At 37.3% G+C, this 144179-nt stretch overlaps 4 protein-coding genes and 4 long non-coding RNA genes across 14 annotated transcripts in view; 4 read left to right on the forward strand and 4 right to left on the reverse strand.

Annotated features, from left to right (window-relative positions):
* The window catches only part of antxr1a (ANTXR cell adhesion molecule 1a), a 25967-nt gene extending 21086 nt beyond the window's left edge, over nt 1-4881 (reverse strand). Inside the window, exon 1 of one of the 2 annotated variants that reach the window (XM_028457164.1) lies at nt 4523-4881. In XM_028457164.1, the coding sequence (XP_028312965.1) occupies nt 4523-4674 (152 nt within the window). In that variant the 5' untranslated portion in view covers nt 4675-4881. The remainder of the gene's footprint in view (nt 1-4522) is intronic. The other variant, XM_028457165.1, reaches the window with a different exon arrangement.
* A 3530-nt stretch (nt 4882-8411) lies between these two features.
* On the forward strand, nt 8412-24757 carry kansl3 (KAT8 regulatory NSL complex subunit 3). 6 transcript variants are annotated; one of them, XM_028457653.1, is made up of 22 exons: nt 8412-8618; nt 11068-11340; nt 11431-11604; nt 11729-11819; nt 12026-12211; nt 12304-12432; nt 12549-12665; nt 12750-12848; nt 14212-14283; nt 14384-14458; nt 14577-14734; nt 14817-14880; nt 15093-15281; nt 16192-16348; nt 16622-16699; nt 16935-17111; nt 18437-18518; nt 18741-18865; nt 19176-19282; nt 21804-21999; nt 22750-22862; nt 23322-24757. In XM_028457653.1, the coding sequence occupies exons 2-22, from the start codon at nt 11129-11131 to the stop codon at nt 23325-23327; spliced, it is 2607 nt and encodes an 868-aa protein (XP_028313454.1). In that variant the 5' UTR covers nt 8412-8618; nt 11068-11128; the 3' UTR covers nt 23328-24757. The 6 variants fall into 6 exon arrangements, with proteins under 6 accessions (XP_028313454.1, XP_028313455.1, XP_028313456.1 ...); XM_028457654.1 differs by lacking the exon at nt 16622-16699 and having other exon boundaries at nt 8413-8618; nt 23322-24755; XM_028457655.1 differs by lacking the exons at nt 22750-22862; nt 23322-24757 and having other exon boundaries at nt 8413-8618; nt 18782-18865; nt 21804-21940.
* A 4698-nt stretch (nt 24758-29455) lies between these two features.
* On the forward strand, nt 29456-80666 carry bmp1a (bone morphogenetic protein 1a). Its single transcript, XM_028456881.1, has 20 exons — nt 29456-29657; nt 38968-39081; nt 43290-43412; nt 45131-45248; nt 47756-47934; nt 48062-48167; nt 62527-62651; nt 67143-67258; nt 67413-67515; nt 69296-69412; nt 69681-69826; nt 69914-70109; nt 71239-71364; nt 73914-74074; nt 74237-74417; nt 74518-74643; nt 75312-75439; nt 75697-75910; nt 75990-76240; nt 79255-80666. The coding sequence occupies exons 1-20, from the start codon at nt 29513-29515 to the stop codon at nt 79387-79389; spliced, it is 2910 nt and encodes a 969-aa protein (XP_028312682.1). The 5' UTR covers nt 29456-29512; the 3' UTR covers nt 79390-80666.
* Nucleotides 80667-94157: 13491 nt separating this feature from the next.
* Nucleotides 94158-94664, reverse strand: LOC114469999 (uncharacterized). The gene is made up of 2 exons (XR_003674818.1): nt 94530-94664; nt 94158-94423 (listed from the first exon to the last, which is right to left on the reverse strand). It is a non-coding gene; the product is annotated as an uncharacterized LOC114469999 (long non-coding RNA).
* An 818-nt stretch (nt 94665-95482) lies between these two features.
* LOC114469997 (protein phosphatase 1G-like) lies at nt 95483-97540 on the reverse strand. The gene is made up of 2 exons (XM_028457967.1): nt 97366-97540; nt 95483-96105 (listed from the first exon to the last, which is right to left on the reverse strand). The coding sequence occupies exons 1-2, from the start codon at nt 97385-97387 to the stop codon at nt 95552-95554; spliced, it is 576 nt and encodes a 191-aa protein (XP_028313768.1). The 5' UTR covers nt 97388-97540; the 3' UTR covers nt 95483-95551.
* A 2260-nt stretch (nt 97541-99800) lies between these two features.
* Nucleotides 99801-101596, forward strand: LOC114469998 (uncharacterized). Its single transcript, XR_003674817.1, has 4 exons — nt 99801-100638; nt 100717-101013; nt 101090-101224; nt 101331-101596. It is a non-coding gene; the product is annotated as an uncharacterized LOC114469998 (long non-coding RNA).
* Nucleotides 101597-114060: 12464 nt separating this feature from the next.
* LOC114469141 (uncharacterized) lies at nt 114061-114565 on the reverse strand. Its single transcript, XR_003674731.1, has 2 exons — nt 114433-114565; nt 114061-114326 (listed from the first exon to the last, which is right to left on the reverse strand). It is a non-coding gene; the product is annotated as an uncharacterized LOC114469141 (long non-coding RNA).
* A 5336-nt stretch (nt 114566-119901) lies between these two features.
* Nucleotides 119902-121675, forward strand: LOC114470217 (uncharacterized). Its single transcript, XR_003674846.1, has 4 exons — nt 119902-120717; nt 120796-121092; nt 121169-121303; nt 121410-121675. It is a non-coding gene; the product is annotated as an uncharacterized LOC114470217 (long non-coding RNA).
* The last annotated feature ends 22504 nt before the right edge of the window (nt 121676-144179 follow it).

Raw genomic sequence — 144179 nt, forward strand, 5'->3', positions numbered from 1 at the left:
CGTGGGGGGAGGGGGGCATTGGTGGCATTGTACTTAAACAGCAGTGTGCAGGTAAACATCACCATCAGTGGACAATGGAATATGCCCTTTTCCGATAGGAAAACAGAGTTTTTGTTCTGTGTAGTTTTACGACGGTTGGCAACCAGGGCGAGGAGCATTACCGCCCAGGAAAACAGAGTTTTATTACATGATTCCTTTTATATGATTGGTCTAAAGGGGAATTGTAAAACCTAGTACTAATTTGTTTAAGGAATGTCTTTGGGGTCATTTATATCAATCTTTAGCCTCAAACACATGTAACATCCTTTAAATGTGGACATCACCATTTTGAAGAGTTCACATATCATGTTGTCGACACAGCAGAATTACTCTTTGTATTTCTGCTCACATATAGAGGGTTTTCATGACGCATCATCAACCCAGAAGTCGCCATCTTGGCAATATTCAGCAGGTAAACAAAGCAAACTCGCACAAGCAAATCCTGAATTTTGAGAGGAAATAGTGAATTATTGCCGTGTTATTGGCAGTACAAATCGGTCAGACCGTGAAAAACATTTTGAGTTTTATAGACTTCCAAAACGTATAGCAGATCAGGGAGAACAATGTCAAAGATTATCAGAGAAAAGGAGGCGCATGTGGCTAGCAAAGCTAAACCAGGTTCTAAGAGGCAAAAATTTGAAAAACATCGGAATTTGTTTGGCCCCATTTCTTGTCAGGTAAGTGAATTTAAACTTTGATAGTGATAAGTGCTCTTTAATTTATAGTGTATATAAAAATGTAGACTGTGGTCTGTGGACTAATGCATATCAAACTGGAGGTTCTTGAAATAGAAAACTGTTGGCTAACATTACACCTTGGTTATTCATGATATCATACAGTTAAGGTTGGTTGATTAAAGACGTTATTGCATTGCTTACTTTGGCCCTCACAATACATCTGTCATTGATGACTTGATATGCAGCTCTCTCATTCATCCACACACCATCTGGTTATAGGCCTCCAAACTTGTATAACCTTGAAGGTATTCCGCTGTGTAGGGCTTGGCGAGAAAACCAGGTAGATGACAATATCAGAATACATGATAGACAGAAGACTCTCCGGGTCGTCATTGATCCAAGACGATGGAACCAACTCGTATGGATCTGCACCACCAATAAAGCGTAAGTTTGCCAAATATCGTGCCCTTTCCTGCGGACCAAGTCCTTCCCTGTATTCCTTTGCATCAATAACGCATTTTGAGGAGCTTTTCTGTGGTTTATCCATCGCAGCGTTTACCTCCGAGTGCCTCCAACGTCTAGTGTTTACATCTGAGTGGCGCCAAAATGGCAGCACATCTGTCCAGAACGTGGCGTCGGTGAAAACCCTCTAGTGAGTTTTTGGAGAAATAGCATTTCAATCAGACTTTTTTTGCCTTTATTTAGATGTCTTCCATGTCCTTGGACGTCATGACGTTGTTCCTATGAAGACCAAGAACCTTACCCGATTACCGAGAGTAGATTTTGACATTGCAATTACCGGGAAACTAGAAATCAGACTGTGATAATCACAGTTTGTTTACAGTGCTTTTTATTGCATATGCAGCTTCTAAATTGCCTCTGATTGTAACTAGTAAAGGTTGTGTATAATAGTCTTTCAGTTGAGCTGTGTTTATATTTTTGGGTTGAGTGTCTCTTTAATATCTCTGGGTGTACTTCAGTGTTGTTACAGTCTTTCCTGTAACCAGCTGTTTTCACAAAAGGGTCGGGGTGGAAGTTAATCACTTTGCACTCATTTCCCCTTTTCCCAATAAATTTAAAGTGCAGCTGTATTACTCGGTCTTTGAACTCAAACTACACAGAGAAGGCCACAACATTCTCTGTATGTGGCTCTTTTTGAAAAACACTCCTCACAATTGGATTTATTTTAAATAAACCGATTACCTCTGCAAATGGAATAACGGTTACACTTCTTTCTTGACATCAACATGGACACTGGCCAGCCTAAAGCTCCAAAAAATCATGCTCATAACTACTTACCCTTAATAACTTTTGTCAAATACTGTAGAAGCTTCTATTGTCAGGTCATGTCTAAAGTCCTTGTCTTTACTGAAGCACAGAAAGATCAACAGAGAGGAGTGTATCACCAAACATGTGCAAGACAAGCCCACCAGGAAACACTATATGGAACTAATGTGTTGACTCACACCTGACTAGAAAATGCCGCTCACTTTGTTGTTTTTTTTTCTTTTTTTGTTGTGTACACTAGTTAAAATCGCTACTCCTTTCTCATTTTTGAACGGATCGGGCTGAAATTTGGCGGGTATAATCTATGGTTGTGTACACATTAATGCTTTGAGGCTGATTTTCACTTTGAGGCCCAGGGGGGCCCCAAAAGAAGAAAAAAAAGAAAGTCGATTTCTCATTTATTTGCCAGTCAAATATTACGACGGTTGGTGGCACTGAATCATTGGGACATACCAATATATAAATGGGGCTCATTACCTCGTACGTGTCACGGGGCGCCCGGGGGGCCCCCATTTTTCAAATGACTACTCCTCCGTTAGTTCTCGTTAGATCGGAATGCTGTTTGGTATGAAAACTCCATGAATGAATATGATGAGACGCTCGGAGCCCACACACCCCCCCCATTTCCGGTAATTTCCAAATTTATGGGAACTTAGTCATGTGCTATAGGTACAGTGTTTCTCAAATGGGGGTACGTGTACACCTAGCCAGTGGTTCGCAGCCTTTACTTTTAAAGGAGCCATTTTATCTAATCTCACTTGGATTAAAGTCCTTCCAGAGCCGAAGAAAAATATCTTCTCAATGAAGAAAATAGTGTGTGTAACAGTCTATACAGTTAAAATTATATCAAATAATGTAATGTAAACAACATTTTTTTCGAGTTAATGTATTTGAAGGGCTAACAAAAAAACTTGAATTTGATAACACACGATTGTGTCGGTCAACACATTCTATAAATAAAATAATGAAAAATAAAATCTGTATTTTCTTCCAGAATTGTCATTTTGTTAGTTTAGTTAAATTACCAGGGATTTAAAACTTAAGCTTAACCACAAGTGCATGGAACGTTGATGGTGTGTAGAGGTTGCAGGAGATGGAGTAGGAAGGTGGCTGAGCTATTGCACAATGTGAGTTAATTTTAGGTTAACAAATTGTTTTTTTTGTCATAATTGTATTTGAAAGTAATGTCACTCATCATCAATACCCTTTATTATTCTAATATTTATTTTTAAAACTATAGAGAGCCATTGCAAGAGAGTGAAAGAGCCACATGAGGCTCCAGAGCTGCAGGTTGCCGACCCCTACCCTAGGGGTATGTGTACCCCTAGGGCACTACAGGGAGTACTTGAGAGAGAGGGGGGGATGGGAAAATAAACAAAGTGTCAGTATTGGTCCCACCCCAGGTGTGAGATGACCGGAAATAATAAAAACTATAAAAAATAAATCTATTCAGGAACCACTAAATCAGTGTTTTTCGGGACTGCATGTGGGGTCGCCTGAAATTTCTGAAAAATTGAAATAGACTTTTGAAATTCTTCTTTTTTTTTAATGAAGACGACACACAATCTTAAACAACTGCATGTCTAATTTCCCTTTGTGGAATATAAATCTAGTTCAACTATAATGCAGTAAAAATAAATAAATATCTGAGCTCAAACATGATCAAAAACTAAATCTAGAAAAAAATGTCTTTGGGGTCACCAGAAATTCTTGATATCAAAATAGGGTCACAATCTAAAAAAGGTTGGGAACCACTGCACTAAATTCATTCCATCATTATGCTCTATAGTTGTTTTAAATAGTTTTCTAAGCAACATGTTAAAGTCAGACAAAAGGGGGACTTTTGAGAAAAGTTTGAGAACCACTGACTTAAACAGTGGAACCACAGAGACATGATCTTAGCACATTCTTCAATAAAAGAGAAGAGTTTTAGGTAATGAGATGTTGTAACTGGTTATTGACATAGTTGGGAAACAGTGGAAAGCTGCAAAACAGGACAAACTCTGGCAAAGACAAAATATAAGTTATTTGTAGTTATTTAGGAGCAGTGAATATTTTTAATCAAAGTTGCTATTTTTTATTTTTATTTTTTTTTTCAAGGTTGAACAATCTCTGCTGTTTCTGGATGAAAAAGATGTCCCCCCCTGTCAAATGTTCAAAAATACATACTTTTCCAAAAAGAAACCCTGTATCATAATAAAAATAGCTACAGATAATACAGAGGGACATATCTGGCAGTGGGAGATGATTAACAATATTTTCAGAAACCACATTTTCAAAAGCGCTTTTATCTGAAATTCCATTTTTATAAAAGATGATGCATCATCTGACATGCAGTTTAGCACTGTCAAAAGGATGGCCACATGGTTGACTACATGGTTCTAAACAATGTAGCATAAAGTCATTACTGTAATATTCATGCATCATTGTTTTGCAAGTAATGGATGCATCTGTATTAACAGAAACTGTTCATGTCAGCAGTTAATAAAGCTTCAACCAATGTGTGTCAGGTAACTCACTTGTCCAAAACAAAGTAGAGATCAAAGCCCCCATAGCAGGAGGACATATGTCTCCTGTCCTGGTTTGGTGCAACTAGTCCAGCACTGGCATTAACCAGCACAGCTCCGAGCACCACAGGAAGCCAGGAGCGTCTACTCCAGACACAAGTCATTATTCCAACTACATTCAAACCAAGTGCTTAGGGAAAGTATCTTTAGTAGTCTTTTCTGCAGATTCTTCTTCAGTTTGCCATGGAGGTCTTCAGCTTTAAAACTCAGCCATCCAAAATGAGAAGAACCTTTGTTTGTCAGTGAATCCTATTGTTGTCATCAATAATCTAACATAACACAACGATCAGAAGAGTTCTGCAAGGTCCAACTATTGCTGATTTTTAGTAATCACTGAGGATGCCAGAGCTGGAAAGTCTCTCTCTCTCTCTCTCTCTCTCTCTCTCTCTGCCTCATCCTGCCTCCTTGTGGTGAAGAGATGCTCCTTTGATATTTAAACATGAAAGTAATGGATTAAAAGTACTCCCGTTACTGTAATTGACTTGCTTTTATGGGTATTTGTAGTTTTTTGAGTATATTTCTTAATCAGTCATTTCACTTTTTTTCAATGTAATGTATTACATTTCTACACCCAAATGTTACTGAGTAAATTATTTTTGTTTGTTTGTTTTAAAATGATCAACGGACATTGTGAAAAAAAATAAATAAATAAAAAATGAAATGACCAGGAAGCAATCAAATGCATCACATCATAGCCGACCAATCAGATTTAACGTATTAATGCAGGCATTGAATGCCAGGTATTTTCTTTGTTTTAGAGTTCATAAATGTAACTGTACTTAGAGTCTGAGAATTTTTATTTATTTTGAATTTCATTCTATGGTGTTATTTTTTTATTTAAAGTATTCTACATTTTGACAAACCTTTTATTTTATACAGACGCCTTTGTGGAAAATCAATTAATAAATTCTGATTATGCAAGATTTCCTCTTCCTTTTTAAGTTTATACATATTTACTGTCTGTATGCAAAGGAACCATTGCAAGATTTATTACCAAAAATAAATGTGGGGTGTGAAGATAACTCGCAACTTTTACTTTGAGTACTATTTAATTGAGCTACTTTTTACTTGTACTTGAATATTTTATGTACGACTTACAATTTCAATCAAGTAACAATTCTTCTACTTGAGTAGAATATATCAGTGCTCTTTACACCTACAGTATGTAAACATGATAATGCAGAACACCATGTCATGTCCCTTTCAACCAGTGAAATTTTATTAAAGATGTTTCAAGACATCTTCGTTCAATATTGTATATTTGACTGGATGTTGAGTGGTCTCTACCTCTCAGATCTCATTATATGGAACAGTTTTGGGCATTCGATCCATTGCTGAGCAGACTCTTGCATTAGCAAGCCGGATACTACAGCACAAGATAATTATATATACACAATATTAAAGCCTTCTGCAAAAACATTATAATATGTACCACAAAACACAATTTGAATGGTTTATTTCAGCCTTGCAGTGGGGATGATGGTGACACCAATAGTTCAAATGAAAAGGTTATCTGACAAATGATAATTTAAAAATAATAACAATAACAATCGTCATCATTTGTAGTCAAATACATTTTTTTCAAACCAAATATGTTATATCATAGTTCTGTGTATTTGCGCAGAATCCTGATTTCTCAATTATAACCTCTTGTAAATTGTGCACATATATAGCTTTATAATTAACAATATTGATCAATAATTAGTCCTATTTATACACTATTTCAAACATGCTATAAAACCTCCATTTTTCCTCCCTCGTCCTCGTGCACCTGCATTAAAACACTCCATAGATGTTGAGAGGCAGATGAACTGCAGTCACGTCCTGACGACTAATATAACATTAGTCTGTTTGAAGGCAAACCTCAGAGGGTGATTTCATTATTTACTTCCCCACAAATTCAAACACTGGACAGATAACAGATGGGTCACCCTTTTTGTGCACTATGTATTCACAAGCTTTTGAGTCTAGTTCTGCAACACAGTCCTCAGGAACATCGACTGGACGGGCAGCCCTGCAGTAACATTAGAGATAGTCAGCATTAGGATATTTAAAAAAAAAAAAAAACAATCATGTGTTTGTGAACTTTGTGCTTACAAACTGCAACATCCACTGCAGCTGCAATCATGGCATTGACTGTTTATCCATGAAGAACCAACAACATGCCATGTCCCATCAACAGAGTCCTTACAGTGGGTGGGGTTTTCCCCTGATGTAAAAATAAAGAATATGTATGAGTGTGCATGGAAGTGTGCGTACTGCGTGTATCATAATTACCTAACATTGGAGGAGGATTTTGATAGCAGAATCCATCAGTCAGTGTCACAGCAGCTGCCAACAGCACAACCACAGCACAGAAGTTCTTTACAGGAGAACAGATAGACATTTAGTGAGAAGTTACCTGTTAGTCACAGCATTTAAATGATGCATCCACTAAAGCATGTAGGGAACGTCATAACAAATGTTTATTCATTAGCTAACATTATTCTATTTACAAGATTTTAACCAAAATAAATAAATCTCACCATTGTGGATCAAATATCCTGGAGGAAGAGTCAGACAGATACCATGTTGTTTTCAGAAAGGTCAACTCCTTTTAAACTGCGAATGAGCCGTCACCTTTGGAATTAAACATGAGGGGGCGAAAAAACAAGGTGACTCACCTAACAGGCAAAGTTTGAGTCAACAACTCTAGGAGAGGTTAAAGGGCTAGAGTATTCTCCAGAAACATTTTCAATACATTTATTGATAGGACCTATACTACAAAGCTAGATTACCTCTTATTGTGCTAACTTCCAGGATTTAATCAGTGTGTGCTGCCCTACGAAGCTCGCTAACGTCTTACAGGGCTAAATCACCATGGTAACTACAGTGTCAGCAGCTTCCTGCCTGTGTTCTTTCTTTTTTGTAACAACAGTGTTGTTTTTGGTCTGAATTGTGGATTTTAATTATTCATAATTTTAAACTGAAGCTGAATACCTAACCTGGTCGGGACCAGGTTATGAAGTGGATCAAATCTGAGAGAGTATAAAAGCCAATCCCTCCTGTTACACTGTTAGTTTTCGCTGTCATCATAGTTTTGAATTCATTATATTTGTTCAAGATCACAAGCTGTTCTTCCATTGTAAAAAAGGTTGCACTGTCAGGTTTCTCCATTGTAGTGATTGGTCAGACGCTGAAATCTCCACCCCTTTTATGGAAGCGCTCACGTAGCCAGGCTGAAATCACTTGGCTTAAATTAGCGTGTTGTTATCGACCTTCGTAGGACAGCTTCTCTCTGACACAGAATGTTTGGTTAGGTGAAGCCCGCTAACGGAAAGATATCCCAGATATACTATGTTGTAAAGGCCCTAAAATTTTTGAGATAACTGAATGTTCATAAATACAAACAAACAACAAATTTGACAATTTTATACCAAAGTGGGCAATTTACACCTTTTTTTCTCCTTTATAAATTATGGGTCACACACATACCTTCTGACAGCAATGTATTTAATGTATGTATCATCAGTATATTATCATTAGAATGATATTGTCGCTTGTGTTGCTCAAAAACAACACAAATAGTTATCACTACACATTTCACAACAAACCTATATCTCCCACCTTCAAACACAACCTCATGTGGCCATCCATGAAAAAGCTACTTAACCTCCCACTTTTCTATAATAATACATACCTGTACTTCCTACGGGCACTGCACTAATACGGAATTAAAGCAGGTAAATAAAATCATGTAAAATCTACTATGTACTTTGCGTCACCAGTAGGCGCGCCATAAACAGGGTTGCCAGTTTGATCAAGACACCGTGAAAATTGTCTGTGTAGACAGCGCTCCTGAAAATAAGGGATGTCTGCTGTGATCTGGCAACCGAAGCCACACAACAAAAGGAAGTAAGGGTGCAACGCGTTCAATATTTTTGTAATATTACCACTGAGAATTAACGACAAATGCTTTATGAGTAAGGTGAACACCGCTTGTCCTGTGTTCTTTGGTCAAAATTACACTCACCCTACTGGAAACATGGACTAGATAACCTCGGAGCAGGTAGGAGGCTGAACGTGTTAAAAGCTCTCTTCGCACGCTAAGCTAACATTAGCATGCTAGGCCAAGTCACGGTGATATTTGTTTACTGAGCCTAAATACTGAGTTTTTCAGATGTGGGGTTTGACTAATTCAGTGCTATGTCAATGATTGTGCTGTCGAAGGCTAACTACATGTCCTATGTATGATTGCTTCATATTTATAGAAATGCGTATGATTGTTATTGCTGAAATGGGAGGCGTAACAATGTACATACAGATAGTTGAGTTTGCATAATTAGTTAACTTTACCTCCTAATCAGTTTAGATTTGGACCATATTACTACAATTTTAAAGATTAGCTGTTATCAGAGGTGTAAAGAATACTGATGTATCCAACTCAAGTTGAAGTACTGTGACTTGATTAAAATTGTACTGAAGTACAAGTAAGTCATACATAAAATACGAAAGTACAAGTAAAAAGTAGCTCAGTTAAATAGTACTCAAAGTAAAAGTTACTACTTACTTTCACCCCATAAATCTTGCCACAGTTCCTTTACATACAGTAAACATCTCATGTATAAACATAAAAAAGGAAGAGATGAGATCTTGCACAATTCAAACTTGTTTTGTTTTCCACAAAGGCATCTGTATGAAATAAGTCTTGTCAAAATGTACATTTAAAAGAAAGATAAAATATCACCAATAATTTCAATTCAAAATTTGAAAATATTGCCATGCTTTAATGATGACAAAGAATTGAGCATCCTTTTCAGTTTACCTCTTTCTAGTTGAAAATGTACCAACTTATAGTATACCAGTAGTATGGGCGCTTGGTCTCTTCATAGTCCTCTGTAGAATGCTGTCTGGCACTGTAACATATCTGCAGGATTAGCATAATTTTTGTGTGATTTGCTTGCAGTTGGTTTTGGTAATATATTTAGTTGTATCAATGCACATTAATATTTATAATATGTCTTACATATACCCTTACATTTGTGATTTTCATATCCCAGTACCCTGGACGCAAGACTTTTAATTCATCATTCATGATGATATTGATCATGAATGTTTAAAAATAATACATATTCAATTCCATAGAGAATCGACTTAAAACTTGGTCTGTGAATTATTCCTACCAGTGACTCTTTTCTTTGTTCAATCTTTCTTAAAGATAATGGTTATTTAATTTAGTTGAATTCAGTAATGTTGTGAATGTCAAGATTTATTATTATTGGGGAAATGTTTAGAGAGAATGATTGTTTTCCTTCAGTTAAAGCCGCCAGTTATTTGTTTCGACCAGCAGAGGGCGCTAGTAACGTAGTGTTTGGTTGGGATGCAGCTATTCTATGCAGTGAAGAAGATATGCTATGCGCTAGCAGACAGAGCTAATAGAAAAACGTGATTTACAGATATTCACGTAATATTACATATATTGTTTCTTTGCTAAAGGGGTAAGGAATAATTTATGAACATGTTTAAGAGTAGAAGACAGCCAGAAAAAGAGTAATAGGAGATTCCGCCCACCGCCTACGCTTCTGGACATCCCTGCTTGATGTTAAAGTAGTTTGATCAGATGCAGTGAAGTCTGCTTATTTTCTTATGTGGGGTTTGTTGTTTTTAAAAAACTAGTTTCTGGTTACACTGACTAATACTTCAAATCCAAACACTTCCTTTATTCTTTCATTTTCTAAGGCCAAAATGTTCATATAACATTGCATTTTTACATTCAGTGCTTTTAACAGATACGCTAAAGGAGATTGTATGATTGTAGCGCTGCAGCAGCATCTACAGGTTTTACATGGGTTTGTGCATGTGCAGGCAACCTTAACTACATGCATTTATAAACACAAACTTGAAATAATCAATAAAATCATGTTTGAAATGGCATCTGTTGTTTGTGGGAGTGACATAACTGGGGTCAGTCTTTGTTGATCATATCCACAGCTTGTTGTAAAGTTTGTATTCCAAGTTCGTCCCTTTACCTGAGCTGAGGTAGTAACAATAGTTTCTGATTTTTCTTCTATTATCAGGCTTGGGTGAATTTACATTAATTTTTACCTAGAAATTGCTTCAGCGTTAGCAGCAAATCTATGGCATTATTTCAATTTCATTAACTTTCAAATCATTCTCAACACAAAACATTGTTTCACCCACATCTGTTTTTGATAGTTAGTGATTGTAACATAATACATAGATTTGTGCCTGCCAGCTTTGTTCATTTTGCTTTAATGGCTTTTGGAATGACCTTGACTCTGTTTTTGAGGGACTTGATGAAGCCCCGGGCCACAGAAGTTGGAACAAGTTTTTTTTTTTTTTTTTGGTTTCTGGCTCTACAGAAGACATTATGATGAGTAAAAAGATCCTCGTGAAAAATCTGGAATTCTGTACTGACGTAGTTTATTGTTGGCAGCTAAATAAATCTTCAAGTTTTGGTTCTGTGACCATATCTGTTGTGCTTTTTTCCCCATTAGTTTGGTTCAAATCCACTGGTCACTGAGGTCTTCTTAAGTGCTTTTGGGACTCGCTAAGACAATGCATCGTGGTGGGGAAAAGGACTTCCAGTCATCGGCAAGAAAGATGGGAACTTCCTTGCTTTTTCAGCTGGCAGCCCATGAGAGAGAACTTGATTTGGTATTTCTGGACCATAGCTATGCCAAACCCTGGAATGCCCATCCAGATGCCAGCAGTGCTCGACCTACAAGGACATTGTTCATCTCTTCTCACCGCCAACCTGAAGGCTCGACGTGAGGTTCTTTTTAGTATTTTAGAAGGCCATTTTCACATGAATCTTTTATTCATTTTCTTGTTTTTTATTTTTTTGGTTTGATTTGCAGAGAGACGTCTGAATCTGTAATAGATGTGGAAACAGTCACTCCGATACCTAACCCTTTTTATGATAACCAGAAGGCTCTTAGTGTGATGAAAGAGTGCGAGCGACATGTCTTGTTTGCTCGCACGATTGCTGAGAATCCTCCACCTCCAGATGACTGGGAGGAACATGTAAACAAGTGCGTGGGAACCACAAATATTTACATTTACTCATCAACTTCTCTAAGCAAATATACAGTATTACACTCTGTTAATAGATTGAGATAATAGACTTTTTGGGGGGTTTTTCTTCTTGTTTTACAGAAGTGGCTGGTCATCGGCTCAGAATAAATTGTTCAACAAAGTCCTGAAAGCTCTGGTGTCTGAACGGCTCGCCCGTCTGGCCAACGAAAATGTAGGTTTTTTTTTAAATGTAGCGAGTTGTAAGTAGTCAGTAGTAAGCCTGTTCAAGGCCTACAAACCTCTGTACTGTTGTTCTGTCCAGGCTTGAATTTTAGATTTGCGTTGCAGCCAATAATTTATTATATAAGATTTCTAGCAGTCTAATCTTCTTTCCTTTAAACTTCAATAACGTGTCCTTTGTAATCTTCTTTCTTGCAGGCTTCAAATGAGCCGATTTTGCGGCGTATTGCTGTAAACAAATGTGCAAGAAGGGTGCGTTTTGCACTGGCCAGTGTGAACTGGGACACAAAGCTAACTCAATGGTTGCACTGTACTCTGATTGAGTCTTTAAGCCTAGCCATGCTTGCTGCTTACTTGGACGTGCTGCAGACACTCAAAAGCAAGGTATTTTTTTTATCAAAGGAAAACGGAGTGCCAGTTTTCGGTTGTATCTGTTGATTTTAAATCAATTTTATCTCCTATTTGCATCCTTCTAGCTGCCTTCATTAATTGACCGAATGTTGCTGTCATCGGCAAAGACTGGCGCTCCGAGTGCAGAAGCTCTTTCCTTGCTACTGAAACGGCCATGGGATCCTGCTGTGGGAGTTTTGTCTCAAAACAAACTGGTAAATCTATCTACCACATCTAGTCAGATTCTTAAATAAACTTTTATTCTGTACTTTGTTTTTTCATTATATTTCAGTAGTAAGTCACCTTATGCTTGCTTCTTCATACGTTGCAGAGCAAACTTTCTGGATCACCTCTCATTCTTATCGCACCATCCAGCCCAACTAATCTCACCCTCTCTACCTCGAGGCGAATGAAAATCTGGCAGTCGCAGCTTTCCTGTTTAGGAAAGGTGGGATGCTCAGTTTGGTTGAAACTTCAGACAGTGTGAAGAAAATATTTTTGTTCGTTCTTTAACCTATTTTGTATGTCTTAGGTCATCCCAGTGCACACGCACGTCAACAGTGGTGCTAATGTCAGCATTACACAGTGTCTGGAACACATGTTGGGCACCGTTAGGGCAAAGGTCATGGAGGTAGGTCAAGTTTGTTTCTTTGGCTTTAGTCCTGCCATTTAATCTGATGTTACCTAACTTTTACATACAGCACTTAATCATTGTGTTTAGAAGCAGGACTCTGCAGAAAGGAGATGACTAATTTAACAAGCAGTTTGAGACCTCTTAAACCCTCAGATGTTTATCCATGTGACCATCAGTGTGATGAGAGAAATTGATTCACTGCTATCAGTGTATGATCACTGTACCTGCTGTGATGTGTTGTGCATAGGGGTGTAACGATACACAAAAATCACGGTTTGATACGTACCCCGGTTTTGGTTCATTTTCGGTACAGTATGGAACAAAATGTATGTATTTAACATTATACAGAATATGAAAATAAAGTTAAAAAAAATACAATACTATTGTAAAGTGCTGCCTGTTAATAATATTCTCAAACAAAAAATACATTAAATATTATAGAAATAAGCTCACAGCTTGTTAACAGCTTTTAACAAACAAAAAATACAGCACAGTTCCAGCATGAAGCCCTTGATTTAGACCTTCATATTTTTGGCCAGAAAAATTTACTTGTCCACATTGTCTGCAGTAAGTGCAGATCTGCTGGCAGTTACAAATGCAAAACATAAATTTGCTTGTTCATTCAAAACTTTAGTAAACCACCAATGTATTTAACATTATACAGAATATGAAAATAAAGTTAAAAAAAAAAAATACTATACTGTTGTAAAGTGCTGCCTGGTAATAATAATATTCTCAAACAAAAAAATACATAAAATATTATAAAAATAAGCTCCTCACAGCTTGCTAACAGCTTTTATCCGTTGCAATAAAGACTCTGATGGCAGTTGTTATAGCTTTGGTCTGATCTGAATTGCTTGGCAGAGGCTGCTTGAATGCCGAAGTCAGCTGCGTTTGCACTAAGGACGTTTTCTTTCTTGTCGCAGTGATATTCGCACTTGGATGGTGCCGTTTCAAGTGAGTTAGCATGTTCGTTGTGTTCCCGGTAAAATACCCAATCTCAGTTGAACAATGTCGGCACACTGCCGTCGTTTTATCCACTGGTCTTTCTTCGTTGCAGTATTTCACCCGGAAGCCGAAGTGTTCCTAAGCAGGACACTTTAGCGACAGGGGAGGGTCCTCCAGCTCTGGTTTCTCGCTAGCATTAGCCATGACATACGGGCTGCACATGTAGCTGCATGCGGACGTAAAGACACGCAACTTCCGTTCCGGGAACTCACCCATGCACAACCCTGTACCCGAACCTAACGTCCTGTACCGAAATGGTTCCAATACAAATACATGTATTGTTACACCCTTAGTTGTCACAGATGTTTCTGGTGTGCATCTGTATTCATTGTGTTATTAATGTGATCATCAGGTTCACAGTCACTTCCCCCACAAACCCATCATCCTGGTTGGCTGGAACGCTGGAGCTCTTATTGCCTGTCATGTAAGGTTACATGCTTTTTACAATCTAAAGAAAACTGGTTGTGGTGTTATTATTAATAGTGGTGCTGCCATTGTTTGTAAGCATTTATTTCTTTTTTTAGGTGTCTCTTATGGAGTATCTGACTGCTGTTGTGTGTCTCGGTTTCCCTCTGTTGTCAGTCAACGGTCCCAGAGGGGTAAGAATTGAAGCATTATCCTAAATCAAGGAGCTTTATTTGCAACAGGTTTTTTTTTTTTTTTTGAAGAGAACTAGTTGCTATTTAACGCCGCTGAATTCTTGTTCCTTTCCTGCAGGATGTGGACGATCCACTGCTTGACATGAAAACCCCGGTGTTGTTTGTGGTTGGTCAGAACGCCATGCAGTGCAGCACAGAGAGCATGGAGGAGTTCAGAGAGAAGTTGAGGGCTGACAACAGTATGCTGGTGGTTGGAGGAGCCGATGACAACCTCAGGTCAGCCACACAGACCACATCATGTAGTGAGTGCGGTGTGCACTTTAACGTTAACCGAGACAAATTCCGTCTTCATGCACAGAATCGATTCTGCAAAAATGAAAACAGAGGGACTGACACAATCTATGGTGGACCGCTGCATCCAGGTCAGTCTCTGTTCAGTTTTAACTTCTTTGTTCAGTTGTTTCTTTTTGATACTTGTCTATAAACGTACCTTTGTTGATAAAATCAAATGCAAGAAAGCATCAATGTTAGTTGTTGTTCTTTTCCCGTGCTGTTCTCACATCTTTCTTAGGATACATCTTTCTCTTTTTGTCCTGATTTATTTTGAATATTATTGTTTCTCTTTTTTGTTTAGGATGAGATTGCAGACTTCCTGTCAGGTGTCCTTCAGCGTGCGGAGAGCCACAGTCATGGTTCAAGTGAAATGAGAGACTTGGACACAGAAAAAAAGAAGAGGCCTCGGAGGGAGCTTCCTTTTGACATCGACAGAGGACGTCCTTCCTCTCCTGCTCTCCGACTCCCCATCTCACCTTCATGTTCAGAGGTTAGACATTTTATCTACTCTGAAGCACCTGTGAGACTGCAGCTGGGTATTAGTGCATTGTGGGAGTAATCAATGTATTCATTCATATTTTATGAACATTTGAGTCCCATTGTGACCCACATTAGGACATCACATAAAACAGGGTGCTTTGCTGATGATTACTTCTTTAAAAAAAAGAAAAAATCTTCACTTATAATTTTACTCTGTTTGAAGAGATCTTAAATCTAAAAATTGTTTCAAAGGTAGGATAGGAGATTTTTTCCAGATACACTTTTTGATTTTTTGGTGTAATTTTTCTTTATGTCCTGACAGAAATTAAGATCTTATGTGCTCTGACGAAGGAATGAAGAAAATACGTCTTTTGTTGCAGCTGTAAACCTGTAATAACTTCCACAAATGAAAAAAGATGATGATTTTTTTTTTTTAACCAATCACGTCTCTCTGCTCGTTCTCGACCCCTTGCGTGCACAAGCCCACACTCAAAGTGCGACTTAAAACTACGTTTTTAGTCACTTTTTTTAACATGTATGATGATAAAGTTTAGTGTTTACTTAATGCTGAATGAGACAAGAGTTTTTACACAATACAAGCAACGAGCTGAGGTCCGCTTCTTTAGCACCAGTGCTTTTGCGTGTGAGCACAGAGCGGAGGGGTGAGGGGGGTAAACATACAACAAAATCCAGTATTTACTTTGGTGATATATTGATGTTGTGCTTGCATGAATTTGCTTGCCTTTCTTGATATCTACCCAACACAACTAAAAAAAAATTGTATTTTGCTACTTGTGCTGTTACTATTCGTTTTTGTTTGTTTAGTCATACTTTTCCTCCTGTTTAAATCACATAATATAACTTGCTTGTCCTCTCTGACTGACACTGTTGACTCTTTTGTCTTTTTCACATGGTATTAGGATCTCTCCAGTGTCTACAGCAGTCCCACATCAAGTCCAAAACCAAAGACATCTGGCCTGTCTCCAGCTCAGAAGTCCAGCCTGATCACTGCTACACAACTACTGAAGACACACATGCAGCGGTCTGGCACAGTGCTCTCTCACAAGCAGGCTCAAGGTTAGTCTAGAATCAGACTCAACTATAGAAGACTTAAGGACGCACCTGTGAGAACCACAAATGCACAGTTGTCCCTGTGTGTAAACCAACAGCACCCATTTCCTTCTTATCTGTTTATTTAAATATTTAACAATAAGTGGTACAGCTGACTTTTTACAGACGTTGTAGTCATCTGCTGGGTCAAGACAGGGTGTGACTGAGATGCTTTCCCATCATCTTGTCTTTTGTCTTCTTGCAATCTTCTTTCTGGCCTTTGTTTCTAATTCGTTCCAGCTCAGTTTGCTGCCTTTATGAAACAAAACATGCTTGTGAGGAAAAACCTTCCTCCTGGCAGTCCTCCTTGTATTTTTGGTAAGTGTCTATCCCTCTTTCCCTCTCTCTTTCTTCTTTTCTTTTCAATTTCCTACCTTCATTTCTACTTGCATTTCAGATTATCAGAGTTTCATGATTTATTACTTATTGTTGCCTGAATATATATTTAATTTTGTACTAAATGCCATCCCATTACATACTGATGACCCTCCTATAAGAAGATTTTCACATGTTAAAGGCAATTTGCTTCTGTGTGTTTGCCTGTGTGCTGCAGTGCCAGTAACTAGCGATCAAATGGAGGGTTTGGACAGAGATGACTTGCGAACCCAGGGGAAGAGGAGACAGACGCCAAGTCCGACCCCCAGCAAAGCATCCAAAAGAGCAAAGATCAAAGTTACTATCGTTTCCCAAGGAGAGTCGGCAGCGGGCGCCATTAACCCTGCACATGAAGGTACGTACACTTTTGCATTAAAGTTGATATCTTAAGTTAAAATTAGTGATGGGACTGGATTATAGAAAAAAATCTTATTAATTAGAGACTTTGTAACTAACTAATCTTGATTAATCTAAATTAATCGCCTCACAATATTTGACATGAGAAGCAACATTTTTCAATTTAAATGGATTTTGGTATATTTCATGTTCGTGCTTTACTTTTCTTTTTGTAAGCTTTGTAAAACAAATGTGTTTCTTTGAATTAAAATGAAATACAGCACTTAGTACAGAGCATTCCAGAGAAGTGGAAACAATACAAAATAGTTAGAACATCCGTGGAATGAAATTTACAGACCAACTTATGAATCTGATGAATTTTGTTTGAAATTGTCTTTCTGCATAGCAGTTCATAATTTGGTAACTTGGGTCAGGCAATGCTATCTGTAGCATCGCTTCAAGTCCCGCCCACATCCTCTACCACCAAGAGTGGTCGACTATCCTCTACAATCATTTGTCCAGTTTGTTTGTTTAATTGTCAGTTGTGGACTTATTCATTTTGGCTCTGAACCCTGTCATCTTGTTGGGTGTGGATCGGCGACTCTGCCTGCTAGGACTAGGACCGCTGTCCTTTCTAGCTGCTACACGTTTAGCATTGAGGTGGAAAACAAAAGCTCTGCTGGAAGGCTGGAGGTGGAAGAGCTGTGGTGATCTGCAAACTCTTTCTTGCACAATTTGCCCACAACTGGGCTTTTGTTTTCCATCCGGTGTTTTTTTTTTGTTGTTTTTTACACAAAAATTAACACCCACGAAGCTTAGCCTCAGGTTCTCCGGTTTTTTGTATTATAGTCTGTGCTTCAGTATTATGGGATACCAGGAACTCTTGTAATGAGAGAGGTTCCCTGCTGCTTGGAGCGCAAAAAAAAAGTGATTTAATTTTTGTTAGTGCGTTATTTTTCAGTAATTAATTAATTGCAATTAAAATGGTAAAATCCCAGCCCTAGTTAAAATACATACTCCTAGTGTTTCAGATATGTACATATGTGAAGGTTAGTTTGTTGTACAGCACCAGTCAAAAGTTTGGACACACTTTCACATTGAATTCAGTGGGTAGTGTATAGCATAAAAAACTCAAAGCTTACCTGATGATTGTGTACAGTGTGTCCTAATAATTTAGTTAGTGGTATTAGTTAGTGGTTTCTCTCTTTATCTCTCAACCTTAGTTTTATGTTGACATTTCACATGAATAATGACCTTGTATTGATTCATGGCTCAGAGCTGTATCTTTGAGACCATTGCTTCCTTTAGTAAGGAATATTCTCATGCTCTGGTGCTTCTCTGCAGCCCCTGGGAAACCTCTAACTGTGACAATGGGACAGGCGTTGGCCGGGGCTAAGGAGCTCTCTGGACTTCTTACAGGCCAACGGTAAGCATGAGTACAGAACACATCAGCCTACTAAACAAACTCTGGTCCAGCTCTAACCATGCGCACACCTACGTTCATCTTTCTCATCCTACGGTATAAGATCATGCCTGGTACTAAGCAGATAATTTTTGATAATCCTGTAGTTTGGGAGTGGAGTTGTGGCCTAACAGCACTTGCTGGGGGAGCTCCTGAGTAGCCTGGTGGTTATGTGTGTCACTGCAGGTCTGGTAGTGTCTCTGAGGTGTCTGGTGCCCTGTCCCCAGGCTCCAGCTCATTCAGCGTACAGCCTTGCATGGTGTCAGGGTCCTCCACAGCAGCCCACGTACAAGCTCCAGCTACTGCCCAAGGTATCTCTGTCCTGTCCTGCCTTGCACTTCTATTTGCGCTCTTTGCTTTAAATCTCAGCGCATTACACTTGGCATACATTCAACTCTGACAGCTATAGGGCAGTTGAACCATAGACATGGGTTGGTAACTGTGTGAGGACACCAGATTTTTAGCAAATGTAGATCTTGCTTGCTTCTTTGCACGATTGCTTGGTATACCTGACCCTCATGTATCTCTTTGTACCTCTGTGTGAATTTGGTAATATTTGTCTGGTAATGATTTCAAGCAAGCCTCTGTTTCTCTGAGCGGGCGTTTGATTTATGTGTGCAGCGGCCTCCGCCAGCAGTCTGCTACACGGCCTAAGTTTCAGTCTCCAGGAGATCGTCACCAAAGCTCCTAACCTGCCGACTGCAGCAGCCAGCAATGGCAGCACCCAGGTAACCTCTGCTGTCATAAATTTGCAGAAAACTGTAGGTTAATGGGCGACCATGGCTCAGAGGTAGAGTGGGTCGTCCAATAACCGAAGGGTTTTTGATTCAAATCCCGCTCTACCCAAGTCATTATCGTTGTGTCTTGAAGCAAGGCACTTTACCCACATTGCCTTGTATGAATGGGTATGAATTGTGCATGAAAGTTGGTGGTGGTCTGAGGAGCCGTAGGCGCGAAATGGCAGCCACGCTTCAGTCAGTATCCGCAGCTATGGCTACATTTTAACTTACCTCCGCCGGTATGACTGGTGTGAATGAATAATGGTTTATGTACACGCATTGAGTTTCCATGAAAAAAGCAGTAAATAAATCCAAGCCATTATTACCTCCGCCAAGCGCGAAGCATAGAAGCACTGCAAAGCGCAAGATTATGTTTTGCACTCCGTTTATCTGTCTGTTAGCAAGATAAGTTGAAAAGTATGAATGGATTTGGATTAAATTTTCAGGAAAATTGATAAATGGGACGATTAGATTTTGGTGATGTTCTGGCTGTTGATGATGTCATCAGTCCTGTGGATGTTAAAATTGTCAAAAAATTTTCAGGCAATGCCTCATGCATGTTCTGCTGAGTCAGCTTTTGGTGATGTTCTGAATTACCAAAAAATAGAAAATACCACTTGTGGAAATCACAATCTGGGTGGATGTGAGTTGTGCCTGAGCCTGCTCCTTTTAGTGTGGTGGCTTATGGGTAATGTAGTAGTGGTAGGGAAGTGCATTGTGTGTACGTCCTGCCCTGTACTCGTGCTGTACTCTTTACGTGTTTGTGACAAATCTTGAAAAGAATAAATGTGTCACCATTTAAATAAAATAGTGCACTGTGGTTTAATAAATCACTTGGCAGAGGTCTGCCCTCTCTGAGTGCTTTTTTTAAATTCTTATTATAATGATGTCGTTATGAATTAAAGTGTACTCACAAGAACTGATGCTTAAGTTTATATAAGAAATAGTTTGACATTTTTCTTTTCTAAACAGGACGGTGCTTGTAGTTGACTTGTTAAGGAGTGTAAAGAATAAGGATGAAAATAACAGCAAAACAATAAACAATAGCTAAAAGATTAAGAGAATCATGTTGCCTCTTAGAAAGCATTTTGGCGTGGCACATTATGTTGGAGAAATTAAGATGGTTTGACAAGAGCCAAATTGTTGTAGTGTGAATCAAAATAAGTCCAGTTTATTTTGTAAATTTGTATGTACCGTAATTTCCGGATTATAAGCCGCTACTTTTTTTTTCACGTTTTGAACCCTGCGGCTTAAACAATGACGTGGCTAATTTGTTGTCAGAGAGAGAGACAGGGCGCTGCAGCAGAAGGATGAAGTAAAAGTCAGCCAGTTTGTAATAGTAGCATAACGACATGAAGTTACCAAATCACCATGTTGGATTTGTTCAGAAGCGAGCGCGTCCGTATCTTGACTCAGAGTCAGACTCGCTGTGATTGCTCTGCGGTAGTTCACGGTAAGAAGAGCGGACGAAGCGGTGTATCAGTCTGGTTCCAGTAAAGAGTGACCATAAAAAGCTGTAAATGGACTGATATGTAGACGTGGGGCAGTGAGGAGGAGACTTCATGTAGTGAAGGAAACTTATCAGTTGAAACACAGACAATTCCGTGAAATCTAACTTGAGTATAGTAGCCCGCCTACCTGCCCGTTCTGATTGACTGAGTTGTCTGAAGGGCACCCTCATCAGCCAATAGAGTGCGGCTAATGTTAGGCTGCGGCATTTGTGTGGATTTTTGTTTGAAAATTGCCAAATTATTGTAATGTGGCCAATAATATATATATATAGCCCGGAAATTACGGTATGTATGCTAGTGATAGTAGACCGATATGGATTTTTTAGGGCCGATACCGATTTTTTTTCCATCAGCCTTAGCCAATGACTGATACGGACTGCTGATTTTCTTGAACCAATATTTGGAGCCTATACTACTTTTGCTCCCTCAATTTACATCACGAAAGTTGCACATTGATGATAACAAATGGTATGAGTCTCAATTTTTTTAAAAAGAAACATTTATTGAAATGAACAAAGGTGATGTAGAACAAAAAGAAGAACAAGTAAAAAATATTTCTCCTCTCTGTAAATAATGCGGATCGGTGAACGCAGCAGCTCGCATCGGCCGATGCCAGTACACGTAAAAAAACGCAAAAAACGTCTGATAATGTATCGGTCTGTCTCTAATGTATGCAAACATGAGCCTTTCTAAAGCCTAGTTTTGTCTTGGCTTTGTAACCCCTATAAAAAATGCTTCAAGATTGGCTTTAAAAACACTACAGCCAATTTGAGGTTTTCACCTCTAATCTCTGAAATTCACAAAGCAGTTAGTCATCCATTGGAGTCACATCCTCAATTCATAAGGCTTAAACTTTCAGGTTAAAAGTGCTTTTTACTGTCATGGATATCCACTTTTGCTTTTGTGCAGTTTTTGCAAAAACCCTAAATGATTTGTTTTGTCTTCTCCTCCAACCTTAGGTGGTTTGTGGGAAGCCCCAGGGTCCGGTCCTGAGCTCGGCCCCTACAAGCAGCACTCTGCTCCGAGCAGTTCCTTTGGTCACCACTGGAGGTGTGGCGAAAACCACAGCCATCCACCAACTGCTCACCAATGGCGGACTGGCCAAGCTGGCCAGCAGCTTGCCCAGCTTGGCGCACATAACCAATCAGACTGCCGGTATGTCCCGAGTCCCCAAAACACGACGACCACGTTGAAAACCCAGGGTTCATTCCTCCTCTGTTGTGGAAACAGTAGTTAAGGATGCTTGGAGACACATTAGATGGAAACCTGTGCAGCATCTCAAGGAAGATCAGTGGCATTAAGTGTGTGTGGGTTTTATGTTTTATGTGTTCAAAAGGACATGTTTATTTTAAGTGTTAGGTCCTGTTTTTGTTCAAATCCTGTTATTACAGAAAACGTGCAAATGGAAAACATGTGAATCATCAAAACCTGAGTTTGCGGAAATCAAGTTTAAAGTGATGTTGACAAATAACCAAGCATTCAGTCCTCACTGATTTCTCTGATTCGGTCACAGCTTTCATTACATGCTTGTGGTCTTATTTGTTTTTTCATGTGTAACATTTTGTAAGTGTGCCCATTGGATCTTCTACCGGTAGTATTCATGAAAGAAAAACTCCAAACTGTGTGAGACTGAGAACATTTAGAAATGCGTCAGCTAATGTTGTTACAATAAAGACTGGACTGACTCATGTTTTCATTGTTCATTGTGTTTTATTTTGGATTTCTGTCTCTGATCCTTCACCCCATTCTTCATTAAACACCCTGTGATCACTTGATTCTGTTACATATGCACCACAAAAGTCACTCTGATGGCTTCTTCCTCAAAGTATGTGTGACTGAAAGGGATTAGCAGGGTTAGCTTGTTCTTTCTGAGCATTCTTTGTTTTCATTCTTTGTTGTCGGCAGGACAAAAAGCTCCCACCTCAATAACGGTGACACTGCGAGGAGCTCAAAGTAGAGCAGGACCTCACAGCCAAAGTGCTGAGGCTTCCACAGCGGCTGGTTTGCATGAGCCCAAGGTGCGTCTCGTGAATGTGTCAAACACATTTCTAAGAAAGACTGCTTTAAAACCATTCACCTTAACTTGTCTAATCATATTAATGAAAAGTATTAGCATGACAGCAGCTTTTTATTTCAGGCTTATGGCTTTGTGCATACACAATACAATAAATACAAGAAAAAGTGCTAAACTTTAGTCTACCATTGTCTGTTTTTTATGATGCAAACAATATAATGCTAATCAGACAACAGCTTGTCTTCAAACATGTCTTTCTGTCTTCACTCTGATGGCAAAATGTAACCGGATATTGTAACTGAAGAAAGTTTGTGCAAATTAAAGTTCACGTCAATCACGCTTAAGAGCTAAACCAGTGAAGGTCAAACATTTAATTACCCTTTAGAATTCAATATAAGAGCTTTTTCTTTAATTAAACACCCTGCGCTGTGAGATAATTGATCATCTGTCTGCCCTTTTACAGCAGTGAACATCTCGTGCGTGGGTTTCCATGTGTTCCCACTCCTGACGTGACTTGGTGCTGCCACAGAGCCGCAGGAGGATTAGGAAACTGTTAAAAAGGCGCCGTCTTCCTCCTGTTGAGACGACGTGAAAAGGCCAGCCAGTGTTTGCCAGCTGGGACTGAGCTCTTTCCAGTTCTACTGATTCTCCACACACTGTAGTTAGTGCTTGTCATGTCACACTTCTGCTCCAAAACACTGATGGGCAAAGTTTGATATTAAAATGATATTTGGCTTGACCACAAATCAATAACTGAGGTTTTAACCGTCCTATTATCCTCAAATATGACTAAAACATTTTACCCTTGGGGTCAATCTGATCCCAAGGTAATTTCTCTCCAGAAAATGATTTGATATGACTTTGTTAAATTCATGAATAACCCCTTGACCAAACTTTTAAATTAGAATTAATTTATCTTGAATTTCATCCAAATTTTTCCAAATTTACTAACATTATTGACCACGAGAGTGTGAACCCTATTGATTGTGGTGATAATATGAGAGTTGGTGTATTTTGGAACTCTTTTGTCGAAATTTTTTCGAATTTGGGGTGTACATTCATGACTCTCACAGAATGAACCATACTGATTGATGTTGGTGACACCCCCCCTCCTTATAAACATGTATTTACTTATTTTTATCTAATTTTTGTAACATATTTGTGGTTATTCATTATAAAGTTCTCTGACACATTCTCCTCTACATAACTTACACTGTGAAAGAGCTGTTCCAAAATTGAGGATATTTCCCCCCGTCCCCCCATGTCATGTATTAACTCTGCAGCTTCAGGTGTGGGGATGTACGGTCACACAGCTAAAACAGCTTGGGGTCAAATTGACCACAGAGCAACACCAATGCATGCAGAACATTGAAAAAATATCATGACAATTTTATGCTTTATCAATTGTACCATCAAATTAGGAAAAAAGCCGTGAAATATGAAACAAAAAATAAAGTCAACTATTATTTTAGGATTGATGAGCATTGAATGGGGTCAAATTGACCTCAAGGATAATAGGAGGGTTAAGCAGAATCTGCAGTTCAACTGTTAATGCAGACCTTAATTATATATCTCATTGTAACATCTAACATTTACATTACAATGTATAAACTAAGTAGCAATGACTCGTTCTTTGCTATATCTCACATTTTATTACTGCCCTATATATCTATGTATGCTCAACATGAGTTTGTGTTTATTTCTGAACATGTCTTTATACAAACTACACATGAAGACAAACCTCTGATAGTAAAAGATAAGTCACTGTACTCAGTGATGCTCGTGTTTGTTTGACTTTGTAATTGTTTTCTAAATCCTTAGTAATTACTCTCCATAAGGTTTCAGAACCATCATCATTACCTAACAGCTATTTCCACTAGTATCCTTAGCTATGCTTTCTAACCTGCTCCACAGTGCAGCGTTATCCTCCTAATGCACAGCCTCATTACGCTGCTGTTCAGTCCTTTTGTTCATAATAAACACATCTGCCTGAAGCATTTGCGTTGCTTAATTAATTTTTTTAATGACAATCCTCTCCAAATTTGCTGCAGCTTAGAAACTTTTCTTCAAAACAGAAGCTTACTGTTTTGCATTTAGGTTTCCCCTCTTTTTACTGCTGCAGTATGAAAACAACTGTATCTACACATCAATGCATACATCAACATTCAGATAAAATAAGGCTTGAATACATCCGGCAAAAAGGCATATGGCCACTGTCTAGGGTAGATGTTTACATTATTTCCTCAGCAAAATGTGATCATGAACTTAATTCCAGGAGGAGAATATACACTGTAATAAACTTTTAAATGTGCATGTGCAGTGTTTAATATTCAGAAAATAAGATTATTGCAATTCTGCACTAAAATGTTCAAAGTATTCAAGCAGTGTTGTGATTTAGAGTCTTGTTTGTCATTTGTGTACAAAATGATAAACACAGAGTGTTAAAGCACGCTCAGCCACAAAAAGAAGAAGGCAAGGCAAATGTAATTGTACAGCACATTTCATACACAAGGCAATTCAATGTGCTTTACATGATCAAAAAGTGATTCAACAGCCTAAAAATATACTTTAAAAGAAGCACAGATCTTTTCATTGTGAGGCAATGTTTGTAACTGGAGTTTTAGACTCTCATTTGTAACAAACAATGATGTTATAATAATAGTAAATTCACAGAAATAAAATGCACTAAAGAGAAATTAATTACTAGAATAATACAGAACAGTTCATGAAGCTCGATGAAAGTTAGAATATTTTTTAAATGTAAATGCATGCCTCAAGAGCAAATAACTATTTCAGTTTACTTCCCCAAAACAAATTTGGTTGTTTTCCTTATTATTTCCCAACTGTTTAATTTTATCAGCACTGTACACTATTTCCAAATGTCAGTTTTGTAAATACCAGCAGATGGCGCTATAATATCTTCAATCAACCACAGTGTTTCATCAAGTATGTACTTTAAATTATTAATATTATTATTTGCTGTTATTGCTTTTGAAGTTACATTTTCTTACAGTGGCTGTCTGTGTTTTGACAATAAACCCCCCTCTCTTGAAACATTTGTTAGTGAAGACAAACTAAAACGAGCAACAGAGCTGCAATATTTGATCAATTTTAGTACAAGATTACAAAATAATTATCATTGAATATGAAATAAAATCACAATACACACCATGTACAGGATTCGTACACGCTTTCATTGTGTGTCAATAGCAAATGTATTATTGCTCTCCTGATTAATATCTTACAAAAACATTCTAATTGTTTGTGGCTTTATGTTTAAAGGCTTTACAAAACAACATTTTTTTCCAAACACTGTGAAGTGTTACAAGTAAAAAAACCAAATCAATACACTAAAGAGTAAAGTCCTTTTTTGGTATATTGATAAATCCAATAGCAATCAAATGGCTGCAAATTTTTGACACATGCATTTAAACATAGGAAAGGCAACAGTATCATTATGCAATTTATTATTTATATAATGTATATACAGTGGACATAAAAAGTCTACAAACCCCCTGTTCAAATGCCAGGTTTTTGTGATGTAAAAAAATAACACCAAGATAAATAATGTCACTACTTTTTCCACCTTTAATGTGACCTATAACCTGTACAATGCAATTGAAAAACAAACTGAAACCTTTAAAGGGGAAGAAAAAAAAACTTGGGAGAACCTGGTTGCATAAATATGCACACCCTTAAACTAATACTTTGTTGCAGCATTTTTGGCTTTTATTACAGCACTCAGTGTTTTTGGGTAAGAGTTTATCAGTGTGGCACATCTTGATGTGGCAATATTTGCCCACTCTTCTTTACAAAACCGCTCCAAATCTGACAGATTGTGAGGGCATCTCCTGTGCACAGCCCTCTTCAGATCACCCCACAGATGTTCAATCAGATTCAGGTCTGGACTCTGGCTGGGCCATTCCAAAACCTCCATCTAATTCTTTTGTTGATTTGGCTGTGTGCTTAGGGTCATTGTCGTGTTGAAAGATAAAGTTCCTCTTCATCTTCAGCTTTCTAACAGAAGCCCAAAGTTTTTATGCCAACACTGCCTGGTATTTAGAACTGTTATAATGGTTCCCTCCACCCTGACTAAGGTCCCAGTTCCAGCTGAAGAAAAACAGCCTCAAAGCATGATGGTGCCACCACCATGCTTCACTGTAGGTATGGTGTTCTTTTGGTGATGAGCAGTGTTGTCTTTGCACCAAATATACCTTTTGGAATTATGGCTAAAAAGTTCAACCTTGGTTTCATCGGACCATAACACATTTTCCCACATGTGTTTGGGAGACTTCAAATGTGTTTTTGTAAAATGAAGCCGGCCTTGGATGTTTTTCTTCATAAGATAAGGCTTCCATCTTGCCACCGTACCCCATAGCTCAGAGATTTGAAGAAGATGGGGGATTGTTGTCACATGTACTACACAGCCAGTACTTGCCAGAAATTCCTGCAGCTCCTTCAATGTTGCTGTCGGCCTCTTGGCAGCTTCCCTGACCAGTTTTCTTCTTGTCTTGTCATCAATTTTGGACGGACGTCCTGTTCTTGGTCTTCACTGTGTTCCATGTTATATTTGATTCCTTGGAAATACTTTTATAACCTTCACCTGACTGATATCTGTGATCCCTGATGCTTTGGAAGCTCTTTGAGGACCAAGGCTTGTGCTGGAAGATGTGGCTACACAAATGTCAGGAAAAACCTACTAGAACAGCTGAACTTTATTTGTTGTTAATCAGAGGCAAATGGTGACAGGTGTGTGCTGACTCCAATTTAACATGAGTTTGAATGTAATTGGTTAAATTTGAACACAGCCTCGTCCCTAGTTATAAGAGGGTGTGCACACTTTTACAACCTCATTCTCAGTTTTTTATTTTTACTTCACCTCCCTGTAAGGTTTCAGTTTGTTTTTCAATTGCATTGTACAGGTTATTGGTCGCATTAAAGGTTTAAAAAGTTGTGAAATTATTTATCTTGGTGTCATTTTTTTTTTACATCACAAAAACCTGGCATTTGAACAGGGGTGTGTAGACTTTTATAATCCACTGTATATTAAGGGCCTATATCATGCTAAATCAACTTTTTGGAACCTTGGAACAATGTTAATTCCTTATCAAAAACACCCCCAAAGTTTATCTGAGCAATCCTCACTAATCCTGCTCTCTGAGCTGCTGCTCTGCCCTCTTCTGAAAAATGAGTGGTCAGACGTTTTGTGACGTCACAAAAGTCTGAACCGCCCCCTCCAGGAAGTGCCTGATGGCGGCCGCGCCTCCTCAGTGAACATGCACACCCACTCTCTCAAAGCTAAAGGCATGCAAGCTATATACATGAAATGTGTTCGCTGCATTTAACCCCTCCCTGAGGAGCAGTGGGCGGCAACAGTGTAGAACCAAGGGAGCAGTTCCATTTTTAGTATCCGTTATATTTTCTCGTATCACCTTTGACTTGATCTGACGAGTTTGTGACACAATGTGATGCAGCGGTTGGATGAAACAAATGATTATCACCTTAAATGCACTACTCCTGTAGTTACTAGAGATAAGGGGGAGAATAAAGTGACTTAGCAGCTTAACGCTCTGGTGTTTGAAGCAGCTGATCTCTGCTGCTGCTGTGATAAACAGCCTGAAGTGCTTGGACAACTCACAATCACAATAACCGCTTAAATATCCATGTGTTTTACTGCAATGTGCAGTTTTTTGGCTGAAAACAACAACAACAGTGTGTGGATAGAAAAAAGAAAATCGCTTTGGTGATCACTGATCTGTCTGCCTCTACAGACATGCTCACTCATGAATATGCATTAGTAGGCTCCAAAACAGCCCGTTTTAAAAACTGCTCAGAAAGTCACTTTTTTGAAGGCTAAAATTTTTGAGAACAGGCGAGTTTGGGTAAATAAACCTCAAATACTATGTTGTTGGGGTTCTTAGAACAAATGGATATGGGCGTAAAATAGCATGATATAGGACCTTTAATATAATTAATTCAGTTCCAATTGTACAAGATTTGGTCTCTTCCTTTTTAAGTTTATACATGAGATGTTTACTGTAGGCAAGGGAACCGCGGCAAGATTTATTTGCAAAAATGAAGGGGGGTGGGGGGTGGGGGTACTTGTACTTGAGTATTTTATGTATGACTTACTTGTACTTGAGTACCATTTTAATCAAGTAACAGCACTTCTACTTGAGTTGGATGTGTCAGCACTCTTTCTTTACACCTCTGCCCCTGGGTCAGCTTCAGCCATTCATGCCAAACAGATCTAACAATAAGGAGCAATTGAGTGGGCGTGGTTTCGGAGGGGAGTGGGCAGGGCCGAGTCAGAGGTGAAGTTTTAATATTGGGTTTGTTTGATCAGCGCATCATCTACTGCACCTTTGAACAACACGCAGTCACTTACAGTGATTATAGGCAGTCATATGAAATGTGGTTAATGTGCTCCGGTGTCCTTCATATGTGTGTGTGTAGACAGAGAAACTGCCATAAAACCATCAAAGTTTGGTAAAGGGAGCCCGGCAGAGCAGCTGTAAACCCGCCCCCCTCAGGGATCTCCCCCACTAAAACCTCCCCTTTCCTCCCTCCCTCTCTCCCTCTCTCTCCTCTCTCTCTCTCTCCTCTCTTCTTTTACCTTTATCCCTCGCCTCTCGCCGTCTCCCCTCCACAAACATGGATCTCCGGGCGAGCTGTTTGTTTCTTCTATCATGTCTCGGCGTGATATGTGGGGTCGACCTGGAGTCGATCGATCCAGGCTACTACGTGGAGCCCAGTGCCACATCGGAGCCCATCGACTACAAGGATCCGTGTAAAGCTGGTGAGAGACAGAGAAAGAGAGAGAGAGAGAGATTTGTGTGCTTTGCTGAGGCAGAGAGACGTGCCACGACACGGATCGAGCAGTGAGAGAGAGAGAGAGAGAGAGAGAGAGAGAGAGAGAGAGAGAGAGAGAGAGAGAGCAGCTTTGTGCACAGATGACAGCAGTGCGTGTAGTACATGGTGTCTGTGCGCGTGTTTTGCACTAAAAGTTTCACACTTTGACACATTGCTGTGCACAGATCATAGGGCAGGGCACATAATGCTTTTGTATTTATTTATTTATTTATTTTTTTCAATGGGGATGCGATAATGTGACATTTCCGAAAAGTTTTGGCTGCACGAAAAAGTTGAACTTATTTTTCCTGAAACGTAAAGCCTGGCTTTGTAACGTTAAAAGAAACTATTAAAAACCTTCAGCTGACAGCGAAACAACAACAAAAAAAAAAAAAAAACACACACACACACACACACACGCACGCACGCACACGCACACACACTGGGGCTGGACTTCTGCCTCTTTTTCGTGGTTCTCAAGTCGTGGTACGTGTATTCCTGTTGGTACTTAAAGGCACTCCACATGGTCCGAGTAGATCAGACAGAAAATATTCAAAATCCTAAAAAAAAAAATGGCTTTTTATCTATTTTTTTTTTTGGATTAAAGTGCAAAAGAGAACCTGCTAATAGTACTTTAGATCAGTCAGTGTTGGTAGACATAAGGCTTGTTGTCCCAATGTGACCTTTTATGTTGTCAAATCGGGCAATATTAGTCCCAGGTATGAAATAATAAACTTTAATTGGGATGTCTTTAGGGCGTGAATAATCAAGAGAGAACAATAAAAGAAAAAGACATGGTCACAGATGGCTTTAAAAAAAAAAAAAAAAGAGAGAGAGAAAAAGAGTCGTGAAAATGTGACATTTCCAAAAAAAGTTTTGGCAGCTTGAAAAACGTGAAGCCTGGCTTTGTAACGCTAAAAAGAAACCATTAAAACCCTTCAGCTGACAGTTAAACTGAGGCTGGACTTCTGGTTCTTTTTCTGTGGTTCCCAAGTCGTGGTACCTGTGTCCCTGTTAATACATAAAGGCACTCCACATGGTCCGAGTGTATTATGCAGAAAACATTCAAAATCCTAAGAAATAAGGGCTTTTTATCAATTTTTTATTTAATTTTTATTTTTATTGAAGTGCGAAAGAGAACCTGCTATGTCTAACTTGGATCATTCAGTGGTGGTAGATATAAGGCTTGTACTCCCAATGTTGTCAAATCGGGCAATATTGTTGTGAAATATTAAAAGAAAAGGCAATAATATTAATGATATGCATGAACTTTATTAGTTTGAAGTTGAATAACATACTTAACCTTACTTGTGATGCCTTTAGGGAGTGTAAACTCAAGAGAGAACAACAAATTATGTTCTACACCAACTAAATTAAAGCGCAAGAATGGGTAGATCCAGAGAGATGTCCAGCACAGGGCTTTCATTTAGGATGTAATATCTAATATGTATACAATCAGAAAAAAGGAGAAATATATTCTGAGACTCAACATTTTATTGACTTGTATATTGTAATGTAAACAACCACATTTAAATTAGGATTTATGTTGCAGCAATTAGCTCCTTTGCTTTCTTCTAAGGATTTTTCAGAGTATGCATCAACGGTTCAGTTTGGTGTAAATGGTTCACAGTTTTTGGTCTATTAAAGGGTCTTTTTTTTTTTTTAATTCATTTTTTTAGTTATGATCCTTTACACGCTGGGTTTAAATTATTTTCCCAAATAGCCACTCAAACACAGTGGATAAAGGCAGAACGTACAGTATATTGTAGAGTCAAGCTCCAAATCCAGAGCTGGAATGTATTTGCTGTGGGTCTGTCCTTACTGTGAAAGCACATGATACATCTACATTTATAAAGTAATACAGTTAATTACCCAGTTTCAGATACCTCGGGTTAAACGTCTGTTTTATTTTCAGATTTCCTGTAATCTGTTGGTAATAATCAACACTTGTTTTAATAAACGCTGGCTTTATTCTGCTCTTTCTAAGGTTTTTTTTTTTTAGCAGTACAGTATACCTGTTGGCAGCAGAACAAAGGAAAACAAGTTTGTCAGAATTTGGCTCACTTGAGATCACAAAGGTCTGTAATTGGCCTCAGAACTAAAATGAGTTTGACACCTCTGGTATAGATCATGGTCCATAACCTTCTTTTTTTCTTCTTCTCTCACGGCTCAAACGAAGTGGAGGAGGGGTGAGAGGAAAGTAGAAATCAAAGCTGCAGTTTGCCTGTTTTTAACATCTGCCTGTACAATTTAAACGTCTGAATCGTTTTGTCACTGTACCAGTTTCTGCCCTTTGTCTCAGTTGAACTCGCCGTCTTGCCAAATGCCTTGCGGGGGCTTTTGAACAGATTGCACTTTCCGTCTGGTTGTGAAAGAATTCAGGTTACAGGTAGGGATCGTTGGCTTCAGTCTGAATGACCTCTAAAGTCCTGGAATTGCATGCTCTGATTTGTTCTTTCTAATGCCAGCTGATTACGAAACACAATCCTCCTGCTTGCCGTTATCCAACTTGTTTCAATTCCTCTTTTTGCTTTTCGTGTTGTTGTTCTTTTTGCTTGAAGTACACTCTGTGCTCTACAAGTAGATCTATACAAACATGGCAAAGGTCACGCAGCAGGTTAGCACTGTATCACATATGCATCATTCATGTGTTGCATCCTGTTATGTAGTGACTCAGGAGCTCTTCATCCGTTTATGTGCGAGACGTTGGTGACCCCAACCGTGACCGTAAAACTGATACGTTGTGTTTATACTCGGAGTCGAGTAGTTTCTTCAGAAAACATTGATGATTCAAGGAAATGTCCCAGCAGGAATAATTCCAGCTTTGATTGCTGTTTATGTTGGAACGGGATGTTTTCATTATTAGCTGTTTCTTCAGAGTTTATTGCCTCCGCTGGGCTCGTCTGCTGACAGGTGGTTGGGCGGTGGTCATAACTGCAAACTCCCACTCCTCCAACTCTCCCAGTCCTCAGTCCTTTTAACACCCACCTGCTTCTCTCCTTCCTGCCACGCAGCACATCGTCCAACATCTCCTCTTCCTCCTCCTCCTCCTCACTCAGCTAATCCAACACAGATACTTTTTCTATTTTTTTCCCTCCTTTTTACTGTTTTTATCTGCAGGCCGGTGTTGTGCACGAATCTTGGATTATTGATCCCTGCTCTTTTTTTCCTGCTCAACACTTTCTACGCTGAATCTGTCCGATCGCTTTGTTGCTGGAGGTCAGCATTTTTTCACGTCGTGCTGCTTCCTGCCTGGGAAAACGCTTCCAGCTGAGTGAAACGCCAATTCAGCAATAACTTCCCGAGGAGCGTGATTCCCGCTCATCGTCTGTAAACTTGTCCTTGCTTAACACAAGCCCTCATCTGAGTTCCACTGATTCATAGGTGGAATGCGTGTGTGAGCCTGTTGGCAATAGAAGCATCAGCTCTGCTCAGGTCTTTGACATGAGATGATATCTGCCTGCTGTCATGCTCAGCTGAGTGACTATTGGAATAATAACACACTTAGACACATGTAGTCTGTGATGTCAGAATATTTAAGACCAGTGGAAAATTCCCTTTTTGAGCAGATCTCCAAACTTGGCAACACACCAGGAAATCATTAAGATGCTATTGACCTACTGAGAAAGAATGGATCTGCTTTTTTTTGAAAATGAAAAATTAATAAGAAGCGATCACGCTTATTGTCTTCTCTGTTTGGATATCTATGCATTCATTCACAAAGCCAAAATCCTGACCTTCTGCTCATGAGACGGCATGGATTGAACACTTTGATGTGTGCTACATCTGCAGGATAACTTTAGTGTGTGTAAAGCTAGCTGCAGACAGGTCAACCTGTGCTTGTGCTCGCCGTCTTGGCTCGGATTGACTCAAGCAGCCAACATAGACAAAGTCATTCATCTTGTGCCAAGAGAAAGCAGAGCTAGGAGGCTGAGGGGGGAGGCTGGTCACACTGTACCAGGTGAGGTGAGGGCAAATGTCAGGTCAAACTTGGTGTTTTCTTGTCACCGATGGTAGATTTACTGTTTAGAGCCTTTGATAATAAAAAAAAATCTAGTTGTCTATCAGGGTAAAAAGTTGGAAGGATGGATTCTTATTCATTTATTAATAAGAATCTAATTTATTTCAATGCGTAGCGACACTGATTTTCCGTTTCAAAATTCCCCAAATTCCATTTCAGAGTTCACCCATTTCCACTTCACGTTAAACTTTTCCACTTCCTTTCTGTATCATCATCTCTCCGTATTTAGATAACTTAATTGAATATAAAACTTTCCGAAATTTGATCAAACATGCTAAATGAGGTTAATTGTCACGTACTGGTATTCATTTTACATTCTATATGCTTCAGATGATTTACAAAAAACGGGATGATTACGCTTAAGTCATGTGAGATGATGTAAGAGTGAGGTAGCTACAGTACTCTGCTAGGCTGTCAGCCAATGTGTGATATTGTCCCTAAACCTTTGGTTATCGTCACGTTTTGCACAAAACCCTGCTCAATCTATACTATAAAATCTCCAAAGAACAATTTATGCTATGCTACTCAATACTCGCTATATCTCTTTATTCACAATTCTCTCAGTCCTACCTACTCACCACAGATTGCTCTACAAGTGCTAGTTTTTATAGGAAGGGGCGGGGCTAATAGTGATGTAATCACCATTCTCAGGCTCAGCCAATAGCCATATTTGATTTTAATATCCAGGTTTCAACCCATAGACGTCAGTCACTCTTACATTTTTACTACAAAATACGCCAAATTTTAATACTTGGACTAAAATATCAACGACACTATTTCATGCCTAAATACGTTTGTTTTCTGCATTAAAAAAATGGTTTTGGTTTATTCTTTAAAAAAACACTTCAGACAAAGCTCTGCATGTGTTTCCGATTACAGAATAACATGATCACTATTTTATTTGTGACATGTAGCGAGAGACTTTGAACAGAATTATTGACAGAACTACATACATTTGTATGTCACACTTTCTACACATTCAGTCACTTGTTTTCTGGTGAAAAATAGCACGTGAATGTATGATATTGTCTTAAAACATGTATGTGAGGCTTTTGCGTGTCATGTTTGGGCCTAATTTTGAATAAATAGACAGGAAAAACTGCCCTGGTGCAGCTATGGCCACAGTTGTAGCTTATCTCCATTGGTGTAGCTGTACTGATGAAAAATAACTCTATCCATCTGTCCCTTGAGTTGCTTCCAAAAACAAATAAAGCCCCATATGAAGCCAAGCCAAGATTGTTACATGTGGAACTGTAATGAAAAACATTCTTTCGTCCACTTATAGCCCATAGGCTGTTCTGTAGCATCTTTTTTACTGTTTCTACTAGTTTTTGTAATGGGATGGAGCTCTATTCAATGTCCAGATTTCTTTTATAGGACACACCTAAGCAGAAGCTCTTCTTCTACTATAAAACACAAGCTGTAACAAGCCCCCCCCCTCTTTACTATTTGTGTTTTGTACATTACAGGACCCCTGCCTCTTCCCTCTCTGGGGTTCTAGTACAGAGACAAACTATTGGCATGGTCTCTGCTCTTTACTCAGAACAATATGTTTATATCAGAGGTAACGTACTCCTTGCATTACAATAATGCCAAGTCTGTAGTGGGGAGTTAAGTCGTAACAAATGCTGGAGGAAAACTGTTTCAGATGGCTCATTGGATGTTTAATGAACCTACAGTCATCACGATTTTATCCGTGTTCACCGTTCCTGCTCGTGCACACACCTGTAGTGTGATAGTGGAGGTGTTCATGCAGCAGCAGATTTTAATCTTTAGATATTCTATGCACGCTGCTTTCTATAGGAGGCGATACAAAGGTGAAAATCTGTACACAATATTGATGCATGATTGATCTGATGCAAGTGTGTGTGCAACAGGCATTGAAAAGCACATGTTTGGCAAGCTGACGTGTCATCAGAAGATGTAGAGCGTAGAGAGCAGAATCAAGGATAAGATGGGAAATGGAATCTGTTAATGGGCTTGATGGAATGTGATTGAAAGAGCTGCAGCTTCTTGCTTTGTTTTGATTTTATCAATAAGATCAAGTCTTTGACTTGGTCTCAAACTGTTTGAGGTGACTGAGACATCAAGCTTTTATTGGAGAATAATTACTATTTTACAGGTGCCAGAAACTCTTTCTAAAGGCATATTCATAAATGTGCAGGAGCTGAGATTAGCACACCTGGAGTATCAACCATCAGGAACAAAGCAGTTTATTTCTAATATGTTTTTATCCAAAGGTTTATCTTCCCCTCTTGTTTGTTTTCTTGCTTTTTTAAAAAAAATGTGCATTTGGAGGAGTTTGCTGTAACAGCGAATCATTTGAAAGCACTGGGACTGATGTTAACCTGAAAAGCGGTACTTATAATGTAGTCAGATGTTAATCACCTCAACACTTTACAGAAGTGTCACCTTTTGCCATTCAAATCTCAGCGTTTGTTACAAAACAAACGGTGAAAGGCGCCGCCAGGCTTTTGTAATGCATTCCAGGCTCGCTCTGGGACCAGGCTTTCCCATCCCTCTTCATTAGGTCATATACTGGGAGAGGGAGCCTAAATGGCTTTATAAGCACAGCGAGGAGGAAAACTGGGGCCTCGCAGCAGGATCACATTCTAAATATAGGCTGGTGTTCGTGTCTTGTTTTGGGCTTTAGTGTAGATGTTTGTTCAGGTTTCGGTGGCAGATGTCATAGTCTGGTATTTACGGATCAGGATTTATGGGAACAGTCTTGGTGTATTTGACACTGTCGAAGTCGAGGCTCGGCATCGCATGAAGCAATGGGATTAATTTGATTGAGGTCTCGTGTGTAATCTGACTGGATAGACTGAGATAAGAGGGATTATGATGCTTTAGATTAATTTTGAAAACTGATCAGGGAGGGAAGGGTGTTTGGACTTAATCATATGTCTTTTTTTTAATCCAGGAGTTCAACAAAGGTCTTCAATGCATTTTTATTAAAGTCATCTGCACTTGGTTTACAATTCAAGATGTTAAGAGCCCAAAATACTGCCTTCTAACTTCACTGGGTTCATGTTATTTACCATTCTTACTTGTTGGTATTAATAAGTCTATTACTTCTGGCTGTATTGGATCATGTTGTGGAATAAGATGCAGCCCTGGACTCTTTGGTCATCAGCAGCCATCTGCCTCCATCACTACATCCTCCTCACAGCTTTCTGCGTCCACATTAGTTTATCACCTTTCCCCACCGCCTGTCCTCAATCCTCGCCCTGATTCGTGTACAAAAGAACCTAAAACCATGTGCCTGTGGATAATTAAAGCCAGCAGACAAGGGGATTAATTCACACTCCATGTGAGTCTTTCCATGAACCTACAACAGCGTCTCCAGGACGACTGTGGCGCCTCTGGGAAATGCGTCCCACTGCTGCAGGTCCATTACTATTATACTGTTATTTTTCCTTTGTGTGTAGTTGTATGACTGTTAATAATATGTGGTGTTAGTATGTTTTTAGAATGTTACACAGTTTTTTAACTGCCTCTTCTTGTCCAAGTCATCACTAAGAGATTTCCTATGAGAAATGTATGCTCTTTAAACTTCATTGAAATAAAAGACATCACTGAAATGTATTTTTGGAAAATAGAAAAATACTCTGTCCAATTGGAGCAAAAAAAAAAGTTTTTTTTGGAAGTTTGTACCAAATTTATTTTCCCATCATGTGTTTGACTTTGCATTAAAGGTGTCGCGCTGAAACACAAACTGTTTCTTTGGCTACTTCTAAGATTTGATGAAGATAAAAGCAAAAAATCATCCTCTGTAGTCCACCCATTCCTCCTTTAGCTGCACAACATCTGTTCCTGTCCCATTATCATTTGTGTTTTTGGCTGAGTTTGTCAGCACAGAGCCTGATTATTTCGTCCAAGATTTAGTCTGACTCAGTATTTTTTTCTCCTACTCTTACGAAAGCAAATTAGAGGATGTCTTTGACCCTTTGGAATTCAAACCTGGTCTTTTGCATGTCCTGTCTTGCCAGCAGTGATTTTCCGCTTTTCTTTATTGCCGTCATCGTTCGGCGGTGCGTCCCCTACTTCCTGGAGGGTGAATAAAAAGCAGCATGCATCTTCTTCAGCGAGCTCCAGATTGTTTCAATAATGTTTCTCTGATGAACAGGACCTACGCCAAAACTTTTTGTATGTCTTTCCCTCCGTTGTGCATCTTGTCTTTTTGTCTTTTGTCTCAACCCCCTTTGAAAAGTACAGCAGATAAAAACCACGTGCTGCCAGTAAACTTACCCTATTTCCCACTTTTCTTCTGTATTTTGCTGAACAGCTGAATCACAGTGACATTGAAGGTTTCAAACGGCTCACAAACCAACTTTGTTTTTAAAATTCCCACATTTCTTTGGCAGTAAATCTTCATAATCTTTCCAAAACCACATGAACCATGCAAACACACGAGTGAAGGATGTCATTTTTTCTCCAGTTCACCTCATCGCTCAGACTTGAAGGATGAAAGGATGTCTATCTATCTCTCTCTTTCTTTCTGCTTTTTCTCTCTTTTTTGTCATATTCTTCTCAGAGAAGGATTACTGTGCCACTTCTCCGTTGTCGTTCCCTGCAACACAAGATCTCACCCCTTTAACTCTTGCATGCAAGCTTTCTCATAAATTCTGGAAACGTGCTGGTGTTAAAAGCCCATAAAAGTGAGAGCCCTGTTTCTGTGGGGAAGACTTGTCGCAGTGGGGCATTTAGTAAGAATTTAATAAAGCACAATCCTTGTAAACTAGGTCTGTTTGGTTATTTTTCCTTCTCCTTGGCCCCATTAAAGAGCAATTACTTGTTCAAGGTGCCCTATATTAATTCCCCAAGGCAATGTCAGTGCCTGGTTCCATATTATCTCATGGTTCTGATAAAATACCAAGCTGTGCCAATGCAAAGATTGTATGATTTATTGTTCTATGCACATCTGGACCAAACTTGCTTCGGCTAATCCTGTAAACAGTCGGGTTATTGAGTTCATACTGGATCTCACAAGCCATGTCCCATGTTTGGATTTTATTTTCGATCCCAAGAAAGGGGAGTTGAGACGAGGCGGCTTTCCTGTTAGCCAGATTAACATATTGTTGCTTTTTGTAACAAGCTGAAAGCCATTTCTTTAAGGATTTCCATAGTGCCTCCACACAGTCTGAGCCCCAGGATGAACTTGATGCTTCTTACGCTGAAAGCCCATTGGTCAGTGTAGAAGTCACCTGATGTGTGCTTTCTCTGTCTGTTTCAGTTGCCTATTTGGGGGACATCGCTCTAGACGAGGAGGACCTTCGCTCATTCAAAGTGGACAGAATTATAGATTTGGCCAAAAAAACCGTATATACTATTAATCACACGGATACAGGTAACAATCTGTAGAGTTGGTTCTTTACTTACTTCGTTTCTTCTTTATTTATTTTTTTTTACAAACAATACAAGCACACACACACAACAAATCAATTACATTCAAGGGTATACAGCGCTTCAGTATCATAAAACCATCAAATAAAGGATTTCATTAGTCTTAAAAGGAGTAAGAAGCAGAAGTCTTACCCTCACTTTTTGTCATTTCATAATACCCACAATGGGTTTCTAATTATTGTATGATTAACTGGTTTTCAATTCAACTTTATTTATATACCGTAGTTCAAATGACAACAGTCATCTCAAAGCGCTAACAAAATATAAAATTTATAATAAGAAGGACGAAACCCAACAAGATCCACATGAACAAGCTTTTAGCAACAGTGGGAAGATACAACTCCCTTTTAACAGGAAGAACTCTCCAGCAGAACCAGGTTCAGAGGTGGTAGCCATCTGCTGCGGCTGATTGGGGTTAATGGACAGAAGGACCAACAGAACAGGATAGAGTGATAGAACATCAGAGTGTTCCAGACTAGATGAACTGCCAGCTCTAGCTTCATGACACCTGAAACAGAAAAGAGAGAGAAGGGTGAGGAGAAGGCACTGGCTGCAGAAAAACATAATACCCATTAGCGCTATGTGTAGATGGTGGTTTGTGTTTGAATTTAGTGTTGGTATTCCACTGTTTAATCTTAGTTTACAGTTCCTATTTTTAGGGTTAGGGCTTTGTTCCTAGTGGTTAGATTAACGCTATTATACGGTGTACGCTTTAGCAAATAAGTAGGTTTTGAGTTTAGCCTTAAAGGTGAAGAGAGTAGCAGCCTGGGCACTAACAGGAGCTTGATGATGTAGAGCTTTGTAGGCTAACAAGAGGATTTTAAACTCTATTCTAGATTTCAGATTTTAGTAATACTTGTTAGTATTCTGGCTGCAGCATTCTGAATTAACTGGAAACTTTTTAGTGAGTTACTACGTCCGTGTCCCACCCCTTCATGGTAATTTGCCTCTACCTCAAAATTAGCCACTCGTTGAACCAAGTTATTTTTGTTTCATCTTTATCAATTGCCAAAATGTCATGTATATTCAATGAAAATGAAAAGAAACCTATTGGTCAACCAAATGAGTGGTCAAATGAAAGGTAAAAATTGTTTATATACTTTGTCAATTAAGAAAAAACTATAAAATACTTAAATCTTATTGCTTTTTACTCTGGTATAAACAAACATGTTCCTCTTATACAGCCAACAAATCACATCTTCATCTAACTTTAAAGTGGACGGCAGTAGCAGTAACAGCCTCACGCTCTTCACAAGCTCTCGTTTAAAGGTTTATGTCTACAACCACCTATTTATCACTACACCTGTAGGACCCTGTTTGGGACTAATCATGGGCCTTTTCCTCTTCAAAGTAAATCACTATTTGGACAACAGCTGTGTGTCAGCAAACACCAACAGGCTGTGGTTGCATGAACCAACAAGCTTACGTTGCTGCCTGTGATTCAGTCATATCTGCTGGCGAGGTGGTTTTTCTTTTTGCTTGTAGTTTGCAGAGTAAATCGAATCCTTTTGGTGGATTTAAAAATACATTTCAGCTCCTTTAAAATATCCACTGGATGAGATTGATTTTCCGAGACTCAAGCGTGACCTGTGAAGCAGGGAGTTAAGAGGAGACGTGCACAGGATTGCACCATAAATCGACTGGAGAGCAAACTGGTTTTTAAATACCCAATGGTCCTGATGAGTGGGTTAGTCGTAGCAGTAGTGACTGGTGTAGTGATGTTACATAAGACTGTTAGAACATCAAAGGCATGCAACTTGTTTTTGCTTAGCAGAAATGTGTGTCAGACAGTATCAGATCGCTCTACTGTACATGAGTGTTAGGATTATATAGAGTAAATTAATGAAATACGATGTAAACAAAGAGTTTAATCTTTTATTTTGAATGTTAGCTGTCTTTAGAAGTCAGGGTTAATTTACAAAGTGCAAAAAAATGAGTGCAATGTAATTATGTTTTAGATTTAATTCAGCTAGTCGGTAGATCTGCTCAACACTGATGCAAATTAAAGATCCAGAGGGGAAAAACAAGAATTTAAATCTAAAAATAGCTTCCTGTCAAATCATGAATATTGATGGTAGATGTAATCATCTTACTGTAATTAACTCATCATCCACAAGCTTTGTCTCCGCAGCACGTCTTTATCAGGGAATTTATCTGTTATTAGCAGCACATGCACACGTGGACGTGTTAATGGCTTTGTCAGACTGCAGTGAAACACTCTGCACAGCCAGATTTAAAAAAAAAAAAAGAACATTTGCTTGAACACAAATAAAAAGGAATAAAAACCAAAGCGTGCACAACTTCAAATACTGTTATTTTACGTTTCAAAAACACCCAGAAGAGGCCTCACAAGGTGTGCTCTTCATACTACTGCTTCATACTACTACTGTCCTTCATTAAAAGTCAGTTAAATATGATAAGTATATTTTCTTCTGTACAACATGTGTATGGTGGTTGTTACTTACACCTTTACCTTTCATCATAAGCTACATGCAGGTTATCATCAGATTCCACATCTACTTTTATACTTCAACAACAAACTGGGACTCTGGTCAGCTTATTTTTGGTCTAAAGAGTGTGACCTCACCACGTTGGTTAACAGGAGTTCATTGTGTTGTAGCCATGAGCACAGTGACTCTTATGTTTAGGGGTGTCCAGATACAACTTTTCCACTTCCAATATGATACTGATATTACTGCCTTGCGTATTGGTTGATACCGATATTGATCTATGTCAGCACGATTCATACATACCGCTACTTTAATTACTTATTATTAATTATTAGTGTGGAATGTAAAAAAAAAAATGTTTGATGAAGTGATATTACTAAATCAGAGAATATTAATCAGCTACGGTAGGTATCGGTAGGTATATTGTTTTTTTTTCTTCTTTTTTCTACTGTAATGTGTCAACTTATTGTTTTTTCTATCATGTATGTTTGTCATGTTAATGTGTTTTAATGTATTTCATTTGCTTTTTTAACATCATGGCCAGGGGACTACAGATGAAAAATAGCCTCCTTGGCTAATTCTGGCTTTTTTACTCATGTTTTATTAAAATGCACTGTCACCTATTGAAATAAACTAAACTAAACTAAAAAAAACAAAAAAAAAACAAACTGGCCAGTTTTTTATTAACCAATGGCTTGCATACATTTTAACCTTAAACAGAAGAATATTCTACAATTGGGAAAAAAAAAATAGAAGACCCTTAAAATAAAGTCAGTAAATCCAATAATAATTTTTTTTTTGTTTTTTTTAAGTGCAAAATAACCACTAGTTTAACTTTAACACAAGCATATTCTGCAATTTACTGGAATGAATAAAATAATAAATTAGAAGACCCTGAAAAATAATAAAAACAAAACATTTTAGATGCAGATTTTAGATCAAATAAGTACTTCTTTTGCCGATGTCTGACTGATATCTGATATCAATATTGGATCGGGACACTTTTAATTTTGTTACCTGTGCTTGCATTGTTAGAGTGACGCTAACATTTAATCTAACAGACATTTGTAGGCGACGCTTTTGCTGTTTCAAGTCCATTTTTTTAACTTACTTTATGAGTTGCCAGATTTCATTCCTGCTGACATTGGTCACAAGGCTGGGTATCCAAAAGGTTTATTTTATGATGTTTTTTTTTTTTCACTCTTAAAGCCTTGCATTATATTAGCTATACACAGTTTTGCTTTTTTTTTCACTGGATTGTCTGAGTTTTGTGCTCTGCAAAGATTTCTTACTCCTTGGGGTTTAATGGAATGTTATGTTTTGATGAATGTGACAGCACATGACAACTTAAAGCCAACAGTTTTAAATGGGATTTCACATTAGTCAGCGTGAAGTTTCATGAATAAAACCAACGGAATGTTCAATAAATCATCAACTACTATCCTAATGTAGATCATCTAAATCTTGGTAATTCATCATGATCGTTAAAAAAAAAAAAAAAAAAAAACGTTTCCATCTGTGACCTGTCACAGAGATTAAAACATTTCAAACACAGACCATTAATAAGGCTTTTTAATCCCTGGGTTCATTTGTTTTAAAATAATGACAGTTCTCTTTATTTGAAACAAGGTAAGTACAGTTAATCATAAAAAATAGTCAACGTGTTTTTATCTTGGTCATTTTGTGTTGCTTTAATCTTCAGGCTCAACCAATCAGAGTCGAAATAGGCCAGACCCACATCGCAGGAAAAGAGCAGCAACCTCTAGACCTGAGCGAGTGTGGCCTGAAGGCGTCATCCCATATGTCATCAGTGGTAACTTTAGCGGTAAGTGACAGTCATTTAACTTTCATTTACATTAGAGCAACATCCATATATTTATACCTGCTTATTTGTGTTATCTCCCATTGATCACTGTCTGACACTATGTGAATGATCATTGCGCTATAACTGAGGTTCACACACAGCTTTTGTGGCCCATGATAACTTGCAATAATTTCTGTTAAAATTTGATTGAAAGTTACAGACGTTATAGCGTATCATTCCACTTTATCCCACAGTGTATGTGATGCGTTAATATATTTCTACGTGCTAGGAGAAACGGCTATTATTAATAGCATTGCTAATGGAAATGCAGCAGCAAATGATTCCAACCTGGGATCAACATGTTGTTGTACTCACAATTGACTTGTTATTTTGATAATATTTAATGTTAGAAGTTGCTTCAACTTTTAGCCTTATTACAGTGTTAGCCTTAGTGTTGGTCTTATTCTAGCTTGTTGGACTTGTTCTTTTTAGTGCTATGTCGCTTAGCAGCTAGCAGGCTAACGATGGCTGATCTTTCTAATATTACTTAACTAGAGCTTTTTTCTGTGATAGCGGTACTTTGTGTGTGATGAATATGTGATTTCACATATTATAATTACTTATTTCTTTTAAAAAAAATGGTTAAGTTGGTTACGGCCAGCAAAGGGGTTCGTTCTACGTTGCGGGCCTCGCATGTGTTGAAGTTAGTTGTTGTTTGTCATGTTTGAAGTTTTGATATGTGTAGAGTAAAATGTTATAAATACAGTTAATGTGAGTCAAAAATGTCACGTAATGATTTAGGCTTAAATATGAACAATAATAGATAAAGAATACTGTATTTATTACAAGTTTCCATTAGCTACATGGATTTGGTTGAACTTGTCAGTGATTACCATACTTTTCTGCTTTTCCTTTGTGTTGTAGCACCAGGTAGTATTAGTATGTGGTGGCCTGCTGCTATCATGTAGTGCTGAGCTAAACAATAGGATACTGTGCTTGGCCGTCTGGTTGTCTGGGCTCAGAAATGGGGCTTTTTGGACTTTCTTATTATTTCTTTTTTTCATAGTGTTTTATTGCGGCGTGTCACAACTCTTCTATTTTGTATTGAAATACTTATTTTAGGAGTCTACTTTTTCTACTTCTCAGAACAGCATGAAAAACACAGTTAGATGGATTTCTGAGTGTGTCCGAACCTTAAACAAGCCATATTACAGAACTCACTCAAACGTGCTGTCCCTCATAGGAGAAGAAGTGTCTCATATTTCACATATTGTGCAGCTGTTTGTTAATAAATGAGTCATAAATGAGCAAAGTTAACCTAGAATTGTCTTTCTGGTAAGATTATTGAGTTAAAAATATTGATTTACATCGTACATCGCCCATTGAGATAAGAGTTTCAGTCCATATTGCCCAGCCCTAAATCCATCCTAAAATCTGACCAGACACCACCATCGAGTGGAGTTGTGTTGCACTGTACTGATAACACATAGCAGTGGAAATGATTAGCGCTTGTGTTGGCATTACTGTCAATATTTAAAATGTTAATACTAAAGTGTTTAATTTTACATAACAAATCATAATTGACACAATGTTATAGTGTAGGATATACATGACTAGTTGTGTTTAGACCACATTAGCCGTTTACAGCCATGCTGTTGTAGTCTCCTTTCACTTTAATTGGCCTCTTCTCTTTGAAATGCATTGACAGTTTTCTCTCCCACTCTTGACTCCCTCATCAGGAAACCAGCGGGCTATATTTCGCCAAGCCATGCGCCACTGGGAGAAGCACACCTGTGTGACCTTTATAGAGAGGACGCAGGAGGAGAGCTATATTGTCTTCACCTATCGACCGTGCGGGTAAGTCTCTGGGATTTCCAGCTTGTAACAGGAAGGGAATGAAGAATGTTCGGCCTCTGTTGAACCCTCGTTATCTTCAGCTAAGTCATTCTCTCCACTCAGGCAGGGCAGCCTTTCACTATTGTCCATCGTCGCTGTTTGCTGCTTGACTGCAGTGAGCCTGACTTGTTAGTTTCATCCCCTACCAGTCTTGAAAGAGACAGAGACAGTTTCCTGTCCCTCATCATCATCATCATCATCATCATCATCATCATCATCATCATCATCATCACACTGCATCAGTCAGTCGTGTCACACATGGCCACACAGGAGAGGAGAGGCTTCCCTAGCTGCTCACTAGGAATATTTACTGCACCCCAGCAAAGTTCACTCAGCTTTCCTCATTAAACAAACTGTCTGAGCAGAAGCTGGCTGTGGCTTTTGTTGTTGCTAAGCGACTGTTGACAACACACAGGGCTCTTTTATATTTTGAGGAAATACTCTTTAAAACATTTGCTGTTTTATGTTTTTGGTTTTTTTTAGATCACGCACACTGATTAGCTGAAAAGGTCGGCGCAGTTTAGAAAAGTACTAGTAAGTTGTCTAGCGTAAGCAGTGGTTTAATTGTCTGAGATTTTATCATTCAACATACCATTATGTCGTCACGTCTAATTCACATTTCCTCTAATTTATTTTATTCAGTGAAAGTGGGTGAAGTGCATGTTTTTTTTTTTTTTTTTTTTCCCAACCTGGTTACGGCCGTTTTTATCCCGGGCCTCTGGAGCAACAAGGATGACATTATCCTTACAGGCAGCAGTGGTTAGCAGTGGAAAAGCTTGACTCTGCTGCATATTCAGAAGGCCCCCATCTGTCCTTCTGTGCAAAGTTCAAGGCGTGTCTCAGGAGAGCCTGGCTCTGCTCGCAGTAATTAGAGAGCGGCTGTCTGGCCCACAGGGCACGTATGTGTTTGCCCATGCTGCAGACTCCCACACTCACCCTCTAATGTCACGCTGAGATGGAGCTCCAGCTTCACCAAGTAGATTACACAGCTGATTAATTCGCTTTTTAGCCTTCGTATAATAAAAAATAATAAATGTAAACTGATTAAACAAATAAATCCACAAATTAATAATGCACTCAATATATTCCTAAATTTAGAGGAATATAAAATTTTAATTTTAAGACAAAGTCCAACCCGTGCCGAGTTGTCTTTTTTTGTTCTTGCTCCCATTTTCACCAACAGTTCTTCCTCAGTGTAGATCAGAGTCAAAGCCAGTGTCACTCCTCACATGTTTCCTTACTGGTTTTAAAAGCTAACACAGCCAAACAGCATGTCCAGTGCCAGCTGTTTGTTACTGATAGTGCTCGCTGTCTTTTGTAAAGGTGAACAAAAGCTTTGCCGGTGATTCAATCCAGCAGTCTGGGTGTGTGTCTTCTTCTGATTTTTTTTACATTCACATCTTCAAAAAGACAGTGTTTGTACAACTGCAAAAAGCACAGTGACAGTGTTGCCATGTTAAAGGGAATTCTTTACAGAATGTGAGACTTTAAACGGAAAGATCAGCCATTCTCATTGTCTATCCAAAAATCAGTGTTAAACATGTTAAAGCAGAACTAAGTAACTTTCGCTTAGCGCTCCCCCTAAAGGTCCCTTTTGGCTATGCGCACTGAGAAGACTGTTGTAAATTGCGCAATATAAATAAAGTTGACTTGAGTTGCTGTACCGGGGCAAAATTGAAGAGTTTAACCTTGAATAAGCCTACATTCTGAGTGAACTCATCCTTTAGTAACTCAGTAAGTTAATCATTTATACCATAAAACTAATGATAAGGGAAGTGATCAGCCAGTTGTGTCCCCTGTCACCCTGCTACACACACACACACACACACACACACACACACACACATGTTCCCTGGTAATGACGTCAATGGAGCGATGAAGTGACGAAAAAGCACCGCTGTGTTCAAGCGACTCATCACGGGCGACTGAAGTGACTGCAGTCGCTACAGTCGCGTTCGGTGTGAACGCACCTTTAGTGTGTATTGGGCTGTCGTAAAGGAGTACGTCTTGTCACCGGGTCGCAGGCAGGAAAGTTGCAAGTGCGGTTTTCTGGCCAGAGACAGCAGGGGGAGATGAAAGACCCCCGGTCACCCCATAAACACTTGTATTACCCTCACAGGGACTACAAGAAGGATTCATTAAGGTGAAAAAGTTACTTAGTTCGGCTTGAAGTAACTTCTTTGATACATAAAATCTTAGTCGCTCTGCCACATTGAAGAAATAAACAATACAATAAAGATCCCACAATGCAATGTGTTGCAAATGTCAACAGTGTTTAGAGTGAAAATGAATCCAAACCTTAAAGTTGCAATTTTGACCATTTTACTTTCTTTTTGGAGTAAGGATGTTCGATTCTTTGATCTAGGAAGCATACATTGTGATTTTATCTAATAAGCTTAAAGTCAGCTTCTAAAGAACGTGTTTATCCATGTGTGTGATTTCATGTTTGTCTGGCTGTTGAATTTCAGGTGCTGCTCATATGTGGGTCGGCGCGGTGGAGGCCCTCAGGCCATATCCATCGGTAAAAACTGTGACAAGTTTGGCATCGTGGTCCACGAGTTGGGTCACGTGATCGGCTTTTGGCACGAACACACGCGTCCCGATAGAGACGAACACGTCAGCATTATTCGGGACAACATTCAGCCAGGTAGGAACACAGCAGAAACGGACACTAGTCTCCATTCAGACAGAAAAGTCTCTCTTGACCTTTGCTCATTAAAATACAAAAGGAATTACTGGCCTTCTCATCTCTACTGTGCTTTTCCTCTCCACAGGACAGGAGTATAACTTCCTTAAGATGGAGCCGGGGGAGGTGGACTCTTTGGGAGAAGTCTACGACTTTGACAGCATCATGCACTATGCCAGGAATACATTCTCCAGGTAGGAGCCAGGACATGTTTCATTCTAGCAGAATGATGCCTATAAAGAATTGTAATCCATCCTCATATCTGTCTCTGTAAACTTGGTAGTGTTGCTTGATTTCCAAAAGGATTCTTAAAATTCGGATATAAAAACCCGAAATCTTCCATACCAATAAATCACTGAAAATCCAGCTTGCTGCATGAAGCCTTTGAGTTTACTAAAGCCAGCTGCTACTTGAACCATGCATCTGGATGAGACTTGTTTCTTTGGATTACGAACCACTTTAAACTCTATTCTAAATGAGGTTTCTGTTCCGCCAATTTTAACCCTGTTACTTTTTTATGCTGGACTTTAATAACTCAATCTCGCATCGGTTTTGGCTTCAAGGAAACTAAAGCAGAACAGATTATTGCAAATTTGGGACTGGATAAGGTAGTCTATTGCTGTACGAGGATGACTGTGTTGGAAAAATGATACACATAGGGTTTGGAGTTGATCGTTAATTGGATGTGTCTGGTTTCATTTAGTTTCTTTGTATTAAATACTCAATATATCTGAGGAAATGGGTGCCAGACATAGGCAACTGGTGGCCCGTGGGCCGCATGTGGCCCTTGGTCAAATTTTGTGTGGCTCCCAAAACAAATCCCTAAAAATTGTATTTCTAGAAGTTGGAAGGAATATGAAACCCTACATGAGACACAAAATAACTCCCAAAACACACAAATCGACAGCAAAATGCACAAATTACACAAAGACACACAAAATGACAACAAAGTCAGACACAAACAAAATAACTACCAAAATACAAAAAACAACACATTACAGAATGGCTCCAAAGACACACACATTGTCAACAAAATTACAAAAAATGACAATGAAATATGGAAAACCTCAACCAAAATACAGAAAGTGACCCCAAAAATGCACAAAATTACAAGAACACACAAAATGACTACAAAAAACTGACAAAACAACAAAATCAGACAAAAAAAGAAACCCTCCCCCTATATCAATGCTCAGATCAATGATTATTCTAAATACCAGTGTTTGGAATAACGGCGTTTAAAATAACGGCGTTAAGTAACGGCGTTTGTTTTTCAGTAACGGGGTAATCTAATTAATTACTTTTTATGCCGTTATAACGCCGTTATCGTTACTGAACGTTAAATGCGGTGCGTTACATGCATTGATTAAATAAACTGTTATCCAAAAGCATCTCTGGCTTCTTACTCAATGTAGTGAGGAGGTTCAAAACAAGGTGAGCGATTATGATTGGCTAAGGTGACGTCATGTTTCATGGTAGCCAATCAGAGCCAGTGTTTTTACACATGTGCCAGCAAGAGGAGGCGGGTTAAAAACAAGGTGGGCGATTATGATTGGCTGAGGCGACGCACACGCGACACACGCGCGCACACACACACACACACACTGCAGATTTGATGAAGCAGCAGTGATGGCGAGCGTGGAGCAGTCTGATGAAAAGTTGTCATTTTTAAGGTGACGATACAAACACTACTTTAAATTAATTGTGGTCAAAGGCAAGAACGTACATGTGAAGTGTTCATTATATCCAGGAGTGAAGACTTTGTCCACATCTGTTGTAAGCAACTCAAATTTATTGAAGCACCTCACAACACGCATCTAAAAAATCTGAATCCTTTGACATAGAGCAACTTTTTTTTTTTTAACAGTAACGCAAATAGTTACTTTCCTTGGTAATGAGTTACTTTTATTATAGAGTAATTCAGTTACTAACGCAGTTACTTTTTGGAACAAGTAGTGAGTAACTATAACTAATTACTTTTTTAAAGTAACGTTCCCAACACTGCTAAATACTGACATAATTATTGATAGCGTGGCCCTAGGATCAGGTACCATCACATTTTTGTGGCCCCCGCTGTGATAGCGTTGCCCATCCCTGTCCAATAACAATAAAGGCTGTTTTTTATTTAACTTTTTAAAGCTTGCAATCCACTAACTACCTAATAGCTGAAAGTGATGCATGAAGGTTGAAAGGGAATAAAACTCTATCCCCCCCACCACTTAAACAGTGGTACCCCCCTTTAAAGGTCTCAGGGTGCGATCACTCGGGCTCGAACCTTTAACCTTTTCAGTTACTCAGCGTAGCTTATCCGCCTCAATCTCTCGCTCAACCAAAAAAATATAATCTGTCCACTTTGCAGATTCTTTCGTTTTAGGCGACAGTGATGTCTTTGTAGCCACAGTAAAATGTTTACCTTCCAGCCAACAGCCTGTTCAAATTAAGGCTCCTCTGCCTTTGCTCTCTGTAAAAACAGCTTTACTAAAAAACCCTGCAACACTAACACCTGAAGAACTCCCTTATGAAACTCTCAAGGTTATGAAGCTCCTTGTAAATGCCATGATTCCATGCTATAAAGCAACTCATTAGGATCCTAAAAGCTCTATGAAGAGGCTTTGATGATGAGAAACAGGGCTATTGTTTTGTTTAATTAGCCTGGTAATGCAAAACCCCTTATTTTTTTTAGCGTTTAGCATACTATCTGACAATGACCTATATTTAGTATTTAATTGGCAGGGCATGTTTAATTGTCCTCATCACAATTTCTTTTCTTTTTTAGTAATTACTTTTTGAGATGAACTAACAGTGACACAAACAACAATAATATCAATGATATATCAAAGGATGGTTTAAAAAAAAGAGAGAGTCAAAATGAATAATAATAAAAAATAACCAGTCACAATCACAACAGAAACAGCAGTGATGAATAGCCTCATTAGCAAACAATGATAAGAAAAACAAACGCAGTGATCGCCACAATAGTCAAAGTAAGAAAACACACACAGACGTACAAAAATATTAAGACAAATATTACAAAATACATGAGAATGATTGATTATGACAGTAAATACTTGCTTTAAATAATGACCTTTTGGAATATCAGTTTCCATTTTCTGTCACATACCCATGTCTACAGTCTTGATTTTAAAGTCATTATTTTCATTAATTATTTTTCTTTCACTATTACGCCATTCATTTTTAGTTGGGACGATTTATAATAACCGATGTGACATATGTATGTTAATTAGATAAAAATTGTTGCAATTGTCAATAAAAGTTTGGGGAGTCGTTTTGAAAAAACTGTTTTTGAAAATGTGGAATACATAATTTACATTTTCAAAACCCATTTTCCAAAATGTAAATATTCTAGGGCAGGACCAAAATGTGTGCAGACATTTTGCTGAATTTTCTCTACATTTCCTCCAACACTCACAAGTTATATCTGATTTAAATTTAAAAAAAGTATGTATTTATAATTTTCCACTGATAATCTCTCCATGCCATTGAGAGGTTAATAATGTGTGTATTTTTACAATTTTTTAGCCAGACTGAGTTCTGATTCTAATTTGTTCTTGGTTCGTCATCACTGTTTCATTGACACATGAGGAAACGTTTAGCCGAATCCCCATGATTTATTGTTTAAACTGAAACAAGTGTTAATTTTGTAACCACTGTTCTACTGTGGTTGTGCCGTGTAAAATGATTCACTTGTTAATCGTTGGAAATTATTATGCTATAAAATGCCATCAGTGCCTTTGTAGGCTTAGTAATTAAATACTACTCCATAAAAGTAGGTGGCAGAAGGTAGCACAAAGTGATGGTGTAACATGGGACTTTTTTTTAATGCATAAGCAATAGATATCATAGAAGAGTAGATATGACACGCCTCTTTGAGCCAATAGTGAGGCTAAGCTCGTCGGTTCAAAGTGACGGGGCTTTCCTTTTTTAATTCACACAAATGAACAACTCAAGGATGCCTGTACATTGTGCCGCATACGGTTGTACAGTAAGACGTACAGTTGAAAAGGGGGAACTGGGAATAACCTTTCATAACGTTCCGTTTTTTATTTCAATCAAATGTTCTGTGTTATTAGCACATATTTTGACTTTCACAATTAAGTGAACCACGTGAAAATTGGTTGAGAAATGAGTAAATGAGTTATTTTCAATGTACATGCATTGCCTTCGATGGGAACGTTGCCCCTACCAAGATGGCCGCCACATAGGCACATCGCTTTGTCTTCCAAGAGATCTATGGCATAAGGAAGTGTTTCTCAAATGGGGGTACTTGAGAGAGGGGGGGAGAGGAAAATTAACAAATGAAAGCATTAAAAATATGGGGTTTTATAATGTTTATTTTTAGTTCAAAATGATAATTGTGCTAAATATTACCAGCAAGAAAAAAAATAGTGAAAAATAAAAAGAACAGACAACAAAATGCACAAAATGACGCCAAAAACACACACGAAGAGAGAAAAATACTCACCAGCAACACACAAAACGGTAATGGACACGCTAAAAGATAGAAAAATACACAAGATCACTACAAAATACACAAAAATAGCTGAGAAACATACAAAACGACATAAGAAACGACCAAACGACACTAAAAACACACACACTGAAATAGAATAATTCAAACACCAACACAAAATAGGACAAAAATATACTGAATAATAAAAAAACAGACAACAAAATACACAAAAACACAAAATTATGATAGAAATGATCTCAATTAGAACACGAACTGAAAAGGGTCAGTCTTGGTCTCACATCACGAGGGAGAGGACCGTTTATAATAAAAACAATCTATTCAGGAGGCACAAAATACTGTTTTATTCTATTTTATTTTTTTTACAAAATGAGATTCTTTAAAATGTGTGCCATCACTCATTAATTCCATCATTATGCTCTATAGTTAAATGTTTTACCAGAATTCTGAGCAAAATGTTGTAGTTGGACAAAGGGGATACTTGCATTCAAAAGTCAGAGAAAGTGGGTACTTGAGCCAAAAAAACCGTTTGAGAACCACTGGCATAAGATATACTGGGGCTCACAGAAGATTGAAAGTCAATGCACTTTTAAAGTAAAACTAATGAAGCTTATCTGCAAAAAAAACAAAAAAAAAAAAACATCTCAAGAGCTGCACTGTTTGTGTTTGTACACTAAAATTGCATTAAAGTTTAACTGCTTGACCTCATACAGTGTTCCAAGGCATGATGCAGGAAGCTTGGGCAGATGTTGTGCTGTCATTCGCCACTTCACAGGAGCGTTGCGGTGCTCTGCGACAAGCCACATGACACACAGTGGCCTGCCTGGACCTTAGTGCAGTCATTATAGCCTGAGGTTCACTTTGAGTGCAGCTTACCAGACGGGTGGCTACAAAAATAGACAGATGGGAAGAAGTCAAATAATAATTCAGCCTCTGATTGCTTGTAATCACAAACACATGACCAGCGACTGTGGAAGTTTGATCTTTCAGAACACGTTCATGAATTTATTATTCTATGCCACAAGGTTTAAACCTTGTCTTTGGGTTATTTTTGTAAGGCATGCGACTGCTTAATTGTACACCAGCCTTGGTTTCACTCCAACATCTGCTGAGGAGACAAAGAAAATGAGCAGTCACTTTAACGTTGTGCTGTTCTACCTAAAGCTGCTAATCGTTGTGACAGCCCTCACTTAGTCTGAGTTGGTGTAATGTGATCTCTGGGCACACCAAAGAAAACCTCACGAAAACAAGTGAGCGCCGATTATGATCATTACTTTCTCAGCCTGATATACGAACCAGCTGTTGGCTGAAATGACTTGGCCGTCTTTGTCAACAAAATGTTTATATATTTATACAATGAAATGGGCTAAGTAGCTAATAAGGTACATGTGCACAATTTACAACGCCTCACGCACAAGTCCCAGCTTTCAATTAATCAGTTTAGTTTTTTTGCTACAGTCAGTTGCGCTGTAATGATAATGAAAGGCTGTTCATTCATTGTCCGTTGATGGCCGTGATGTTCCTGTGGAGCAGCAAAAAAAGTCATGTTGGTTGCTTCCTCCAAATTTCTAAAGACGTGCATGTTGAATGCATTACTATCACAACATTTATGTGCATAATTTTTTATCTAAGTTTTGGCCCTAGAATTAACATGCAACATATTTAGGATGATGTGCGCCCTCTTCTGGTTAGATCAGGTAATATATACTATACTGTTAAGCTAAATAGACTTTTCTGTGCTTTAAACATCATAAAAGTGCTATTAGGGCTTCATACACATGCCCAAAGTGTTTTTTTCATTGATTCCCTCAAGAGGGTGATTTGCTCCTTTCTTACTGCAGGGCGAACACAAACACCTCGCTCCAATTTGATGACGCGTTCCCACTTGGATGATGAATTTGACGCGGCACTGAGCTGGAGAAGCCGCGCCTCCAGGAAGCTCTCTGCCGTGAGTGACATGTAAACAGACACGCCCACAAAGGTGAGCATTTTAGCGTCCTTCGCGCAGTGCTACGCTGCTCGGCTACGGAGTGAGTGGGAGGAGGGCGGGCCGTCACCGCGCGGGGAGGAGGAAGTCAGCGTCCCGTTTATAGACGCGCCGAGTCATGAATATGCATAAGTAGGCCGCGAATCAGCCTGTTTGTGTACAGTTGCTCAGTAAGTGACTTTTCAGAGGCTAAAACTCTGGAAAACAGGCGAGTTTGGGAAAATAAACCTCAAATACTATGTTTTTGGAGTTCTTAGAACAAATAGAGATGGTTGAAAAATAGCATGATATGAGACCTTTAAAGAGCAGAGGTTCTCAACACATGGGTCGGGATCTAGTTTCAGTGAGACGCAATGATTTGTAAAACAAATTTAGATATAATTGCTTTCACCTTCCTCATAGAGTATTTATTGGTTGCAACAAATTGTTAGTTTTTCCATACATGGTAGTTAAAAGGTGGGCGGGGTTATAATGTTGGAAGTGCTTCTGCTTCTGCCCTGGACCAATTGGAGAAGTTGTCATTTGGCTGATCTGCAGAGTCAGATTCCCTTTGATTTGCAAGGTATCAACACTGCTTCTGCTGCTCCTTGTGGCTGAAGTGGGTATTTACATAAGTAGATGAATAAAAACACTGAGATGGAGTATTTCCAAATGTGCAGAACTTGCAGGTAGTCCCTGATTCTGATTCCTTTAAATGTGGTCCATGGGACAACAAGCCATGAATCGCCACCCAAGTAGCATGACTTGTGGTTGAAAGTGTCAGAACACACAGTTGACTATAGTTTTATTTCTAATGGAGCCTCACATTAACAGGTACCCCTGTGCTGACTGTAGTCTTACAATGGGGGTGTAAGCATGTGATATTTTTTTATCCATTTAATTCTCCATCATCGTGTAGGGGGTTATGAATATTGTGTTATATGAATTATTAAACTGTCCCTTTTCCAATATCATATACATAAATGTTTCATTCTTGGGTCTGGGGTGATTTTTTTTTATGAGCAGGATGTTGATGAATGCAGTTTAAAACATGTATCTGCCCATGTTGTTCAACTGACAAACATCTATAAAGCAAGGAATCTCTGTGTGTGTGTTCCTCAAATATCTCTGTGAATCAGGCTCAGATGGATCTGAGACTTTCAACATGGCTGCTTCTTGGTTCAAAAGTGTGCAACATTGGATTTGTTTGGACTGCAGTGATAACAGTAATTAATTATTTCATAAAATTGTCCACCGGGAGTGAACGATTTTATCAAATTTTAGAACTAATGACATTATCACTGTGGACTGAGCCTTTGCTGGCTTTTATCCCGCGGAGCAGTTGGCCAGGTTAGAGGCAGCCTGTGGGCGCACCAGAGCCAATCACTCTGTAAGCAGCGGGGCAGAGGGCGGACGGTGTCTGACTGGGATCAGCCTGTCCCGGGCGGGGGGTCCCGCCACGGCCCGGGGCTGAGGGGCCGTGCGTACGTGTCTGCATGCGTGTGTGTTTGTGTGTGTTTAATTTAATTAAATTTGCATTAGGAATTAAGTGTTTACAATGTCATTTTAAAGAGGATTTAACTTTCATTTTGAATGAAAGAGGAATTTAAGCTCCCATGTAAACCATCCATGAAAAAGCTACTTAACCTCCCACTTTTCTATAGCTAGACATACTTCCTATGGGCACTGCACTAGTGTATGTAAATTAAGATCTTTCAAATATTCTGGACATTTTCTTTCAAAAGTTAAAGGGTGGTTTTCTGCCTGGAAACCCCTCTGAGTGTTTGAGTGTGCCTAATGAAGTCACAGATGACTGTATTCACATGCTCGTTCCACTCCGCTGCCTCTCCCATGCCCTGGTGTACTCTCTATGTGTAGTGGCCTCTTCCCAGATCAGCTGTCTTGCTCTTTGCAGCAAACACATTCTGGGAAGCAGAGAGGGAATCTTTGTCTGAATGGGGGCTGATGTTGGAGCTTGGCCAATGTACAGAGATTCCTGTCTAGCCTTGTGCATCCAAACGGCAGGTCCACCTCAGTTAGTTTGTTTTTGCTGCCAAGTGACTGTAGTGGAGTGTGGACTGTGATTTTTTTTTTTTAAAATCAAGAAACACTCTTAGAGCTTCCTTTTTAACGAAACATAAATAACAAATACCACCCTGTAATTGCCGGATCTCATTAGATCTCAGAAGCTAAGCAGGTCTGGGCCTGGTTAGTAGTTGGATGAGAGACCACTGAGAATTCCAGGTGTCACAGTGGAGGACAGTCACACCAGTGGTATCTGTCATTGTGTCTTTGGGCAAGGCACTTCACCCACATTGCCTAGTTTGAATGTAGTGTGTGAGTGAGTGTTGGTGATGGTTGGAGGGACCGATGGCGCACTATGGCAGCCTCGCCTCTGTCAGTCTGCCTCAGGGCAGCTGTGGCTACTATAGTAGCTTACCACCACTAAGTGTGGCGTGAAAGAATAATGCCTTAATTCTGTAAAGTGCTTTGAGTGTTTATGATATATATATATATATATAAAATCCAATGCATTATTAATATTATTATTACATTTGTCAACCTAACTAAAGTCCACTGCAGGTTTTCCGTTTAAAACAGGGGTCACCAACACGGTGCTTGCGGGCACCAGGTAGCCCACCTGGACCATGTGAGGGGCCCTCAGGAGCTCTAGTCACCAATGAGGTCCAACTAAAATCTGATTTTCTTTACAGGATTCAAACTCAAAAAGATAAATACAGATGTAGTTAGTACTTAGTAGAGTTAAATACTGCTGCACCTGATAAAGTGTTAGTATTAAAGGGCCCATGTTAAGCTAAATCAACTTTTCTGTGCTTTAAACATCATAAAGTGCTATTTAGGCTTCGTACACATGCCAAAGGTGTTTTTTCATTGATTCCCGAGAATTGTTAGTTCGAGGGTGATTTGCTCCTTTCTTACTGCAAGGTGAGCCCAAACACCTTGCTCCAATTTGTTGACTCGTTCCCACTTTGATGACGAATTCAGAATCAGAATCAGAATCAGAAACAACTTTATTGACCAAGTAATGTATGTTATACACATGAGGAATTTGACTTGGTGAACTGTGCTCTCTCTAACAGTGTAAACATTAAATAATAACAATCAACTAGAAAAAAAATGAAAAATAAATATAAACATAAATATAAACAGTATTTAGACTAATATGTGCAGAACTAAATAAAATAACAAGATAATAATAATAATAATAATAATAATAATAATAATAATAATAATTAAAAAAAATTATAATACAATATAGTAATAAGATAATAGTGCAGTAGTGCATTGATGAGTAGTGCAGGTGAGCATTTAAATTAAATATGCAGAACTGAGCTGGAGAAGCCACACCTCCAGGAAGCTCTCTGCTGTGATTGACATATAAACAGACCCACAAAGGTGACATATCATCGTCCTTCGCGCAGTGCTATGTATGTATTTTCTACAGTCTATGTATGTAATGAAAAATGCCCCGCCCCCACACGCCCTACATCACCGTGCGAGGAGGAGGAAGTCAGTGTCAGGCTATAGACACGCCCACTCATGAATATGCATAAGTAGGATGCAAATCAGCCTGTTTGTGTAGAGTTGCTCAGAAAGTGACTTTTCAGAGGCTAAAACTCTGGAAAACAGGCGAGTTTGAGAAAATAAACCCCAAATACTATGTTTTTATAGTTCTTAGAACAAATGGAGATGGGTGAAAAATAGCATGACATAGGACCTTTAAATTAACTTATCTTTAAATGTTTATTTTCACTGAAACATTGTGACAAATGTTTTCAAGTCCTGCAGATTTGCTGAGTGGTAGCCCTTTTGATTATTCAGTACCTATGAAGTACAGTAGCTCACAGTTTCAGAAAGGTTGGTGACCCCTGGTTTAAAGCGAGCTTTTAGGGGAAAGATTCTAATCTTGTGATGGATTTATGTCAGTTCCGCAGATCTCAGTTTTGCTGTTTTGACACCTAATTCAAGATTGAAGACAAGTTTTAATCCTGAAACAGCGAATTGTACAAAATAGGTTTATGTGAAGTTCTTGTCACTGGTTCTTGTCTGATGTGTAAAACTGAACTATAAATGTGCTAAAAGATGCTGTAAAAACCCTTCTTTGCTGCTGAGTGTGTTTGGCTCCCGTTGGTTTTTCATTAGTGCTTCCAGGCATTTCCATTTTTTGTGCTGATTCAGTGGCGGATTTACCTGTGTCAGTGTCTTGTTTTTGTCGTCCCATTGTCGGACGGTGTGTTTGCTCCGTGTTGTACAGTAAATCACCGTGGGAAGCCAGGGCCTTGGCTGTGGATGTTGTTGGGAAGATTTCATGGCTTGTCTTGATGTTTTGCAGTGTCTCCAGGGTACAAGCCAGGCTGATCCTATGCTTTTTGTTCTGGGGGAGTGTCACTCGGCCCACTACTCTGTTTGCCTCCACCCCCCTACTTTGCTCCAGAAACATTTTTCAGGCCTGGTGCATGGAAATGTGCCAACTCAAATGTAGACCTGCCAGTGTGCCCTTTGTCTGTCCTGACACTGGCTGGAGTGGCCTTTTTTTTTTTTTTTTTTTTTAACCCAGCAGCTAGCATACAGGCTCCTGGATGCTAACAGACTAACACAGACCATCTAAACTGTTAGCTCAGGCTGCTCTGTTTGCACATGCCTGGTGTTGATAGGCATGTCGCTATGGGAACAGCAGAGAAGCAGCCATTGCTCACCAAAGAAGCAGATAAATTGGTCAACCGTCATTTCATTTGAAGAGGCAGTATTATAAAAAAACAACAACTTTATAATGGTTTTGATACAATGATATACATTCCTTTAGCCTCATTCAGAGGGCCAAAGTTAAATAGGTTTGGTTTCCTCCCTCCCTTGCTGTTCCACATTTTGTAAAAAGTCAGCCCCAAACGGGCGAGTTGGATTTCCGCCCAATATTACCTCATAAGTCAGAAACTGACAACCTCCTCCTGACAATCCTCACTCCAACTACCCTACATAAGAATGTGTGCTCCTCCCTCTCAAACTGACAGGTAAAACAAACCATGTATAGGCAGGTTAAAGCTGATCTCCGGAGAAATCCAGTTTCTGAGAAATCTATGTTTATGTATGATTCTTTTGAAATGCAAAAAAATACCTAACTAGTCTTTTACTATGGTCTACTACCGGTGGTCATTCATATACATTAATGTATTTAAGTCCCTCCTTCGTCCTATAGACCCCTATACAAATGGAAACAATTGCCGAGTGCACCCAGCCAATAGGCTTTGACTTCACGGAGCGAGGATGTCAATCAAAGTGAATGCGCATGCTGCGTAAACTGTGCACAGAAACGAGGCCGCGCATCTCAAACAGATATCACTCTGCGCAGCAGAGCGTCATGGAGGAGCACTCCGAAACTCCAAAGTTACCCATACCACGATTGCCAACGTATAAAGCTTCTACTAAAAGACAAAGAAAAATCCGAGTACAAAGCTTTTGGATAAAAGTCTTTGTGACCACAACAGAATTTATCTCGGAGCTGCTTTTCAAAGGTGGAGGGACTTGTTGCTTTTAAAAAAATTCCGAACAGACTAGGATTTGGCAACATTTTTCAGGGATAAGCAATAAACATGTTTTAATCAAAGGTTATGGCACTCTAACAATAAATGTGTAGTTTTTGTAGTTATGCGACTTAGTGATGTTTTGCTATGGGCGTGCACAAACGTAGAGGCGTAGCTTTTGGTAGACTGGCAGAGGCAGGGGAGGAAGTAGAGCTGTTGAGGGCAGAATTGCAGCTTTAATATCACAAGTAATATGTTTACGTGCAGTATATACTGTAGATAAATCAGCATATAGATAATCTGAAGCGTATTTTTTTGGCTCCTTCCAGAAGCAAGGTTTTCTTATTTGATATAGTAGGTGGGACTACCTGTCGTGGATAAATACATTTCACCAGCCAATCAGGATTGGTGTAATGAGATAGGGCTTCTGAGATATGACGTGGAGGCGTATATCCCATAGTGAGACATCTCACTCATTTTTCTCAGAGAACCGGGGTTATGTAAATAACCTATAGTTTTTAGGAGCGGTCTGAAAGTGACTTTTCAGAGGCTAAAACTCTGGAAAGTGAGTTTGGGAAAATAAACCTCAAATACTATGTTGTTGGGGTTCTTAGAACAAATGGAGATGGGTGAAAAATACTGTAGCATAATACTAGACCTTTAAAGCTGTGTGGATGTTTCTCTCAACTGAGTGCTTTTCATGCCTCTCAGTAACATAGCAATGTCAGCATGTCCTTTCTCATGACTTAATAACATGTATAAGGAACTCCTAATATCTTTGGAGAAAGCTTGAACTTTTACTTATCCATCTGTGTCACAGACGTGTTGTGTGATTGATGCCGGCCTAATCTCTGAAGGGTGTATGACCCTGATGCTAAAGGAGGACCATGATAAGTGACTGGATCTGTCCATGTGATACGAGCAAGTTCATGAAATATCAAATAGATGTATGGTATTAATACATAGATATAATGTATTTGTTTTGGGCAGGCACTCTTGCATACATTGATTTAATTTCATTGTTCTGGGGAAAGTAGGAAAGGAATTCAGAGGTAGCCTAATTTGATTTATCTTACTCGACTTGGACCAAATTTTACAATAACAAATAGAATAAACCTAAATCAAATAGGGAAGAGTTAGAATCAAATCAACATGGTCCCCTGACTTCCTGGGTTAGCATGTTCTCTGCTAGCTCCTTTAGGTCTTTTCAGGGCCTCCTGCTTGCTACCCACATTCCCAAAACATGCATGTTCAGCTTATTATACTCCCATCAGTCATCGCAGATGATTTGTTGGACTGCCTATAATTTTCCTGCCACTGCAATTTGGGAAACAATGCTGGTTGGTATCACCGTCTTACTGCACAGACATTGTGGGCTGCCTGCGGTTGAATTCTAGTGCTCTGATTTCCTCCCACAGTCCAAAAATATCCATGTTCGACAGACAATCAATCCAATAGCCACCTTACAAACTCCAGTAAACCTGTATTTTGGCCCTGCTTTAAACTGGTATACCATACCTTTGTGGGAATCATCGAGAAAACCAATCCCAGGTAATTAATGCTAGCAGAAATAATTTCAGTGAGCAGACTTAGTTAACTAGGCTAACATTAACGCAAGTTGTGATAATTAAAATAGGGCAAAAACTAGAATATTATCAAAACCGGACGACTAAAACTTAGAATAGATTATATTTTGCTGTTAATTTTCATTGTTACTACATTGTGAATTAAAAAGTTGTAGTTTAACTATAGAGTTTGAAGATGAAAATTGTGTTGCAGTTAAAACAAAAGCATCCAAACCTCATGGTACCATGATCATTCACACTTTAAAGACTTGGAATAAATTTCTCCATTATTAACTATACAGTAGGTCCAAATGTTTGGACACCCCTCATTTTGTCAAAAAATCACAATAAACTGTACAATCCAGACCCAGAATTTAGACAAAATCCAGAAATTACAAATATATAAATAAATAAACACTGTTGAAAACAGGTAAAAGTTTGCATATCCTGTGGTGCATCATGTCACTGATGAGATGAAATATTCACTTGGGATTATATCTATTAGTGATTATTTGCCTTAGTCTGAACAGCTCCACCTGTTTCTTCAGTTAAAAGTCTCACATATGCTCACAGTGAGTGTTGTCATAATAGAAAACCTCTCGCTGTTGCTGTCTTATTGGCATCATAAATCCCATATGCAGTAAAACATGTCACGGTAGCAAAATGTGCTGTATAACAGAGCTCTTAATCCACCCTGATTATGACGATGAGTCGTCCATGTGTCTCTCTTTTATACGAACAACCTTCTTTTCATCTGGCTCTGTCATGACAAGCAGAGCAGTGTTTACATCACAGCACTTTGCTATTCCACTCCTCCATAAGCAGTTAATCACAGCATTCACCGCGATGGAATGCCACTGATCAATGATAAGTCACCTAATCTTTTGACAAACATGTTTTATGGGAAAGTGGGCAGGGCGCGTTCATAAGGATTGTGTTCGTGATGCTGGATTTCATGCAACATTAACGTCAGGATCTCTCTCTGACTTACAGAGGCATCTTCCTCGACACCATCCTGCCACGCTACGATGTGAATGGAGTGCGACCACCCATTGGCCAGAGAACCAGACTTAGCAAAGGGGATATTGCTCAGGCACGCAAACTCTACAAATGCTCCAGTAAGACCAAAATGACAGATCCTGAGTGCTGTGGGTTTTTTCTTCTTTATTTCTGCATGTGTGAACAACATGGTGCTTAGAGAAAGAGTTCTGAGACTCCTCCTGTCTCCACCTCATTCAGCACACATATTGTGCACATACTTATCAATGTGGTGTGGCTCCTTGTGTACAGAAGCCATGGCTTGTAAGCTTTGGGACAGGAAGTTTGTCATCTCTTTTCCTGGAGAAACGCTAAAGAAACAGCTGTTTTTTTTTGTTTTGTTTTTTTTAGACGAGCACAAAACTGATCATTGGGAGTCGTTACTCAAGTTTACACTTCACAGCAGGAATAATATAAACTGAGAGGTTTTCTACTAAACATTATGCAACGCTAGCCGAGCTGCTCAGTTTGTTTAGAGAGCACGGATACGCCGCTGTCGACTGCAAATGGGATTTATGACATAAACAGATGTACAGTGGAGAGCAGCCTTCTGCTGGATGCATTTCACCTCCGACTCTTAATTGTAGGTCAGACCAGGAGAGATGAGCTGTCAGTCTGAAATGAAAGCCCCGAGAATAAACACGAGAAGGAAGCATCATTGCAATGTTAGTGTCCAAGTTGATGCTTTAGCTGTAAATATAACAGATCTTGTCTTCTCCTGTTAGTAAAGTTGGAGGACATGGCGTGCTCCGGGTGTGACGAGGTAGTGAGTGTCTTCATGTGTCTCGGAAGGAAAAACATTTGAACAGCCACAGATTTCTCATTGACGCATCGTTTCCGGTTGGGTTTGTCATCTCTGACGAAAGCCTGAGTCAGTTTGTAAACATTTAGTGGGCCATAGTGCAAATAACGCATTTCAAAAAGTGACGCTTACTGACCGGCAGTTCTTGGCGCTTGAAGTGAAGGGTAGTCATCAGTCTGGTACAAGAACATGCAGCGTGTCCTGCTTGTGTCGGCTTTGCGACTCCACTGAAGTGTCTGAGTTACTCAGTTTACGTATGCTGTGACGCAGGGTTGGAGCAGCGATATCAAAAGTAAGGGTGTTCTAAGGGTAGGGCAGCCGTCGACTCTCAATTTAGTTTATTAAATGTATTTACTAAAACCATGATAAAGCTGTTATTAAGTCAGTGATGCTCATACCTGTCAAGTATCCCGTTTTGGCCGGGAAACTCCCGTACTTTACCCCTCTTTCCCGCCATCTTCCCGTATTAGTATTTTCCCGTAAATATCCCGTATTTTACTGTAGTAATAATTAAAAGATGCCTTACTAAACTGAACGCCATCACTAGCCTCGCGAGAACTACCACCTGAAATGGCCTGAGTGGCAGTTTTCGCGAGATTAGTGCCGACAGTGGCAACAAACCCGGAAACAACTCAGAAAAGAGACGATGAATGAAGACGTTCCAGTGAAAAACACAAAGAACTCGTGTAAATACCTTGTAAAATGTGACAGAGAGTTTATCTTCCTAAAGAGCAGCAGGATGGGACACAGTTACATGTTCTGTTAGATTAATAACTGAGATTTTATCATCTACCACAGCGGAAGGAACCACGTAGGTCATCATGAAAAATCAGCCAATCACAAGCTCCACAAATATACACTGCTTTCAAAAAGTGTTAAATAATGTAAAGTCTGCAACAAATGTGTCAAATAAGTCATTAGTGATTACCAGAGAACCACATGAGTGAGCATGAGAAATTAAAAGAAAATATATAATGAAAATAAAATGTTAATGTCTAACTTAAAGACAAGCAATGTGAAATTAATAATAAATATGCAACATGTTGACTTGTATATAAACTGTAAGTATATTAAATAAACAAATGTGCTTCATATACACATTTATGTTCTTATTTAGGCTGTTTTATAATTTAGGAATTAGGGCTGAGTGATATATCGAGATTCAAGATGTATCGAGTTTTCTATTTTGGCGATATAGAAAACTATATTTTATATTTATGTAAATATTATAGCTTATCATGTATTGAAATACTAGTTTTAGGAGTCACTGCTTTTACTTCTCAGAAAAACATGTAAAGCTCAGTTTTGTTATTTTCAGAGTTTAACTACCTTTTACCAATAAACATTCCTTTTTCGTAATTTTTGTCAATTTTTGCAAGTTGTTTTTGACACTTTTATCCAACTTTTGTATATTCTTTAACCATTTTTTTTTTTTTGCCACTCTTGACTGCTTTTGGCCCATTTTAGTCACTTTTCACTCTTTTCTTGCCACCTGTTACTCATTTTTTGTCACTTTACTTCCACTTTACTCATCCCCGTTGACTCTTTGTTTACTTTCTCAGAACGGCGTCTGACTGTGATTGGCTTGATCACAATTCAATCAATCTGTCTGGACCAATATGTTTTCAACAACAAATCCCTCTAAAAAGTAAGGGGGATGAATTTTACCCCCACGGGTTAGACGCGCCTGCCGTGATGTGAGAAACCCCAAAAAAAGAAACACATTGAGAAAGCATTGAGCTTCATCTCACAGTAATGAAAGCCGTTAATGAATGAATGAATGAATGAAAAAAATGACTGACTGATTGAAGGGTTCTTCGCATTCGGCTGACAGATTTACTTATTCTGGTTTTTGATTTTTATGTCATCCTGTTTCTCCCTCACTTGTTTTGCCATGTGGTGGGTCCCTTGAGCCACCAGGCATTTTGTGAACTGTCTCTAAGTGGACCACAGAAACCAGGTCTCACTGGACCTCTATTTCTGTCCAGTGGTCAAGCTTTAGTTTCAATTTCTGTTCTTGTCAACACTGAATAAATGAAATGGCAATTTGCTGTTGGGAATAAACTGGGCCCAGCACTCCCACTAAAGCCCTGGATATTTGTAAAAGTGTGTCCCTCAAATCAGAGCTCTCAGCTGCCCTGAAAGCTCTACCCAGGGTGAGATCTACGGCAATAGTTTCTCTAGTCGCTACACAGACATCTCTGGGAAAAGTTCTCATTCCAGAGTAAAATGCGGGCGGACCTTACTATGTTACCTACTAGGGTTGGGCGATATATCGAGATTCAAGATATATCAAGTTTTCTATTTTGGTGATATCAAAAATTACAACATCTCCTATATCAATATATATATTTTCAATTAAAATGCACATTTTAGGAGTCACTGCTTTCACTGCTTCTCAGAAGAGCATGAAAAGCACAGTTTAGATTTCTGAGTGCGTTCTAACCCAGACCTCACCCTAAACAAGCCACACTACAGAACTCACTCACACTTGCTGTCCCTTAGAGGAGAAAAGGTTAAAAGTGGCACATATTGTACATCTGTTCATTAATAAATGTGCCTGTCTCATTGTGTACATTTTCTCTTTTTGTGTCCTTATGTGTATTTATGTTGTTCTTTTATGTATTTCCCCTGTTCGTTTGTTTTTTGTTGTTTTTGTATTTTTGTTGTCCCATTCTCCATTTTTTTTCTACTTTTGTGTATTTTTGTTTTTCTATTTAGTATTTCTTTTGTGTATTTCTCTGTTCATTTGTGTTTTTGTAGTAATTTTGTGTATGTTTTGCTAGTAGCCCAAGTTTGTGATGCACACATGAATTTTTTTTGTTTGTTTGTTTTTTTAACCTGAATCTTAAATCACCATGATGTTATTTTAGCCTGTGTGGCTTCTGCATCAACACATTTAAACCAGAACTGTCTTACTGGTCAGACTTTATTTGAATTGAAATGATCAAGATTTATATCGTACATCACCATTTTGGGAAAAAAAAATGAAATATGAATTTTGGTTTATATCGCCCACACTATTGACATAGAGGACTTTTTAATTTACTCTGCTGAATAAATTGAATTACTGTAGAAATGATGGAGTCAGTTGAGGATTGGCAAACCTAATGATAACATGCACCTTGTTGTGGCTCATATTTTTGATGCAAACACAAAGATTTTTGTGGAAGAGAAGGCGTTTTCTTTTACTAGGCACATTCCAGGGTAAAAATCACATGCGTAATACTAATCTGCTCATTTGCATTTCCTTTATTATCTAGTTAAAGCCGTCTTTCCTTGACTTATCTTGATACTTCCTCCTTATGCTCGGATTTAGTCCGTGCACAACTTCATCATCGAGTCACACTGACGGTTAGGGATGTTTTTACTGTTAGTACGTGCATAATGCATCTCATCCTGGAGAGGTTCAAGTTATTTATAGAGGGCCAGGTTTATTTTCAGAGGATGCTCTGAGAAAGTGTCTCACACACTCCAGCCATTTGTTTGAGCCTCCTTCATAGTTGGGGGTAGGGAATGGGTGAGATGCAGGGTTGTGGATAAATATCTTTAGCAGATGTGCCTTTGAACAATATAGAGTTGGCCTTTGCTTTTTCATGCAGTGTTATAATTCCAGCATCTGTCTCCTCAGCCTGGTTTCAGGGGATTTACTAGAGCTATGTTTGCATAGCTTGAATTAGTGGCTGAGGTGTTTTTCAGCAGATAACCTATTATTAGGGTGTACAGCGTATGGCTCGGGGCCTAATGCGTGTTTTGTTTCTGCACACAGGATGTGGGGACAGTCTGCAGGACAGCAACGGGAACTTTTCCTCCCCTGGCTTTCCCAACGGATATTCAGCATACATGCACTGCATCTGGAGAATATCAGTCACACCAGGAGAAAAGGTATGAGCATATGGACATAGCAGATCTTCTTTAAGGTGCCCTATAACGAGCTTTGATGTTTTTTAGTTTTAAATTTATTTGGGTTTTCACAGAATGTGACCTTTGACCCAGTGTGTCAGTGATTGTGTGTGTCTGTTTTTTTTCTCTTCCTCAGATCATTTTAAACTTCACCTCCATGGATCTGTACAGGAGTCACCTGTGTTGGTATGACCATGTAGAAATCAGAGATGGATACTGGAGGAAAGCACCACTTAAAGGTCAGTTTTAAAAATACCTGGACTGGACAAAGACCGTTTTCTTCAGTAAAACCTCACCAGCAGATGTTCAGCCTTTTGTTAAAAAAACTGATTATGAATTTCAAATCAGAAAACACAAGAGACAAACCTATTCCTCTGATTGTGTGCTTGGGGTTTTCATGCTTTTCTTCACTAATGTGACCATGTAAAGTAAATACATATGATAATGTTGATTTATGATCATGGTGAATACTGTACTGAGTACTGTATGTGTTTTTATTTTTAAATGACCAGTACAGTGCCTGTCGGAAGTATGTATTCATATAGTGGGAGCTTAAGTAGAGTTGTCAATTATGGACTAATGAGTATGTGTTTGAAGGTTGGATTCAAAGAGGTGTACATACTCTGTACTTTGTAGTGTTGTAAAGGGATTTATTTACAGTGCAAAGTAAAATAGCGTGTGCAATTTCCCTGGTTTAATTCTATGGGACATGCCCATGATCAGTTTGTTGTTTTTTAGTCACTGTAATGTATGTTTATTCGAGTCATTATGTGTATTTTTGTATCTTTCTGTTGTCTTTTTGTGCTTTTTTGTATAATTATTGGTTTTTGTTGCATTGTTTCTGGAGTAATTTTGTGTATTTTTGTAGCTTTTTATGGTGTAGTTTTGTGCATTTCTGTCGTCATTTTGTATTTTTTTGTGTACATTTTCTGTTTTTTACTTATTATCATATTCTTGTTGTCGTTTGGTGTATTTTTCTGTAATGTATGTATTTTGGAGTCATTTTGTGTGTTTTTGGAGCCTTTTTGTGTATATTTACAGTTATTTTGTCAGTTTTTGTTGTAATTTTGTGTGTTTCTGGAGTCATTTTGTATATTTTTGTGTATTTCTGTTGTCGTTTTGTGTACTTTTTGTATAAATAGTGTTTAGTGTTTTGTTTTATTTTCCTCATTTAGTATGTTTTTGTATTATAAATACCTTATGTGTGGTGAGGTTGTGTTGTGTGTACATGCATGCGTGTGTGCATATGTGCACGCACTCTATCTCTCTTTGCCCGGTGGCTGGATGCACACACTGGGACTATGTGCAAGCTGCTAAGAAAGTTTAGAAACAGCCAAAATGATGCATGCATTGCACACACAAACACGCGCAGTGTTTGCTGGCTCGGGTGCGCGCTCGGCAGTAGTGCACACACGTGACTACGGTGTGCAGCGATTGGCTGTAGTGCATCACATGACTAAAGGCTCCGGCAAAGGACAATTTTTTTTTTAAACAAAATTATTAATTAAATGTACTATTTCAGTCCAAACTAATCTCACGTTGCACAGCTTTGAACCAAGGTGCAGCTATGTAGCAAGTATGAGCTCTGTCTGTCCCTGAACACCAGAGATATTTGAGGCTCAGACACACATACACACAGATATTCCTTGCTTTAATAGATAGAAGATAGATAAAGCTTTCAGTGGTTTGTATGCATTAGTTTAAATTTAAATATATTAGGGAATTGAGGCCCAAGGGCTGCTGTGGGAGAAAATTCTACTTCATGGAGAAAGTATTGCTCTAAAGTGCAATAAAAAAAAAAAATGGTTAAATAAATATACGTACTTTTCATTTCAATAGTTAATATTGATTCAATGCCTTCACGGGGAAGAGCAAACGCCATGAAAAGTCAACTAAAGCAGAGAATGATTAAAGTGGATTGTCTGATTTTGAAGCACATTTCCATCATCTTAGTAAAAATAATGAGGTGTGATATAAAAGGTTTTCTGATGGTTTTTCCGTCTCTGTACATGTCGCCAGGTCGTTTCTGTGGTGATAAGCTGCCTGAACCGATCATCTCCACTGACAGCAGGCTGTGGATTGAGTTCCGCAGCAGCAGTAACTGGGTGGGCAAAGGTTTCTCTGCTGTTTACGAAGGTAAGTGTTGACTGTCAGCTGGCTGAATGCACTGCAGGTCACAGTCAACGGCTTGCACAGAGGCTGCAGCAAATTATATGTTACTTGGCTTTCACACCGTTAATATGTCAAGCACTTTATACTGCGTTATTCTGAATTTGGCTAGGCTTCACTTCCAGCCACGTTGCACATATCACTGAATCAGCTGCAAGCGTGCATTTTTCTCTGAGATGATATAGCTGTTTTGGGAGCTTTGCAGTGTTTTGATTGTTTTTACGGACACTTGCAGCCATCTGTGGAGGGGAAGTGAAGAAGGACAACGGCCAGATCCAGTCCCCCAACTACCCTGATGACTACAGGCCCAACAAAGTGTGTGTGTGGAAGATCTCCGTTGCTCAGGGTTTCCATGTGGGCCTTACCTTCCAGTCGTTTGAGGTAAGATGACTATCTCTATCTGTAGGTTGAATCATGTTCATTTGTCTGTATTTCATGGCTGATTTGTTCCTCTGTGGTTTTTCCAAGATTGAAAGACATGACAGCTGTGCGTATGACTACCTGGAGGTGCGCGATGGGAATACTGAAAGCAGCCCCCTGCTGGGCCGCTTCTGTGGTTACGACAAGCCAGATGACATCAAAACCAGCTCCAACCATCTGTGGATGAAATTTGTCTCAGATGGCTCGGTCAACAAAGCCGGCTTTGCTGCTAACTTCTTTAAAGGTGAGTGGTCAGACGCTGTTAATGTTTCAAAGCTGTCTGTGTATTTTCATTTTTTGAATTTGAATTTTATTTTGGCATTCTTCAGAAAAACAAAAAAACAGAACAAGCACCACTCAGTTATCTAACCAATCAGACAAAAGGGTGTAGGACACTGGGCTTGTAATCGGAGGGTTGCCGGTTCAAGCCTCACCTGGGCCATCACTGTGGGATGTTGAGCAAGTCCCTTAACCCCGAACTGCTCCCCAGGTGCCGCAAAAAATGGCTGCCCACTGCTCCTCAGGGATGGGTTAAATGCAGAGGACGAATTCCATGTATGTAACAACATTACATGGCCAATTAAAGGCCAAAGCCCCGATTTAATCTTTTTAATATTAAGGTTGAAGCAAAAACTTATCCACACCTACACCATCACAAAAACAAAACAAAGCTCTCTAGATAGTATAAAAAATGTATTATAATAATTAGAAAACTAAGGTTACTAGGTTTACAATACACATTCAATATACAGTATATGTATACAGTTTATACATGCACATCAAACATATATACATATATGTTCACACATTTACACACACATATATACATACACATGCATGTACATAATATTAACAATATACTATTTAATATTTACTACACAAATTTCATCAATTAGATTTTACATATAACATAAAGTGTGGCAATATTGACATTAATAATCTTCTCTACCACAATATATACCTTTTATTATGTTTACTGTTATATACATATTATATATTATTGCTGTTGAGGTAAAATTGTTGCTCTTACTCACAATATATGATTTGAAAAGCTTTTTTAACTGGTTTATGTTGGTGCGTGTTTTATTTCATCCTTTAGGCAGTTCCATAATGCAACCCCTGCTATTCTTATACTCATCCCTTTCAGTGTTGTTCTGTAGTTTTGTTTGATCTGTAGTTTTCCTCTTAAATGATTCATATATTATATAATTTACAGTATTGAGGGTTTTTCTTGCATGCATTGGTCATGCACCCTTTGGCTCTCTGAGACCTTTTCTTCCTCTTTCTGCTGCTGTTTGGAGAGTTTCTCCTCTAAACCATTGAAAAAAAAGGGGCCGGCAGAAAGGGCCCTAACATATATATGTGTTTTTCAGAGATGGATGAGTGTTCCAAGCCGGACAACGGTCGCTGTGAGCAACGCTGTGTCAACACACTGGGTAGCTACAAGTGTGCCTGTGACCCGGGCTATGAGCTGGCTGCCGACAAGCGCAGCTGTGAGGGTAAGTATCAGCTCTTATTTACATGCTGAGGATCTTTACACAGTTAGCCTCCCAAAGACAATAAGTACAGTCGTTGGTATAAGCACAGAAAACCTCGTCTGCATGGATGTTTGTACCGTTTGTGGGCCGTAATTAGGAGATTTTTGTAACTGCAATGTAAATATCAATTATCTATGAGATGACATGTTCTAATTTAAGGCACAGAGGGGCTGTGTGCTCAACCAACACAGAGACAACAGTAATTATTGTTTCATCTTTGCAATGAGTCTTAACATTTGACTATAACTCAAAATCAACTCAAGGCAGGGCAAAATGAAAAATGCATACTCGCCAACAATTTATCACAAAGTTCTGTCACGTAATCACAGCAAATTTTGAAAGATGTAAGTTAAATATAGAGGAACACCCCCCGCCCCAAACATCCCCCTACACCCACTGATGTACTAATATGGTACAATATTCTACCTCCTCTAAGCATAAGCACTGATGCACTTTCTATTTTTAAGTTAGTTTTAATCTCTATTTTGCTGTATGTGTATCGCTGTTAGTTTAGGTGATTTTAGTGCCATTCAAATTTATTCATAGTTATACAATGTCCTTGTATCCGAAAAAACGACTTCTGTCGTGCACAACAGTGATCTTTAAGATGTATAGATTATTTTTTGACAAATTAAATCATGTGGTGACCAATGGACAGAAATGAGGCTTGATGTTTATTTATAAAATAACACTGAGGCAGTCGGAGCATTTGAGGTTTTTACATTTTTTCACCTTTGTAAAAATGTACAACAGTACTAAATATAAAGAGCTAAAGCCCCAGTCAGTGTACAGTATATCTGGCCAGGTTATTCTGTGTTGGGTGGCAGCACATTGAAGTCATGAAGTAAAACAAACCCATGAAGAGCATCTTAGTAGATCCTCTGGATCTGTAAATGGTTGTATAGAGAGTTGAGGTTCAGCACTGTTTTGTGGACATTCACTTAATCCTTGAGAAGAATAAGTTAAAGGAAACTCTTGAACTGTAAATGGCACCACAGTACTTTATACTGTACAATACATATTATATTTACTCCAAACCTCTTTGTTTCTAGAGAAATAATTACATAATGCATAAATACTCAATTATCATTACAACCATCCTATGTGTTTCACTTTCATATTAAAAAAAGATTACATTTATGAAATAATTCAGTAAATAAATCTTTCTTGAATTAATCAGCACATTTTCTCGACGTACCCTGAACCAGGGTTAGGGTCATTTTCATTTTAAATTTACAATTATGTCTTTAATTATAATTATCCAACTCAATTATGTTTACACTGACCAGCATTTTTTCCTATTACAATTACATTTACAATTCATATTTTCCCCCCAAAATCAATTACAATTATGTTCTCAATTGCTCAATTTCAAGACTTTGATAAAAAAAAAGGTAACATTTATCTTGTGTTAGCTTTCTGCTAACATCTCTTATGAGAACAAGTCACTTTTAATCTTAAATCAGCGGTAAAATACACAGAAAATATTATATATCATCCAATTTGTTTCTCATATCTTGGTTTCCATGTTAAGCTTCCTTATCAATGAAAATATTAGTATTAATATTTTGATGTGGGCGTATACCCACATACCCACAGTATACCCCTAGATTTCAAATAAAAAAAAAAATGGACCAATGACCCTAAACTGGCAGGTAAACTTGATATGAAACATATTTTAATAATGGTTTACTACATATAGAACTATAACACGGTTCTCCAGTTTTGCCTTTAATCATATTGTAAATCACAGTTTTTATAAAATGTTCATGCCAATTACAATTCCAAAGTCAATTATCTGAACTCAATAACAATCCAGTTACGATTACAACCGCAACATGTTTTTTCTACTGCGATTTCAATTATAATTATCTCATAATTGTAATTAATTACCAATTACGCAATCTACAATTAAAATTGGCACCTGTTCTGAACCATGCCATCCCTTGCAATCCATGTACTTCAAGATGATACTGATGTTAAACAGAGTCATATGTGACCCTTTTTTTTTATTATTGTGAGAGACTTTTAAGCTGAAATAAAACCACATACCAACACTAATACAATAAATGGACCTACGTATAAAAGAAGTGTAGTGCTTTGAAATCTCCAAAAGGCATATATTTCATTTAGCATTAGGGCCAGGGGAAAGACACGAGACAAAGGATTCCCTCAAATAACAAAAGTCAAATGATGGAAACTTCTTTTTTATTCACATAAATTTAAATATATTGGGACTACCCCAATAAAAAAGAATACTATAACCAGAGAATAGTGGTATTAAACTGTGTCACTGTCTGAAACATGTGGATTGCATAACTGGTCCAAAATGCAGTGGACGCTGGCAGGCGGGTCAGGCTGTAATCAGATCAGATTGTTCAACATGCAGAGAGCAATGACTTTCAGAGCATGTCCTTTAGAAGCACATGTTCATATGATGTATTTGTTTGTTTGTCTGTGCAGCTGCAGCTGTTTGACCGAATGTGTTTTCTTTCCTTTTCTCTGTCCAGCTGCCTGTGGAGGCTTCATCACAAAGCTGAACGGGTCCATCACCAGCCCAGGTTGGCCCAGAGAGTACCCGCCCAATAAAAACTGCATCTGGCAACTGGTGGCCCCCACTCAGTACCGCATTACTCTGCTCTTTGACGTCTTTGAGACGGAGGGCAACGATGTGAGCACAGGCTTTTTAATGAATCTATATTGGGTTGGTTTGTTCCTTACATTCTGTGTGTCGCAGCACATCTCTTCACTTTTCACTGCAAATTGAAACCTTTTAAAATCAAAGCCAAGAAAAGCTGCCTCTCTCTTTACATGCCTTGTTGTTTCCCTGCAGGTGTGCAAGTACGACTACGTAGAAGTACGCAGTGGGTTATCTGCTGACTCCAGGCTTCATGGGAAGTTCTGTGGGGCAGAGAAACCAGAAGCGATCACCTCACAGTACAACAACATGCGCATCGAGTTCAAATCTGACAACACTGTGTCCAAAAAAGGCTTTAAAGCACAGTTCTTCTCTGGTGAGACGCAAACTGATCTTTATGGTTCATGTCAGTCATCAAAAAGGGAGGGGAAAAAATGATATATATGCTTTTCTTTCTTATGTCATTTCCCATCCAGACAAAGACGAGTGCTCCAAGGAGAACGGCGGCTGCCAGCACGAGTGTGTCAACACCTTTGGGAGCTACAGCTGTCAGTGTCGGAGCGGCTTTGTGCTGCATGAGAATAAACATGACTGTAAAGAAGGTAATTCAGAGGCTGTTGTGTAGGAGAGAATGCGTGAGTGAAGGGAGTTAAACGGATTGTTCCATTCATTATGAATATTTTAAAGAAGCTGAAATATTTGGTTTGAATCAGTACTGACATAGCTGCATATAAACAGTGTACACACTATTGCACAAAATCCTACAATTTGTTAATTTTTCAAAATTAGTGTCGTAAGTTAAAACTAAAGCACAACATTATTTTTTTATTTGAATAAGATGTTTGAATATTTCTAAAGATTTAAATATTAAGACATGTTAAAGTTTGACAAAATGAATATAAGTCTAAAACTTAAAAAAACAACAACCTGGAAATAATATATTTTTAAATGTAAATGTTTACTTTATTTTATTATTAAATACAAACATTGTATATTTCAGTGGTTTCCAAAATGTTTATCTTGTGCTCTTGAAATTGGTCAAAAATGTAACCTTTTTTTAAAAAAGGTAAAAATTATGACGAATCTACATATCTGCTGGCAAACACATACTATATAATATAAATAATAATGAAGTAGTTAATAATAAATACAATTTTGAAAAAAAACCCGTTACTCATTCCCCACAGTTTGAGAACCACTTGTAAATAAGTTTGTATTCCTGTTTCATGTTTTTTCTTCTAACTTTGCTATGAATCCCTGTCTTTCCAAGCTGGCTGTGACCACACGGTGAACAGTGTGACTGGGATCATCACCAGTCCTAACTGGCCTGATAAGTACCCTAGTAAGAAGGCCTGCACATGGGCGCTCACCACCACTCCAGGCCACCGCATCAAAATCGTACGTTCTCCCGCCTCCGAGGCTTAGTGGGATTATGTGATTGTTTGCATGACAATATTATCTCCGTGATTAAATGTCTAAATCCTTCTTAATCCATGTTTAATGTGCATATATTAGATATCATATTGTTGTCCCGATTGATGATGTTTGGCGCCCCCTTCTGTTGATAAAACACACACTACAACTCCTGGAAAGTAATCTGCAAAGCTAACTGTTGGTGTCATTAAAACCACACTTTGAATCTCCTTTCCTGTTAGGCCTTCAATGAGATCGACATGGAGGCACATCTGGAGTGTGCTTACGACCACATTGAGATTTATGATGGGCGAGATGTGAAAGCACCAACACTGGGTCGCTTCTGTGGCACTAAGAAACCTCCGCCCATCACTTCTAGTGGAAACAAGCTGTTCATTCGCTTCTTCTCTGACAACTCTGTGCAGAAGAAAGGCTTTGAGGCTTCCCACACTGCTGGTAAGTGTTTAGTGTTCTGATAAAAACACATCAAATCTTTCCTTTCCATCAGACACGTGACCCTATCTTCTCTGTCCAGAGTGCGGAGGCCGTCTCAGAGCTGAAGTCAAAACTAAAGATCTGTTTTCACACGCCCAATTTGGAGACAATAATTATCCCGGTGCTTCCGACTGTCAGTGGGTGATTTCAGCAGAGAAAGGCTATGGCGTGGAGCTCATCTTCCAGACCTTTGAGATCGAAGAGGAGGCAGACTGCGGCTATGACTACATGGAGCTCTTCGATGGAGCGGACACCAAGTCTCCACGGCTGGGTCGTTACTGCGGCTCAGGAGTAAGGCCCTGTCTACACGAGAATGTTTTTAAATGAAAACGCAAAAGTTTTGTTGCATTTTGGCAGTGCATTTACACGGCATCGGCGTTTTGTTGCTTGAAAACAGAACTTTTTAAAAACGGGCTCCAGAGTGGAGGGTTTTGAAAACGCTTCTCTTTCTAGGGAAATGACACGTTCTGTGTCACTGGTATGTGCACTGAGGCTGCAGAGCCTCAGAGACCAACTTTAATCAGACCTACAATGTTAGACCTTTCCCGTAACTGTCAGAATACGGCCTGAACCCGAATAAAGCAGATCTCTCTTTAAACCTTAACCCATTGCTGCCAACACTATTCACATCAGTGCACGGCACGCACATGTAGACAAGTTTCTTTAATAACTCAGCTTTATTTAATAGCCACTCATTCTACATTGAACTGTATACATGACAAAAGGCTTCATGTGATGCTACACGCTACGTACCGGTTTAATGCTGCAACACATGCAACTCTGCAACCTGCTTCTACATATGTGACACACACAACAACACAACAAGTCAAGAATGAGTCATTTATGCATTTCATAACGTCAGGTACCAGAGAACAGCCTCCATTCACCTCCTCAGCAAACAGTTGTGCATCATCTCGCGCTTATTGATATTCACTGCGCAGCGTTTGAGCCGAGTCCAACCAGAGTCCGTGTTAAAAAGATAGAAATGAAGGCCGACCTCGGGTTCGGTCAAATATCTCTCAGTAGGAATGCAGCACAGTGAATGTCGATCTGGTGCAGGCATGAAATACGTCTCCGCTGATACAAGTGACGGTGAAGCAAATCAACAGAAGTTTAATTAAATTCTAAAGAGTGCACACGAGCACTCTTACTTGTGTTCGGCGGAAATAAAATCATTCCGCCATCTATAGGCCTGACTTGTATACTACATCGTTTTTTTATGCTTCCCGCGGTCTCATGTAAACAGAGATGTTTTAGTATTGAATACACAGCAATTTGCTGAATTTTTTGGAAACAAAAACAGCAACAAAAGCATAACGTTGTCATGTAAACATGGCCTAAGAAGGGTTTACCACCTGTTTTTACATCATATGACCTCAGGAGGGTTCTCATAGTTTAGAGTTGATACCAGCGTGAAAGGGAAACTTGATGAAGCTTCCTGTTTTCTCATAGGTTTGTAGCTTTATTTGTGAGACTTGGCAGTAGGTTGACACGGTCAGGAGCTCTCAGAGTGTCAATAGGCTATCAGAGTCTATCAGAGTGTGAAATAACTCTCCACTTTGGAGGCTCAGAAACAATAGGACCAGCTGGGGATAGCAACACAACTCCCCACAGGTCAGAGAACAGCTTATTTTCATTTCCACACTTCAGTAATAAGCGCTAGCCTGTTACTCTAGAAAGGAATTGGCTTAAGGGGATATGGCAGACTCAGTTCACTGGGGAATGACTTTTTAATCAAATTTTCTTTTATGAAAATAGATTGACACAAAGTGACATAGTTTAGTCCAAAGTGGAAGAAAACTTGTTTTTAGCTTTTTTTTTATACCTCAGCTGAATACTGACAGTGATTACCAGACATTAATGCACTGCTTTTTACTAATAACTGAATTTTTTTCCTAATAAATAAAGCATTAAAGTCTATTGTAGATGTATTGTTAATAGTAGGAGTGGCTTATGTTGCATTGGTGTTTTGCTCGACTTTGTCACAGCTACAGGTCATTATTACTCAAAATAATGTAACTGTTGGAATCAGAAAAGGCGAGTGTAAAGCTGACATGAAGGAATCTGATTAGTTCTTTCTTTTTGGACCAAATGGCAGGAATTGCAGCTGCTACAAATGTCTGATTCTTTTCATTCCTTTCTCTGAATACAGAATGCATTGACTACTCTCAGGAGAGAAGGACGAGTGTTTCTGAACAGGATTGCAAACTCCACTTTTAAAGTACCCACCCCAGATAATCTTTTTATTCAGTAAAATCAGTGTATGCCTCATAGATGAATTTATCAAACATCATTTACTCCACAAAGAAAGGAAAAAGGTTGAAAATTGAGCTTGAAAGTTTGTTTTAATCTCCACCGTAAAAACTTTGTGGAAATTGTCACACATTGCATTGTGGAATGGGTAGTCATGGAGACTGATGCATAGACATGTTTCTACTTCGTTCTCATATCATGGGGAATACTGGAAACAAACCAGAATAAAAATGTTGTCAAGCAAATCACTGTTCTCCCTGTCTGGTGAAGAAAACAAAAACAAAAAATCACAATAAGAATGCATCCGTTTACGGGACTTCACATCCACCGATGTATTTTGCGAAAATGTAAACAAACGGCGTGTTTACGGCCGAGATTAAAGCAAACTTTCAAGTGTCAATTTCAATCTTTTTTCTTTCTTTTTGGAGTAAAGGATGTTTGATTTATCGATCAGCCTCAGAACACCATCCTCACACACACGCAAAACAAGAAGATGCACACAATACCAAAAAGTACAGGCACGCCCGCCCACACACAGCGACTGATGGGAATACACACACGTTGTGTCTGAACATACACACATAGCTTGATCAACACTCCAATTAGACCAGAATCTGCTTTTTATAGAGGCACAGAGTTAAAAACATCACCACAGTTCCGCACTGGAGCTGTCAATCAATGCTCACTGAGAGCTGTGATCGGAGTCCCTCATCCTACCTTTTATAGAAGGGGCGGGGCCAACAGTGAAATTTGGTGATGCACGATTGTCCAAATAATCTATCTCAGCCAATAGTGAACTTCAATTGTAATAGCTGTGTTCAACCGTTAGAGGGCAGTCACTCTGACATTTTACAACTAACATTAATTAGAATACTTTTACTAAAATGTTAAAAGTGAGACTCGGATCAATCAACAGCACTACTTAATACTCAAATGTATTCAGCAGAAAAAAGTGGGTTTATAAACTGCAGAATCTGACCCTCACAAGTCTTCATATTTCATGGAGGCATCAGGAGCCCCAGATGACCCTCTTGTTTTATGTTTCTCCACAGCCTCCAGAGGAGATCTACTCTGCCGGTGACTCCATTGTGATCAAGTTCCGCTCTGACGACACGATCAACAAAAAAGGATTTCATGTCCGCTACACCAGTACCAAGTTCCAGGACACACTGCACTCACGCAAGTGACAAGCGGGGGCCGGAAGGGGCCGTGCAGGGCTAAGGGGCAAACGAAGGGGCCCCCAAGGGAGGCGCCAGCCTGACGCTCGGAAACCTTCGGCCACCAAGATGAATCAGACACCACAAAACAGCCGCAAGACCACCAACCGCACCTCAACTCCCAGGGACTCCAGCTCCCCCCGCAGACTGTGAGGAGTAAAGCCATTCTGCAGTACACCTTGTTTTTACCTTTTTATGGTTAGGATTGGGCTGGGAGGGCAAATGTCTGCTTTAGGCAGACAGAGGGGTAAGTTTACTGACCCGAGCCTCTCCAGATATGTTTTGATTGTTTCTTTTTTTTTTAACATACCTCCTCATGAGAGGAACAAAGGAAAACAGCGGTTTCTCAGGACCTGTAGGAAGGCAGGCATCAGCTGGACAGATCCCTGCTTTTGTCGGGCCAGCCCACCACTTCCAGGAAGAAGAGGGGTAGAAGAGGAGGAGAGTGTGAGAACATCTCCTGTGCTTCTCAGTGACAGCCCTCCTCTCTTCACACTCTAGTCCCTTTGGTTTAAAGATTCCTGATTATAGGAAGAATCGGAAGGACTTGAGATTTTGGATACTGTATGTCAGCCGAATGCATGTAATTACACAGAAAGAAGGAAAACTGTACAGTGACAACACCAGCATGTGTAATTGGCATTGTCCTGACAACCAGTAGAAAGAGTCTCGTTGTTATCATTAACAAGGAAATTTAAGGAAGCAGATATCTTATTAAAGGACTAATAAATGAAATGTGGTCCATGTCTTCTGGTTGCTGGTAATTGCTCACCCAATGACTGGCTATTCCGGTACCTCCATGTATAAAGTCATGTGTTTGATCTTCAAAGGGAACGTGTGCTTTTCTCAGCTTTGAAGCCATTAGCACTTTACAGTGAATTGTTCCAAAATCATGAGCTTTTGAATAATTGTGTAATGCAATGCCATTTCACTTCTTTTTAAATGAATTTTATCTCTTGCTCCATTTAGATCCTCAAGCATACTTGAACATTGTGCGAGCCCTGTACCACGGGCTAAAAAAGATGTTTCAGTGTTGATGTAAAATAGTTTCTCTTCAGAGAAAATGCCTTTTCTTGGTACAATGAAGTATTTCTAAAGAACCAAATGAGCCTGGGTATTTATTGTGACCACAGATATAATGTTAAAAAAAAAATGGAAAAGTACTGTTGCAATTAGCCCTAGAAATGCCTTCTAATGTACTGTATAGCCACTGGTTAATGTTGAATATACTTTGTTGCTCACTCGTTCTTCCTCTCCCTTTCATTTGTCATTCAGCACCGTGTTGTGTGATATTATTCATTTGAATATTTCAGACACAGCAGTAGAAAAAGGCTTTTGGATACCCACTGCCATCATGGTCCTCCACACGCCTTTCAACTTTTCACACCAATGAATCATTAAAATGCTTTAGTTTTTTTCATAGCTACATTTTTTTTTTTTTTTTTGCTATAACAATTAAGACACATTATTTCTAAAATTATTTTTTTTGATGATATTTGACATTTTCCCAAATGTTTAGGGTGTCCAAAAACTTTTTTTAAATTAACCTTCTTTGTGCAGTTAGTTTTAACTGGTTAAGTACAGCTTGTATTATTTTACTTCAGGCCACACTATCTGAGACTTGGAGACCAAGACCATAAAAATCAATTTTGAACAGTCAATGGGCATTTTGTATTTAATTTTAGTTTTCTTTAAAATACATTTGATAGAAGAAAACAAGGTGTCTGTAACTCTTTTGAAGCACAAATTGACAAATTTGTTCATCTTAAATTCTTGCAAAAGAATAAATGTATGTATTAAAAGCAATTGAGAAGTCCAGAATCATTTTAAATATCTCTAAAGGAGGTGGGAGTTTGTCAGGTGAATGAGGTGTTTCTGACTAGAAATAAGATGGTCTGATGTCCGAATTTTTTGACACAAAGATTTTAAAGGAGGGAGAACAATCAGTGAGCTAATTGTGGGTTTTTGATCAAATTACAACATTAATAATCAGAAACAGTTCTCCTTATCACCTTAATGACAATCCCAACACCAAGTAAATATTGCTCTTGAGTCCGAGACAAGACCAAGACCTTCAAAATGTACCGGTCTCAAGTATTAAAGAACTGGCAGCTTTTGACACAGGAGGAGTTAAAAGGATTTAGGGAAGGAGTGTCCAAACCTGGTGCTTGAGGCAGGCTGTCGTTCCAGCAGGTTCCTGCACAGCTGGATCGACAGAGTGTTGAGTCGTGGACTGGCTTTGGACACCCCTGATTAGGACTGCTTTTACATAGGCCCCAAACTGGCCGTGTGTGTGTGTGTGTTCTCCCTCAGCTGGTAGAGCCATAGATTCATTCATCCCACAAAACATGTTCAAACTTTGTGATGCTGATGAGTTTCTACAAACATCCACACACGTGTGACCCTCCTCACTGTCTCAGGTCTGTATATGAGCCATTATTTCATGTTTTTTCTTTACCTACACTGTTGCCTGTGAGTCAGCTCTCCATCAATGCTGTGAATTCAATAATTTCTCTGATGTTCTATAGACATTGGTTATATGTTCTTATAAGGCAGGGGTCAGCGACCTTTAGCATCATAAAAGCCACTTAAGCCCCACCCACCAAACAATCTGACCAGAAACACAGTTGTGGGTTAAATTTGCTGATGCAAAATGCCACACAGGCTCATTTATTGACAAACACCTGCACAACACGAGCCACTTTTGACTTTTTCTCCTGTAAGGGACGGAATGTAGCCAAATTTCGGACATAAGACTACAATAAGGCATAAAAATTGAGACTATCTTAAAACGAGTTTAAAAATGATGAGCACACCTAAACTGGGAATAAAATGCAGTAAGGCATGAAAAAAGAAAAACACCCACATTTCGGAGGAAAGGCTATAGTAAGGCATAAAAATCGCAAAATTTTATTTACATTTTTTCTGAGATGAGGCAATCATAACACACTTAAAACCAGTTTAAATATGATGAACACACTTGAACTGGGGTTAAAATGCATTAAGGTATGAAAAATCTAAAAAATATGACAAACACAAACATTTCTGAGGTAATGCTATAATAAGACATAAAAATTGAAAAAACTTGGATTTTTTTTTTTTATGAGAATGCAAAAACGCATGAAAAAAGTGACAAACACCCCATATAAGAGGTAAGACTATAGTATGGCATAAATTTTGAAAATTATTATTTTAAAGGAATAAAAAATTTAACTTTTTGAATTTTTTTTTCTGAGAAAAGGCTATCATAACACCCTTAAAACTAGTTTAAATATGATGAGCACACTTAATCTGGGGTTAAAATGCACTAAGGCATGAAAAATGTGACAAACACCAACATTTCAGATGGAATACCATTAAGGCCATACCTTCCTGTTTGTGAATGTCCTCATCAGATCTCAGAAGCAAAGCAGGTTCATGCCTGGTTAGAACTTGGATGGGAGACCACTGCAAGTTCCAGGTGAAACAGTGGGATGGCAATCTCTTAAGGAGGCTATAGTAAGGCATGAGAAATGTGACTAACACCCACATTTTAGAGGCAATAAAAATTAGAATTTTTTTTCTGAGATAAGGCTATCATAACACCCTTAAAGCTAGTGCAAATATGGTGTGCACACTTAAACTGGGATGAAAATGCAGTTAGGCATTAAAAATGAGACCTCAAATAAGAGGGAAGGCTGTAGTATGGCATAAATTTTGAAAAATTTTGGAATTGTGTTTCTGAGATAAGGCAATCAGAACACCCTTAAAGCTACTTTAAATATGATCAGCACACTAAAACTGGGGTTAAAATGCAGAAAGGCATGAAAAATGAGAAAAAATTGACAACACCTCAAATCAGAGGTAAGGCTATAGTAAGGCATAAAATTTGAAAAATTAAAAAAAAAAAATTCTGAGATAAGGGTTTTGCAAGACCCTAAAAACTAGTGCAAATATGGTGTGGACACTTAAACTAGGATGAAAATGCAGTTTGGCAATAAAAATGAGAAAAAAGTGACAAACACCTCAAATCAGAGGTAAGGCTATAGTAAGGCATAAAATTTGAAAAACTTTGGAATTTTTTTTCTGAGATAAAGCTATCATAACACCCTTAAAACTGGTTTAAATATGATGAGCACACTTAATCTGGGGTTAAAATGCACTAAGGCATGAAAAATGTGACAAACACCAACATTTCAGATGGAATACCATTAAGGCCATACCTTCCTGATCGTGACTGTCCTCATCAGATCTCAGAAACAAAGCAGGTTCATGCCTGGTTAGAACTTGGATGGGAGACCACTGCAAATTCCAGGTGAGACAGTTTGATGGCAATCTCTTAAGGAGGCTATAGTAAGGCATGAAAAATGTGACTAACACCCAAATTTTGGAGGCAATAAAATTTTTATGCCTTACCTTACCTCTGATTTGAGGTGTTTTTCACTTTTTTCTCATTTTTCATGCCTTACTGCATTTTCATCCCAATATATGTGTGCTTATCATATTTGCACTTGCTTTTTGGGTCTTGTGATAGCCTTATCTCAGAAAAAAAATTCCAAAAAATTCCAAAATTTATGCATTACTATAGCCTTACTTCTGATTTGAGGTGTTTGTCACTTTTTCTCATTTTTAATGCCTAATTGCATTTTCATCCCGGTTTAGGTGCCAAAACCTTATTTGCAATAGTTTTTAGGGTCTTGTCATACCCTTATCTCAGAAAAAAAAATCCAAAGTTTTTTTGGGGTGTTTTTTTAATCTCATTTTTCATGCAATTTTGCATTTTTAGCCCAGTTTAGGTGCACACACCATATTTGCACTACTTTTAGGGTATTGTAATACCCTTATCTCAAAAATAAAATTCCAAAACTTTTCAATTTTTATTCCTTTCTATAGCCTTACCTCTGATTTGAGGTGTTTGTCACTTTTTTCTCTTTTTTCAGGCATTTTTGCATTTTCATCCAGGTTTATGAACTTATCATATTTGCACTTGCTTTTAGGGTCTTGTGATAGCCTTATCTCAGAAAAAAAATTCCAAAGTTTTTCAAAATGTATGCCATACTATAGCCTTACCTCTGATTTGAGGTGGTCTTCGCTTTTTTCTCATTTTTAATGCCTTACTGCATTTTAACCCCAATTTAAGTGTGCTGATCATATTTAAAGTAGTTTGAAGGTTGTCATGATAGCCTTATCTTTGAAAAAAAATTACAAAGTTTTTTAAATTTTATGCCTTACTATAGCTTTACATCTGATTTGGGGTGTTTGTCACTTTTTTTTCTATTTTTCCATGCATTTTTGCATTTTCATCCCAGTTTATGTGTGCTTATAATATTTGCACTTGCTTTTAGGGTCTTGTGATAGCCTTATCTCAGTAAAAAAATGCCAAAATTTATGCCATACTATAGCCTTTACCTCTGATTTGGGGTGTTTGTTACTTTTTTTCTCATTTTTATTGCCTTACTGCATTTTCATCCCAGTTTAAGTGCACACACCATAAAAATTCCAAAGTTTTTCAAAATTTATGCCATACTATAGCCTTACCTCTGATTTGGGGTGTTTGTCACTTTTCCTCATTTTTAATGCCTTATTGCATTTTCATCCCAGTTTAGGGTCAAAAACCATATTTGCAATAGTTTTTAGGGTCTTGTGATTACCTTATCTCAGAAAACAAAATTCCAAATTTTTTCAAATTTCATGCCTTACTATAGCCTTACCTCTGATTTGAGGTGGTTGTCACTTTTTTCTCAATTTTCATGTCTTCCTGCATTTTAACCCCAGTTTAAGTGTGCTGATCAAATTTAAATTAGCTTTAAGGGTGTTATGATAGCCTTATCTCGTAAAAAAAAGTCACATTTCTCATGCCTTACTATAGCCTCCTTAAGAGACTGCCATCCTACTGTTTCACCTGGAATTTGCAGTGGTCTCCCATCTCCCATGAACCTGCTTTGTTTCTGAGATCTGATGAGGACATTCACGAACAGGAAGTTATGGCCTTAATGGGAATCCCTCTGAAATGTTGGTGTTTGTCACATTTTTCATGCCTTAGTGCATTTTAACCCCAGTTTAAGTGTGCTCATCATATTTAAACTAGTTTTAAGGGTGTTATGATAGCCTTATCTTAGAAAAAAAAATTCCAAAGCTTTACAAAATTTATGCTATACTTACCTCTGATTTGAGGTGTTTGTCACTTTTTCTCATTTTTCATGTCTTACTGCAGTTTAACCCCAGTTTTAATGTGCTTATCATATTTGCACGTGTTTTAAGGGTGCTATGATAGCCTTATCTCTGAAAAAAAATTCAAAAGTTTTTTTTTAATTTTATGCCTTACTATAGCCTTACATCTGATTTGAGGTGTTTGTCACTTTTTTCTCATTTTTAATGCCTTACTGCATTTTAACCCCAGTTTAAGTGTGCTGATCATATATAAATTAGTTTTAAGGGTGTTATGATAGCCTTATGTCAGAAAAAAAATTCCAAAGTTTTTCAAATTTTATGCCTTACTATAGCCTTACATCTGATTTGAGGTGTTTGTCACTTTTTTCTCATTTTTAATGTCTTACTGCATTTTCAACCCAGTTTAAGTGTGCACACCATATCTGCACTAGTTTTTAGGGTCTTGTCATAGCCGTATCTCAGAGAAAAAATTCCAAAGTTTTTCAAATTTTATGCCTTACTATAGCCTTACCTCTGATTTGAGGTGGTTGTCACTTTTTTCTCAATTTTCATGTCTTACTGCATTTTTAATCCAATTTGTGTGTGCTTATCATATTTGCATTTGCTTTTAGGGTCTTGTGATTGCCTTATCTCAGAAAACAAAATTCCAATTTTTTTCAAATTTTATGCCTTACTATATAGCCTTACCTCTGATTTGGGGTGTTTGTCACTTTTTTTCTCATTTTTCATGCAATTTTGCATTTTCATCCCAGTTTATGTGTGCTTATCATATTTGCACTTGCTTTTAAGGTCTTGTGATAGCTTTATCTCAGTAAAAAAATTCCAACATTTTTCAAAATTTATGCCATACTATAGCCTTACCTCTGATTTGAGGTGTTTGTCACTTTTTTCTCATTTTTATTGCAAAACTGCATTTTCATCCTAGTTTAAGTGTCCACACCATATTTGCACTAGTTTTTAGGTTCTTGTAAAACCCTTATCTCAGAAATTTTTTTTTAAAATTTTTCAAATTTTATTCCTTTCTATAGCCTTACCTCTGATTTGAGGTGTTTGTCAATTTTTTCTCATTTTTCATGCCTTCCTGCATTTTAATCCCAGTTTAGGTGTGCTGATCATATTTGCACTAGTTTTTAGGGTCTTGTGATAGCTTTATCTCAGAAAAAAAAATTCCAAGGTTTTTCAAAATGTATGCCATACTATATAGCCTTACCTCTTATTTGGGGTGTTTGTCACTTTTTTCATGCATTTTTGCATTTTCATCCAAGTTTTTGCGTGCTTATCATATTTGCACTAGTTTTTAGGGTCTTGTGATAGCCTTATCTCAGAAAAAAAATTCCAAAGTTTTTCAAAATTTATGCTATACTATAGCCTTACCTCTGATTTGAGGTGGTTGTCGCTTTTTTCTCATTTTTCATGCCTTACTGCATTTTCATCCCAGTTTATGTGTGCTTATCATATTTGCACGTGTTTTAAGGGTGTTATGATAGCCTTATCTCAGAAAAAAAATTCCAAAGTTTTTCAAATTTTATGCCTTACTATAGCCTTACCTCTGATTTGAGGTGTTTGTCACTTTTTTCTAAGTTTTTTCTGCCTTACTGCGTTTTCATCCCAGTTTAAGTGTGCACACCATATTTGCACTAGTTTTTAGGGTCTGTAATACCCTTATCTCAAAAATGAAATTCCAAAATGTTTCAAATTTTATTCCTTTCTATAGCCTTACCTCTGATTTGAGGTGTTTGTCACGTTTTTCTCATTTTTAATGCCTTACTGCATTTTCATCCCAGTTTAAGTGTGCACACCATATTTGCACTAGTTTTTAGGGTCTTGTGATAGCCGTATCTCAGAGAAAAAATTCCAAAGTTTTTCAAATTTTATGCCTTACTATAGCCTTACCTCTGATTTGGGGTGTTTGTCACTTTTCCTCATTTTTAATGCCTTATTGCATTTTCATCCCAGTTTAGGGTCAAAAACCATATTTGCAATAGTTTTTAGGGTCTTGTGATTACCTTATCTCAGAAAACAAAATTCCAAATTTTTTCAAATTTCATGCCTTACTATAGCCTTACCTCTGATTTGAGGTGGTTGTCACTTTTTTCTCAATTTTCATGTCTTCCTGCATTTTAACCCCAGTTTAAGTGTGCTGATCAAATTTAAATTAGCTTTAAGGGTGTTATGATAGCCTTATCTCGTAAAAAAAAGTCACATTTCTCATGCCTTACTATAGCCTCCTTAAGAGACTGCCATCCTACTGTTTCACCTGGAATTTGCAGTGGTCTCCCATCTCCCATGAACCTGCTTTGTTTCTGAGATCTGATGAGGACATTCACGAACAGGAAGTTATGGCCTTAATGGGAATCCCTCTGAAATGTTGGTGTTTGTCACATTTTTCATGCCTTAGTGCATTTTAACCCCAGTTTAAGTGTGCTCATCATATTTAAACTAGTTTTAAGGGTGTTATGATAGCCTTATCTTAGAAAAAAAATTTCCAAAGCTTTACAAAATTTATGCTATACTTACCTCTGATTTGAGGTGTTTGTCACTTTTTCTCATTTTTCATGTCTTACTGCAGTTTAACCCCAGTTTTAATGTGCTTATCATATTTGCACGTGTTTTAAGGGTGTTATGATAGCCTTATTTCTGTAAAAAAATTCAAAAGTTTTTTTTTAATTTTATGCCTTACTATAGCCTTACCTCTGATTTGAGGTGTTTGTCACTTTTTTCTCATTTTTAATGCCTTACTGCATTTTAACCCCAGTTTAAGTGTGCTGATCATATTTAAATTAGCTTTAAGGGTGTTATGATAGCCTTATGTCAGAAAAAAAATTCCAAAGTTTTTCAAATTTTATGCCTTACTATAGCCTTACATCTGATTTGAGGTGTTTGTCACTTTTTTCTCATTTTTAATGTCTTACTGCATTTTCAACCCAGTTTAAGTGTGCACACCATATCTGCACTAGTTTTTAGGGTCTTGTCATAGCCGTATCTCAGAGAAAAAATTCCAAAGTTTTTCAAATTTTATGCCTTACTATAGCCTTACCTCTGATTTGAGGTGGTTGTCACTTTTTTCTCAATTTTCATGTCTTACTGCATTTTTAATCCAATTTGTGTGTGCTTATCATATTTGCATTTGCTTTTAGGGTCTTGTGATTGCCTTATCTCAGAAAACAAAATTCCAATTTTTTTCAAATTTTATGCCTTACTATATAGCCTTACCTCTGATTTGGGGTGTTTGTCACTTTTTTTCTCATTTTTCATGCAATTTTGCATTTTCATCCCAGTTTATGTGTGCTTATCATATTTGCACTTGCTTTTAAGGTCTTGTGATAGCTTTATCTCAGTAAAAAAATTCCAACATTTTTCAAAATTTATGCCATACTATAGCCTTACCTCTGATTTGAGGTGTTTGTCACTTTTTTCTCATTTTTATTGCAAAACTGCATTTTCATCCTAGTTTAAGTGTCCACACCATATTTGCACTAGTTTTTAGGTTCTTGTAAAACCCTTATCTCAGAAATTTTTTTTTAAAATTTTTCAAATTTTATTCCTTTCTATAGCCTTACCTCTGATTTGAGGTGTTTGTCAATTTTTTCTCATTTTTCATGCCTTCCTGCATTTTAATCCCAGTTTAGGTGTGCTGATCATATTTGCACTAGTTTTTAGGGTCTTGTGATAGCTTTATCTCAGAAAAAAAAATTCCAAGGTTTTTCAAAATGTATGCCATACTATATAGCCTTACCTCTTATTTGGGGTGTTTGTCACTTTTTTCATGCATTTTTGCATTTTCATCCAAGTTTTTGCGTGCTTATCATATTTGCACTAGTTTTTAGGGTCTTGTGATAGCCTTATCTCAGAAAAAAAATTCCAAAGTTTTTCAAAATTTATGCTATACTATAGCCTTACCTCTGATTTGAGGTGGTTGTCGCTTTTTTCTCATTTTTCATGCCTTACTGCATTTTCATCCCAGTTTATGTGTGCTTATCATATTTGCACGTGTTTTAAGGGTGTTATGATAGCCTTATCTCAGAAAAAAAATTCCAAAGTTTTTCAAATTTTATGCCTTACTATAGCCTTACCTCTGATTTGAGGTGTTTGTCACTTTTTTCTAAGTTTTTTCTGCCTTACTGCGTTTTCATCCCAGTTTAAGTGTGCACACCATATTTGCACTAGTTTTTAGGGTCTGTAATACCCTTATCTCAAAAATGAAATTCCAAAATGTTTCAAATTTTATTCCTTTCTATAGCCTTACCTCTGATTTGAGGTGTTTGTCACGTTTTTCTCATTTTTAATGCCTTACTGCATTTTCATCCCAGTTTAAGTGTGCACACCATATTTGCACTAGTTTTTAGGGTCTTGTGATAGCCGTATCTCAGAGAAAAAATTCCAAAGTTTTTCAAATTTTATGCCTTACTATAGCCTTACCTCTGATTTGAGGTGTTTGTCACTTTTTTCTCATTTTTCATGCCTTACTGCATTTTAACCCCAGTTTAAGTGTGCTGATCACATTTAAATTAGCTTTAAGGGTGTTATGATAGCCTTATCTCGTAAAAAAAATTCCAATTTTTATTGCCTCCAAAATTTGGGTGTTAGTCACATTTCTCATGCCTTACTATAGCCTCCTTAAGAGATTGCCGTCCTACTGTTTCAACTGGAATTTGCAGTGGTCTCCCATCCAAGTTCTAACCAGGCATGAAACTGCTTTGTTTCTGAGATCTGATGAGGACAGTCACGATCAGGAAGTTATGGCCTTAATGGTATTCCCTCTGAAATGTTGGTGTTTGTCACATTTTTTATGCCTTAGTGCATTTTAACCCCAGTTTAAGTGTGCTCATCATATTTAAACTAGTTTTAAGGGTGTTATGATAGCTTTATCTCAGAAAAAAAATTCCAAAGTTTTACAAAATTTCTGCCTTACCTCTGATTTGAGGTGTTTTTCACGTTTTTCTTGCCTTATTGCATTTTCATCCCAGTTTATGTGTGCTTATCATATTTGCAATAGATTTTAGGGTCTTCTGATAGCCTTATCTCAGAAAAAAAATATCAAAGTTTTTCAAATTTTATGCCTTACTATAGCCTTACCTCTGATTTGAGGTGTTTGTCACTTTTTTCTCATTTTTCATGCCTTACTGCATTTTCATTCCAGTTTAAATGCACACACAATATTTGCACTAGTTTTTAGGGTTTTGTGATAGCCATATCTCCGAAAAAAAAATCCAAAGTTTTTCAAAATTTTTGCCATACTATAGCCTTACCTCTGATTTGGGGTGTTTGTCACTTTTTTTTTTCAATTTTTTCATGCAATTTTGCATTTTCATCCCAGTTTAGGTGCACACACCATATTTGCACTACTTTTAGGGTATTGTGATAGCCTTATCTCAGAAAAAGAAATTCCAAACTTTTTCAAATTTTATGACTTACTGTAGCCTTACCTCTGACTTGAGGTGTTTGTCACTTTTTTCTAAGTTTTTTCTGCCTCACTGCGTTTTCATCCCAGTTTAAGTGTGCACACCATATTTGCACTAGTTTTTAGGGTCTTGTAATGCCCTTATCTCAGAAATAAAATTCCAAAATTTTTCAAATTTTATTCCTTACTATAGCCTTACCTCTGACTTGAGGTGTTAGTCACTTTTTTCAAATTTTTTCTGCCTTACTGCATTTTCATCCCAGTTTAAGTGTGCTTATCATATTTGCACTTGCTTTTAGGGTCTTGTGATAGCCTTATCTCAGAAAAAAAATTCCAAAGTTTTTCAAAATTTATGCCTTACTATAGCCTTACCTCTGATTTGGGGTGTTTGTCACTTTTCCTCATTTTTAATGCCTTATTGCATTTTCATCCCAGTTTAGGGTCAAAAACCATATTTGCAATAGTTTTTAGGGTCTTGTGATTACCTTATCTCAGAAAACAAAATTCCAAATTTTTTCAAATTTCATGCCTTACTATAGCCTTACCTCTGATTTGAGGTGGTTGTCACTTTTTTCTCAATTTTCATGTCTTCCTGCATTTTAATACCAGTTTAAGTGTGCTGATCACATTTAAATTAGTTTTAAGGGTGTTATGATAGCCTTATCTCAGAAAAAAAATTCCAAAGTTTTTCAAATTTTATGCCTTACTATAGCCTTACATCTGATTTGAGGTGTTTGTCACTTTTTTCTAAGTTTTTTCTGCCTCACTGCGTTTTCAACCCAGTTTAAGTGTACACACCATATCTGCACTAGTTTTTAGGGTCTTGTCATAGCCGTATCTCAGAAAAAAAATTCCAAAGTTTTTCAAATTTTTTGCCTTACTATAGCCTTACCTCTGATTTGAGGTGGTTGTCACTTTTTTCTCATTTTTCATGCCTTACTGCATTTTAACCCCAGTTTAAGTGTGCTGATCATATTTAAATTAGCTTTAAGGGTGTTATGATAGCCTTATCTCGTAAAAAACATTCCAATTTTTATTGCCTCCAAAATTTGGGTGTTAGTCACATTTCTCATGCCTTACTATAGCCTCCTTAAGAGATTGCCATCCTACTGTTTCACCAGGAATTTGCAGTGGTCTCCCATCCAAGTTCTAACCAGGCATGAACCTGCTTTGATTCTGAGATCTGATGAGGACAGTCACGATCAGGAAGTTATGGCCTTAATGGGAATCCCTCTGAAATGTTGGTGTTTGTCACATTTTTCATGCCTTAGTGCATTTTAACCCCAGTTTAAGTGTGCTCATCATATTTAAACTAGTTTTAAGGGTGTTATGATAGCTTTATCTCAGAAAAAAAATTCCAAAGTTTTACAAAATTTATGCCTCCCATTTTTAATGCCTTATTGCATTTTCATCCCAATATAGGGTCAGAAACCATATTTGCAATAGTTTTTAGGGTCTTGTGATAGCCTTATCTCAGAAAAAAAATTCCAAAATTTATCATAATTTATGCCATACTATAGCCTTACCTCTGATTTGGGGTGTTTGTTACTTTTTCTCATTTTTAATGCCTTACTGCATTTTAACCCCAGTTTAAGTGTGATGATCATATTTAAAGTAGTTCTAAAGGTGTTATGGTAGCCTTATCTCAGAAAAAATGGAATTTGCAGTGTTCTCCCATCCAAGTTCTAACCAGGCATGAACCTGCTTTGCTTCTGAGATCTGATGAAGACAGTCACAAACAGGAAGGTATGGCCTTAATGGTATTCCATCTGAAATGTTGGTGTTTGTCACATTTTTCATGCCTTAGTGCATTTTAACCCCAGATTAAGTGTGCTCATCATATTTAAGAAAATAATAATATTATATTGTCTACAAGTTCAACTCCTTCAAACTAAAGAAATAATGAATCTGAACTATTTCTCTCACTTCATGAAGTTCCTGTGTTTTTGGATTGTGACCCAAACATTTTTTTTTTATTTATTTATTTTACAGAATCACTGCAAACCTTCGAGAATATGATGAGATCTGCTGTCACCTAGTGCATTTCATGAGCAATTACAGTATTTATAACATAAATCATTTCTTGCAAAAAACAAAAAAGAGCCTATTAACTTGACTTTTGTGTTCTATTATTTTAAGGTGAAAAAAGATGTAAGTGAATTCATGAGTCATCGTTATTAATGTACATATCACAGCAGGATGAATAAAACTTATAAATAAACATATTCCTGTGAAAAGTCAAGACATATTTTTGGCTTAATAAAAGGGAACAAACATTTACATCTTATTTTTTTTTAGAACAGAAAACAATGTGTTACTGCGTATGAAATAAATCCTGAAACAGAAGAAATCCATAACAAAGTCAAACGTGATAATCAATAACTTTTTGGCCTCGTTTAAAATAAAAAGAAACAAAACGGCGAGCACAAGTTGAAGTTCTTAGTTTAAACTACAAAAAACCATGCAAAGTTATTAAAAATTAAATACCTAGACGAAAAGCAAATAATGATTTTTTAAAACAATCTAAAGAGGAAAAGAAGCCTTTAATGCCATTTTTTTTTTTTTTTTAAATTAACTACAATTAACATCCTGACGGGCTAAAGCGTCTTGATTATTTGAAATAATATTTTAAAAAATACTGTAAAAGAACAAATATATATATATTGACTCCCAATAGATTTGTTACTACTTTTGGTATTCATTTGTTTATTAGTTTTTCTTGTAAAAGCCCTTGAAACAACAAATAAATAAGACAGAACATAAAACATCCTATAGTGCAGACATGGGCAAATTGTGGTTCATTTAATCTCACTTTGCTTTGTTTGATTGTTTTTTAAATTACTATTATTATTTGCATTTTCATTGTAAAAAAATACACTGCTGTTAATTAAATTAAATAAATCAAATTTATTGATGAGGGTTCATGATGAATGTAGTTAGAGTTACTCAAGCCTGGTATACTCCACTAATAAATACTCACAGACACTGTATAGACAAGAAATAACATTTTATTATTCTGTATATACAGTATATACATAGCTATGCTTAGCACACCTAACTAAAGACACACATTAACATGTACATTCATTTGTAAACCATTACATGTGTGCAGATGTCCCTGGAAACCATTAGATTGTAAATGATCAATAAATCATTTACCTGGTGTAAAATAATGATAATAGTCATATTAATAATACAATGGCAATTTATTGACAAAAATTGGCTCAAGTTAAGATACAAAATACTTGGTAAATCTCTCAGTGATGAAGATGAGCTCAGATTCATATGGAAAGTGAGTTGATCAAGCACACAAAACATTTCACCAAGTTTAATAGTTTTTTTATCTAAAGTTTAAGCTAAAGCAGTCTGTGTTAACACTGCAGCTCTGGTGTCTCATTCTCTGCTGTGGTGATGAACATCTGGATCTGTCTGATTCTCCTCTGAAGCAAAACTCTGCAAACACATGACATTACACAGACATTAGTAGAAAAGTCATCTTTATTTTTACATTAAACGTGTGTTCAGATTCTTTTTTGTGTCAATGAGAGGCTTTACTTACATTGATTGTTTTTGCTTAATAGAAGTCTTTCTGTCCTCTGCTGATGATTCCTCCTCAGGCTGCTGTGGATGCTGGTGCTCCTGTCCTCCATCTTTCTTCTCCTCCTCCTCCCTCAGTGGATGCTAGCACTCCTGTCTGACATTTTATAGGCATTAGTATAGCGTAACATCTTTTTTGTTTTACATTAAATGTGTGTAGTATCTCTGCTTACATTGTTTTTTGGTTAATAGAAGTCTTTCTGTCCTCTGCTGATGTTTCCTCCTCAAGCTGCTGTGGATGCTGGTGCTCCTGTCCTCCATCTTCATCCTCCTCCTCCATCAGCGGATGCCGTTGTTCCAGTCCAACATTTTACAGGCATTAGTATAAAGTCACGTCTATTTTTACATCAAACATTAGTTCAGTGTCGTTCTGTGTCAATGAGAGGCTTTACTTACATTGATTGTTTTGCTTTCTGCTGATGTTTCCTCCTCAGACTACTTATGGGACTACTGCTGTGGATGCTGGTGCACCTGTCATACATTTTACAGACATTATTATAATGTAAAGTTTATTTTTACATTACATGTGTGGTCAATATTTTTGCTTACATTGTTTTGGTTGATAAAGAAGTCTTCTTTGGTCTCTGTCCTCTGCTGATGTCGCCTCCTGTCCTCACTTGCTGGGATTAAAAAGGTTAACTCTAATTCTTAACTCTAACCTAACTAAACCTAATCTATCATGCATGTTTTAAAACAGTGACAGGACAATCACTCCGGCTGTGGTCCGTCATAAAGAAACATCAAATAAATCCTTACCATTTAAAAAAGTCCCGGTACCAGTCGCTCCCTGCAAGACGCAAAGGCCAACTTACCTCAAAACAACTATTTACAAAAGAGCCCAGGTGCAAGATGCACTGGACACACACACATGGACAAAAGCTGAGCTAATCCCGCCAGACGCAAGGACTAGCTGTGGAAGCCGGATAAAAACAGGGAACTCTGCTCATAGATGGAGTGGAGCAGGAAAAGGAAAAGCACAGATGACTAAGATGAGTCAGAGCTGTCGTCCCGTCTCGGCCTCTTCGTCCCAGGCTCACACTGACAGTCGGACAATGCAGGTTCCTCAGAGGTGTCTACGTACCTGACTGTAAAATCACTACAGTAACACCTCTTCCTGGAGACACTGCGTCCAAGTGGTGACTCCTGGGACGACTCACCTTCATCCTCAGAGTCACTGGAGGCTGAGGAAGCAGAGTCCTCGGGGGTCTCCCAGCCAGGAGTCACCTCGTAGACGTAAATTGCAGTCCACTCGGGAAGGTCCTCCTCAGGTTCTTCTGTGTCTTCAGGTTCTTCAGCTTCTTCTGTGTCTTCAGGTTCTTCACATTCTTCATATTCTTCAGATTCTTCTGTGTCTTCAGGTTCTTCACATTCTTCATATTCTTCAGATTCTTCTGTGTCTTCAGGTTCTTCTGCTGCTTCTGGAGGTTCGTACCAGAATGGGACAAACCCCAGAGGTTCGACCCAGCTTGGGACAAAACCCGGAGGTTCGTCCCAGCCCGGGACCCAACCCGGAGTTCCAGCCCTGCCATGGAAAAATCCTAAAATAAATAAGTAAGTGAATGAAACAAAAAAAATAGGTTAATATACAGTGATTTTAAAACATCTTCATTTCATCATATTATGAATATTTGAAACATATTTGGAAATTCTTTTAGTTGTAACTTTAAACTGTTCTACAGTCTCACTCCACATATAGAAACACCAAAGCTTTTTCTTGCTTTTCCTTTAATGATTGTTGTGAAATTGCATTTAAATCCTGTTTCAACCTGGCCTGAGGCTGCACTTTGTCAGCTACAGGACTAGTCACAATTAAACAATATAATAAAACCGTTATTACTGTATTAATAATCAATTTGTGCAGTGACCGCTGTATCTCACCCAAGATGTTCAGCACTGCTTTATTTTTATAGAATGTATATATTTATTAATTAATGTGAAATGGACAACACAGACAATGCTTGTCCATAAGAGGCTTATAAATAATAATAATTATTATTGTATGTATTGTGGCCTACTGGTTTTTTTCCTCCAACCTCCACACAGTAATTTACACATGGAAAGACTATTGAACAGTTGAGTATGTGCAGTGAGATATGAGCCAAAACATGCTAAGTGTTATTAAATCTTGCAATGCTTTTTTAGAAATGCATAATATGTGAATAAAATAATCATGAAATAAGAGAAAAAAATAAGTCATTTAAACTTATATCAGGAGAAATCCCTCTACATTAAAAAACTAATCAATGTGTAAAATAAAGCATGTGCAAACAGATTAAACATCACCAGCATTATTAGAATAAATCAAAGAAATATTCAAACACAAACAATGCAAACAGCATCAATGGTAACTACACTTCACCAGTCTAAATGAACATCATTGGATGCTAACAAAAGAAAACAATCAATTATCTAATATTCATAAAGTATAAAATAAAGTGCAATTTTCTAATGAAATCTACCTCAGAACAGGACTTTTTAACTTTTCCACTAAATACACTTCTGCAGCCCAAACCCTCACTTCACAGTAAAATTATCACTAAATCTATCAGCATTTCTTAATATTTGTTGAGTTAACACAATATTCTGTTGTCCTATTCGTCTTTATTTTGAATTATTCGACCGTTTTTAAACCTAAACCTGTGTAAAGTTTAAACCAAACGTCTCAGGCCCTAAAACCTAATTTAAAGACATACCGACACAAACCTGATGATTAAATGATCCATGTTTAGACTCCATCATGTTTAGTGCTAATGATTAAAGTAGGTCTATCAGATGAGAAGAATTCAAACATGACTTACTCTCTGCCATGCGTGGGCCCATGGTCTCCTCCTGGTCTTAACGTCTCTTCTAGTTTGAAGACTTTCTCTGTCTGGTCCTGGTCCTGTAGAAGTCTCTAATGAGACTGTTTGTAGAAGTCTCTAATGAGACTGTTTGTAGAAGTCTCTAATGAGACTGTTTGTAGAAGTCTCTAATGAGACTGTTTGTAGAAGTCTCTAATGAGACTGTTTGTGGGTCTGGTTAACTTTCTTTCTGCTTTCTCTGCTCAGAGCTCACAGCACGTCTCTCTCCGTCTCTCGCTGCTCGCAGAGTAACTGAAGGTCAGCAGGTGATTTTAAATAACGCACCCTCCTTGTTTCCATGGTTACGACGTTACGTTCACGCACAAACGTACAAAATGTATCAAAATACACTAATTATTATTATTATTTTTGTACGTGTATGCATTGATTTAGGGCCTAAATATTACACGTACACGTACATACACGTATTATTATTATTATTATGTACGTGTACGTGTAATATTTAGGCCCTAAATCAATGCATACACGTACAAAAATAATAATAATAATTAGTGTATTTTGATACATTTTGTACGTTTGTGCGTGAACGTAACGTCGTAACCATGGAAACAAGGAGGGTGCGTTATTTAAAATCACCTGCTGACCTTCAGTTACTCTGCGAGCAGCGAGAGACGGAGAGAGACGTGCTGTGAGCTCTGAGCAGAGAAAGCAGAAAGAAAGTTAACCAGACCCACAAACAGTCTCATTAGAGACTTCTACAAACAGTCTCATTAGAGACTTCTACAAACAGTCTCATTAGAGACTTCTACAAACAGTCTCATTAGAGACTTCTACAAACAGTCTCATTAGAGACTTCTACAGGACCAGGACCAGACAGAGAAAGTCTTCAAACTAGAAGAGACGTTAAGACCAGGAGGAGACCATGGGTCCACGCATGGCAGAGAGTAAGTCATGTTTGAATTCTTCTCATCTGATAGACCTACTTTAATCATTAGCACTAAACATGATGGAGTCTAAACATGGATCATTTAATCATCAGGTTTGTGTCGGTATGTCTTTAAATTAGGTTTTAGGGCCTGAGACGTTTGGTTTAAACTTTACACAGGTTTAGGTTTAATAACGGTCGAATAATTCAAAATAAAGACGAATAGGACAACAGAATATTGTGTTAACTCAACAAATATTAAGAAATGCTGATAGATTTAGTGATAATTTTACTGTGAAGTGAGGGTTTGGGCTGCAGAAGTGTATTTAGTGGAAAAGTTAAAAAGTCCTGTTCTGAGGTAGATTTGATTAGAAAATTGTACTTTATTTTATACTTTATGAATATTAGATAATTGATTGTTTTCTTTTGTTAGCATTCAATGATGTTCATTTAGACTGGTGAAGTGTAGTTACCATTGATGCTGTTTGCATTGTTTGTGTTTGAATATTTCTTTGATTTATTCTAATAATGCTGGTGATGTTTAATCTGTTTGCACATGCTTTATTTTACACATTGATTAGTTTTTTAATGTAGAGGGATTTCTCCTGATATAAGTTTAAATGGCTTATTTTTTTCTCTTATTTCATGATTATTTTATTCACATATTATGCATTTCTAAAAAAGCATTGCAAGATTTAATAACACTTAGCATGTTTTGGCTCATAACTCAGCACATACTCAACTGTTCAATAGTCTTTCCATGTGTAAATTACTGTGTGGAGGTTGGAGGAAAAAACCAGTAGGCCACAATACATACAATAATAATTATTATTATTTATAAGCCTCTTATGGACAAGCATTGTCTGTGTTGTCCATTTCACATTAATTAATAAATATATAAATTCTATAAAAATAAAGCAGTGCTGAACATCTTGGGTGAGATACAGTGGTCACTGCACAAATTGATTATTAATACAGTAATAACGGTTTTATTATATTGTTTAATTGTGACTAGTCCTGTAGCTGACAAAGTGCAGCCTCAGGCCAGGTTGAAACAGGATTTAAATGCAATTTCACAACAATCATTAAAGGAAAAACAAGAAAAAGCTTTGGTGTTTCTATATGTGGAGTGAGACTGTAGAACAGTTTAAAGTTACAACTAAAAGAATTTCCAAATATGTTTCAAATATTCATAATATGATGAAATGAAGATGTTTTAAAATCACTGTATATTAACCTATTTTTTTGTTTCATTCACTTACTTATTTATTTTAGGATTTTTCCATGGCAGGGCTGGAACTCCGGGTTGGGTCCCGGGCTGGGATGAACCTCCGGGTTTTGTCCCAAGCTGGGACGAACCTCTGGGGTTTGTCCCATTCTGGTACGAACCTCCAGAAGCAGCAGAAGAACCTGAAGACACAGAAGAATCTGAAGAATATGAAGAATATGAAGAATATGAAGAATGTGAAGAACCTGAAGACACAGAAGAATCTGAAGAATATGAAGAATGTGAAGAACCTGAAGACACAGAAGAATCTGAAGAATATGAAGAATGTGAAGAACCTGAAGACACAGAAGAATCTGAAGAATATGAAGAATGTGAAGAACCTGAAGACACAGAAGAACCTGAGGAGGACCTTCCCGAGTGGACTGCAATTTACGTCTACGAGGTGACTCCTGGCTGGGAGACCCCCGAGGACTCTGCTTCCTCAGCCTCCAGTGACTCTGAGGATGAAGGTGAGTCGTCCCAGGAGTCACCACTTGGAAGCAGTGTCTCCAGGAAGAGGTGTTACTGTAGTGATTTTACAGTCAGGTACGTAGACACCTCTGAGGAACCTGCATTGTCCGACTGTCAGTGTGAGCCTGGGACGAAGAGGCCGAGACGGGACGACAGCTCTGACTCATCTTAGTCATCTGTGCTTTTCCTTTTCCTGCTCCACTCCATCTATGAGCAGGGTTCCCTGTTTTTATCCGGCTTCCACAGCTAGTCCTTGCGTCTGGCGGGATTAGCTCAGCTTTTGTCCATGTGTGTGTGTCCAGTGCGTCTTGCACCTGGGCTCTTTTGTAAATAGTTGTTTTGAGGTAAGTTGGCCTTTGCGTCTTGCAGGGAGCGACTGGTACCGGGACTTTTTTAAATGGTAAGGATTTATTTGATGTTTCTTTATGACGGGCCACAGCCGGAGTGATTGTCCTGTCACTGTTTTAAAACATGCATGATAGATTAGGTTTAGTTAGGTTAGAGTTAAGAATTAGAGTTAACCTTTTTAATCCCAGCAAGTGAGGACAGGAGGCGACATCAGCAGAGGACAGAGACCAAAGAAGACTTCTTTATCAACCAAAACAATGTAAGCAAAAATACTGACCACACATGTAATGTAAAAATAAACTTTACATTATAATAATGTCTGTAAAATGTATGACAGGTGCACCAGCATCCACAGCAGTAGTCCCATAAGTAGTCTGAGGAGGAAACATCAGCAGAAAGCGAAACAATCAATGTAAGTAAAGCCTCTCATTGACACAGAACGACACTGAACTAATGTTTGATGTAAAAATAGACGTGACTTAATACTAATGCCTGTAAAATGTTGGACTGGAACAACGGCATCCACTGATGGAGGAGGAGGATGAAGATGGAGGACAGGAGCACCAGCATCCACAGCAGCTTGATGAGGAAACATCAGCAGAGGACAGAAAGACTTCTATTAACCAAAAACAATGTAAGCAGAGATACTACACACATTTAATGGAAAACAAAAAAGATGTTACGCTATACTAATGCCTATAAAATGTCAGACAGGAGTGCTAGCATCCACTGATGGAGGAGGAGGAGAAGAAAGATGGAGGACAGGAGCACCAGCATCCACAGCAGCCTGAGGAGGAATCATCAGCAGAGGACAGAAAGACTTCTATTAAGCAAAAACAATCAATGTAAGTAAAGCCTCTCATTGACACAAAAAAGAATCTGAACACATGTTTAATGTAAAAATAAAGATGACTTTTCTACTAATGTCTGTGTAATGTCATGTGTTTGCAGAGTTTTGCTTCAGAGGAGAATCAGACAGATCCAGATGTTCATCACCACAGCAGAGAATGAGACACCAGAGCTGCAGTGTTAACACAGACTGCTTTAGTTTAAACTTTAGATAAAAAAACTATTAAACTTGGTGAAATGTTTTGTGTGCTTGATCAACTCACTTTCCATATGAATCTGAGCTCATCTTCATCACTGAGAGATTTACCAAGTATTTTGTATCTTAACTTGAGCCAATTTTTGTCAATAAATTGCCATTGTATTATTAATATGAATATTATCATTATTTTACACCAGGTAAATGATTTATTGATCATTTACAATCTAATGGTTTCCAGGGACATCTGCACACATGTAATGGTTTACAAATGAATGTACACGTTAATGTGTGTCTTTAGTTAGGTGTGCTAAGCATAGCTATGTATATACTGTATATACAGAATAATAAAATGTTATTTCTTGTCTATACAGTGTCTGTGAGTATTTATTAGTGGAGTATACCAGGCTTGAGTAACTCTAACTACATTCATCATGAACCCTCATCAATAAATTTGATTTAATTTAATTTAATTAACAGCAGTGTATTTATTACAATGAAAATGATATTAATAATAGTAATTTAAAAAACAATCAAACAAAGCAAAGTGAGATTAAATGAACCACAATTTGCCCATGTCTGCACTATAGGATGTTTTATGTTCTGTCTTATTTATTTGTTGTTTCAAGGGCTTTTACAAGAAAAACTAATAAACAAATGAATACCAAAAGCAGTAACAAATCTATTGGGAGTCAATATATATATATTTGTTCTTTTACAGTATTTTTTGAAATATTATTTCAAATAATCAAGACGCTTTAGCCCGTCAGGATGTTAATTGTAGTTAATTTAAAAAACAAAAAATGGCATTAAAGGCTTCTTTTCCTCTTTAGATTGTTTTAAAAAAATCATTATTTGCCTTTAGTCTAGGTATTTAATTTTTAATAACTTTGCATGGTTTTTTGTAGTTTAAACTAAGAACTTCAACTTGTGCTCGCCGTTTTGTTTCTTTTTATTTTAAACGAGGCCAAAAAGTTATTGATTATCACATTTGACTTTGTTATGGATTTCTTCTGTTTCAGGATTTATTTCATACGCAGTAACACATTGTTTTCTGTTCTAAAAAAAAATAAGATGTAAATGTTTGTTCCCTTTTATTAAGCCAAAAATATGTCTTGACTTTTCACAGGAATATGTTTAATTATAAGTTTTATTCATCCTGCTGTGATATGTACATTAATAACGATGACACATGAATTCACTTACATCTTTTTTCACCTTAAAATAATAGAACACAAAAGTCAAGTTAATAGGCTCTTTTTTGTTTTTTGCAAGAAATGATTTATGTTATAAATACTGTAATTGCTCATGAAATGCACTAGGTGACAGCAGATCTCATCATATTCTCGAAGGTTTGCAGTGATTCTGTAAAATAAATAAATAAAAAAAAAAATGTTTGGGTCACAATCCAAAAACACAGGAACTTCATGAAGTGAGAGAAATAGTTCAGATTCATTATTTCTTTAGTTTGAAGGAGTTGAACTAGTAGACAATATATTATTATTATTTTCTTAAATATGATGAGCACACTTAATCTAGGGTTAAAATGCACTAAGGCATGAAAAATGTGACAAACACCAACATTTCAGATGGAATACCATTAAGGCCATACCTTCCTGTTTGTGACTGTCTTCATCAGATCTCAGAAGCAAAGCAGGTTCATGCCTGGTTAGAACTTGGATGGGAGAACACTGCAAATTCCATTTTTTCTGAGATAAGGCTATCATAACACCTTTAGAACTACTTTAAATATGATCAGCACACTTAAACTGGGGTTAAAATGCAGTAAGGCATTAAAAATGAGAAAAAGTAACAAACACCCCAAATCAGAGGTAAAGCTATAGTATGGCATAAATTATGAAAAATTTTGGAATTTTTTTTCTGAGATAAGGCTATCACAAGACCCTAAAAACTATTGCAAATATGGTTTCTGACCCTATATTGGGAAGAAAATGCAATAAGGCATTAAAATGGGAAAAACACCTCAAATCAGAGGTAAGGCATAAATTTTGTAAAACTTTGGAATTTCTTTTCTGAGATAAAGCTATCATAACACCCTTAAAACTAGTTTAAATATGATGAGCACACTTAAACTGGGGTTAAAATGCACTAAGGCATGAAAAATGTGACAAACACCAACATTTCAGAGGGATTCCCATTAAGGCCATACCTTCCTGATCGTGACTGTCCTCATCAGATCTCAGAAACAAAGCAGGTTCATGCCTGGTTAGAACTTGGATGGGAGACCACTGCAAATTCCAGGTGAAACAGTAGGATGGCAATCTCTTAAGGAGGCTATAGTAAGGCATGAGAAATGTGACTAACACCCAAATTTTGGAGGCAATAAAAATTGGAATGTTTTTTACGAGATAAGGCTATCATAACACCCTTAAAGCTAATTTAAATATGATCAGCACACTTAAACTGGGGTTAAAATGCAGTAAGGCATGAAAAATGAGAAAAAAGTGACAAACACCTCAACTCAGAGGTAAGGCTATAGTATGGCATAAATTTTGGAATTTTTTTACTGAGATAAGGCTATCACAAGACCCTAAAAGAAAGTGCAAATATTATAAGCACACATAAACTGGGATAAAAATGCAAAAATGCATGAAAAAATAGAAAAAAAAGTGACAAACACCCCAAATCAGATGTAAAGCTACAGTAAGGCATAAAATTTGAAAAACTTTGGAATTTTTTTTCTGAGATAAGGCTATCATAACACCCTTAAAACTAATTTAAATGTGATCAGCACACTTAAACTGGGATTAAAATGTAGGAAGACATGAAAATTGAGAAAAAAGTGACAACCACCTCAAATCAGAGGTAAGGCTATATAGTAAGGCATGAAATTTGAAAAAATTTGGAATTTTGTTTTCTGAGATAAGGTAATCACAAGACCCTAAAAACTATTGCAAATATGGTTGTTGACCCTAAACTGGGATGAAAATGCAATAAGGCATTAAAAATGATTAAAAGTGACAAACACCCCAAATCAGAGGTAAGGCTATAGTATGGCATAAATTTTGAAAAACATTGGAATTTTTTTTCTGAGATAAGGCTATCACAAGACCCTAAAAGCAAGTGCAAATATGATAAGCACACTTAAACTGGGATGAAAATGCAGTAAGGCAGAAAAAATTTGAAAAAATTGACTAACACCTCAAGTCAGAGGTAAGGCTATAGTAAGGAATAAAATTTGAAAAATTTTGGAATTTTATTTCTGAGATAAGGGTATTACAAGACCCTAAAAACTAGTGCAAATATGGTGTGCACACTTAAACTGGGATGAAAACGCAGTGAGGCAGAAAAAACTTAGAAAAAAGTGACAAACACCTCAAATCAGAGGTAAGGCTATATATAGTAAGGCATAAAATTTGAAAAAGTTTGGAATTTCTTTTTCTGAGATAAGGCTATCACAATACCCTAAAAGTAGTGCAAATATGGTGTGTGCACCTAAACTGGGATGAAAATGCAAAATTGCATGAAAAAATTGAAAAAAAAAGTGACAAACACCCCAAATCAGAGGTAAGGATATAGTATGGCTAAAATTTGTAAAACTTTGGAATTTTTTTTCTGATATAAGGCTATCAGAACACCCTTAAAACGACTTTAAATATGATCAGCACACTTAAACTGGGATGAAAATGCAGTCAGGCATGAAAAATGAGAAAAAAGTGACAAACACCCCAAATCAGAGGTAAGGCTATAGTATGGCAAAAATTTTAAAAAACTTTGGAATTTTTTTTTTTAAGATAAGGCTAGGACAAGACCCTAAAAACTAGTGCAAATGTTGTGTGCACACTTAAACTGGGATGAAAATGCAGTTTGGCAATAAAAATGAGAAAAAAGTGACAAACACCTCAAATCAGAGGTAAGGCTATAGTATGTCATAAATTTTGAAAAACTTTGGAATTTTTTTTCTGAGATAAGGCTATCACAAGACCCTAAAAACAAGTGCAAATATGGTGTGTGCACTTAAACTGGGATGAAAATGCAGTAAGGCATTAAAAATGAGAAAAAAAGTAACAAACACCCCAAATCAGAGGTAAGGCTATAGTATGGCATAAATTTTGAATTTTTTTTACTGAGATAAGGCTATCACAAGACCCTAAAAGCAAGTGCAAATATTATAAGCACACATAAACTGGGATGAAAATGCAAAAATGCATGAAAAAATAGAAAAAAAAGTGACAAACACCCCAAATCAGATGTAAAGCTATAGTAAGGCATAAAATTTAAAAAACTTTGTAATTTTTTTTCTAAGATAAGGCTATCATGACAACCTTCAAACTACTTTAAATATGATCAGCACACTTAAATTGGGGTTAAAATGCAGTAAGGCATGAAAAATGAGAAAAAAGTGACAAACACCCCAAATCAAAGGTGAGGCTATAGTATGGCATAAATTTTGAAAAACTTTGGATTTTTTTTTCTGAGATATGGCTATCACAAGACCCTAAAAACTAGTGCAAATATGGTGTGTGCATTTAAACTGGAATGAAAATGCAGTAAGGCATCAAAAATGAGAAAAAAGTGACAAACACCTCAAATCAGAGGTAAGGCTATAGTAAGGCATAAAATTTGAAAAACTTTGGAATTTTTTTTCTGAGATAAGGCTATCACAAGACCCTAAAAACTATTGCAAATATGATAAGCACACATAAACTGGGATGAAAATGCAATAAGGGAAGAAAAACATGAAAAACACCTCAAATCAGAGGTAAGGCAGAAATTTTGTAAAACTTTGGAATTTTTTTTCTGAGATAAAGCTATCATAACACCCTTAAAACTAGTTTAAATATGATGAGCACACTTAAACTGGGGTTAAAATGCACTAAGGCATGAAAAATGTGACAAACACCAACATTTCAGAGGGACCACCATTAAGGCCATAACTTCCTGATCGTGACTGTCCTCATCAGATCTCAGAAACAAAGCAGGTTCATGCCTGGTTAGAACTTGGATGGGAGACCACTGCAAATTCCAGGTGAAACAGTAGGATGGCAATCTCTTAAGGAGGCTATAGTAAGGCATGAGAAATGTGACTAACACCCAAATTTTGGAGGCAATAAAAATTGGAATTTTTTTTACGAGATAAGGCTATCATAACACCCTTAAAGCTAATTTAAATGTGATCAGCACACTTAAACTGGGGTTAAAATGCAGGAAGACATGAAAATTGAGAAAAAAGTGACAACCACCTCAAATCAGAGGTAAGGCTATATAGTAAGGCATGAAATTTGAAAAAAATTGGAATTTTGTTTTCTGAGATAAGGTAATCACAAGACCCTAAAAACTATTGCAAATATGGTTTTTGACCCTAAACTGGGATGAAAATGCAATAAGGCATTAAAAATGAGGAAAAGTGACAAACACCCCAAATCAGAGGTAAGGCTATAGTATGGCATAAATTTTGAAAAACTTTGGAATTTTTTTTCTGAGATAAGGCTATCACAAGACCCTAAAAGCAAGTGCAAATATGATAAGCACACTTAAACTGGGATGAAAATGCAGCAAGGCAGAAAAAATTTGAAAAAAGTGACTAACACCTCAAGTCAGAGGTAAGGCTATAGTAAGGAATAAAATTTGAAAAATTTTGGAATTTTATTTCTGAGATAAGGGCATTACAAGACCCTAAAAACTAGTGCAAATATGGTGTGCACACTTAAACTGGGATGAAAACGCAGTGAGGCAGAAAAAACTTAGAAAAAAGTGACAACCACCTCATGTCAGAGGTAAGGCTACAGTAAGGCATAAAATTTGAAAAAGTTTGGAATTTCTTTTTCTGAGATAAGGCTTTCACAACACCCTAAAAGTAGTGCAAATATGGTGTGTGCACCTAAACTGGGATGAAAATGCAAAATTGCATGAAAGAATTGAAAAAAAAGTGACAAACACCCCAAATCAGAGGTAAGGCTATAGTATGGCAAAAATTTGTAAAACTTTGGAATTTTTTTTCTGAGATAAGGCTATCAGAACACCCTTAAAACGACTTTAAATATGATCAGCACACTTAAACTGGGATGAAAATGCAGTTTGGCAATAAAAATGAGAAAAAAGTGACAAACACCTCAAATCAGAGGTAAGGCTATAGTATGTCATAAATTTTGAAAAACTTTGGAATTTTTTTTCTGGGATAAGGCTATCACAAGACCCTAAAAGCAAGTGCAAATATGATAAGTTCATAAACCTGGATGAAAAAGCAAAAATGCCTGAAAAAAGAGAAAAAAGTGACAAACACCTCAAATCAGAGGTAAGGCTATAGAAAGGAATAAAAATTGAAAAATTTTGGAATTTTATTTTTGAGATAAGGGTATTACAAGACCCTAAAAACTAGTGCAAATATGTTGTGTGCATTTAAACTGGAATGAAAATGCAGTAAGGCATGAAAAATGAGAAAAAAGTGACAAACACCTCAAATCAGAGGTAAGGCTATAGTAAGGCATAAAATTTGAAAAACTTTGGAATTTTTTTTCTGAGATAAGGCTATCACAAGACCCTAAAAACTATTGCAAATATGATAAGCACACATAAACTGGGATGAAAATGCAATACGGGAAGAAAAACATGAAAAACACCTCAAATCAGAGGTAAGGCATAAATTTTGTAAAACTTTGGAATTTTTTTTCTGAGATAAAGCTATCATAACACCCTTAAAACTAGTTTAAATATGATGAGCACACTTAAACTGGGGTTAAAATGCACTAAGGCATGAAAAATGTGACAAACACCAACATTTCAGAGGGATTCCCATTAAGGCCATAACTTCCTGTTCGTGACTGTCCTCATCAGATCTCAGAAACAAAGCAGGTTCATGCCTGGTTAGAACTTGGATGGGAGACCACTGCAAATTCCAGGTGAAACAGTAGGATGGCAATCTCTTAAGGAGGCTATAGTAAGGCATGAAAAATGTGACTAACACCCATATTTTGGAGGCAATAAAAATTGGAATTTTTTTTCTGAGTTAAGGCTATCATAACACCCTTAAAACTACTTTAAATATGATCAGCACACTTAAACTGGGGTTAAAATGCAGTAAGGCATTAAAAATGAGAAAAAGTGACAAACACCCCAAATCAGAGGTAAGGCTATAGTATGGCATAAATTTTGAAAAATGTTGGAATTTTTTTACTGAGATAAAGCTATCACAAGACCTTAAAAGCAAGTGCAAATATGATAAGCACACATAAACTGGGATGAAAATGCAAAATTGCATGAAAAATGAGAAAAAAAGTGACAAACACCCCAAATCAGAGATAAGGCTATAATAACACCCTTAAAACTACTTTAAATATGATCAGCACACTTAAAATGGGGTTAAAATGCAGTAAGGCATGAAAAATGAGAAAAAAGTGACAACCACCTCAAATCAGAGGTAAGGCTATAGTAAGGCATAAAATTTGAAAAACTTTGGAAATTTTTTTCTGAGATAAGGCTATCACCCTTAAAACTGGTTTAAATATGATGAGCACACTTAATCTGGGGTTAAAATGCACTAAGGCATGAAAAATGTGACAAACACCAACATTTCAGATGGATTCCAATTAAGGCCATAACTTCCTGTTCGTGACTGTCCTCATCAGATCTCAGAAACAAAGCAGGTTCATGCCTGGTTAAAACTTGGATGGGAGACCACTGCAAATTCCAGGTGAGACAGTGTGATGGCAATCTCTTAAGGAGGCTATAGTAAGGCATGAAAAATGTGACTAACACCCAACTTTTGGAGGCAATAAAATTTTTATGCCTTACTATAGCCTTACCTCTGATTTGAGGTGTTTGTCACTTTTTTCTCATTTTTAATGCCTTACTGCATTTTAACCCCAGTTTCAGTGTGCTGATCATATTTAAACTAGTTTTTTGGGTCTTATGATAGCCTTATCTCAGAAAAAAAAATCCAAAATTTTTCAAATTTTATGCCTTACCTCTGATTTGAGGTGTTTGTCACTTTTTTTTCCATTTTTCATGACTTACTGCATTTTCATCCCAGTTTAAGTGTGCACACCATATTTGCACTACTTTTAGGGTATTGTGATAGCCTTATCTCAGAAAAAGAAATTCCAAAATGTTTCAAATTTTATGCTTTACTGTAGCCTTACCTCGAACTTGAGGTGGTTGTCACTTTTTTCTAAGTTTTTTCTGCCTCACTGCGTTTTCATCCCAGTTTAAGTGTGCACACCATATTTGCACTAGTTTTTAGGGTCTTGTAATACCCTTATCTCAAAAATAAAATTCCAAAAATTTTCAAATTTTATTCCTTTCTATAGCCTTACCTCTGATTTGAGGTGTTTGTCACTTTTTTCTCATTTTTCATGCCTTACTGCATTTTCATCCCAATATATGTGTGCTTATCATATTTGCACTTGCTTTTTGGGTCTTGTGATAGCCTTATCTCAGAAAAAAAATTCCAAAGTTTTTCAAAATTTATGCATTACTATAGCCTTACTTCTGATTTGAGGTGTTTGTCACTTTTTCTCATTTTTAATGCCTAATTGCATTTTCATCCCGGTTTAGGTGCCAAAACCTTATTTGCAATAGTTTTTAGGGTCTTGTCATACCCTTATCTCAGAAAAAAAAATTCCAAAGTTTTTCAAAATTTATGCCATCCTATAGCCTTACTTCTAGTTTGGGGTGTTTGTCACTTTTTCTCATTTTTAATGCCTAATTGCATTTTCATCCCGGTTTAGGTGCCAAACCATATTTGCAATAGTTTTTAGGTCCTTGTGATAGCCTTATCTCAGAAAAAAAAATCCAAAGTTTTTCAAAATTTATGCCTTATGGGGTGTTTGTCACTTATGGGGTGTTTGTCACTTTTTTTTAATCTCATTTTTCATGCAATTTTGCATTTTCAGCCCAGTTTAGGTGCACACACCATATTTGCACTACTTTTAGGGTATTGTGATAGCCTTATCTCAGAAAAAGAAATTCCAAAATTTTTCAAATTTTATGCTTTACTGTAGCCTTACCGCTAACTTGAGGTGGTTGTCACTTTTTTCTAAGTTTTTTCTGCCTCACTGCGTTTTCATCCCAGTTTAAGTGTGCACACCATATTTGCACTAGTTTTTAGGGTCTTGTAATACCCTTATCTCAGAAATAAAATTCCAAAATGTTTCAATTTTTATTCCTTTCTATAGCCTTACCTCTGACTTGAGGTGTTTGTCACTTTTTTCTCTTTTTTCAGGCATTTTTGCATTTTCATCCAGGTTTATGAACTTATCATATTTGCACTTGCTTTTAGGGTCTTGTGATAGCCTTATCTCAGAAAAAAAATTCCAAGGTTTATAAATTTTATGCCTTACTTTAGCCTTACCTCTGATTTGAGGTGTTTGTCGCTTTTTTCTCATTTTTAATGCCTTACTGCATTTTAACCCCAATTTAAGTGTGCTGATCATATTTAAAGTAGTTTGAAGGTTGTCATGATAGCCTTACAAAGTTTTTTAAATTTTATGCCTTACTATAGCTTTACATCAGATTTGGGGTGTTTGTCACTTTTTTTTTCTATTTTTTCATGTATTTTTGCATTTTCATCCCAGTTTATGTGTGCTTATAATATTTGCACTTGCTTTTAAGGTCTTGTGATAGCCTTATCTCAGTAAAGAATTTTCTAAATTTATGCCATACTATAGCCTTACCTCTGATTTGGGGTGTTTGTTACTTTTTTTCTCATTTTTAATGCCTTACTGCATTTTCATCCCAGTTTAAGTGTGCTGATCATATTTAAAGTCGTTTTAAGGGTGTTCTGATAGCCTTATCTCAGAAACAAAATTCCAAAGTTTTACAAATTTTAGCCATACTATAGCCTTACCTCTGATTTGGGGTGTTTGTCACTTTTCTTTTCAATTTTTTCATGCAATTTTGCGTTTTCATCCCAGTTTAGGTGCACACACCATATTTGCACTACTTTTAGGGTCTTGTAATGCCCTTATCTCAGAAATAAAATTCCAAAATTTTTCAAATTTTATTCCTTACTATAGCCTTACCTCTGACTTGAGGTGTTTGTCACTTTTTTCAAATTTTTTCTGCCTTACTGCATTTTCATCCCAGTTTAAGTGTGCTTATCATATTTGCACTTGCTTTTAGGGTCTTGTGATAGCCTTATCTCAGAAAAAAAATTCCAAAGTTTTTCAAAATTTATGCCATACTATAGCCTTACCTCTGATTTGGGGTGTTGGTCACTTTTCCTCATTTTTAATGCCTTATTGCATTTTCATCCCAGTTTAGGGTCAAAAACCATATTTGCAATAGTTTTTAGGGTCTTGTGATTACCTTATCTCAGAAAACAAAATTCCAAATTTTTTCAAATTTCATGCCTTACTATATAGCCTTACCTCTGATTTGAGGTGGTTGTCACTTTTTTCTCATTTTTCATATCTTACTGCATTTTAACCCCAGTTTAAGTGTGCTGATCATATTTAAATTAGCTTTAAGGGTGTTATGATAGCCTTATCTCGTAAAAAACATTCCAATTTTTATTGCCTCCAAAATTTGGGTGTTAGTCACATTTCTCATGCCTTACTATAGCCTCCTTAAGGGATTGCCATCCTACTGTTTCACCAGGAATTTGCAGTAGTCTCCCATCCAAGTTCTAACCAGGCATGAACCTGCTTTGTTTCTGAGATCTGATGAGGACAGTCACGATCAGGAAGTTATGGCCTTAATGGGAATCCCTCTGAAATGTTGGTGTTTGTCACATTTTTCATGCCTTAGTGCATTTTAACCCCAGTTTAAGTGTGCTCATCATATTTAAACTAGTTTTAAGGGTGTTATGATAGCTTTATCTCAGAAAAGAAATTCCAAAGTTTTACAAAATTTATGCCTTACCTCTGATTTGAGGTGTTTTTCCCATTTTTAATGCCTTATTGCATTTTCATCCCAATATAGGGTCAGAAACCATATTTGCAATAGTTTTTAGGGTCTTGTGATAGCCTTATCTCAGAAAAAAAATTCCAAAATTTATGCCATACTATAGCCTTACCTCTGATTTGGGGTGTTTGTTACTTTTTCTCATTTTTAATGCCTTACTGCATTTTAACCCCAGTTTAAGTGTGCTGATCATATTTAAAGTAGTTCTAAAGGTGTTATGATAGCCTTATCTCAGAAAAAATGGAATTTGCAGTGGTCTCCCATCCAAGTTCTAACCAGGCATGAACCTGCTTTGCTTCTGAGATCTGATGAGGACAGTCACAAACAGGAAGGTATGGCCTTAATGGTATTCCATCTGAAATGTTGGTGTTTGTCACATTTTTCATGCCTTAGTGCATTTTAACCCTAGATTAAGTGTGCTCATCATATTTAAGAAAATAATAATATTATATTGTCTACTAGTTCAACTCCTTCAAACTAAAGAAATAATGAATCTGAACTATTTCTCTCACTTCATGAAGTTCCTGTGTTTTTGGATTGTGACCCAAACATTTTTTTTTTTATTTATTTATTTTACAGAATCACTGCAAACCTTCGAGAATATGATGAGATCTGCTGTCACCTAGTGCATTTCATGAGCAATTACAGTATTTATAACATAAATCATTTCTTGCAAAAAACAAAAAAGAGCCTATTAACTTGACTTTTGTGTTCAATTATTTGAAGGTAAAAAAAGATGTAAGTGAATTCATGAGTCATCGTTATTAATGTACATATCACAGCAGGATGAATAAAACTTATAATTAAACATATTCCTGTGAAAAGTCAAGACATATTTTTGGCTTAAAAAAAGGGAACAAACATTTACATCTTATTTTTTTTTAGAACAGAAAACAATGTGTTACTGCGTATGAAATAAATCCTGAAACAGAAGAAATCCATAACAAAGTCAAACGTGATAATCAATAACTTTTTGGCCTCGTTTAAAATAAAAAGAAACAAAACGGCGAGCACAAGTTGAAGTTCTTAGTTTAAACTACAAAAAACCATGCAAAGTTATTAAAAATTAAATACCTAGACTAAAGGCAAATAATGATTTTTTTAAAACAATCTAAAGAGGAAAAGAAGCCTTTAATGCCATTTTTTTTTTTTTTAAATTAACTACAATTAACATCCTGACGGGCTAAAGCGTCTTGATTATTTGAAATAATATTTTAAAAAATACTGTAAAAGAACAAATATATATATATTGACTCCCAATAGATTTGTTACTGCTTTTGGTATTCATTTGTTTATTAGTTTTTCTTGTAAAAGCCCTTGAAACAACAAATAAATAAGACAGAACATAAAACATCCTATAGTGCAGACATGGGCAAATTGTGGTTCATTTAATCTCACTTTGCTTTGTTTGATTGTTTTTTAAATTACTATTATTAATATCATTTTCATTGTAAAAAATACACTGCTGTTAATTAAATTAAATTAAATCAAATTTATTGATGAGGGTTCATGATGAATGTAGTTAGAGTTACTCAAGCCTGGTATACTCCACTAATAAATACTCACAGACACTGTATAGACAAGAAATAACATTTTATTATTCTGTATATACAGTATATACATAGCTATGCTTAGCACACCTAACTAAAGACACACATTAACGTGTACATTCATTTGTAAACCATTACATGTGTGCAGATGTCCCTGGAAACCATTAGATTGTAAATGATCAATAAATCATTTACCTGGTGTAAAATAATGATAATAGTCATATTAATAATACAATGGCAATTTATTGACAAAAATTGGCTCAAGTTAAGATACAAAATACTTGGTAAATCTCTCAGTGATGAAGATGAGCTCAGATTCATATGGAAAGTGAGTTGATCAAGCACACAAAACATTTCACCAAGTTTAATAGTTTTTTTATCTAAAGTTTAAACTAAAGCAGTCTGTGTTAACACTGCAGCTCTGGTGTCTCATTCTCTGCTGTGGTGATGAACATCTGGATCTGTCTGATTCTCCTCTGAAGCAAAACTCTGCAAACACATGACATTACACAGACATTAGTAGAAAAGTCATCTTTATTTTTACATTAAACGTGTGTTCAGATTCTTTTTTGTGTAAATGAGAGGCTTTACTTACATTGATTGTTTTTGCTTAATAGAAGTCTTTCTGTCCTCTGCTGATGATTCCTCCTCAGGCTGCTGTGGACGCTGGTGCTCCTGTCCTCCATCTTTCTTCTCCTCCTCCTCCCTCAGTGGATGCTAGCACTCCTGTCTGACATTTTATAGGCATTAGTATAGCGTAACATCTTTTTTGTTTTCCATTAAATGTGTGTAGTATCTCTGCTTACATTGTTTTTTGGTTAATAGAAGTCTTTCTGTCCTCTGCTGATGTTTCCTCCTCAAGCTGCTGTGGATGCTGGTGCTCCTGTCCTCCATCTTCATCCTCCTCCTCCATCAGTGGATGCCGTTGTTCCAGTCCAACATTTTACAGGCATTAGTATAAAGTCACGTCTATTTTTACATCAAACATTAGTTCAGTGTCGTTCTGTGTCAATGAGAGGCTTTACTTACATTGATTGTTTTGCTTTCTGCTGATGTTTCCTCCTCAGACTACTTATGGGACTACTGCTGTGGATGCTGGTGCACCTGTCATACATTTTACAGACATTATTATAATGTAAAGTTTATTTTTACATTACATGTGTGGTCAATATTTTTGCTTACATTGTTTTGGTTGATAAAGAAGTCTTCTTTGGTCTCTGTCCTCTGCTGATGTCGCCTCCTGTCCTCACTTGCTGGGATTAAAAAGGTTAACTCTAATTCTTAACTCTAACCTAACTAAACCTAATCTATCATGCATGTTTTAAAACAGTGACAGGACAATCACTCCGGCTGTGGTCCGTCATAAAGAAACATCAAATAAATCCTTACCATTTAAAAAAGTCCCGGTACCAGTCGCTCCCTGCAAGACGCAAAGGCCAACTTACCTCAAAACAACTATTTACAAAAGAGCCCAGGTGCAAGACGCACTGGACACACACACATGGACAAAAGCTGAGCTAATCCCGCCAGACGCAAGGACGAGCTGTGGAAGCCGGATAAAAACAGGGAACTCTGCTCATAGATGGAGTGGAGCAGGAAAAGGAAAAGCACAGATGACTAAGATGAGTCAGAGCTGTCGTCCCGTCTCGGCCTCTTCGTCCCAGGCTCACACTGACAGTCGGACAATGCAGGTTCCTCAGAGGTGTCTACGTACCTGACTGTAAAATCACTACAGTAACACCTCTTCCTGGAGACACTGCGTCCAAGTGGTGACTCCTGGGACGACTCACCTTCATCCTCAGAGTCACTGGAGGCTGAGGAAGCAGAGTCCTCGGGGGTCTCCCAGCCAGGAGTCACCTCGTAGACGTAAATTGCAGTCCACTCGGGAAGGTCCTCCTCAGGTTCTTCTGTGTCTTCAGGTTCTTCAGCTTCTTCTGTGTCTTCAGGTTCTTCACATTCTTCATATTCTTCAGATTCTTCTGTGTCTTCAGGTTCTTCAGGTTCTTCACATTCTTCATATTCTTCAGATTCTTCTGTGTCTTCAGGTTCTTCACATTCTTCATATTCTTCAGATTCTTCAGATTCTTCTGTGTCTTCAGGTTCTTCTGCTGCTTCTGGAGGTTCGTACCAGAATGGGACAAACCCCAGAGGTTCGACCCAGCTTGGGACAAAACCCGGAGGTTCGTCCCAGCCCGGGACCCAACCCGGAGTTCCAGCCCTGCCATGGAAAAATCCTAAAATAAATAAGTAAGTGAATGAAACAAAAAAATAGGTTAATATACAGTGATTTTAAAACATCTTCATTTCATCATATTATGAATATTTGAAACATATTTGGAAATTCTTTTAGTTGTAACTTTAAACTGTTCTACAGTCTCACTCCACATATAGAAACACCAAAGCTTTTTCTTGTTTTTCCTTTAATGATTGTTGTGAAATTGCATTTAAATCCTGTTTCAACCTGGCCTGAGGCTGCACTTTGTCAGCTACAGGACTAGTCACAATTAAACAATATAATAAAACCGTTATTACTGTATTAATAATCAATTTGTGCAGTGACCGCTGTATCTCACCCAAGATGTTCAGCACTGCTTTATTTTTATAGAATTTATATATTTATTAATTAATGTGAAATGGACAACACAGACAATGCTTGTCCATAAGAGGCTTATAAATAATAATAATTATTATTGTATGTATTGTGGCCTACTGGTTTTTTCCTCCAACCTCCGCACAGTAATTTACACATGGAAAGACTATTGAACAGTTGAGTATGTGCAGTGAGTTATGAGCCAAAACATGCTAAGTGTTATTAAATCTTGCAATGCTTTTTTAGAAATGCATAATATGTGAATAAAATAATCATGAAATAAGAGAAAAAAATAAGCCATTTAAACTTATATCAGGAGAAATCCCTCTACATTAAAAAACTAATCAATGTGTAAAATAAAGCATGTGCAAACAGATTAAACATCACCAGCATTATTAGAATAAATCAAAGAAATATTCAAAGACAAACAATGCAAACAGCATCAATGGTAACTACACTTCACCAGTCTAAATGAACATCATTGAATGCTAACAAAAGAAAACAATCAATTATCTAATATTCATAAAGTATAAAATAAAGTACAATTTTCTAATCAAATCTACCTCAGAACAGGACTTTTTAACTTTTCCACTAAATACACTTCTGCAGCCCAAACCCTCACTTCACAGTAAAATTATCACTAAATCTATCAGCATTTCTTAATATTTGTTGAGTTAACACAATATTCTGTTGTCCTATTCGTCTTTAATTTTTGAATTATTCAACCGTTATTAAACCTAAACCTGTGTAAAGTTTAAACCAAACGTCTCAGGCCCTAAAACCTAATTTAAAGACATACCGACACAAACCTGATGATTAAATGATCCATGTTTAGACTCCATCATGTTTAGTGCTAATGATTAAAGTAGGTCTATCAGATGAGAAGAATTCAAACATGACTTACTCTCTGCCATGCGTGGGCCCATGGTCTCCTCCTGGTCTTAACGTCTCTTCTAGTTTGAAGACTTTCTCTGTCTGGTCCTGGTCCTGTAGAAGTCTCTAATGAGACTGTTTGTAGAAGTCTCTAATGAGACTGTTTGTAGAAGTCTCTAATGAGACTGTTTGTAGAAGTCTCTAATGAGACTGTTTGTAGAAGTCTCTAATGAGACTGTTTGTAGAAGTCTCTAATGAGACTGTTTGTAGAAGTCTCTAATGAGACTGTTTTGTGGGTCTGGTTAACTTTCTTTCTGCTTTCTCTGCTCAGAGCTCACAGCACGTCTCTCTCCGTCTCTCGCTGCTCGCAGAGTAACTGAAGGTCAGCAGGTGATTTTAAATAACGCACCCTCCTTGTTTCCATGGTTACGACGTTACGTTCACGCACACACGTACAAAATGTATCAAAATACACTAATTATTATTATTATTATTTTTGTACGTGTGTGCATTGATTTAGGCCCTAAATCTTACACGTACACGTACAAAAATAATAATAATTAGTGTATTTTGATACATTTTGTACGTGTGTGCGTGAACGTAACGTCGTAACCATGGAAACAAGGAGGGTGCGTTATTTAAAATCACCTGCTGACCTTCAGTTACTCTGCGAGCAGCGAGAGACGGAGAGAGACGTGCTGTGAGCTCTGAGCAGAGAAAGCAGAAAGAAAGTTAACCAGACCCACAAAACAGTCTCATTAGAGACTTCTACAAACAGTCTCATTAGAGACTTCTACAAACAGTCTCATTAGAGACTTCTACAAACAGTCTCATTAGAGACTTCTACAAACAGTCTCATTAGAGACTTCTACAAACAGTCTCATTAGAGACTTCTACAAACAGTCTCATTAGAGACTTCTACAAACAGTCTCATTAGAGACTTCTACAGGACCAGGACCAGACAAGGACTTCAGACCAGGACCAGACAGAGAAAGTCTTCAAACTAGAAGAGACGTTAAGACCAGGAGGAGACCATGGGCCCACGCATGGCAGAGAGTAAGTCATGTTTGAATTCTTCTCATCTGATAGACCTACTTTAATCATTAGCACTAAACATGATGGAGTCTAAACATGGATCATTTAATCATCAGGTTTGTGTCGGTATGTCTTTAAATTAGGTTTTAGGGCCTGAGACGTTTGGTTTAAACTTTACACAGGTTTAGGTTTAATAACGGTCGAATAATTCAAAATAAAGACGAATAGGACAACAGAATATTGTGTTAACTCAACAAATATTAAGAAATGCTGATAGATTTAGTGATAATTTTACTGTGAAGTGAGGGTTTGGGCTGCAGAAGTGTATTTAGTGGAAAAGTTAAAAAGTCCTGTTCTGAGGTAGATTTGATTAGAAAATTGTACTTTATTTTATACTTTATGAATATTAGATAATTGATTGTTTTCTTTTGTTAGCATCCAATGATGTTCATTTAGACTGGTGAAGTGTAGTTACCATTGATGCTGTTTGCATTGTTTGTGTTTGAATATTTCTTTGATTTATTCTAATAATGCTGGTGATGTTTAATCTGTTTGCACATGCTTTATTTTACACATTGATTAGTTTTTTAATGTAGAGGGATTTCTCCTGATATAAGTTTAAATGGCTTATTTTTTTCTCTTATTTCATGATTATTTTATTCACATATTATGCATTTCTAAAAAAGCATTGCAAGATTTAATAACACTTAGGATGTTTTGGCTCATAACTCACTGCACATACTCAACTGTTCAATAGTCTTTCCATGTGTAAATTACTGTGTGGAGGTTGGAGGAAAAAACCAGTAGGCCACAATACATACAATAATTATTATTATTATTATTATTTATAAGCCTCTTATGGACAAGCATTGTCTGTGTTGTCCATTTCACATTAATTAATAAATATATAAATTCTATAAAAATAAAGCAGTGCTGAACATCTTGGGTGAGATACAGCGGTCACTGCACAAATTGATTATTAATACAGTAATAATGGTTTTATTATATTGTTTAATTGTGACTAGTCCTGTAGCTGACAAAGTGCAGCCTCAGGCCAGGTTGTAACAGGATTTAAATGCAATTTCACAACAATCATTAAAGGAAAAACAAGAAAAAGCTTTGGTGTTTCTATATGTGGAGTGAGACTGTAGAACAGTTTAAAGTTACAACTAAAAGAATTTCCAAATATGTTTCAAATATTCATAATATGATGAAATGAAGATGTTTTAAAATCACTGTATATTAACCTATTTTTTTGTTTCATTCACTTACTTATTTATTTTAGGATTTTTCCATGGCAGGGCTGGAACTCCGGGTTGGGTCCCGGGCTGGGACGAACCTCCGGGTTTTGTCCCAAGCTGGGACGAACCTCTGGGGTTTGTCCCATTCTGGTACGAACCTCCAGAAGCAGCAGAAGAACCTGAAGACACAGAAGAATCTGAAGAATATGAAGAATATGAAGAATGTGAAGAACCTGAAGACACAGAAGAATCTGAAGAATATGAAGAATATGAAGAATGTGAAGAACCTGAAGACACAGAAGAATCTGAAGAATATGAAGAATGTGAAGAACCTGAAGACACAGAAGAATCTGAAGAATATGAAGAATGTGAAGAACCTGAAGACACAGAAGAAGCTGAAGAACCTGAAGACACAGAAGAACCTGAGGAGGACCTTCCCGAGTGGACTGCAATTTACGTCTACGAGGTGACTCCTGGCTGGGAGACCCCCGAGGACTCTGCTTCCTCAGCCTCCAGTGACTCTGAGGATGAAGGTGAGTCGTCCCAGGAGTCACCACTTGGAAGCAGTGTCTCCAGGAAGAGGTGTTACTGTAGTGATTTTACAGTCAGGTACGTAGACACCTCTGAGGAACCTGCATTGTCCGACTGTCAGTGTGAGCCTGGGACGAAGAGGCCGAGACGGGACGACAGCTCTGACTCATCTTAGTCATCTGTGCTTTTCCTTTTCCTGCTCCACTCCATCTATGAGCAGAGTTCCCTGTTTTTATCTGGCTTCCACAGCTCGTCCTTGCGTCTGGCGGGATTAGCTCAGCTTTTGTCCATGTGTGTGTGTCCAGTGCGTCTTGCACCTGGGCTCTTTTGTAAATAGTTGTTTTGAGGTAAGTTGGCCTTTGCGTCTTGCAGGGAGCGACTGGTACCGGGACTTTTTTAAATGGTAAGGATTTATTTGATGTTTCTTTATGACGGACCACAGCCGGAGTGATTGTCCTGTCACTGTTTTAAAACATGCATGATAGATTAGGTTTAGTTAGGTTAGAGTTAAGAATTAGAGTTAACCTTTTTAATCCCAGCAAGTGAGGACAGGAGGCGACATCAGCAGAGGACAGAGACCAAAGAAGACTTCTTTATCAACCAAAACAATGTAAGCAAAAATATTGACCACACATGTAATGTAAAAATAAACTTTACATTATAATAATGTCTGTAAAATGTATGACAGGTGCACCAGCATCCACAGCAGTAGTCCCATAAGTAGTCTGAGGAGGAAACATCAGCAGAAAGCGAAACAATCAATGTAAGTAAAGCCTCTCATTGACACAGAACGACACTGAACTAATGTTTGATGTAAAAATAGACGTGACTTAATACTAATGCCTGTAAAATGTTGGACTGGAACAACGGCATCCACTGATGGAGGAGGAGGATGAAGATGGAGGACAGGAGCACCAGCATCCACAGCAGCTTGATGAGGAAACATCAGCAGAGGACAGAAAGACTTCTATTAACCAAAAACAATGTAAGCAGAGATACTACACACATTTAATGGAAAACAAAAAAGATGTTACGCTATACTAATGCCTATAAAATGTCAGACAGGAGTGCTAGCATCCACTGATGGAGGAGGAGGAGAAGAAAGATGGAGGACAGGAGCACCAGCATCCACAGCAGCCTGAGGAGGAATCATCAGCAGAGGACAGAAAGACTTCTATTAAGCAAAAACAATCAATGTAAGTAAAGCCTCTCATTTACACAAAAAAGAATCTGAACACACGTTTAATGTAAAAATAAAGATGACTTTTCTACTAATGTCTGTGTAATGTCATGTGTTTGCAGAGTTTTGCTTCAGAGGAGAATCAGACAGATCCAGATGTTCATCACCACAGCAGAGAATGAGACACCAGAGCTGCAGTGTTAACACAGACTGCTTTAGTTTAAACTTTAGATAAAAAAACTATTAAACTTGGTGAAATGTTTTGTGTGCTTGATCAACTCACTTTCCATATGAATCTGAGCTCATCTTCATCACTGAGAGATTTACCAAGTATTTTGTATCTTAACTTGAGCCAATTTTTGTCAATAAATTGCCATTGTATTATTAATATGACTATTATCATTATTTTACACCAGGTAAATGATTTATTGATCATTTACAATCTAATGGTTTCCAGGGACATCTGCACACATGTAATGGTTTACAAATGAATGTACACGTTAATGTGTGTCTTTAGTTAGGTGTGCTAAGCATAGCTATGTATATACTGTATATACAGAATAATAAAATGTCATTTCTTGTCTATACAGTGTCTGTGAGTATTTATTAGTGGAGTATACCAGGCTTGAGTAACTCTAACTACATTCATCATGAACCCTCATCAATAAATTTGATTTAATTTAATTTAATTAACAGCAGTGTATTTATTACAATGAAAATGCTAATAATAATAGTAATTTAAAAAACAATCAAACAAAGCAAAGTGAGATTAAATAAACCACAATTTGCCCATGTCTGCACTATAGGATGTTTTATGTTCTGTCTTATTTATTTGTTGTTTCAAGGGCTTTTACAAGAAAAACTAATAAACAAATGAATACCAAAAGCAGTAACAAATCTATTGGGAGTCAATATATATATATATTTGTTCTTTTACAGTATTTTTTAAAATATTATTTCAAATAATCAAGACGCTTTAGCCCGTCAGGATGTTAATTGTAGTTAATTTAAAAAAAAAAAAAAAAAATGGCATTAAAGGCTTCTTTTCCTCTTTAGATTGTTTTAAAAAATCATTATTTGCCTTTAGTCTAGGTATTTAATTTTTAATAACTTTGCATGGTTTTTTGTAGTTTAAACTAAGAACTTCAACTTGTGCTCGCCGTTTTGTTTCTTTTTATTTTAAACGAGGCCAAAAAGTTATTGATTATCACGTTTGACTTTGTTATGGATTTCTTCTGTTTCAGGATTTATTTCATACGCAGTAACACATTGTTTTCTGTTCTAAAAAAAATAAGATGTAAATGTTTGTTCCCTTTTATTAAGCCAAAAATATGTCTTGACTTTTCACAGGAATATGTTTAATTATAAGTTTTATTCATCCTGCTGTGATATGTACATTAATAACGATGACTCATGAATTCACTTACATCTTTTTTTACCTTCAAATAATTGAACACAAAAGTCAAGTTAATAGGCTCTTTTTTGTTTTTTGCAAGAAATGATTTATGTTATAAATACTGTAATTGCTCATGAAATGCACTAGGTGACAGCAGATCTCATCATATTCTCGAAGGTTCGCAGTGATTCTGTAATAAAAAGAAATAAAAATAAAAAATGTTTGTTTCACAATCCAAAAACACAGGAACTTCATGAAGTGAGAGAAATAGTTCAGATTCATTATTTCTTTAGTTTGAAGGAGTTGAACTAGTAGAAAATATATTATTATTATTTTCTTAATTGAAAGAGTGCCAAAATGTCAATCAAAAAAGATCCACAGTGCTTCTGTATGTTATAACACTGACAAGGACAACTTGGGGCTCGGGGGCCACATGTGGCCGTCAGTCTAATTTTGTGCAGACCCAAAGTAATTCTACAAAATAACATAAACAACAGCAACACAAAATGACACAAAATAACAACGAAGATACACAAAATGACTCTAAAAATAAAAAAACAACAACAAATATTCACAAAATGACAACAAAAAACCCACCTATCAACCCACTCCAAAGATATACAAAATCACAAAAAAAAAAACAGAAATACGCAAAATGACCACAAAAATAAGTTTAAACTGTAGTCAAGACCTGTACTCGCAAAGCAAATGCGTATTTGAAAAAGTAAATCAGAGGTTTGCCTCTACGCTGCTGAAGTAACGTAATGAAGGCGCTACAGTCGCTATATTTCACCGTTTGCTCAAATCGTGAAACCAAATATCGGCCAAAAACAGCCTTTGACATATTAATCAATTATTTTGAAGGGGTGCATGTTTTTTTTAGTTGTTTTTAATATATATTATACTATAGTTGTTTTTGCATAGTTGTATAATTTATTTAAAAAAGAAAAACCCAGCTGTGGTTATCTCCATTGCTTTCTATATAGGCTGTGCTTCTTGAATGTTTGTGCTTTTATTTAGTGAATGAACTAAATGTTTGAACAACAGTATGTGTTTCTTTTGTTTTGATTCCCTCACAAATTGAAGATAAAAAAAGATTTTCAGGCTCCGCCCACCACCTGGAAATATATATATATATATATATATATATATATATATATATATATATATATATATATGTGTGTGTGTGTATATAAAATTATAACATTATATTTACAAATAAACACCCCTAAAGTGTAGACAGCACAGCCCCCATTAAAAAACCCATCCAGCGTCCCTGGAGGGAGATGACGTTGAGGTGTCTGCAGTTGACTCACTCAGCAGTTTGAGTGCTGGCTGTCTTGTTTCTTCTGCAGAACCTCAATAATGGCTGTATAGTGACCATTCAACTGGTTTAGAAACACCTGTAGGAACCATTAGACTCCTGTAGGAATCCTTAGACTAACATACAATTATAATTTTGTCGTAAGTGTAAATAATGACAAATTACGTGATTACAATTAAAATTGACCCCAATGTATATATTCAGATTTCTTTTTACGTGTTTTATATAAATGTGTGGTTGTCAGGTTTGGGGATTTGTGCTTGCTGTTGCTGTAACACTATCATTTCCTGCAAAGACTAATAACATTACAGTCCATTCGACACACTTTCATCAGTTCACTTAGAACATGTGTTTTTGTAAGGTTGTCAGAAATATGAGCAAAGATGGTCAGCTGTCGCTCTAGTTAAGTGGTTTTCCTCCAGGTGTCAGTGTTTCATCACAAAATTCAAATAGCTCTGCAGGTCTTTAGTAAAAACTCCAGCTTTATTTAAGGATGTACAGAGGAAGATATGTTGTGGTTTGTCTGAGCGTTTTGGAAGTGAAATCGGGACAAATTACCTGTGATATTTGAAGTGTTTAAGAAATACATCCAAACATTGAGAGCCTGTGTTTACACACTTGATCTTGACAAGAACAAATGCCCTTTGGTTCATGCCACTTTTTAGTGATGTATTTTTGCAAGACGATTGTTTCTTTACATAGTAGAGCACTAAACGGAGCCGGACTCATTTCATGGTACCAGCTAATGTGTGGCCCATTCTGTTAAAATTACTGTGCCATTAGCTTTTTTCAGCTGCAGAGTTGTTAGTCCAATGGTGATCGATGACAGTCTTTCTCTTCTGATCTTACAGAAAATGTTACAGCTTAATTCAATCGAAAGCTAAGCGCACTTTGTCCTCAGTTTGTGAGTACTCCCTTAGAGAACCCTGAAAATTGGTGTCTGAATGTCATTTATGCTAGAAAAAGGTTAATAATTCAACATTTGTGTATGCATTAGCATTCAACATTTAAGACATCTGACATTAGCACAACATCATTTCTAAAATAGACTTCCCAAGAAACTGGCTTTTGCCAGCTTTGTATGAAATTTTTGCAAGACTGGATGAAAAAGTTCATCTCTATGTCATTCTATCTCCATCTTAAATGCAATTCATGTTATTTTGACTTTTTATTCCTCAACTTTCCAGGTTTTTTGAGTGAAGATGTATATAATTCCGATATATTCATTGGTTTTTAAGTTGACCTTTGTATACGATGCTTTGAATGGAGAAGAATGGGAAGCAGAATCACCAGTTTGATTAACACTCAGTCAGTCTCTACCCAGTTGAATATGTGCATGATTTGCTGATTTTTAGTTCTTCTCAGTCTTCAATTACTTAATAGCATCAGCCCAAACCTGTAGTTCTCTGATAATGGGCAAATAGAACGTGGTACACACTTCATACTAAGGTGCTTGTGATAAGTAGTAATTATTGAGCTTCTCTTTTTTTTTTTTCCTCTCTTGTCTGCACATGCTGTCAAAGGTCAACACTACAAGAAGTGCAATCATTATGAGACAGCAATGCATGTTTTGTTATTGCAATAAAATAAATTGATTTATTTTATTGCTTAATTGTAGTGTTGTGTTCAAGACCGCACTATCCGAGACCAAGACTTGCCCGAGACCAGCATGCACCGAGACCAAGACAAGACCAAGACTTTCGGGAGCCGAGACCGAGTCAAGACCAAGACCGAGACAAACCGAGACCAAGACCAAGACCAAGACCATAAACATTTTTTTTTTCAATTTAAAAAAATAAATAAATAAATAAAATTATGGCAAGGTTCAACAGTTAAATAACATCTCTCTTTAATTTTAGTTTATTTTAAATACATTTGACGGACAAAAAAAAAGGTGCCTGCAAAAAATTAACTAAAATATTAAAACTACTACTGCTACTGATAAATTCACAATTATTCTACATATTTGAAAACAAGATTTTTATGTCAGCTGAATGTACAGCAAGTGTTTAAAAGCATTTCTGCCAAGAAATAATGATTCTTTATTCTGATTCTTTCAGTTGTTCAGGTTTAACAGGTCACAGATTTCACAAGATAAGATTTTAGTTTGAAAAAGCCTTTACACAGGTTATTTTTATTAATTCACTTAGTTGATATAGTTTAATTTGGTTGCTGTAATATAACTGGATATTCAATTCACAAAGATTTCCAACTGTAACTGTAAAAGTGAAACTTTCTGAAATAAAACTAAAAACAAGTTGTCAGCAGTGTAAAAAACATAGAGCTACAGGTAGATGTGAAACTAAATAAAACAAACTCAAACCCTGGAAAAGTCATGTAACAAATTAATCAATAGTTATTATATATATATATATATATATATATATATATATATATATATATATATATATATATATAATTATTATTATTATTCTGGATACAGTGGAAACAGAAACTATAAAAAATAATTATATTTTGAACCTGTTTATATTGTGGGGAACATATTATATACATACATGTAATTGGAGTCTGAAGTCACAAAAAAACCACCACTTTAAAAATATTTAATATTATTTGAGTGCAACTCTGCGGCGATGACGCGCTGGTGACGACATAAACCAAGATGGCGGCGGCCCGGACTACAGCCGACATTATGTAATAAAGCCTTAAAAGACATGGATATAATGAAAAGAGTGGATGGACAGATGCATAAACATGCAGACTTTCACACGGACACACAAGGACTTATTAAACACACACAAACTTATTAAACACACACGGACTTATTAAACACACACGGACCTCAGTAAACACGGTAAACGGAACAGGCTTCACCGGTCGGCTGGCACTAGGACCCAGAAGCAGAGTAAGTGCGTCCCCTATCCAGCATTCACAGGCTGTAATATCATCAGTTTATCATTTTACCAGTTATTAGAGCTACTGTCTTTACCAGGGAGATAATATTTATTCCTGGTGATTGTTTTCAGGAGTTTTACTGGGATTTTTACCGGTGATTAGTTCATTTCTCCCTTGCGCTCCGCGGTCCAAACTGACACCGGAGCCACACAGTATGAATGTGTCACACACGTCACTCAGTCACATTAAGGAAGGTTGTGGTCATTATACGGGGTGGATTAAATAATGAATAAAGGATTGTTTTATCCCGTTCTTCTCCGTGTTATTATCACATTATAAAAAAGTTTAAAAATAGCAGGAATTAGTGCTGGTCTCGAACGGTCTTGACGGAAAATCCCGAGTCCGGGCAGCCCGAGTCCAAGACAAGACTGAGTCAAAATGCTTCAGAGTCCGAGACAAGACCAAGACCTTTAAAATTTGGTCTCGAGACCGGTCTCGAGACCAAGACCGGTCTTGACCACCACAACACTACTTAATTGTGACCATCACCAGCCCTCCCTAAGGAAGGGTATAAGACATCTGTTATTATAGGGAGGATATAAAAAGGGAGAGCAGTGTTACAGGGGGAGGGGGAGGGGAAAAGGGAGCAGGGAGGAGAGACTCAAGGTAGGAAATATAAAGGGTGGGGAGAATAGATTATTTTACAGTGAGGGTGAGATGAGAGAGAATTATTGAGCTTCTCAATAAGGCCTAATTAAATGTGTAATAACACAAGGCTATATACGTGTCAATAAAAAGCTTCATTAATATATTTAACAATTTTATTAACACAATAAATTAACACTGACATGTAATAAGACTGTATTAAGAAGACCATTAACATACAATCACTGCTTATTACAAGCAGCTCTAGTGTGTTAATAACATTAATAAATACATTAATGTTTTTTTTTTAATTAACACATAGCCTTGTTATTAAAGCTAATAACGATTTATTAAGGCTTATTAGAAGCACCTTAGTATAAGGTGCCATGTTAATATTCAATGCAGTATCAGAACCAGTCCCACAGCATGAGGAACTCCAATCATCTGAATAAGCTGTGGATTTTATTAACAAAGTGAAATGATAATTTAAAAACTGTGTTCTCAAACATATGGGTCATCTAATGTTTATTACATAAAATAGAGTATACATTCAGATTTTTTTCATTTTTAGAGCTGGAAATACATGGTATTATTCAAATAAATGTACCACTACATACTTTATTTTCTTATTTTCTGAAGCAGCAGGTGCATTACACATCTGGAAATGATCCCCACAAATGGTCAATCATCATATACCTGCAGCACATCTTAGGGTTCAACAATGCTATTGCACCCGCACCCATTTGTCAGAGGCGTAAAGATTTCTCCAACTTTAGAAGCAAAGCAGGGACATTTTTGAAAGAAATGTGGCTTTTTCATAAACACTGTGCATGATGTAGATTGTCAAAGGAAAAAGCTAAAGGAACATGTTGCTCACTTCTTTTGCTGCTGCTTCTTTTGTGTGTACACAGCTGTATTTCTCTTTTTTTCCATTCCAAATCATGATTAGAAAATTTGTGACGCTTTGTGTTTGAATGCATTTAACAGCTTCCACTCAATCTAGTCTAAACTCTTTTTTTTTTAACCATCTCAGCCTATTTTGTTTCCCGGTTATTGTTTTCCCTGCCAAGTAGAAGCAATAGTGCAGAAAATTGAGGGAATGAATTCATTTTACACTTTGCCTTTATTACATCTTCTGCTGCACAGCCATCACAAATTGTTTTTTTTTTAAATTACCATTACAGCAATTGTTTGTGAATTTATGATAATTAAAAAAAAAAAAAACACTCCATGAAGAAATCTGTTCAGCTCGCAGTAACAAAGTACCAAATATAAAGTACATTGTGAGCGAAATAAAGGTCCACCCTGAGTCTCACACTTAACCTGAAATCTACCACCTATTTGCATTCTAGGTCTTAAGTGACAGAATTCATTTTGGCTACAGAAAAGAGTGAGGTTTTTTCAATGATACTGCAATAAAGTAGCAAAAATGCATTAAAATGAGCAAAAATATGGCAAGACAAAGCGATGAAAGTAGTTTAAAATAGGGCAAGTTGCCAGTTTGTCAAAGCCACAACTACCTGGGTCTCCAGCAGACACGGTTGGGACTCTGCCCAGAAATGATGCACAAGCCCGAACACTTTTGTAAAACCGATAAAAAAACAATATCAAAGCGACAGATCTCCCTTGCTTTGACACTCCTTCTCCCAAGCTTTTAACTTGTGATTGTTATGTAATTTCTGTATTCACCTTTATTGTTGTTAGTTTATTTTTTGACTTCTGTAGTTGTTTTAACAATTGTAAAGTGTCTTTGAATTTTTGAAAAGCGCTTATAAATAAAATGTATTATTATTATTTTTATTGATGGGACGAGTGAGATTTCCAAGTGTGAAAAAGACAGTATGAGGTCTCCCTTTGAAATGGTAAATTTACGAGGTCCACCATTCACTAACCAGGTCCATGATTATTTTTATTAAAGGTGCAGTCCGCAAATCTCAGATCCCTCTCTCCCCATCCCTCCCCGCTGCTCTCTTGCCCTGCCTCCAAACTTTCCAAAGTCCCTCCCTCAGAGGAGCTAACAAGCTAACGTTAGTTCAACAGCAACATCACAGTAATATAACATGCACTGTTAAAAGCATATTACTGCAAACATAAATCAAACATAATGTAAATCAAGCAGAAGTAATTACCTTTTAAGCAGAAAAGTTGCTAATTCCATCTTCTACTCCTCCAGACCACACACTGTAAAAAAGATGGCGCTTCAGCCCCGGGAAGGAGGCGGGGACTGTGATTAACAGCTGTCAGACAGTCCATCAAACACAATCCTGGCTCTGATTGGTTCTTTTTGCTCGGTCGCGGTGCATTCTGGCAATCTGCCAAAGGCTACAGGAGCAGCAGGGGGGACTCAATGAGTCTGTTATTTTCACACAAACTACTAGCTTGATGCGAAGCTGTCCTTACATAGTGACTTTTATAAGAGTTGCAGACTGCACCTTTAAGCTATTAATTTTTTTTCAATTTACAAATTTGAAGGAAGTGCTTAAGATGGACAGGACGATAAATGAAACAGCACTGATGAGCTGATTGGTCACTGTTTGAAAAGGCCGGAAAAACCAGAATTTTCAGCTCGTGTGCAGCATTAGCTTTAGCAGCTGACTCTGCATTTCTGCCTTGGAGACTGATATCAAGTTTAGGCAAAAAATTATTTCAAGGAATAAATGCTCCATTTTTTGTAGATTTGCTGCCTACACTGTCAGCCATGACCAGTTCATCCCACTTGATCTTTGACCTCATGAGCAAGATTTCCAAGAATGTGGAAAGGTTTATTGTTGGATACAAACATGAAAACAACGGTTTCAAAACATTAAATGTCATGTCTGCGCTCTCTGGCAGCCTCCGCAGCATGTCGCTTATTGTTACTGTTAATGAAACACACACACAAACACACTGTAAGTACAGAGACGAGGTAAAGCAACGCTAATAACAGAAAACACACACCTTTTGTCCGTGACTGGACTCTGGAAGCCATGGAAGAAAATAATAAGACTCTGGCACTTTTTGTCCATCTTGGTTTTATGTTCACCTCAATCTGTCAACTCTCGCATCGCTCTGCAAAAAGTTTAAACATGACCGGGGTGAGGTTTGGGGCGGACCAATCATAGCCCAGACGCAGTAGTAAGGCTTGGCGATATAGACCAAAATTTATATCTAAATATTTTTTCTCAAAATGGCGATAAAAGCTATTAAATAAAACTCAATGTCTTACCAGGAAGACAATTCTAGGTTAAATTTGCTGATGCAAAATGTCACACAAGCACATATATTAACAAACAGTTGCACAATATGTGATGTGCCACTTTTGGCTTTTTCTCCTATAAGGGACAGCATGTGTGAGTGAGCTCTGTAGTGTGGCTTATTTAGGGGAAGGTCTGGGTAAGGAAACAATCAGAAATCCATCTAACTGCTTTTTATGCTGTTCTGAGAAGTAGTGAAAGCAGTCATTTCTAAAATGAGTATTTTGATAACAAAATAAGCTAAAAAATTAAAATGTATTGTTTTAGGCGATATTGTGATTTTTGAAATCACCAAAACAGAATTCACAATATATCTTGACTCTCGGTATATTGCCCAGGCCTACGCAGTAGCATATATCAGGCTTTATCCTGAACATCAATTCATAAACACATTTATTTATTTATTATTGCCATTCAAAATGTTTTCTCTTTAGGAAAATGCATTTCAGCAAAATTATTACTCGCATTTAATCTTTAAGATTTTATATTTTGCAGCAGACTATGTCAAATACATTACTGGGCAAAATTAACTTCCTGCAAATGGCAACAGCGCAAAAACACAAAATCCTATTAATTCTGGGAATGAAACTGTCCTATTCATTTTCCTGTTGTTACATAATATATGTTAAACATTATGCAGTTCAAACCTTTTTTTATATAAGTTGTAAATAATGTCACACAGTTCCACAAGGCCATTAGCTTACCTGAATTAAAACAGAAGGAGATGCATGAAGAACTCCACGTGTAATATTTGGTAAAGACAATCACTGAGATGTGCACAAATGGTTAATTATCATTAACAGGATCAACTAAATTCACCATGAGAAGACAATTAATAATATTCGACACATGCACACAACTTTTAACATGTGTGATTTCCGTTCAACGTCCTGAAGATTTCCAGAGTGCAGAAAACATTGTATGAGCATAAGTAATAATATAGTTTCCATAGCTACTGTAAATGTGATAATGCAGTGTAAAAGAACCTGGCTACAGGTCTGCGTAAAACACACTTAGTCTGAGTCCACCTTCCCAGAGTCAGGATTTTAATTTGAGTAGACTGAGGAGGACAATGTTGTTTTCTACAGAAGCCTCTTTATTTGTACCTCAACTTCTCGCCAACAATTCTTAACAGGCAGAAAATTGGATATTGTGACATGGGTTAAGCAGTGGCTGTTGATATTTCCTCTGATTGTGGTGAATGCAGGTGCTGTGCCTATGGATGTTGGATGGTGTTGATGGACGTGTTGCCAAATAGCTTATTTGGACTGATGGAAACTGAGGCAGCTGCTACCAAGCAACAACAACAACAACAATGCACCGGTACTTTGCTGCCATTTGTTTGCTGAATGATGGAAAGGCAAATGTAACTCCTGTATGTTATAATAGCCGTTGCATCTCAAAGACATATAAGCACACATTTTTGGATGGATAGGCAAATTAAGATTAAAAAAAGTATTACACTGAAATGTACAATGTTTGTTTAAATTGAAAAGAAAGTATATGATTAAATTTTTGTTTTGTATGGGGTGCTGAATGTAAAAATGAATGTTTTAAACAACAAGTTTTTACTTGGTGTTTAAAACATATTTTGAACACATGTTTTAAAACATATTTTGAACATTTCATTCAATTTCCTCACATTTAGCTGATTTTTTTTAATTTATTTGAAACAAATTCATGTAAAACATCATTTTCTATATCATTGTTGAAAATGTGTAAACATGAAAAATAAATCTAAACGTCAATGTGGAATCTAAATCTAAATGTTAAATGTAAATCTAAATGTTGAATCTAAATCTAAATGTTTTATCGGTCACAAGAGTAAAGCCAGCCCATGGTGTAGGTGGGGCCTCATGATTGACAGGCACTGACCTGCCCACTTTGGGAATATTTCTAAACATTTAGCATTACACGTGGCAACCTATTTAACATTTAGATTAAGATTTAACATTTAGATTTAGAGTTAGATTTAACATTTACATCTTGATTTATTTTAAGTGTACACATTTTTAATAATGATATAAAACATCCTGTTTTATATGGATTTCTGTCTCAAAATAAAGAAAAATGATGTGATGAAAGTGAGCTAAATGTTCAAACTATGTTGGCTATGACAAATTAAGCAAGTTTTTACATTCGGCACCCCAAAATTTGGAAGTCTGAGTGCACTTCCGCAAAGTTGACTTGCATGCATTTGTTAAAAATGTAGTAAATCCACAAAAGTGACATACAACATCAGAAAATGGGGGCTCTGTAAAATACATTTTTCTAAATCAATGTTTTGTAAACCTAATATAGTCTCTTTGAACTGTGGAAGTCGACTGTATAAAATGCGCACACAGGGAGAAAATATGATCCGTAGCTTATACGTCTTTCACAGAGCAGTAGTCTATTTTTGTATTCACTGATTATTGTGACTGTCATTGTATATTTACTAACAAGATGTTTTTTGTACCTCTTAAAAGCAAAAAGACTCCTCTCCTCATTAGCATCTCTTATCAGCCCACACAGCCAACAGTAATCAGCAGCGATCAGTCCAGGCAGGAAGAGTGAGGGATGATGGAAGAGGCAAACTTCCTGAAGAATGAGGCACTTTTCTCTACAAAAGGGTGGAGTGCTTCTCCCAGACAGAAGAGGGGAGCATTTTACCCCATTTCGTTTTCTACAATTACTTACAGAAGCCTGAAGCAGTAATAGGCTACCTCTGATTGTTAGTAAACAGAGACGGTGGTTTTCAAAGATAAGACTTTTCCCCAGGAAAGGGAAATGATCATGTAATGTTAAAGGCCTGAGAGAATAAAAAAAAACTATTTAGCAATGGCTAAAGAAGTAATGTTGTTACAATTAGATATTTAACGGGGGGGATTAAATATGTTCATTCTAAGATAGAAAAAAAAAGATGTGAAATTACAACATTCATCAACAGATCAAACATAAACATAAAATATAGAAGTGGGCGTGTAATCAGAGGGTCGTCGGTTTGAATCCGAATTGGGCCATCTCTGTGGGATGTTCAGCAAGTCCCTTAACCCTAACTGCTCGTGTTGTACTTTGCTTTGGATAAAATTGTAATTTTGTAATCAATATATATCAATATATGAACAGTTTTTAGTGCAAAATTAAACCTAAAATGTAAAAAAAAAAAATTAGGCTTAGGCCTACATGTTTTTGGCAAATATATCCAACCTGTGTGATTTCCCCTTCTGTTCCACCCCCTACTCTCTATAATTCTGGGTGCTACTTCAGCCTTCATCAGAGCTGTCAAATGCAAAGCAAGGAAGGAAGACATACTTACCAAATTCATGTAGTTTTATGAGCTGATATTTTATATTATTTTAACTGTCCTGATAAAACCTAACACATGTTTGAAGGAGGTGAAGTCATAAGAAACGGTCTCTACGACTATTAAATGTGTGAGACTTATTCTTTTTATTTTACTATAATCTGATCGTGATATGAAAAGTGGCCAACAGCAACACTTAAGACTGTCCTAGTCATAGTTTACACACGTTCTACAGTCCAATGTTTTTTAGCTGTGCCTTCATGTTTTATACAAATTAGGGCTGAAACGATTCATCGCGTTACTCGATGAACTCGATTACAAAAATTCCTCGACGCAAAAAATTGTGCCTTGAAGCATCGTTACATTCCTATGACGCGCACTATACGCACAGGGACCGCACACCACTAGCGCGTCATCAATGCGCGACAAACATTCTGCATTTAGTTGGTGCCATGGCGGAGAGTAAGCGTCAAGGAACGTCTAAAATCTGGGATCATTACAACCTAAAAAATGAAGAAAACAAGGAGCAATCATGTGTTTACTGCAAACAATACCTGGCATACCACAGCGGTATGACTTCAGTGATTCAGCATCTGAACCGAAAGCATCCACAACAAGTGTCGCTGAAACAAGGTCATGTGGTGCTAATTTAGGCCTGGGCCGATAATCAATAAGTACATAAATTAACCGAATGATAAATGAAAATGAACGCGGAAGTTTTCCAGTATGACATATGCATGTGTACTTGGCTGCGCGCCTGTCAGCTGTGGCTGTAGAGGTTAGCATTAGCAATGGATATAAAACAGCAAATAACTCAGTTAGTTCTAATAATTTCTCAGTGAACCTGCAGCGTAATTACTCTAAAATAGTCTACGACCAAAAGGCAATCTTAGATTTAGGTAAATCAAGCAGTTACAGTCCGGTAGATGCGGCAACTCTAGCTTCGGATTGCTACAGCGGCTACACCCAGTGGCCTATGTAGGAGCGGTGTCCGCCAGCGGATGAGATAAGTGGTGTGATCGGAAGCACACACAGCCTGTGTGCACACAGAAACCAGGGTAGATGGTCTTTAAATCCTTAAAAAGGTAAGGTATTAAATGTGATGTAGCCAAATTTAAGGCCTTAAAAGCTTTACATTTGAGAAAAAGGGCATTACATTTGAGAAATTGTAGCATTAAATATAGCGGTACACCTCAGTGCCTGTGCTCTGAAGTATTGTGGATTTTAAACACTGTCTCTGATCATCACTGTGACAATTCTAATGATGTCAGCAGCACAATATTTTGATACAGAATAGAAATACTTCATTAAGCCCAAGATAAATTCATTTTCTCAGCTGCTTAAAACATAATTCCAGTGTTTATCAAACACATACACACACAGGTTTCTAGGTTACCATCGCAAATAGGCTCACCCCCGAAATTATATATTATTTATTAGTACTTAGTTAGTTGACTTAACTGTATTGTTATTAATTGTTGGCACTGGCACTTATAAAGACTACATGGTTAAATTGCAATAAATTGGCTTAGTTTTGGAGTCAAATGTAGTATTTTTTTAGAAATAAAAGCAAAATGCTTTATCATTTTACAGCCACGCCATTTTCGTTATGCATTATTTGTTTTGGTCACTTAAAAAAGCAAAAAAAAAAATACGTTTTTTAAATTATCCGATTAATCGATCGACAAAGTGCTAGATTAATCGATTCCAAAAAGAATCAATAGCTGCAGCCCTAATACAAATTTTAAAAGATGCTGACAAAATTCAGAGCAGCCACATCCTTTTTTCAGATATTTTAATAACATGATCAGATTAAAAGGTGATCTGTTGTTTACAGAATAAGATGAAACTTGTTTTTATAGAATCAATTCTCAACTAGCCAAACTGTATTTACGGAGAAAATGCAAGTGATAATGCTGTATGTTTAAATTGCAGGATAAATAAAGAGTGAGGGGGCTAGCCACAGCAACAGGGGACGCGGCAATGCTAACAATTATCGGTAACTGCACAGGTATAAATAGAGGCAGAAACGCTAGGGATTAATCAACAATTATAGAATTTACAAAAATGCGAGGACATAGCAGGATTTTTTGGGTCCCATGATTGGTAAAATAGGACTATAAGTGTGGGACAAGTTATCTGCAAAAAAACCAACAGAAGATGGAATAATAATGATGATATCTCAATATTGAGAACAGCATTCTCACAATTACAGTTTTATTAAGATCAAACATTTGACTGCCTGGTGAGACAAAGGCTAAATATTTTGCAGAGTGTCAACTATTTATGACTTGAATGTAATCACACAGACTCTCTACAGACCCATGTTTGGAATTGCTTATTGATTGTGCCATTTTTATGTATCAAAGTGCATAATCTGTGTTTGGTCTACATCACACATTTTAGGAGGTATAGCTTAGCATCTTAAGGTAAAATTAAAAAAACATTCTTGTCACCAGTTGCGCCATATTTAACCAGAACAAAGCAATTTCTTAGCGATGACGAGAGGAACAGCTTGTACTTTTGTCTGAGATCAGATTTGGCTTTCATGGACAAAAATCTGTCAGGCTGAGCACATCTGATATTATCAGTGGCAGCTTGAAATATTTTATGCACTTGCTCTCTTTTAAATAGTAAAGCTAAAAAATAACAGTGAATAAATCATGATTTGATGTTTGTATGGATGGGAATTTATTATCGTATATTTCTGTCCCTCCCAGTCATCCTATAAAGAAAACTGTGTAGATAACAACCCCATAGAGCTAAAGAAGATGAGGGTTTCTTAGAAACTCACTCACCAAACACATTTGTATGTCATAGTTGGAGTTTTTCTTTATGCCATCATTACTTTTATCTGTCGCAATCAAAAGAGTGAAGAGTAATGGAGATCCTGAGAGAGATTGGAGTCCTTGACCTTTACACAACCCACATGTAGCATTTATCCAGGTTGTTGTTGTTCTTTCAAAAGGAAGCTTAAACAAGGCCTGCTTCACGCTCGACTGAGACAAAACGTTGACAAACACAAGACAAATGACCAGTCACTGTGAAATGAAATGGATATTGTGAAGTGAAACGAGCATTAACAGGGATATCGCACGCATCAGCAATACTTCCCGAGCCTGATTTCATCCCTGGTCTCTAGAATAACACACAAGTTCTCAACAAGGAAACATTCTAAAGGTTGATCCAACAGTTGGAAGATAAAAGTTATTTGTTTCATGAAAATATTTGTAAGCCCTCACAGCCTGGATAAACAAAAACAATGGTTTTGCTTTGTCAAAGCTTTAAAAAAATGTAGAGTAAATGAACACCACCTGTACAGATTTAGGCTGTTATAGAATATGAATGAATTAATGGCATTTAAAAATGGTGTCCATCCAACCATCTATCCATCCATCCATCCATCCATCCAGAAATTACCTCTAGTTGACCTTTCTTTTACATTTCAGGTGAATCTTAATTCCATTATGATCCATCAAACTTTTCAAATTGTAATTTTCATTAAACTAAAACTTTACAATCTCACAATACATTAGAGCAGAAATGGGTCTGATTTTGTGCGGCCCCAAAGCAATTGCACAAAATGACAGAAGAAAAAAACAAAACAACAAAAATACTTGAAATGACTCCAAAACTGCAACAAAAACATGCAAAACAGCAACAATTCAACAAAAACACATCAACTGGCAACCAAAACCCTCTAAAGGACTCAAAAAACACACAGAACAACAAAAATACACAAAAACACAAATATGTTGTTTTGTAAAAATAAACAATTAGTGATTCAAGTATAGAAAACTTTGCTGCTTTGGACACTTTAGACACTATCATGACAATATTATGCTAAAGGTTTTGTTCAGAAAATGTTACATTAAGATACTTTTTACTCCAGCAAATGCTATGGTGCCAGATAATATAATAGAAATTACAATGTGCAACTTCTCGTCATGTAATGATTGAAGTTTTTTCCTTCTTGATGTGCACCACACTTTGCAAAAAATACCTTTTTTAAAGGCTGTGCTTGATGATGTCTTCAAATGAAACAGTTTTCCTTGGTGGTTGGTGAAACACAAACTGGTTGAACTGATACAACATTTTAAGTGCTGACTGAATACTAAGTACTCGGAGTCAGAACAACTTGGATCAAAAGTTCTTAGAAATGTTGAATTTTAATCTCATTCCACTGCAATGATCAGTGAACGACAAAGAATGAGCAGAGTAATTTATAACGGACAACTTTATTGATGTTTTAGCAAAATGGCCATTGTGCACAAACACAAATTACAGACCCATTAAATGTCTTCTAAACATGCTCAACAAAATCTCGAGCTTACTTTAATCTTTGTCAGTGCACAAGACCACTTATCTTCACCTTGAAAGTACAGCACTATTTTTAGTTAAATCTGCACTCTTAGCTTTTAGTAAAAAACATAAATATATATTCAAAATGGACCATATGATGAGTTAACATGACATTGATTGACCAAAGTACAAGAATGTAGCGTAGTGTGGTTCAAATTGGCAGTGCTGGCCTAACACTTAAGGAAGCGGGCTTGTAAACGGGGGGTCGCTGGTTCCAATCCACTGTGGGACCTTGAGTGAGTCCGTTAAAAGTAACTTCTTCCAGGAGAAAAAAAAGATTTTTAATCTCTCTTTCAATTTGTATATTATTTAATTTAAATGTAATCTCTCTTAGACTCTACTGGTTAAAAAGGGTAAAAAATAAATATATACGTATGTCTAAAAAAAAACATCATACCTAGAATAGTTATTGCATTGCTTTCAATTCCTCTGAGGAGATGGAACGTTTTTTTCCTTCATCAAGTTTTGGCCCACATTCAAGTATTTCAGCAACACTTTCCTGGCGTACTTCAAAGGTCAAAAAGCACAGAATGTAAACTTCATGCCAAACTTACAAAAGCTCTGTGTTTAAGGTTGAACAGCTGTTCATCATAACTTCCACCTAACTTATTTTTCTCACTAGGAAAGTCTCCAAACACAGCAGAAAGTGTCAAACAGGTATAAGAAAAGCTAAAGAAATAAAAATAAATAAATGAAAAAAACACCCAAGTCAAAGCAAACAATGATCTGCGTTATCTGAATTCACCTGTTTGGTCACAGTTGTCCACATGTGGTGGCCTGCACACCGTCTCACCAGATTTGGCTCAACTATCCACTCTGATCTGCAATTTTGGCTTTCAAATTAAAGTGCGATGACAACCAATTACGCCATTACTTCATCTTAAATCTAAAATTGTTTACCAAAGTCAAACCTATAGTAGCCCCTTTAAGAATAATACAGAATAAGTAGACATTGTTTTTATCCGTCTGTGCCATTCTGCTTTGGGACAACTTCAGGTGGTAATGAGAACACTATATGAAAATCAAGTCCAAGTCCTTAGGCTACAACACCTTTAGTTACAATCTTATATATCACATTAAACATTGTTTCCTTACTGACAGCAGCAGACAGTTCCCACACAAGTGTTTTCCACAGATTTTGATGGGAAAAAAATTAGGGGTACCTCAGGCCACAGTGCTGGGCCCAGAGAAAGTTTTATGTTCAAATATTAAGATTAATAGGCTAATAAATTTGTGGTTAATGCTTACTTTAAATCAGACAGTGTTATTTTAGTCATACTGTCTCTGAAAACTCATCAAGCTTTCACCCTCAGAGACTTACATGGGCGGCCAAGGCACCAGTGATAGCGGAGTATTCTTCTGGGGATTTGATTCCAAGCCCAAGAACGGACTGGCGTACGGGGACACCAGGAATTTCTCCAGTGGGCCGGTGGGCAGCTGGTTCGGGCCATGAGAAAAAGAAAAGCAAAGGGGGAATAAATACACCTGTCAAGTATCCCGTTTTGGCCGGGAAACTCTCATATTTTACAACTTTTTCTCACCATCACCCCGTATTAGTATGTTCACGTAAATATCCCATGTTTTAATGTAATAATAATTAAAAGATGAATAAATAAAAACATTCCTCTGCCTCTCTACTGTCACCTGAAATGGTCTGGGTGGCAGTTCTCGCGAGATTAGTGCTGACAGCAGGACCAAACCCGGAAACAACTCAGAAGAGAGATAGATGGATGTTCCGGTGAAAAAAACAAAGATTTCGTGTAAATACTTTGGGAAATGGGACAGAGAGTTTATCTTCCTAAAGAGCAGCAGGATGGGACACAGTTACTGTAAGATTAGTAACTGAGATTTTAGAGTCTCCCACGGGTCAAGGAACAACGTAAGTCACCATGAAAATTCATCCAATCACAAGCGCCACAAATATACATTGCTTTCAAAAAGTGTTAAAGGATGTAAAATCTACAACTAATGTGTCTATTGAGTCATTAGTGAATACCAGAGAACCACATAAGTGAGCATGAGAAATTGTAAGAAAATTTGTCATAAAAATAAAATGTTTGTCTAACTTAAAGACAAAAAACGTGACATTAACAGTAAATATACAACATGTTGACTTGTATATGAACTGAAAGTATATTAAATAAACACATGTGCTTAATATACCCATTTATGTTTTAATTTAGGCTGTTTTATAATTTAGGAATTAGGGCTGGGCGATATATCGAGATTCAAGATGTATCGGGTTTTCTATTTTGGCGATATATAAAACTAAAATATTGCACACTGATAAATATCGTATTTTGTATAAAAATACTTGTTTTAGGAGTCACTGCTTTTACTTCTCAGAACAGAATGTAAAGCTCAGTTAAATGGAATAATGAGTGTCCCAGACTAGTTGAGCCGTGAACCACAGATTAGGAACTGTCATCATCAGCTTCACGACACCTGAAACAGAGCAGAGAGAGAAGGACGAGGAGAAGGCACTGACTGCAGAAAAACATGATACAGTATTATCAAGTCAGCCTGCCTTGGCCTTGGTCCTCACTCCCAGTGGCCTAGTCAATACTTATTATAAAGGTGATGAATCACTTCCCATTTATTATTTAACAGCGACTCCATGGTCTGTAAATGTGACCGTTCACAGACGAGCCCATGTCGCTCTAGCGGTTAGGTTATGTTATGATTCAGTCCTGTTTATGCGGACTGTAAATCATAACCAGCTACATCAGAATTTGAATCTCTTCTCGTTTATTGAACCAGTAAATGCGACCGTTTACAGATGAGCCCATGTCCGCTCTAGTGATTAGATTATGTTATGTTTCAGTCCTGTAACACATATTCATTGTGCAGCTGTTTGTCAATAAATGAGCCTGTGTAGCATTTTGCTTCAGCAAATTTAATCACTTTACTGCTGTAAATATATTACTGTAGGCTGTAGGGTTCAAGTTAATGATTACTATATGAATATGATCCAAAGCAACATAAAATGCAGTTTTTTTCATCAAGGGACATGAAACTTGTGTTGACGGCTGGCTGCTCACACCACGCATGCAGTGGGCCGGTCTGTCAATGACTTCCGGGCCACACCCAACCCCCCCCACTAGTCTGCCCCTGATAGAGCATGTATACCGATCCATGTGTTGAAGTGTCCTTGGGCAAGACACAGAACCCTAAATTAATCCCAACATTTGAATAGTGCCATGCATGTCAGATCTGTCACCATTAATTTGTGAATGCTTGATATTAGAAAGCACTTTGGGACTACTTTACTAGAAATTAAAACACTTTAAATTAAGTCCATTCACAATTTTTTAAGCATATACATGATCAGGAAACAAAGCTTTGTGCATCCTCATGAATCACTGCAGAAATAATGCTATAAATAAATCTAATTTCCTTCAATATTCAACTTAAAGCTTGTTGAAATCCAGATAAAATAGATCAACAGGAAAAATATTGAAATACTCTCAGGCTTTTATGAAAACAGCGGGATAACTTGGGACTATGCTGTTTCTGTCACTCCTGACCCAATTCAATAAATCACTAACTATTAACTGCAAAATTACAACTGTATCATGTATTTGTTTTGGAGAAGTCCAAGTAAAACACATAGATCCAATATCCTAGCATCAGTTGTGTCAAGTGATATATCACTGATGGTTGGGCAATATATGGACAATTTGATGCAACCTGTGTCGACCATCAGATTACTAGCTTTTGGCAACATTTGACTGGGAAAAAGAATAATGAAGTAACAGATAGAAATGAGTGTGTCCAAGGCTGTTAGTTCACCTCTAGTGACTTTTAAGGGAAAGCTCAATCGAAAGATCATATATTACACATTACCTTCTATTAGTTTAGTATGAACTGAATACAATCCTGAAGTGACTCACATGCACAAAAGATGGCTTTGCTGAACTTTGAGGATGAAAAATAGAAAATGTTTTTTTAACATTATTTTTTATGAGATTTAAAGGATGTTCCCCCTTTTTTTTTTTTTTTTTTTAACATTTTTTTATTTAAAAAACTTTTTTTCCCCAATGGGGTGGATTGGTGGCCGAGAGATTTGCATTCTTCAAAGGGGGCCACAGCAGAAAACGCTTGGGAACTCCTGAGCTATGGGACCAGTAGAAACATTTGCACATTCAGTCCTTAAGGCAGGCGGACACTGTGCGATTTTTGGCCCATTTTGAGCCAATTTTCGACTCGTGCGTCTATTTTGTGGAATCGTGCGAGTCTCTGCTAGATCCTGTGTCGTGCGTCGTGTAGTATACATGGGGTCACGAGAAGCGATGAACACCTCACGACCAGCTCCCGATCAGCAATCGTAGGGTCGTAAAGATTTCAAACATGTTTGAAATCCAGTCACTCCTCGTGAGTGACTGGATTGGAGGCAGTGCCACGGACTGGCTTACCGTAAACGCTCACACTGCGCATGCGCAAACACCGTAGGACCACTGTAAAATTGACGGACTGTACTGCCCACGTCTGTCTAGCCAGTTCCCAGTCCATCACATCGCTGTCTTTTGTTTTTTAAAGCTCTTTTTGTTGAGATTTTAATGGTGACGCTTCAGAGTTCTTCTTCTTCTTCTAATTTGTACATTGCATTTCCGGAAACAAGACCCCGACGTGTCGTGTATGAAAGTACAGTGTGAGCAGTCAGAGTGTCAGTCCGTACAGTTTGAGCTGGAGCTGAGTGCAATGATTGAAAAAAATTGCACAGTGTATCCCAGCCTTTAGTCAAACCACTCAAGTGTGCATTGACAATTTAGAAACAAAACTGCAAATGATGAGTCAGACATATTTCTATACTATGGGAGAAAAGCAGAGAACACGTGAGGCTATAAAAAATAATGTTATGAGAATGAATATTCAGCAAGTACCTCTGAATGTAAATCCATTTGTTTAAGCACATTAAATGAAACGTTTATTAGGATAAACTTTTTGTTTACATACCACTGATTTTACTATGGTATACATGATGTTTGTGAGAAAGAGGATATTTTTGAGAAGTTTGGAAAGTATTTAACAAGCAAGTGTTTTTTTGGTCATCAAGCCATAAAGCTTGAACTAAATTCAGCTGTGACAACTTGGATGCAGGAGTCGACCCTGGGGATGACCATGTAGAGACCAGAAAGAGGGCCTGAGAACCACTATCTCAAACTGCAATGCTGGGCTTAAAATAAATCCTTGGGGTATTCAGAAAAAATATATATAGGTTCATTCAACTATTTCTTGTTTTCATAGTTATAACCCTTACCTTGCATCTGAGCCTTTGCAGAATCTCATTGTTTTTCAAGAATCCAATTGGCCCAAATAAAGTTCCCACAAACTCCCATTGGTCAGCTCTCCTTGTGTGTGACACATTATTCCTGCTGGTGTGAAGAACCCAAACAGTTTCAAGTTCACATAAGTAATATGTATGCCACCCTGCACTCCCCATTACACCCAACCCAAGCCCATATTTCCCATTATCCACTCCAGTAAAAACACCACGCGTTATCTACTGGATTGCTGATTATGTTATTCCCCCCCTCCTCCTCCCAACCATTCAACACTGTTTGCTCAGCCATTATAGAAGAAATTCACCAGAAAAGCCTCTGTACTTTGCAAGCACTACCAGAGAGAAATGTATCACTCATGTCTAAAAACAGATGCTTTTCTACAAGAAACCCATTTGGGCCGGATGCGGAGATGTTTGTCATTTCACCAGAAATAGCCATCTTTCATCAGTATCAGTGTTTCAACAAATAATTAGAAGATCATATTTGTTTGCTGATAAGAAGGCAG

Source organism: Gouania willdenowi, chromosome 9 (assembly GCF_900634775.1).
Source record: "Gouania willdenowi chromosome 9, fGouWil2.1, whole genome shotgun sequence".
NCBI classification, from domain to species: domain Eukaryota; kingdom Metazoa; phylum Chordata; class Actinopteri; order Blenniiformes; family Gobiesocidae; genus Gouania; species Gouania willdenowi.

What these genes read in the sequence shown, in the direction of transcription:
- kansl3 (XM_028457653.1), top strand. Translation starts at nt 11,129, where the DNA reads ATGCATCGTGGTGGGGAAAAGGACTTCCAGTCATCGGCAAGAAAGATG. An exon ending in CGCCAACCTGAAGGCTCGAC is followed by an intron (nt 11,341 to 11,430) that starts GTGAGGTTCTTT and finishes TTTGATTTGCAG; the next exon opens with AGAGACGTCTGAATCTGTAA. An exon ending in GGAGCCGATGACAACCTCAG is followed by an intron (nt 14,735 to 14,816) that starts GTCAGCCACACA and finishes CTTCATGCACAG; the next exon opens with AATCGATTCTGCAAAAATGA.
- bmp1a (XM_028456881.1), top strand. Translation starts at nt 29,513, where the DNA reads ATGGATCTCCGGGCGAGCTGTTTGTTTCTTCTATCATGTCTCGGCGTG. An exon ending in CAAGGATCCGTGTAAAGCTG is followed by an intron (nt 29,658 to 38,967) that starts GTGAGAGACAGA and finishes TGTCTGTTTCAG; the next exon opens with TTGCCTATTTGGGGGACATC. An exon ending in CAGTCACACCAGGAGAAAAG is followed by an intron (nt 67,259 to 67,412) that starts GTATGAGCATAT and finishes TCTCTTCCTCAG; the next exon opens with ATCATTTTAAACTTCACCTC.
- LOC114469997 (XM_028457967.1), bottom strand. Translation starts at nt 97,387, where the DNA reads ATGGGCCCACGCATGGCAGAGA. An exon ending in GGGCCCACGCATGGCAGAGA is followed by an intron (nt 96,106 to 97,365) that starts GTAAGTCATGTT and finishes TATTTATTTTAG; the next exon opens with GATTTTTCCATGGCAGGGCT.